Source organism: Armigeres subalbatus, chromosome 2, assembly GCF_024139115.2.
Source record: "Armigeres subalbatus isolate Guangzhou_Male chromosome 2, GZ_Asu_2, whole genome shotgun sequence".
Lineage (NCBI taxonomy): Eukaryota > Metazoa > Arthropoda > Insecta > Diptera > Culicidae > Armigeres > Armigeres subalbatus.
In genome coordinates this window covers 381,357,455-381,501,633 of record NC_085140.1, presented here as the reverse complement: position 1 = coordinate 381,501,633, position 144,179 = coordinate 381,357,455, and the positions used below count along the sequence as shown (strand labels likewise).

General features: G+C 40.1%; 4 protein-coding genes and 1 long non-coding RNA gene across 6 annotated transcripts; 4 read left to right on the top strand and 1 right to left on the bottom strand.

The window, feature by feature from the left end:
* Positions 1–18,537: 18,537 nt before the first annotated feature.
* Positions 18,538–45,237, top strand: LOC134213143 (probable chitinase 10). Its single transcript, XM_062691785.1, has 10 exons — positions 18,538–18,740; positions 30,454–30,501; positions 30,570–30,778; positions 30,837–31,372; positions 31,432–34,400; positions 34,459–34,644; positions 34,710–34,989; positions 35,053–36,062; positions 36,198–36,835; positions 43,561–45,237. The coding sequence occupies exons 2-10, from the start codon at positions 30,475–30,477 to the stop codon at positions 45,023–45,025; spliced, it is 7,320 nt and encodes a 2,439-aa protein (XP_062547769.1). The 5' UTR covers positions 18,538–18,740; positions 30,454–30,474; the 3' UTR covers positions 45,026–45,237.
* A 3,642-nt stretch (positions 45,238–48,879) lies between these two features.
* On the top strand, positions 48,880–49,707 carry LOC134217305 (uncharacterized). The gene is made up of 3 exons (XR_009980986.1): positions 48,880–49,124; positions 49,277–49,436; positions 49,497–49,707. It is a non-coding gene; the product is annotated as an uncharacterized LOC134217305 (long non-coding RNA).
* Positions 49,708–49,821: 114 nt separating this feature from the next.
* LOC134217304 (uncharacterized) lies at positions 49,822–54,870 on the top strand. Its single transcript, XM_062696060.1, has 2 exons — positions 49,822–51,355; positions 54,325–54,870. Exons 1-2 carry the CDS (start codon positions 50,722–50,724, stop codon positions 54,378–54,380), a joined length of 690 nt encoding a protein of 229 aa, XP_062552044.1. The 5' UTR covers positions 49,822–50,721; the 3' UTR covers positions 54,381–54,870.
* Positions 54,871–59,302: 4,432 nt separating this feature from the next.
* Positions 59,303–60,341, top strand: LOC134217303 (large ribosomal subunit protein uL24m). The gene is made up of 2 exons (XM_062696059.1): positions 59,303–59,534; positions 59,595–60,341. Exons 1-2 carry the CDS (start codon positions 59,442–59,444, stop codon positions 60,255–60,257), a joined length of 756 nt encoding a protein of 251 aa, XP_062552043.1. The 5' UTR covers positions 59,303–59,441; the 3' UTR covers positions 60,258–60,341.
* Positions 60,342–72,149: 11,808 nt separating this feature from the next.
* On the bottom strand, positions 72,150–139,707 carry LOC134213142 (CD109 antigen). Of its 2 annotated transcripts, none has more exons than XM_062691784.1 (9): positions 139,640–139,707; positions 139,066–139,284; positions 74,835–78,972; positions 74,571–74,757; positions 74,114–74,508; positions 73,853–74,046; positions 73,606–73,780; positions 73,442–73,547; positions 72,150–73,379 (listed from the first exon to the last, which is right to left on the bottom strand). In XM_062691784.1, exons 3-9 carry the CDS (start codon positions 78,939–78,941, stop codon positions 73,165–73,167), a joined length of 5,379 nt encoding a protein of 1,792 aa, XP_062547768.1. In that variant the 5' UTR covers positions 78,942–78,972; positions 139,066–139,284; positions 139,640–139,707; the 3' UTR covers positions 72,150–73,164. The 2 variants fall into 2 exon arrangements, with proteins under 2 accessions (XP_062547768.1, XP_062547767.1); XM_062691783.1 differs by having other exon boundaries at positions 139,615–139,704.
* Between the last annotated feature and the right edge of the window lie 4,472 nt (positions 139,708–144,179).

Sequence of the window (144,179 nt, the reverse complement as noted above, 5' to 3'; positions counted from 1 at the left end):
GAAATAATACTGTTTTAAGATCAAGGGCGACCAACACCCTTTCTCAAGAGCGTTCAACGTCAGATTGTAAGCTGGCCGCAACCTGAATGTGATTACAGGCAGGATCATTTGTTGTGTCTGGATATGTGGGACTCGTTTTTTGTTTAGTTCTATACCAAGGTGAGGTTGAATTGGAATCGGACAGGAATCAAGAAAAGCAGATTTCTCACTTAGTAATGAAGATAAATGACATTTCTTGAGAGTTACGGAGAGGAAGAGTGATGAAATGATGACGAATCGTCAATCCTTCAGGTTTCATACATATGAGGAAATTACTTAGCACGCACTCCACACACTTCGAGTCCAAGTACATTATTAGAAGCGCAACGTGAGGCGGTTACAACAAGTAGCATGTTGTATTGAAGTAAATCAGACACGTTCATCGAAAAATATTTATGGCATTCATATTCATCCTACGCGTTCTATCCGATGTAAATATATTTTATTGTAGTTATTTTAAACGATTTCACGTCAGCTTCACCCTGTGAATTACACCAAGAAATTCAATTTTCAATCATTATTAATTAAAATTTTAAATAAAAAAATATGATTTAGGGTGGTAATAATAACCATATACGTAAATAAAAGGGGAACAGGGGGAGCCTTCCCAAGTTTGAAAATTGAATTCCAAGAGTAAATTTTCATAAACCACAAAAATATTTCCTCAGGCCAAGTTCCAGTTGGAATGTAGAGCCATTGAAGAAGAAGAAAACAAAGAAAAACATTAACAAAAAATTCCGAAGACTTACCAAATATTAGTCATTTTTAACTAGTTTTTTTATTTGGTAGGCTCAGTCGTGTATGACGCTTTGCGGATCCGCAATTCTTTAATATGAAAACATTAGTATTATTAAACTCTCACAATGATTGAGATTGTATTTATTTTTTTATGAACCCCACAATATCAACATATCATCTACGTTTCTACCTTTATCAGGTGAGGGATTTCCCTGGGCTTTTCCAACTCACCGTCTCGTCATGTAAGATTTGTTTCATTCAAAACATATATGTTATTTATATTGATCGAGACGAGCCAGCCTCGGTAATAAATAATAAAAAAGATCCAAAAACTGCACATCCTTGTGCTTTATTCAATCATTGGATTTTCAAATGAAATACGCTAAAACCAGATTCGATTAAAGGACATCGCGATTAAGAATCCTCAGTCTGCACCACACATTTTCACTGAAATATAGCAATTTGCGATTCTTTCACCTATCGCCCGTAACATTTTCGTTCAATCCGTCATGATAAACAAACAACGATGCGTTCACTATTTATTTCTCATTCAATTGAGTCATTGTGCACATTGGCGTAACTACAGGGGGCTAGGGGGGGCTAGGGGGGGCTATAGCCCCACCTAGGATCTAAATAGCCCCCCTAGAATTTTGGTTACTTTGTATAAGTATTGCACATATCTGGCTGTCTGAGCTTAACTACAGATAATGAATATTATTCATCTTCCCTTTTTTCAAATCTGTTGAATCTGTTTATCAGGTTTTTGAATTTCGAATAATTCAGGACCAGTATACAGTAGTATACCGTGAGATATGTTTTTCGGAATCTGTTACGATAATGAACTGATTCGGGGGCTATACCTCATGATAAAGACCATATCAAAATTATATCAACATATGTTATTATGTTTTAAATTTCTTCAACAAAATTTATTAGAAATTAGATGCCGGATGTAAAATATCTAAATTTATATAAAAAATAACACTACTTTAAACGAAACGTTTTCATGATCATTTTTCAAGAACATGAAACTAGGCAATCTTTTCAAATTATATCAACGTATGATGATCTATTTCGCTTGGAGACTTCAGCATGCTTAGGTGACCGAAGAATTTCAAACAAATCCTTATTTTATCAATGAAATTTCTCGGCAAATGACCAATGTTTTGAAATTTTAGGTTTTCTTGAAGTTTTGTGGAAAACAGATTTCACGCTTTCTGAAATAGACATATAAGGAGCAGGATCAAAAATGCGATACAACGTTTCTTATGCATGTATCGAATTCACCATTTCCGATTTGTCTGGTAAAGTGTTTTAGGGATTTCGGAATGCTGCTATTTCTTGAAAATTTTAAATTTTCAATGAATAGGCTAGGCTTCTTCATTTTCAACAAAGTTTTGGCAAATCCATCGGGTTTTAAAGAGAGGTAATTAAAATTTAATGAGAAAGAACTTGGAATGCTGTTGGATGAATTATAAAAATCCACAGACTCATTTTGCTTCGCTTTGGCTCCTATGATTTTCCCACGACATTTCTATTTTTTATAGGCTGAGTGTCGTGGACCATAATCTATATTGTTCAAGTCGTCAATGGATGTGTAGTATGTTAATAGGTCAATGTTTGTTTGGTCGGCCAACTTGCAAACAAAATATATTAGTTGTTTTGAGCATTGAGCGAAAACGATAACTTAATTATTTTGATTGAAAAAGTAGATAAATTAAAAAAAAAGTTAGCCCCCCTAGAATGTTCCATTAGTTACGCCAATATTTGTGCATCACCATTTGGGCATCTGGCTCCAGGCCCATTTTGAAAACATGTTTTATGGGTTTCATTCGGTTGTACCCCCTACCACCTCTTGATCGTTCCAAGAGCTCTAGGACATAAATTTCATCATATAATTGTAGGGACACTATAAATTCCCGCAAAATAACAGTTTTGTGAAAGCCGCAATAAGCCGCTGTATTTGATGACATTTTTGGAAAATTAAATTAGTGGTCTGATTGCAGTTTTTGTTGTAGTTGTCAACTTATCAGTTTTATTTTATGTTTGACTTATCTTTTCGATATACCTTATTTTACAGAGGATCGTAGTGTGCCAAGTTTGCGGTTGGACGCGGAAAATTTTTGCTCCCGTCATTTTTTCTGTGTTTATTCAATTTACCTTTCAAATTTTCAATTTAACTCGAAAAGCTAAAAAAAAGTTTTAGAGATTTGGAAAATAGTGAAGATTGTATATATTGTTCATTTCGGACGTATACATCGTGCTTTCTTGTGTGTGTCAATTGTGTATTTTAAATGATTTTGACTGAAACTGAGCCCTGTTATGTGATTCTCAAGAGACCCAGTGAATTCGATATCCAACTGGAATGCCCGGTGAGTTTGTTCCACGATGGAATGCTTCTTTATTTTCTTTTGAAATGCACACCAACATATTCATTTGCTACTGATGCTTCAGAGCTAAAACTGATTTGCTTCTAAGGCAAACTCGTTCTACTCAAGCCCACTAAATTACGGAAAAATAAAAGATTTTCAATATGAATTGTCTTCTAAATAAAATATATACAAATAGAACGTTGCGCTCCTCGTGGCCAGATTGGAAAAAATGCCTTATAGTTGAAGTTAATGTGCCTAAGTGCTACTATTTCAAAAAGGATTTTTTTTATGAACTAAACATAACATTATTTACATTTTTTGGGGTGATAGATCTTGAGCAAAATGGCCTATGTGCTAGAGTAGCACAAACTAACACTACATCTTACACGCATAGATTTTTCTGTTACAAAATAGATTATAGGTTACTAGATTATAGGAGTTGGCATCGGTGGTGATGAAATCGAGGTGGTAGAAGAATTTGTGTACTTGGGCTCACTGGTGACTGCCGAAAATGATACCAGCAGAGAAATTCGGAGGCGTATAGTGGCTGGAAATCGTGCATACTTTGGACTCCGCAAGACGCTTCGATCGAATAGAGTTCGCCGCCGTACCAAACTGACCATCTACAAAACGCTCATTAGACCGGTAGTCCTCTACGGACACGAGACCTGGACGATGCTCGTGGAGGACCAACGCGCACTCGGAGTTTTCGAAAGGAAAGTGCTGCGTACCATCTATGGTGGGGTGCAGATGGCGGACGGTACATGGAGGAGGCGAATGAACCACGAGTTGCATCAGCTGTTGGGAGAACCATCCATCGTTCACACCGCGAAAATCGGACGACTGCGGTGGGCCGGGCACGTAGCCAGAATGTCGGACAATAACCCGGTGAAAATGGTTCTCGACAACGATCCGACGGGCACAAGAAGGCGAGGTGCGCAGCGGGCAAGGTGGATCGATCAGGTGGAAGATGACTTGCGGACCCTCCGTAGACTGCGTGGCTGGCGACGTGTTGCCATGGACCGAGCCGAATGGAGAAGACTCTTACATACCGCACAGGCCACTTCGGCCTTAGTCTGAATAAATAATAATATAATAGGTTACTATGCACTGTTAAAATAACGATTGCTCAAATGCATTTTTTATTATTTCTATATCATGTTCTGCATAAAGTTATTGATCCAAAAATTCTACAAATCCATAGATCAACTGATACACAAGAAAAAATCAGATCAGTTGTTCCCTATATTGCAACAATTTGAAGCAACTTCGATGCTAATTTTCTTTATTAGGATTAGTTAATCAATTTTCTCTATTAAGGTGATTATAGAATGAAGCCCGTGGTGAATTTAAAACTCACCACACGTTTATCTACATACATTTCCAAAAGCCCAAATCTGGCGTAATAGATTTCATACAATGCCGAAACTCAATTTATGATTGTTCAGCATAACTAAGCAAACGATCTACCATTATTTCAGCCCCATACGCGTTATGGTTCTTTCATCTCGTGCGCTTGAAAAAATATTGGAAAAGCACGTGGTTTACAAAATGGCCGATCTCTGGCTTTATTCTATAATCACCTTAAACCTTTATATCAAATTGTTTTGTGAGAAACAGAGTAGAACATGATATGTCAAATATACGGTAAGCTTATCATTCTGAACATAAAGTGTACTGCCGCCTTACTACTTTTCTGTGCTAAAATAATCGAGTATACGTTTTCATACCGAGATTTAGTTATATGTTGAAAATATTGCAGGTCTTTTCTTTTCACTTCTTGCGCGCAGAACGATCCCACGATTATCAAAATGTTTTGTTCTGCGTTGTGCAAATGAGTAAATTAATTAACAAATATAGAACAATCATACGTTCTTCGAAATATTTTGTTCTGTTTTGTGTGAGTGAATAAATTTATTATGAAATGAAATATTAGTGCGCGTCCGATCGTGTTTCCTCTAATAAGCAGAACGATCGCGTGATCGTAGAAATATTAGGCTTTGCGTTGTGCGGGTAATTAAATTAATTAACAAATACAAATTTAGTGCGTGTTCTATCGTGTTTCTATTAGTACGCAGAGCGATCGCGTGATCATAGAAATATTTTGTTTTGCTAAGTGCGGTCGATAAGTCGATTAATTAGTGCGCGTTCGATTGTGTTTTTGTTCAAACTTCATTAAACTACACGCTACACACGGCAAACCGTTTACCAAAACGAACCATGCTACACTTCCTACCCCATATATCCAACATCCCAGTGATTTCTCGTGGAAGTGCAGATGACTCGTCGGCTTCCATCAAAGCGAGTATCACGTCAACAATTTCCTACCTATTCCCTAATTGACCTGCATTCGGACACGGCCGGCGCTGGTATTGCTTGACTTTGGGTCACCAGTTTTTACACATTGAGGATGTTGTTAGTCCCAAACATCATCTGTTGGTTCTCTGTGTAATTACAGCTGACCTGGCAATAACGGAGTAGCAACCGTGGGCGGTCAATCATGCTCATGCTCATGCTCATGCTCTTTTCGATATACCTTATTTTACAAACGAGAGTTGAATTTCACAATGAAAGTTCATTCTAGCATTATTTTGAAATAAAAATCTAGGTCGGCAACCCTAGCAAATACTGCATGTAAACAGTTTGGAATATGGACAAGGATAATTTAGACGTTGTTCGAAAGAAACCTATATCAATCTTTAAGAAATCGCGTTGGTTTTTTAAATATAATTATATTTAGAGTGAAAATGTGATGTGCTTTATGTGTTTTGAAGTGAATTTCAAAAGGAAGCAATTGTTTTAGCTCGAAAATGTGTAATAAACAATGTCGTGAAAACAGATGTTTTTGCTAGTAATAATCGAGCAATACATCAAACCAACCGTTCAGAGATAGGAAAATGAAAATAAAAGAGCTTTATAATTTTATCTTTTAATCATTTGATTCTTGTGAATTTAACATTCAAGAATGTGTTCCATCCATTATTGTGTACATACGATGTGAGAAATTGAAATAAAATGGATTTTTTGTTTGGTTTATCGACGGTTGGGATTAATATACGGGCTGTTATTAATATGGGAACAGATACCCTATTCAAATTTTCATATTTTCAATCTCCTATATTATATGAATTTGTATTTTTCTTTCTTTATGTTATCATGTTTTCATATTTTTATATTTGCATATCCTTGCTTGATACTTGATGGACTAAAGCTCTTCGATGAACCTACGACGAATGGAGTATCCTTCTCCACTGGACTCGATCCTGGGCCAATCGCTTCCAGTCGCCCTGAACATTGAGCGCCCTCAAGTCCTCTTCAACTGCAAAAAGCCATCGTGTACGCGGCCTTCCACGAAGCCTGCGACCTCTTCCGGGTTCTCTACTAAATATTATCTTCGCTTGATGTTCTTCCGGCATACGAACAACGTGACCAGCCCACCGCTTAATAATATCCAGCCCTTTATACACCTGGTACAATTCGTGATTCATGCGACGCCGCCAGATACTGTTCTCCTGTTTACCGCCGAGTATTGTCCGCAGCACCTTACGCTCAAACACTCCGAAAGCTCTCCGATCAGCCTCCATGTACGTTAACATGTTTCATGGTCGTATAAAGCCACCGGAAGAATCAGAGGAGTGTACAGCGCGAGTTTTGTTTTCGTTTGCAGACTACTGGACATAAGCGGGTTACGAAGTCCGTAATAACCTCTATTTGCAGCTGCAATACGCCTTTTCACCTCGTGGACTAATGTTCCAAGATACACAAATTCTTCTACCACTTCAAACTCTCCACCATTCAGCGCCATTTCGCTACCACCACCACTAATGAACCCACGTTGATTGCCAGCGACCATGTACTTCGTTTTGCTGGTTTTGATCGTGAGTCCAATCCTCGCTGTCTCCCTCTTAAAAGGAACAAAAGCCTCTTGCACGGCACGGCGATCAATCCCGATAATATCGATATCGTCCACAAATGGTACCGCTTCTTTGCACACCACCGCTCCCTCAAGCGCTATATTGAACAGTAGATTCGAGAGTGCATCACCCTGCTTGAATCCATCTAACGTTATACGAATCAGCCGTATCAGTTTCGCCAGAAAACCATGTTCAAGCATAATTTTCCATAATTCATTCCGTTTCACTGAATCGTACGCCGCCTTGAAATCAATAAACAGATGATGTTTCTGCAAGTTGTACTCCCGGAATTTATCAAGGATTTGTCTCAGGGTAAACATTTGATCCGTCGTTGATCGGCCCTCACGAAAACCTGCTTGGTATTCGCCGACGAAGGACTTTTCAAGCGGTCTCAAAATGTTGAACAGAATACGGGACATAATTTTGTACGCTGAATCAAGGAGGGTTATTCCTCGGTAATTAGCGCAGTATGTGCCCTTTCTTGAAGAAAGGGCAAATGAGGCTGTCCAACCAGTTAGCAGGCATTTCCTCGTCTTCCAATATTTTCGACATAATATGGTGCACAACTTCGTAAAGCTGCTCACTGCCATGTTTGAGAAGTTCAGCCGGGAGCCGCAGCCTTATTGTCGCTAATATTTATTCTGCTTACAGATGCACCGTCACTTCCACTATTCAACAAAGTCTCGAAGTGTTGCTTCCACCTGGCAGCCGCTTCGGTTTTATCTGTCAGCAAATTCCCTTGTTGGTCGTTGCACATGACGGGAGATGGCGCAGTCTTTCTCCACACGCCATTGACAGACTCATAAAACCTCCGCATATCGTTCTGCTCCATTTTTCCTGCGCCTCGCTAATCACTTGTTCTTCATATTCTTTCTTCTTCCAGCGGTGGGTTCGTTTTTCGGCTGCTCTTGCTTCCTTGTACCGATCTCTATTCGATCGGGTACCCGACACCAACATCCGGCTTCTGGCAACGTTCTTCTCGTCTGTCACTCTCTGACACTCCACATCGAACCAACCCGTCCTGTTTCGCCTCTGTGCAGTGCCTACCACTTCTCGTGCTGTTGTGCTCATCGCTCCATGGATCGACTCCCAGAGATCGTTGTTGTTGTCGCTAACGTTGATTGCACTTATCCGTTCGTCGAGCTTCTGACGGTACTCAGCCGATACTCCTTCCGCTGACAATCGCTGGATATTGTAACGCATCGTTCGCTGTGATCTTTCGTTCGATACAGTTGACAACCGTGATCGAATTTTACTGACAACGAGGTAGTGATCAGAGTCAATGTTCGGACCTCTGAATGTCCGCACATCGATAACATCCGAGAAATAACGCCCATCCACCAGAACATGGTCTATCTGGTTGCAAGTTTCACCATTTGGGTTTCTCCAGGTGTGCTTTCGGATGTTCTTTCGTGCAAAGTAGGTGCTACTGATGGCCATGCCTCTTTTTTTTTTTTTTTTTTTTTTTTTCCTTGAGCAAGGGTAAACGGAAATCTGCAACCAGACACCTGAGGAGGTACTCAGGTAGTGTGGGGATGGGTATGTCATGTAACTCTTACCCGACCCACTAAAACCAAAACCCTTTCGCCAGTCCGTACCCCCGGCCCGCAATTAAGCAATACATCAGGGGGGAACTATTGAGAACGCTCACGCCTATGCTAACGCACTTGACGTCAATACACACAACATCGACTTCAAGGAGGGCTACCTCACCACCTGTCGATCGCAAGCTATGATCGTAACCTAACGGTCCGTATCATAATCTCACGTTGGAGACGAGCACCCCGACAACAACCACCGCGCGTGAACCGCAATGACCTCTATATCTACATACTGAGGTCCCCGCAGCCCACCCGCGACCTGTTGGTTGTCGGGGTGAGCAAATGTTCACTGCATCACAGGTGCCCTTACTGCACTCGTTGGTTTTGTTCAAGACGCCACCACCGCTGCAGTTTCGACATGATCTGTTGAGATGCTGTGTTCACCGCATTCCATATAGCTTCTTCCCGGCACATCCTCTCGACGAGGTTGTCCGGGGTTGTATCCATACCACTAATAAGCAGCATGGTATTGCGTTCGACCTCGAATCGCGGGCATGCGAACATCACATGCTCTGCCGATTCTACCTCACCTACACATTCAGGACACTCCGCAGAATCTGCGAAGCCAAACCTGTGTAGGAATTTCTTAAAGCATCCATGTTCAGACAACACCTGTGTTAGGTGGAAGTTGACTTGACCATGCTTCCTATCAACCCAGTTGGACACATCTGGAATCAGTCTGTGGGTCCAACGACCTTTGACTGCGGTGTCCCATGCTCTTTGCCATTTGAGCAACGAAGCTGCTCTCTTGACACGTCGCACTTGCACCGAGTCCCTTTCGTTGTAGCACTCCACATCCTCCTCTAGGAGTGTGTCTATCGGCATCATTCCAGCTAGAACGCACACCGCCTCATATGATATGGTGCGATATGCGCTCGCGACACGTAAGCACATCAGCCGGTGTACTCTGATCAATTTCTTTACATTGTACTCGGCTTTTAGTGCTACGGCCCATGCCGGCACGCCATAACGGATGATAGACAATGCTACGCCAGCTATCAGCCTACGCACTTGACTATGCACCGCCGATCTGTTGGACATCATTCGTGATAAAGATTTTATCGCCAATGAAGCCCGCTGACATGCATAATCGACGTGGCTCGTAAAATTGAGCTTATCATCGATCATCACGCCCAGATGCTTGAGAGACCTCACGGAGTTAACTGTGCAGGTCCCTACTCTTATCCTCGCCTGTTGCAGCCCATGACGGTTATGCACTACCACGACTTCTGTCTTGTGATGTGCAAGGGACAACCGCCTCGAGTTGAGCCATTCCTCCACTCTGCCAATCGCGTATGAAGCCTTCAGTTCGACTTCGTCGAGAGTGTCACCTGCTACTTCTAGCATTACGTCATCCGCGAAGCCTTCTATCTTCACTCCGGCCGGAAGACTTAGGCGTAATACTCCATCGTACATAATATTCCACAGAACCGGTCCAAGGATCGATCCCTGTGGAACACCCGCGGACACTACGATCGACTTTTGACCGACATCAGTGTCGTATAACAGCACCCTATTCTGAAAATAGCTTTTCAGTATCCTGCACAGGTAATCCGGAACTCTCAATCGGTGCAGGGAGTCAGCAATTGCTGCCCAGCTAGCATTGTTGAACGCGTTTTTTACATCGAGTGTAATCAACGCGCAGTACCTAATACCTCTTCTGTTTAGACCTCTCGCTATTTTGGCCGTATCCGTTACCGCTCGAATTGCTTCGATGGTAGAACGGCCCTTACGGAAGCCATACTGGTTGCTAGATAAGCCACCAGCACACTCTGTATAGGCCGACAATCTATTCAGAATGACCCTCTCTAGCAGCTTTCCAGCTGTGTCGAGTAGGCAAATTGGTCTGTATGCCGAAGGATCCCCGGCCGTTTGCCAAGCTACGGTAACCGCACCAATTTCTGCCGTTTCCATCGATCTGGGAAGTTTCCTTCGTCCATGCATCTCTGGAGGCAGCTCCTGAACATATCTGGATTGGCAAGAATGGCGTGTTTAAGGGCCAGGTTTGGAATACCATCCGGGCCTGGCGCCTTATTGAGCTTAAGTTTTCTTGCTGCTACGATAAGCTCTTCGTTAGTCACTAACGGTACCACGTCAGCTGACTCGTATGGAGTAGCGGGCCAGTTCGATGATTCATGCCTCGGAAACAACCCGTCTACTATTTTGGCCAACATCCCCGGAGATTTCTCAGGTGGCGTGCTATTAGTCCTAGCCATCACCATCCTGTATGCATCTCCCCATGGATTATCGTTTGCCATCCTGCACAGCCGCTCGAAGCAGGCTCTCTTACTACATTTAATCTCGTAGTTCAGAGCTCTGCTCGCTGTCTGGAACACCCTGCGTCTCTCGACCTTTTCAGCGTCTGTTCTGGCACGTCGCAGCCTTCTCTTTGCTCTAAGGCAGGTTCTACGAAGGTCCGCAATTGTGTCAGTCCACCAGTACGCAGGTTGCCGATTTCCGGGGTTTGGTCCTCCTAGGCATCGTCACATCGCATGCACGGGTTAGTACATCGATTAACTCGTCGCCACTTAATCCCGTTGTTCGCGTCTCCCATCGTAGTGATTCTTCCATGAGTTCTGGGTTGAACTGCGAGGTGCCATCCTAGATCGGCTTTGCCGATCCGCCTTGTGGTTGCTACGGGGTATACCGGATCATAAAACGGATTTCCTGATGATCGCTGGAGGTATGCCCCTCATGAACCTCCCATTCTGGCTCCACCGTCCATCCCGCGCTGCAGAAGGTCACATCGATGCATGAATCACCGCTGGGTCCCCTGAACGTTGGCACTTGGCCTTCGTTCAGCAGGACTACGTTTAGTACCGCTAGCGACTCTAGCAGGGTATGACCTCTAGCGTTTGTGAACCGGGATCCCCAGTCCACTGCCCACGCATTGAAGTCGCCTGCTACAACTAACGGTTTTAAGCCAGTTAGTCTTGCTGCAAGAATATCTACTACCCTAGTAAACTGCACTATACTCCACCTGGGAGGACAGTAGCAGCTACAAAAGTAAACACCGTTTACCTTTGCTATAACGAAACCCTCATCGTCAGGTGATGATATTATCTCCTGGATGGGATATCGCCTGCAAGTCCAGATGGCCACCATCTGGGACTTATCCGCAATCCAACTTCCGTTACCGGCAGGGATGCGGGAAGGATCGGACAGCAAGGCAGCATCAGCTTACACACCACAACCGACGGTTGTAGCAGCAATTGGGCCGCCTCGCAGTGGTTCAGGTTAAGCTGTGTTACCTGCGTGTCTGGATCCTTCTAGAGGCCGGACAAGCCTGGACACCGGTGAGGTGTCTGTTGTCTGTACCCGGGGACAGATCAGACACCTTGGTGCAGCCTGACAGGTGCGAGCTTGGTGGCCTTCAGCTCCACACCTACGGCATAGCTTACTGCGATCAGGTCCTTTACAGTCATAAGACTTATGACCGTTGCCAAGACACCTGAAACAGGTCTGAAGTGGTTGGCTTATACTTAGCGGACATACCGACCAACCCACTTTCAGTTTAGCCTTATCCATTACCTTTTGGCCTCAGCCTGAGGTACTTGGAATGAGGCAACCTGCATTCCGCGAAGCCTTTGCGTAACCGAACCGTAGATTCCTGGATCTCGACATTGCACTGATCTCTCAGTGCGTCGACCAGGTCTCGAGCCTCGGTTACTTCATCCAGGCCCTTGCACTGGATGTTCGAAACTGGACATAGGGCTCTTACTTGAACCCCATCGCCCAGGACTTCCTCTGTCAACTTTTGTACTCAGAACTCTTCTGAGCAGCATCCCGCTTCAAGACGAGAATCATCTCGCCTCTCCGCGTCCTTCGGATGCAGTTGACATCCTCTCCTAGGCCAGTGAGTTTGTCATTAACTCTCATGGCCTTCAAGACTTCGGCGTAGCTCTTGTCGTCAGTACTGACGATAATCGCCTCACCTCTATCTTTACGCCTACCACCGACATTGGAAGGTTCACCCGTCGTCTTCTGGGCTCTACCCTTCTTAACGGTGGCGCGTATCGCTCCGCCTGCCGCTTTCTCTGCGGTCTGCTGTCGTTGTCGTCTCGCCTTCTTGGGGTTCACGACTTCCTCCAGGGTAAGTCTTCCTCCCGGCGAGCTTCAGTGGTCCTCACTGGTGGAGGCACTGGGTTCAACGGCTTGAGATGGCCATCCTTTCGCTCGACCTTCTTCCTTCTCGCTGACTTCGGGCTGCGGAATTCTCGACAGCTGTTTTCAGGTTCGCCTCCTGCGTAACCTTACTCAGCTTCGGGGTCGCTCCGTTACAGCCATCCTCTTGCGGAGTTCCTCGACCTGGCTCTCCGCCAGTCGTTTACCCTCGGACAAGAGACGAATTTTCAATTCCGCCTCCTCTTTATCCTTATCCGCCTGCTTCCGCTCCTTGACGAGTTTGCGGAGCTCTTTCTCTGCACTCTTACTGGCCTCTAGTAGGGACCTCCACTCCGTTTTGGCCTCAACTACTAGGGCACAGAGTGCCTGTACAGCAAGTTTCAAGTCCTTGCTGTAGTTAACCCGGTTGTCTAGGAAGGACATAATCACGTCGGATACTTCCGTGACTACTTCCATCGTGTGACCACCGCGTTCTTCGTGGTTCGCCATCCATCTTTACTTCGACCGGCACCTCCTCAGACCCTCCACGGGCTTCACCATCGCCTTCCCCGGCGATCTTTGGGGCGACCTTTTCCAGGCCGCTGCGTCTGGTGAAAGGGTTCTCCTTACCACCATTCGCTTCACCTCCTTCCTTCGTCGTTTTTTGTTTAATGGGATTACTCATGTCTGATGGGTCCTCTTGCCGTTGCTGTCGAATCCTGCTGGTGTAGTCGCTTTCACGATCACATGATTATCTATACATACCTTGCGGCATGCAGGGAGGCCATGCGAGGGTTGACACTTTCGTGTTCAGAGCCAGATCAGCGCTAGTCAGGGAAAAGCATCTGAGTTTACTCCCACTCAGCTGCCAGCTGAGCGACAGAATTGTACCGCGTGCTGCAAGGCCCGCCACGGTTTTAGGGGACGGAAGACAGCCTGGCCATTAGCCCATTCGCCGTTTCAGGTCGGTGTCACCCGGCCTTACTAAGAGAATAGAATAACCAGACTACCAGCCCTCGCGTTCACAATATCTCAATATCCAAAAACAAGACCAATAACATACAACCAGTATACCATAATCAGGATCTTACTGGAATCAATCCTGATGTGCCAATGGCACTCCCTGGGCTTGTGCTTTTGAAGCGGCACACAGTCGCTTTGATAGAGTCTGCTTACGGGCACTTGTGGTTTTTTGGGAGGGATTTTAACAGAGCCCACTGCTAAATCCCACCACGTCCTAGGCAGTTCTCCCTGACTCACAGACAGCTGGGGAGGGGATGGCCATGCCTCTGGCAGCAGCGAAATATACTAGCTGTAGGCTGTTGTCATTGGTAGCGGAGTGAAGGCTCTCCCTACCAATTATGGGACGGAAAAAGTCCTCTCTACCGACCTGAGCGTTAGCGTCTCCGATAACAATTTTCACGTCATGCTTTGGGCACTCTCCATAGGCTTTATCAAGACATTCATAAAACGTGTCTTTCACGTCGTCGGATTTATCGTTTGTCGGTGCGTAAACGTTGATTAGGCTGTAATTGAAGAATTTGCCCCGTATCCTCAACACACAGATTCGTTCGCTAATAGGTTTCCACCGCATCACGTGCTTGCCCATCACTACGAAACCAACTCCATGCTCTGCTTTTCCGCCGCCGCTGTGATGGATGTTATACTTGAATGCACGGCTCGGAATTCACGATCTCCGAATCTGGGCAATCTGGCTTCTTGAATAGCGGCCACGTTCACTCCAACCTTCTGCAGTTCGCGAGCCAGAAGGCTCACTCGTCCAGTTTCATTTTTCGTGGTATTTGAGAGGCTTCACGGGGTCGTGTTACCCCTGATGTCAACCCACCATTTTGCGTTTTATATTTTCTTTTTTAATGTTGTCAATTATTTTTTTAAACTTTCATAATTTTATGTTTTATATTCATATTTCGGGGCCCTCCTTAGCCTAGCGGTAAGATGCGCGGCTACAAAGCAAGACCATGCTGAGGGTGGCTGGGGCGAACCTGCCAAATCTTGCTCGAGTTGTTCTTACCTCGTGCAATATAGTGCCGCATCAAGATATTTATTTGCAGACTAAAGAATCCAGAATTCGGCCGCTACTACAGATTAAACGCTTATTAGAAATTTCGCCTTTCTAATCGGAATGCAAAATTGAAACAAATCAAGACATCCGCCTCCCCCATCGGAGTCCTTTCATATGACACTCTGCCTTCCCTATCAGAGTCCATTAACAAACATAAAGAGCATCTGCGCAGTTCAAGGTTCATTTTTCAACACCCGCCTCTCCCATCGAAGTTTTAGAAATATCTAAGCTTTTATACCATACCACTAATTCTTATCAGAACTTCCGCCTTCTCTATCGGAGTCTTTTAATATACCGCCATCGGGGGTGACAATGGGTCTGGGGGTGAGAATGGGTCAGCTCTCTCACCGACAGGCTAGAGGTCGTAGGGAATTTGAACGCATACAAAACATCTGTCGCAGATTTATTTGAGACATCCATTCTTTTCACCGAAGTTTGAGCTTCCAAGCCCAACTGTTATCGCGGCGGAATTTGGGACACCGTTCTAGTGATAGGGTTCGTTCTTCCACTGCACTGATTTATTAGACACGGATTTAAGTTAGCTTACTACGAAACGAGGCAAAGTTTATTTGACGAGAGAAATACAGCGATGTTCACTGTCCGATAATTTATTGTTCACTAGTTTGTTTCTGGTTTGCATATAGCAATATATGGGAATTCAGTATAAAGGGTATGTACATAATAGAAATCGAGATCGTTTTCTTCTTGCTAGCAGACGGCTAGTGACAAGGGAGACAGATTGATTACTGCACTATGGCAAAACGAGACCAATAGAACTAATAGTAATTCGATACAAAGGGGAATATGGTACAAGAAGTTATTTCTGTGCTTAACTCTAGTGTGGCTCCAACACCAACGTTCTTCTTCTTCTTCTTATTGACATTACATCCCCACTCTGGGACAGAGCCGCCTCACAGCTTAGTGTTCATTAAGCACTTCCACAGTTATTAACTGCGAGGTTTCTAAGCCAAGTTACCATTTTTGTATTCGTATATCATGAGGCTAACACGATGATACTTTTATGCCCAGGGAAGTCGAGACAATTTCCAATCCGAAAACTGTTTAGACAGTTACCGGGAATCGAACCCAGCCACCCTCAGCATGGTCTTACTTTGTAGCCGCACGTCTTATCAAGCCCAACGTGCTCTCTCGATTTTCAAACTTTTCAAATTCAAATTGTCTGTGCCCTCTAGACACTCACTGATACTGCGCCAATGTTGTAATCGGAGGTTTACAAATAACATATTGTGCCTTGCAATAAAATGACAACTTTCGTAATAATTTTCCAAGGCATCATTACCGTATGGAAAGCATCCTGTAATAACTCATCAAAATACAAATTCCAAATTCCTGCTATGAAGTTCACACAAGATCTCCGCATCTGCTGAAGTAGGTAGCCAATCAACGCGCCTTTCCCATATCGTGCCATATCGTAAGGGCCAGGGCAGGTGTTGAATAAAAATATGTCAATTCCCAGGCTAACTTGGATTGAGTCCGGGCTACCTTTCAAAATTATTTTCTGAACAAAATACGGTAACAATCTCAACCCAAATCTCTAGTACATAAACAACCCACAATATTTTCCATTATATATTTATATTTTTGCTTTTCTCGTGCACCAAGCTGCATCGAAAGGTCATATAGTCGAGTTTCTGCTAAACTGCACCAAGCAGCTTTTTGACTGTCTTATGATACTTTGATCGTAAAAAGAAAACAGAAGAAAATTGATATTTAATTATGCGCTTGTATGATGAAGTAATGAAGTAATCGAGGATATTACTGAATAAAAAAATGATCAATGCGGTTTGTTAATAAAATATTTGATCAATTTATCTGCTTAATAACGTAACGCAAAAAAATTCAAACACCCCCCTCATGAGAATTTTGCATGGATCGTCACACTTTAAGAACCCTCCCTACCCCCTCTAATCATTACGTAATTAATGGATGTTCCTTATACTAATGTAGCACTTTAATTGATGGACTCTATATACTTTTCCATAAACTTATCTGTGTCCTTTATTTTGATCAGCATTTGTTCTGAGTTCTATAACATTCCTTGTTAGAGTACATCTAATTACACGTCAAATATTTTATCGAAAATACCTAATAGATTGAGAGTTAGACTGCTAATGTTTGAGTATTTTTGAGGTTTTGGAATTTCAGTCTGTAGGTTTTTTAGAAAAACCGTTTAAGATCTGTCCCAACGTTTCGGCAAATTCTTGTTGCCTTTATCATGATTTTTCCCCTGATGAAGGCAACAACAATTTTCCGGAACGTTGGGACAGATCTTAAACGGTTGTTCTAAAAAACCTACAGACTGAAAAGCCAAAACCTCTAAAGTACTCGAAATTATCTAAATTAAAATTGTTTTACTTTGTTACAGTTTTTATTCAAAATAGTTAATGAAAGAATAGACCCATATCATTTTGACGACCTCATCAAAGGTTTCTCTAAGTACAGTTTCGAGGTTCGTTCGACGTTCGTTGAAACCCTCACCGAGATTTCAAGTGTTGGTTTTCATACCTAATTAGCGGATGGCAGATACGATTACAGTTCCGTATTAAAATCTTGAATAACCTGAATATTTTTTTTCATATGCCAAGCTTTTGAACAAAAGAAGTAAGATTTGTGTTTTGGGTGCAGTCATTTTAATTTCAATGTCGAGGGAATTATTCTCTGCTTTTATCAGTACAGACTCCATTCGATTTTGGCAACATTCGATTTCAGTAACAAATATATATTTGTGTTTTCAAAGTCTACTCACAAGTGAGACGTAGATCAAAAATCAAAACAACGACAGTTTAAAAAAAAAACGTGAATCTCAAAACTAGCGTGAGTTTTTTTTTTAAACGCATGGTTTTGAAAATTTGCAAAAAAAAAACGCTACACGTAAAAAGCCGCTCTATATAGCATTACAACAAGTGAAGAAATGTAAATACAAAAATCATTCGATTCTGACAACATAATCGTATCGAACACGTTACCAATTTGTGGGCTTCGTGGCCGTGCGGTTAGCTGCGTCAATCGTCTAAGCGTATTTGCGTGCCGTGGAGTGTGGGTTCGGTTCCCGCCCTAAGTAATAAGGAGAAAACTTTTTGTTGAGCGAAAAATTCTCCACTGGTTCTCTGGGTGTTGTGTTCGTTGTCTAGAGCTAGGTGTTGAAGACTTCTGTTTGAAGACGATGATCTAGTCTTTCCTTTTAAAACCAGATAAGGTTCTATTCACTGTTTTTTTTATTTAAAAACATAATCTGCTGGTTTTCTCTCATCTATAAGATACATGTAAATATAACCATGAAAACAATTTATATGTCAACTGGCACATTCAAATTTATCCCACAAGTCGCATAACGTGCACTTAGGATGCAATATGAGGAATTTATTAAATGAAATATCGTTATAATATTGATTTCGTACTTACTTCTGTGTGAATCAATCGCAGAAGAATTTCCTTCGAAAAGAATATAGGGTAAAAAAATATCCGTTTACCAATGCTCTTCCGATCCCGGCGAACACACTCCCCAAGAACGGGAGGAACAAGTTTTGTCCCCTTTGCGGTGCGGTTTCTGGCCACCCCAAACCGTCTACGCATACCCGTGTCCGTGGTTTGGCCTCAGTCGGGAAGCGCTCGCCGTATATAAAAGCGACCTGTCGGGATGAATAAGAATTAGTCTTACTTTGTCCGTTACCATCGTCGTCTTAGTCGTCCATCGCCGCGAAAAATAAAAGTGCGTATCGCTTTGAGTGCCAATTGATTGGGTTCCTGCTGGTTGTAGAGCCCGCTTTGTTGAACACATCAATTGAATTAGCGGTTGGCAGCGAGGAAGCCGAAAGGAAATGCCCAACGTCTGGATTACTCACATTGGATTACAGTGAAATAAAAATATGTTAGTATCGTCGACACGCTTAGGAGCTCGAGAAGTGCTTGACCTAATAGAAGGTGGTGCTGCCTTATAATAGGTGGATATTCGTGGCCATGCATGCATTCGATTGTAATGCGCGCCTTTAACGACGATTTGTGTATGCTTTCGGAATATTGGATGCAGTTTCTGGTGCTTATTGGAAGATCCAAACTGATACATGTGTGATAATTATTATTCAGGAAACATAATTATTTAAATTGTTCGTGTTTGTAATTAAAATTAATGGTGCGGGCAAAAGAAACTGGTCCCTTCATAGTACTCAGTGCATGGGAGCGAAAATCATTGTCGATCGTGTACATCAATGTTACCAGCAAACGATCACGAGTGTTGCGTGAAAGATGCAGTGTGAAGATTAGTCACTGTTGTGCACTTGAAATGTGAGGTATTGAGGAAGTGTACGCTGTCGAACACAACATCATGTTCGCATCTCTATCTAAAACATGCACTTCAATCAATCAGCATCAGGTTTAACAATGCCTCATCTGACGATACGCAAAAAGTTCAAAAATTTTAATATTCCTCGCGATTGGGGCGCATTCGAAGAAAGTGTGTCAGATAGTATATGCCGCAGATTGTTGTGTGTATAGTGTTTGCAGGATGGTTTCGGTTTGCTCGGGGAATATCTGAATTTCAACAAATCAGACAACGCAGAATTTGTACCGTTATTAGCCGTTGGTGACATAGTTTGAGATGTTTTTTTTTTCATTGTATTGCCATTTAACTGAAACAACATCCAGGAGAAAGCAGCAGAAGAATTAATCCTTCAAGGCTCAGGAGAATACACGTCCATGAAAATGCCGATTGAGAAAGCAGTTCAGAAGCATTATTATAAATTCAAATCTGCGGTTTTATGGTTTTCTTGAACTCTTGGGAAGACGTGTTTTGCGAATCCACTTTTCTTCCCGGAGTAAATGGCATCGGCGTGCGGTGAGGATTAATGGTTGGGCGATTGGTCGAAGCAAAGAACTGGTTTCAGATTCGCAAAACGATGTGACAAAGTGTATTGATATTAGGAAGAAGTAATTTAACTGATGCGGGGAATGGCAGTGATTAATTTGTTTGTTCGGAATAAATATAATTGATATTTAAGAGATGTGTGACTTTCAAAGGTATGGGGTTAACGAAATTTAACAAAGAAAATTCAGTGATGTGAGATTATCCTCAAAATGGAATAAATGCGACAATCAAAATAGTGAATGTTCATATTTTTTAAACACTCTGTCGTTTTGGAATTGCATCCTCCACTGGTACATTTCCGCCATGCAGCTTGGTGTTCATAAAGCACTTCCAAAATTATTGACTGTTATTGGTTTCAAAGTCGTGTTACTATTTTTTGCATTTGTATAATGATGATATTTTATTGCCAGGAAAGTTGAGGAAAGTTCTTAGACTGTACCGGTCTTAAATACAATGTTGTAATACATTAAAATCCTTTTTCGAAGAGTCATGAGAAAATGGCTTCCCATATTAATACGCACCTCCTTAGCCGTGCGGTAAGATGCGCAGCTACACAGCAAGACCATGCTGAAGGTGGCTGGGTTCGATTCCCGGTACCGGTCTAGGCAATTTTCGCATTGGAAATTGTCTCGACTTCCCTAGGCATATGAGTATCAACGTGGTAGCCTCATGATATACGAATGCAGAAATGGTAACTTGGCTTAGAAACCTCGCAGTCAATAACTGTGGAAGTGCTTAATGAAGCTGCGAGGCAGCAATGTCTCAGTGGGGGATGTAATGCCAATGAAGAAGAAGAAGATTATTATGCACCACAACAAATGGGCAAGTTAGTGGGTTATATATCTACATTCGTCTTCGTTGGCATTACATCCCCCACTGGGACATTGCCGCCTCTCTGCTTAGTGTTCGTTCAGCAATTCCAATATTGTTACCGCGAGGTTTCTAAGCCAAGTTACCATTTTTGCATTCGTATATCATGAGCCTAGCACGATGATACTTTTATGCCCAGGGAAGTCGAAACAATTTCCAATCCGGGAATCGAACCCAGCCACCCTCAGCATGGTTTTGCTTTGTAGCCGCGTATCTTACCGCACGGCTAAGGAGGGCCCCTATATATCTACATACATATAACAAATAGATTATATTTGTTGAATTGTTGGGATTCCCCCACGAAGAAAACCTGAGTTCCCTTTGCAGCAGTTCCAGTCAGGTTACTAACCAACTTGATTTGAACCCCTACATATTTTGGACCCTCCTTGCGACATATTCTTGATTTCTGAGCTGAAATGAGTGCAAATTTACTCACTGACTCACTAGTCTCCTCTGTCCTCTGTCTCTGAATGAAATTTTAATGAAATCATTTTGCTCAATAAGGCAGGCATTACAATGCGTTACGTTTCAAAGCATATATCGCTAAAAAATCACAGAATATAGGTACAATGAGTTTGTGTCGAAATTGTAAATTTAAAACACAGAAGTCTTCTCATCGAAGCATGCCAATGGAAAGATAAGACTTTGCTCCGGCTCACGGCATACAAAAAACAAGGCAGGCTAATCACGCATGTAAATATTCAGTTTGAATGTAAACATGTGACGTCCCAAGTAACATTTCAAACTTTATTACACTCTATTAGCAGTTTTGGAGAGCAAATTTTCAAGAGTAGCAATAAAACTAAGAACGATATGACAACCTCTTGATGACCGCTAACAGTGTAACTTATGACCAAGTGGCCCACTCTTAAGAGCATCTTCAAAGCAAGTTCCAGGCTGATGATAAAACTCACATAAAACTGCTGTCAAAAAAGCGAGCTTTCCCTTTCCGGACCCAGATTTGTTATTGTTTTGGTGAAAAAAGGGAATCAAAAGAACGGATAAAACAACAAATGGAATGGACACGAATGTAAAATGCAAAATAATAGGAAAATTGGATGCCCCAGAATTCGTTCGCATGTACCAATTTTTGTGCGCGTTCGAATTTCTGGTGAAATCAGGTAAGAAAAATGGTTTAATAGAACGCGCCGCCTAAAGATGCTTTAATTACGGCAATCAAATTGGGAAGGAAATTAAACAGTAATGTTTTTTTTCCCAAGTTAGATCTCATTTCACATAATAAACATTTGGTGATCCAATATACAATTCACAATTCACAAACATTGTGAAATTCAGTGGTATTTACGTCTGAAAGCAGATTTAGTTAAAAGTTTTCAACAGATTATTTTATATTACCGCCATGGCTGCTTTTGCACAACGGGTTGTTTTCATATGATTTAACGGCCAAAATTATGTAACGATGTACTATAAACTTCCGTAGTATCGCGATGATATTAGATTGTATGTATGTATCTTCAATCTAACCCCCACTGTCCGGCAGTGGTATTATGGAAGAAAGCTGTCTTTAATAAAGTCAGCTTTAGCCCGGGAGTTAGAAGGTGCTAGCTCTACTGCAGCTCCAGTGACCCATTTCAGACTGCCTGGTAACTCACGTCCAGTCCGAGGTCACTTTCACTAGCAATAAGCCCCGCCTGTTTATGCTACCATTATCAATTGGATAATGGATCCATAAACAAACTTCCGGATTTTTTTAATCCAGCGCGCATTTAATTTTGGAATCATATAAAAACATATTGAAACAATCTCACCAAATTGATCCAATCACTTCCACGAACAATTTACTTCACTCTTTCAAAGCTATACGGAGTAATTCGATAAATAATGGATAAATAACCATCTATCTTTGGTATTATCACACAGCCACACATATTTCACCAAAAACATCCCCGTATACACAAACGACTTCGCGCACTCCATTAAGAAATACACTTTATTAAAAGTAAATTCCAGACTTCAAAATCACTTTTCGAGTACATGCAAAATATAAACATCCGTCGAATCTGTTTCTTGTGCGAACGAACAAAAACGTGACAGCAAATTCAAAACCAACCATCCGCGTGCATGGCTTGCTGCGATCTAATATCGCGATGATATTAGATTAATCTGAAATTGATCCGAGCAATTAGGGCTGCATAATGTTGATGTTTTTTTTAATTATATATGTATAAGTACAATCTAATGATATCAAGCAATCCATGTACAATTATATATGTACATGGATTGCTTGATATCATTAGATTTCTATTTTCTTAATAGCGAGGGGATAATCCTCAGTTTCTGGGTATAATGTCAGTAGTAATTCAAAATCTGCAGAAAATAGAATGAGCGGTATAACGATATTAAGATTTGAAACTCAATTATAAAAATGTTATAAAAGTAATCTGCAACGGCCTGCCGAGAAAAGTCACGTTTCAGATTCACATTCAAAATGAATTCCCCCGAACAAGTTGAATCTGTGCTGGTTGACTTCTATATCAGTTAAATAATGAAGCATCTTATATGTAAAATTTCACCATTTTTCACCAACCACACCACACATAGATGCTTGATAAAAATATTGTTTATATTACTTACTTCCTAATGCTCATTGGATTATTAGCTTTAGCATTAAGCAATTCGCACAAATTCGTGGGTGGTACAAGCCTAGACAGGTGCTTGAGTACTGTATTGTATTGTCATGTTAGTTTTGATAAATAATATTTGACCTGGAATTAAACTTTACAAATTTATCACCCATATTCTTGTTTACGTACGAACGTTTTTTCGAAAATCAAATGGAGAAACGGTTCGAACGAATCGCATTTGTTCGAAAGTATCGAATAAGGGTATATATCTAAGAACACATTAAAGACATTCCTCACGGAATCCAAAATTAAATGCACTTGCGTTTTCAAGGGCACCCCACTCAACACAGACGCAGCGCACAACTGTCATTGTTATTATTTCACGCATGCTGCGACGCAGAAAAGCCGAAATAAAAAGATGACAGTTGTGCGTTGCTTACGTGTTGAGTGAGGTGCCCGTGAAAACGCAAGAAGATTTAAATTTAAATTCCATGAGGATTGTCCTTAAAAAAATCTTTCATCATCTTTGGTTTCATTTTATTTGCTAAACATTCAGTGGAATAACTGGATGAAACAAATGTTTTTAGCCATCTGATATGTCATAGTTCATGGATTCCACTATAAACATAATATTCTTGGACAATGCCATTATAAGTCTGTTGAAAACTATGATGTTTTATTATAGTTATTTATAAGACAAAGTTATGACCAAAAGATATAGCTTTATAATTGTTTTTAAAGTTGGTTTTATCAGACGCCCCAAGATAATGATAAGGTCTCTTATAAGCCTATAAAGCAATTGACGTTTGTGGATTTATTAGACTATTTATTACGGTTTTGAAGATAGCAATAAGTGCATCATTAAAGTTTATCTTGCGGAATTGAACAAAACTCTGATAAACCCGTTATAAAACTTAAATAAACCTATGAAGTCTTGAAATTGTTACTTGGGCTATCTTCGCACAAGCTGAACCGAGACGATGCTCTACGGTATCGGCATGCTTACTTTTGTACTCCAACATGTGGCGATAAAATATGCGTCACTCTTGAAGCGTCATTTTTCTTACGAGCCTACCTTGTTGTCTGTATACCGTGATGACTCCGGCTAAATTTTACTTACTTACTTATGGGTCCTGTTCACCCCCGGTGGTGCAAAGAGTCGACTTGAAAGATCTCCACCCTGAACGTTACCCGGCTATCGCTTTAACCTGTTGCCAGGTTAGATTTCGGTCGACTTCTTTTATTTCTTTATTGAGGCTTCGCCGCAATGAGCCTCTGGGTCTGCCTCTGCTGCGATGTCCCGCTGGGTTCCAGTCTAATGCTTGTTTACAGATTTCGATTCTGCCCTGCGTAAGGTGTGGCCGACCCAGCTCCACTTTCGAACCCGAATTTCTGTTGCTATCGACCTCTGGTGACAACAACGATGGAGCTCGTTTGAGATTCAGTTGTGAGGTCACCAGGCCCAAATTATATACCGCAGGCATCTGTTGATCAACACCTGCAGCCGTTGAGTGTTCACTGATACACACCATATTTCGCTAGCGTACAACAGCACAGATTTCACGTTAGAGTTTTAAATTCGTATTTTGGAGCGTTCACTTATCTGCCTGTTTTTCCAGATATTTCTTAAACTCGCAAAGGCAGCCTTTGCTTTCTTGATCCGTGCGCCTATGTCGATCTTGGTACCGCCGTCTGACGCCATTTGGCTACAAAGATATTGGAAGCTTTCAACATTCTCCACTGGTTGCCCGGCTACTGTGAAACTGGAAGGAGTCACCGTGTTTACATTCAACGATTTGGTTTTGTTGACGTTGATGACTAAACCTGCCGAAGAGGAGCGCTCGGCAAGGTCGTTGAGCTTACTCTGCATATCAGAGCGCCGTTGCGCGAGGAGTGCAACATCCGGCTAAATTGGTCAGCGTTAATTGAAAATTCGACTTTGAATAGACTAAATTGGGGTGTCGTAAATGTGTACATTCGGGGATCCAAAATATGTTGGACTGACCAAAACGATTAATATTTTAATTTCAGGAAGTTGAAATTTTCAGTGATTTATCAACACCTGATACCTGTTTCGAGTTTCTATTTCATTTACAAGACTTTCATCTAAGAAATGGCGTAACTTCTGCTAGTATCAAACGTGTCATTTGATAGATATGAACAAATATTGATATGCACTTCCTCTAGGGGTCGAAACCTGGACATTACTTTATGCTAGCCAGCAGCTGCACTCCTCTTGATTTAAACCGAGTATATACAATCCACCTGATGGATCCACCATGCCCGTTGCGTCCCACACCTTCTTACCTGTCGGTTCGCTCTAAAAAACACTTTTCACCGGTCAGACATTCTCGATACGAGCCCAGCCTACCGAAGTCTGCAATATTCCTCGAAGTGAACGCTGTTTGTGCATTATAACTATGTGGTTATGAAGGTGATGAAGGTAATGAATAGATGTGTGTACTTTGTATTCGCATCATTTCTACAATATCAGGCGTACTGTAAACATTTCGTCCGTGGTAGAGCGTTCGCCCATAAATCCTGTCTGGTGCTGCCCCAATTGGCGCTAGTCGATGTCATAAACTTGGGAGAGCCGATTCGTCAATAGGCGATAGATAAAGTCAACTATTGTTGTGTTAAAATATTCGCCCAATGTTAAGCCATGACGGTTGACTTGTTGTAGCATTGAGCGCAGGCATACTGCAACGAGGTAGTGGTAGGATTCTATATTCGCACCGCGTTTGGTGGGTTCTTTCGTGATGTCGGAGAAGAATTCACCATCAATCAGAACGTGGTCGATTTGGTTTTCGTTTCTTGGTTAGTTAATTTACAAGTGACTTTCTGAATATTCTTTCGGGCAAATAAAGTGCTGCGGAGTACCATCCCGTCGGAGGCTGGAAAGTGTATGGATTGTTGGTCGTTGGCATTCGATATGCTTACTATATCATCAATTATGATTTTAATGTCCCGCAGTTGGCATCCATCGTATGTCTGCTGCAGCTGTGCATAGAACGGTTCTTTCTCGTCGTAGAATCGCCCTTCGTGTGGTCAGTGCACGTTGATGATGATGTAGCTGAAGAAAAGATCTTTGATCCTCAGCTTGCACATCCTTACTCCAATCGGCAGTGAACCAATCACGCGTTGGCGTACCTTGCCCAGCACTATTAATCCGGTTCCACTCGGCTTAAAGAAAAGATCATCATTAGCACTCGTTTCGCCCATGCACTAGCACGTTTTTCTCCAACCTTGGTAACGTGCATCAAAATGCGCACGAGGATTGCAAGCACGGTGACCTGGTTTCACTCGACATCACCAAAGCCATCAGTAGGACCTGGACCTGGGCTCCACTGATCCTCCGTAAGCTTCAGGAATGGGGCATTACTGGTCACATGATGGCCTTCATCAAAAAACATCTTATTGGACGGACCTAGGTGCTGATTAGTGGCATCGCATCCGACGAATTCGCTGAAGAAACTGAAGTACCCCAAGGATCGGTTCTGGTAGTGGCTCTCTTCCTCATTATCATGAACGGAGTTTTCGACGTTTGTCTGCGCCGACGATATTCCACTTGTCGTCGTCGGCAGAACACCTGGACGAACCAGGATAAAAACACTGGATGTGGTAAGTGTCACCCATCGGTGGGCTTCCATTGCTAGGCTTCACAACAAACGCCGGTAAATGTATCTGGGACGGGTCTGTAGTATCGGGGCCATAAATAAAATTCGACCCTGATACCATCCCCGACCGGATAATCGTTCGGATCCCTGGAGTCGACGTCGACCGAAAGCTCACTTTCATGCCGCATGACCGTTCAATCAAAGTTGATTGCCTATATTCCGGGATTAAGCCACCCGACTAGGACATTACTAAAGGGTCGTGGGTTCGAGTCCAATCGAAGGGAAAGTGGTTACCTCTAATACATTTTTCAAATCAATATCTTCCACATAATGTATCACCCCTGTTTTATCGAGAACTAAAGTATAGTTTTGTTCTAGCGTATTTTTTAGTATAGATCCTCTAAACGAATGACCTTTATGATGTGAGTTATTTTTTGGATTGACAACCTCATTTATTCTGCAGGGCGGTTTGTATGTTTTGACCTTCCTAAAGACTTTTTTTATTGGCCACGCAAAATTTAAACAACTTTTCAAAACAATGACCAAATGCTTTCGTTTTTTTTTACAGCACAAAGCCATAAATATGCTTAATGATCTGTTGATGAAAATGTCAGAATTCCATCAAAGTTTTAGGATATTTGGATGTGGAGTTATTGCTGCAATATGGGGACACTTTATCCACCATTATTCACCCATACAAAATTCTGGCGAAAAAAAAAATATAAATCTGTTCTCAGGCTTCGAATTTTTTGTAGATTTGACAGATTTAATGAAGGGTTGGCAGAAAAAAAAATATTTAAAAGAAAGGAGATCAAGTCCCCTCAAATTTTAAAATTGCATGTGCTGTCGAATTCAATAACAAAAATCGTTCATCTATACGCACAGCAATTGAAAAATTCCGCGTATTTTATAAAATATTTAAAAAATCTGAGGGCACCTTTCTAATTTTTTTAAAGCAAGTTGTTGGAGGAGAGGAATCAATTTCCCTCGAATATTTTAAAAGTCGACTCCAAAAAATCGATTGTGTATCAATAACAACAATAATTTAAGGATTGTCATACATCAGTAAAGTTAAATACTGTATTTCTTAGAGAGTCTGTGTGGAAATCAGGTATGTTTATTTATTTTTAGTTTTTGTGATACATCGGAAATCAGAAAAGGGGATCAAGTCTCCTCAGTCTCCCCTACATATTCACATATGAGCTTTCAGTAGATTAGACAGTTCGATAGTTAAATATGTGTTCGCGAGAGAATTGGCTCCAAATACATTTTGCTCCAAATAACTATTAATCTGTCAAAACCCAAATGTGTCGGCTTCGGTATGAAATTTTGATTACAATGGAAAAATAAACATCGAACTGTCAAATTTTAACTCAAAGTTAAACGAATCGGTGGAATGGTTCACAGCCTAAAACTTGAACGAATCTGTGGAATGGTTCATACCCTAAGAAATAAAGAAAAGATCGAAAAAGCTGTTCAGACCTCATCGTGCTCTCGTGCTGTGCTTCACAGGTGCAAACCCACTGATTCCGTTACGATCTTTGCAAGGATATCCGTGCCTTCGTTTCACGTTGGACCCGTTTGCGGAAGTAAAATTCCGACAAGCGGTGGTAATCCTGCAGGGATACCGTTCTGGGGAAGGGGGAGTCGCTGAATTCTCCACTTCCTTCTAAGAAACAAGGTTTCGAGACCGTCCTGCCAAAGCGCGGGAAAAATAGTAGGAAGCTGGAAACTTCAGATATTCCTTCTAACTCTAACATTCAAGATAATTCTTCTCCTATCGAACTGAACAATCAGTTCGATTTGATTCATGACGAAAGTGAGCAAATCGAATCTACCTCTAGCCCAGGTGATTCGATCCTGCTCCTACCTCTCAACGGGTAACGAGCAGTTCGTCAAATTCTAATTTTTCAAACACGCAAGCATCGCAGCAGGCAGGCAACATTTCACTTTTCGGATGAAGTGAGATCTATTACTAGAAAATTTAAAAATATGAAAGCACCGGGTGATGATGGTATTTTCTACATACTTATCAAAAAACTTCCTGAGAGCTCTTTATCCTTTTTGGTTAATTTATTTAACAAATGTTTTCAATTGGCATATTTCCCAGATAAAAGGAAAAACGCTGAAGTTGTTTGAAAAGATTATTTTAAATAGAATGATGGTTCATATTAATGGCAATTCTATTTTTGCTGATGAGCAATTGGGTTTCGCCATGGACATTCAACCACCCATCAGTTATTAAGAGTTACGAATATAATTCAGCTCAATAAATCTAAAGGATATTCGACTGAAGTTGCGCTTCTTTATATAGAGAAAGCATTTGACAGTGTTTGGCATGAAGGTTTGATTGTAAAATTGATGAATTTTAATTTTCATCTGTACATTATTAAACTGATCCAAAATTATTTATCAGATCGCTCTAGAGCTAGATTATAATATCCAGATCATACAAGGTTCTCCCACAACTTCGGTGGAGGTCCTTTTTTTTAATTATGTGAGCAAACAGTGTGGAACAGTTCATATGTTGCTGTTCCAAATATGACCTCCCCAGGGAGCTTTTTGGAATTCCGATCAGGTCCGTTTACAGATTTCGATTAAAACCTTTTCTCGAGAAATTTAGGTGCCTTCCGTTTTTAGGAAAATCGACTTTCACGGGTGTATGTAGTTTTTACCTCGGGTTGTCCTCTGGCTAGCTGTTTCACGTTTGAAGCTAGGAAAAGCTCCACTCAAATGGCTTAGGTAATGATCGTTTTCTCAACTAGGCAAACATCACTTCTAGACCAACATTTGAAAAGAGCGTAACAGCCAAAATTAATTCTTTTTAATTTTGTCTACATATAAAGCTATATATGTGGACAAAGTTTCAGAAGGAATAAATTTTGGCTGTTACGCCCTTTTCAAGTGTTGGTCTAGACTTGTCATAAGACGACTTAGCACTATCACGTAAAATTGTGCCATTTAATCATAAGGACCATTCATCATTGGTTATATACTAATGACTCATTAAGTTTGGTTCAAAACTTTCGGTGAAGGGTGTTTAAATGAAGTTAGTAACTAAAACTTCATAATCTATTCCAAATCTCCAGCATGTTCGAAATTAATTCCATAAAACCCAATAACCCACTAACGGTATGCAGGCAACCGACCACAGATCAAGAATAAAAAATACTCAATCAAGTCCACACAGCCAACAGCGCTACTGGCTGGAGGTGTGTCCGTCTGGTTTCATTCTTTCCTACGATTATGACATAGCGGTACCGGTTGTGAATCTTGAACTTGAGAGGTTTAGCGTATATAACTTTTTTATCTGTTTCCCCTCGTGCTTCTATACACAGCTGTTCGCTGATCATGAATGAAGCGCACACTTGTTTCGTCTCTCATGATGGCAAATAAAATTTGTTTTAGGATCGTGCTCTCTGCTCAACGGCGAGCATGTGCTCTAAACTTCAGTGCGTTCGTGTCGAAGGTTGAATGGAGTGAGATGAGATTGACCAAGATCAAGAGTCGATTAGTCTGGCAGAGCGCAGAGCCCACTCGAAGCATATTCAGCTTTTATTTTTAACGACTGTATAATCATTTCAACACAAAGTTCTGTAGACACTCTGGAGTAATTGAAATGCATGTAGTATTACCTTTTTATTTCAGTTTCAATGATCAACGGACAGAATGACTAAACGAAGGTTTTTTAGTCTGGTAGGTTCTTTTGTTATATGTTCTATTTAACAACCGCACTCACGTACAATCAATCGATCCTTTTGAAGCCACTTGTTGTCCTTGCTGTCTGCTACGCTGCGTTGAGCTGCGGTGCCTATAGGAATGTTCAGCCGGAAGCAAGCGCCTTTCTTCGCGATAGCGTTGAAGCAGTTCCTCCACGAGTTTACGAGAAAACCGCAGCTTATACGGCTGAAGATGTCTTCGGCACAAAATCCCTCCCTCTACGAAACGCTGTTGAAAGTGCGCCAGTCAATTTGTGAGTCATTAGGATATCCCATTGTATTTGCAGTTTAATAAATAACTCATTGTTTTAGGGTCGATGAACATCTACCTCTGCGAGATGCGGTAGAGTTTCGCATTATAGACATGGATAACGCAATTGAGGATGTGGTTAGTGAGGTTAAATCAGTCATCACATCTGAACAGCAACGTGTAGAATCGGCGGAAACCTTCGACTACCGGGCGCCTGACAGTCCCATTTTCCAGAATAAATATGCTGCTTATTCCTTCCCAATGCATTATGACACGAAAAACCCTCAACCATTCAGATTTGGTTCGCCCTATCAACAGCTTGTGGATGTCAACACATTAAAACAACTTCCAACGATTGAATACAATCAATACAATCATCCCGAAAAGTTACAAGTCGAAAACTTGAAGCAAGGAAAATCCGATTATAAAGTTATTTGTCACATTACTAACTGGGCTTTCTATCGGAAAGATGACGCACAGTTCGTTCCGGAGCAAATCGATAGTAAACTGTGTACACACATAATCTATTCGTTTGCCACGCTGGACCCCATGAGCCTGATGATGAAAGAGTTTGACTCGTGGGCTGACAAAGAAAACAGTAAGCTTTTATGCATGTTTCAATATTGCAATTATCTAAAATATCAATCTAACTTTCAGACCTTTATGGTAGAACTATTAAATCCAGTGGTTCCGTTCCGGTATTACTTGGGATCGGTGGATGGACCGATTCGGTAGGTGACAAATACTCCTCAATGGTTGGTTCGCGCACAAATCGTCAAAAGTTCATAATTAGTGCCATAGCCTTTCTAAAGGCACATGGATTTTCTGGTCTACATTTTGACTGGAATTATCCAGTTTGCTGGCAAAGTGATTGTTCGAAAGGACCTTCTAGTGATAGGCCGAATCTGACCAACCTAATGAAAGAAATGCAACGGGAATTTTCCAAGGAAAATCTTCTGATAACTATGAGTATTTCAGGGTACAAGGAAGTGATTACGGAAGCCTATGAAATAGCCCAACTGTCCAATATAGTTGATTTTATGACCGTCATGACCTACGATTATCACGGGTCATGGGAATCCCAAACAGATCACGTGAGTCCCTTGTACGGTAGAGCTGGTGACAAATACCCACAGTATAACGTGGACTACACTATGCAACTGCTATCGAAGATGGGAGCTGTAAAGGAAAAACTCATAATGGGAGTTCCGATGTATGGACAAACATTCATGTTAACTCGTTCCAGAGATAAAAATGAGCTTCCTGGTATTGGCACACAAGCATCTGGTCCAGGGAATGCTGGTGAAGATACTAGGCAGCCAGGCATGTTAGCCTATTACGAAATTTGTTACCGAGTTCGTAAGCAAAGGTGGGCGGTTGGACGCGATTCTTCAATGTCTGGACCATATGCTACATGGAAGGATCAATGGGTGGGCTATGATGATCCTGTGTCTGCCACGGCTAAGGCAAAATATGTAATCAAGTCCGGTTATGGCGGAATTGCTGCATGGACAATCGATTTGGATGACTTCCAGAACAAATGTTGCGAAGAACGATATCCTGTACTAAGTGCCATCAATCGGGCTCTCGGTAGATTAAGAACACCTCAACCAACAGTTGTTGACTGTACTCGTCCAGTGCAGCCAGTTACACCATCTCCTGCAGAAATGACCATAACTGTAGATACTGGCGGTGGTGGAATAGGTACAACATCTGCTACTACATGGCCTTCGTGGACAGAAGCTACAACCACAAGGCCAACAACTACAACAACAACGCGTAGAACTACTACATCAACGACCACAACAACTACCGAGGCCCCCACTACAACGACCAGAAGAACCACCCGCAGCACAACAACCACGAGAAGACCTACCACCACTTCGACGACCACCACGACGTACGTACCACCGACAACAACCGTAGGAACAACTATACCCGTTCCAGGACTTGTTCAACCCGAACTAACAGAGGGAGAACCATGCGAACCAAATCAATACAAAGCCCACCCTTACAGTTGCAATTCATACTATCGTTGCGTGTACGGAGAGTTCAAACAGCAGTATTGCGCCGGTGGTCTTCATTGGAATGAGGCAGCGAACTTGTGCGATTGGCCTGCTTCTGCCAAATGTACAAAGGATACAGCAGCACTACCTCCGGCTGCTGACATACCCACTACTACCCCAACTACCACTACTACCACCACAAGAGCCCCGACCACTACTACCACCACAAGAGCTCCGACCACTACGACACGGAGAAGAACTACAAGTTCAACTTCCTCAACTCAGCCTGCCTGGTGGTGGACAACGACCCAAAAACCTGAACCCACTCCGCCAAAGGCAACTCGACCATCTAAGAAACCTGTCACTACAACCAAGAAACCTCCACAGAGACCAGTCGACAAGTGTGTCAATGGAGAGTACTATCCGCACAAGAGCTGTGACAGTTTCTATATATGCGTCAACGAAAAGAAGATCGCTCAACAGTGTGGCCCAGGACTTTTCTGGAACACAGATGAAAAGAGTTGCGATTGGGAGGATAACGTGAACTGTGTTAGCCGTGCGCAGTATTACAAATTGTTGAACAAATATTCCAAATCAGCTGCATTGAAGGTCTTGTCGGAAGATGATCCATGTGATGGCCACACTCATGTTCCATACCCCGGTGATTGTGCCCAATATCTGGTTTGCAATTGGGGACGCCTTGAAGCGGCCAGCTGTGCCGATGGACTTCACTGGAATGCGGAGCGTATGATCTGCGATTGGCCCGCAAACGCCAAATGCACTCAGCTGGAGAGTACTGAGAATAGTTCTGAAGAAGGTGGTGAGTCGGTTGTAGATCAAGGCCTGGACATTGATGGTCCCCATCATAAACCAACTACAACAACTACAACGACTACGACTACTACCACTACTACAACCACTCCGGTACCCATTCTAGAGCCATTATCCGGGTATTACAAAATGGTTTGTTATTTCACAAACTGGGCCTGGTATCGAAAAGGCTACGGTAAATATACTCCGGATCACATCAGAACGGATTTATGTACGCACATTGTTTATGGGTTCGCTGTGTTGGACTATTCATCACTTACGATCAAAACACACGATTCGTGGGCTGATATTGACAACAAATTCTACACACGTGTTGTGGAAGCCAAAAATAAGGGTGTCAAGGTGACTCTAGCAATTGGTGGATGGAACGATTCGGCTGGTGATAAGTACAGTCGATTGGTTCGCAGCGCTTCGGCTAGAGCCAAGTTTATTGAACATGTAATTGGTTTTCTGGAGAAATATGGCTTCGAAGGATTGGATCTAGATTGGGAATACCCTGTATGCTGGCAGGTCGACTGTAAAAAGGGTTTTGCGGATGAGAAAGAAGGTTTTGCAAGTTTAGTGCGAGAGCTGTCGCAGGCTTTCAAGCCTAGGGGTTTGCTGCTTTCAGCAGCTGTTTCGCCTAGTAAAACAGTTATTGATGCTGGATATGATGTTCCAACTTTGGCAAAGTACTTCGATTGGATCGCTGTGATGACGTACGATTTCCACGGTCAATGGGATAAGAAAACAGGTCATGTTGCTCCTCTCTACTACCATCCAGAAGATGAGATAGACTTCTTTAATGCGGTATGTATTTTAAACATTTTGTCGATGGCGTCTATCAAATGACTTTCGCTCATTGCAGAACTACTCCATGAACTACTGGATCCAACTGGGAGCACCATCCAGAAAATTGGTTATGGGTATGCCTTTGTATGGTCAAGCATTTACTCTTGCCGATCAAAAGAATAATGGACTGAACGCAAAGGCACCTGGAGCTGGACAAGCTGGAGAATTCACTCGTGCTGCAGGATTTCTTGCTTACTATGAGGTCAGAAAGCCTTGATAGATTGATCTGATTTTTTATCAATATGAAATACTATCATTTTTCATTAGATTTGCGATCGAATTCAGAACAAGGGATGGACAGTAGTTCAGGATGATTTAAAACGAATGGGTCCGTATGCGTACAAGGGTAATCAATGGGTATCATTTGATGACAAGGAGACTCTACTGCGCAAAGTACAGTTCATCCGAGCAATGAATCTAGGCGGTGGCATGATTTGGGCACTTGATCTGGACGACTTCAAAAACCGTTGCGGTAATGGACATCATCCGCTGTTGACTGCCATTCGCGAAGGACTGCGAGATTCTCCCAATGGGGCGGAAGCCATTCGTAAGTATGAATGATATATATGAAAATATATTTGTGAACTCTAACCTTTACTAAATTTCGCAGCGTCAACGGTTCCAGAACCGTCCAAGGAGGAAGAGAAGCATGAATCGATCGACACCAATAGCGTTGAAACCCACCAAGGAAATTCCGAAGTAGCGATCGATGTTATCGACGAAGAAACCTCCAACCAAGATGAGAATTCAATAGAATCCGATGAGGACTACAAAGTCGTATGCTATTTTACTAACTGGGCGTGGTATCGCCAGGGCAATGGAAAGTACTTACCAGAAGACATAGACGCTGATTTGTGCACCCACATAGTGTATGGATTCGCGGTGTTAGACCGGGAAAGACTGACAATAAAACCACATGATTCTTGGGCCGACATCGATAACCGATTCTATGAGCGAGTTGTCGAATACAAAAAGAAGGGGAAGAAGGTAACGGTTGCCATCGGTGGATGGAATGATTCCGCTGGAGACAAATACAGTAGACTAGTACGAAATGCTGAAGCTCGACAGAAATTTATAGCTGACGTGATTGCCTTCATCGAAAAGTATGGATTCGATGGATTGGACCTGGACTGGGAATATCCCGTGTGCTGGCAGGTTGACTGCAAAAAGGGCTTCGAAGATGAGAAGGAAGGATTTGCCAGCCTTGTTGTAGAACTATCGAAGGCATTCAAACCTAAAGGATTGCTTTTGTCATCCGCGGTTTCACCGAGCAAGAAAGTTATCGATGAAGGATATGATGTTGTGACACTGTCCGATTATATGGATTGGATAGCCGTTATGGCCTACGATTACCATGGTCAGTGGGATAAGAAAACTGGCCACGTTGCTCCGATGTACGAACATCCGGACGATTTTGACAAAACCTTCAATGCGAACTTCACTATCCACTATTGGATAGAACAAGGAGCCAATCCGCGAAAGCTTGTAATGGGAATGCCGATGTATGGCCAATCATTCTCTCTAGCCGATAACAAAGAGCATGGATTGAATGCAAAGACCTATGGTGGCGGCGAAGCAGGAGAATCAACTCGTGCCAGAGGTTTCCTCTCTTATTACGAAGTAAGCTTTATCGCAGATCAACAGACATAAAACTGCCGATTTTCATCTCAATGTGTTTAAAGTTTTATGTCCGTTTTTCTGTGTTTCTATTCTTATTTCTTGAAATTGTATTATAATGAGTTCTGTTTGTTTTAGATTTGTGCTAACATCAGGAATAAAAAATGGACTGTTGTCCGAGACAGGAAAGGCCGTATGGGTCCTTATGCGTATAAGGGAGATCAATGGGTATCTTTCGACGACCAATATATGATTCGGCACAAGAGTGAATACGTAAAAGCAATGGGCCTAGGTGGTGCTATGATTTGGGCTTTGGACCTGGACGATTTCCGTAATTTATGTGACTGTGAAGAATATCCACTATTGAGAACAATTAACAGGGTGTTACGAAACTATCCTGGACGCGGGCCTAGATGTGTTCTGGAGAAAGAACCACAACGCGAAGAGCCGCGGCCAACTCGTCCCCCGCCGAACACTACTCCAGAAACTACAAGACGGCCTTCGACTACCACAACTACCAGGCGTACCACCACTACCACTGCTACAACTTCAAGACGTACTACAACGAGTACAACCACCACTACTAGGCGACCTACAACCACCACGAGAAGAACATCTGCCAGGCCAACATACACTACAACAAGCACTCCTTCATACCAAGAAATCGCTAACGAAGTTGAAGAGCAAAGCTGCATAGATGGAAAACTATTTATTCCACATCCTTCTGATTGTAGCAAATACTACATCTGCCAATACGGAAAACTGTACGAGCAAAAGTAAGTCCAAGCTTTTTTATTTATGAAGTTATTTAAAAAAATTCAATACAAGTACTAGGTTTTACCCGGCGCGCTTTGCTACGCCAAGATATTAAATTAATAATCGTACCATTTGTATTTCATGTACTTCAATGTACCAAAGAGGATCAATTTCAGCGGTTCTTATCCTCCTACCCGAAAACCTCTAACTCTACATCCCGTGGACCCGGCCGTGGTAGCAAACAACCTTTAGGAAGATCGGGTAACCATTAAGAACCAATGGTTATATGCTGACAAGAAAAGGTGGTTCGTTTATGCAATCTTTAGAGCAATGCTGCAGCTGCCTTGTCATGTGTCGAAAAATGTCTACATGAACCTTCGCTGTGGCGTCGGGAGCATTTGACATCTAGATTGACAGTCGATGGCTGTAGGACCCGACCTGAACTGTGCCAACTGTAGTGTCAACGACGAAAGCTGTAGCCAAATAGAGTGGATTTTATTGAAATCCGCGAAAAAGTGTTAAGCATGGACCATCCGGGACTACGAGCTAACGAGACGCACCTTAACTTATTAGAAAGTTAATGTCTTTATCCTCGATTCGCAACTTCTGTGGCTCTATCGGTCCTGCTCCGGAGAAGGAGCGTGATCATCGCTCTACATTGCGGCATCCACTATCAGCTGCAGCCGTGTTTCAAACTATGTAGATATTTATAGTGTAGTAGATATAATCGTTGGCTAAACAAATTTGGCAATGCATCATCATTGGTTGACTGTCATCAAACGATACGGTAGAAAATGATTATTGAAAGGTTCATCCCATTTTGAAAAAAAGATCGGCAAATCGGCCGACCGGTGCTGCATGCGAACTACACGACAGACTGACCTACCAATATGAAAGATCGTGCGCTTGAGAAAAACAAATTGATGAAGAAGTTCAGTTCGGAAGAAGGTTCAGCTATGTGTAACTTGGTCTAGTTCTGGTAAAGACAATCTGTTGGTAATTGTTGTTGGGATAGCACGCGTTCCAAATTATTGTCAGTTGGTAATTTTGATTACCAGCCGAATGGCGGATAAGCATCACGACAATTGGCGCAGGAGCTCCCGGGTGTCCAGTTCGTTGATCATTAAAAACTGCGAATTTGAATGTATGTATATGTGAAAATTGGCATTGATAGAGAAATACGCCACTTGGAAAAAGTGAGGAGTATGAGGACTCGGAAATAAAACGTTATGATTTTCAATGGACTAGGAACATGTGGATTTGACGAATGGAAAAAAAAATGGAAATAGGATCAATTGGATTCCTATTCAATGTTTTGAAGATTGAAGAGGAGCATGAGGACTTCTGGAAATAATTGGAAATAAGAACATGTGGATTCCTATTCGATGTTTTGAAGATTGAAGAGTAGCATGAGGACTTCTGGAAAGAAATTGAAATAGGAACACGTGGTAGGAATCCACATGTTTTGAAGATTAGAGAGGAGCATGAGGACTTCCGAGAAATAAATGGAAATAGGAGCGTTTGGATTCCTATTCGATGAATTGAAGTTTGAAGAGGAGCATGAGGACTCCTGGAAAGAATTGGAAATAGGAACATGTGGATTCAATGTTTTGAAGATTGAAGAGGAGCATGAGGTTTGGTTCAGCCGAGGGTTCAGTGATGTGTAACTTGGTCTAGCTCTAATACAGACAGTCTGTCTGTTGGTAATTGTTCTTGCGATAGCACGCATTCCAAATTGTTGTCAGATTGTAATTTTTAATAGCCAGCCAAATAGCGGATAAGCGTCACGACAGTAGGGTAAAACGTCCTATCGTTGAGGTACACACTCAGTTTTTTTTCTGCAGCTCGGCAAAAATCCGCACAGCCGTGCGCCAGCAAAATAAATAACTGATATTCCGGCAAAAATAGCGTTTGTTAGCTGATTTTCGGCAAATTAATTGCTGATTATCAGCAATTTTGACAGAAATCTCGGCAAAAAACATGTTTGCTGGGGCACGGCTGTGCGATTCTCGGTAAAAGTTCAACATTTTGCTGAGATCCCGGTAAAAAAAATTAAGTGTGTATGTCCTAATGTTGCGGTAGTGTTAAAATAGTCCATTCTGGATATAACAGCAACAAAAATAATTGTAGATCCGCTAAAACTTTTTGAATCAGCCACTAGAACATTTTGTTTTTTACAAAATTCCGTTCGAAATGATGAAAAAACAACTTTTTTTTATTAAGAATATCGCAACGATAAGCAACTGCGTCTTATTATTGCGGTAGGGAAAGTGCACCGGTTTTAGCCAACTTAGTGCCTAATTTGGCTAACCCTGAAAAATACATATTTTTCCAAAATAATCGATCAGTTGAAAGCAGCGTTGAAGCGTGAGGGATATGTCTCTTGTTGGAACTATTAAAACCCTTGCGAATTGCTTTATTTTTAGAGTTATTAGCAAAATTGGCCAAATTAGGAACATGGCCAAAACCGCACAATTGACGTAATGTTTACGAAACTAGAGTTAACTGCAATGTGAAAAAAGATAAACAGTTCAATTTTGTGCTTTTCTTGGAGCGGTGACCGCAGGAATGACTGTAAAAAATCCGCAAGAATGCCGCCTTGAATTTACAAAAGAGTTTCAAGAAGGTTATCATCCGGTTATAAGTAAGATATTTTAGTTACTAGATAAAGATTGTCGCTGTCGTCGCTGTCCGGAACATCTTTTGCTGGCGAGGATAGGGGAGCTAAATGTCAAAGAAGGAAAATCCATACGATTTGACAGCTTGGTACCCAACATGTACCGGACAGCAAAACAAAGGGAACCGAAGCGACAATTTTTATCTAGTAACTAAAATATCTTTTGGTTATAATGATGATCACAGGAATTTCTGTAAAAAGTCCTCAAAAATTGCACAAGGAGTTTTTCCGCAGGAAGTCACCAATCAATTTCTGCAAGAATTTCTAAACCGATTTCCGCAGGAATTCATGAAGGGATTTCCGCAAGTAGGCTCTGAAGATTTTTTGCAGGTTGCTTTTGAAGAATTTACTTGAACTTACGACAAAAATCCCAAATGAATTTCCGTATAAGTTTTTGGATTTTTTTTGTAAGAATATTCGGAGGAATTGCCACAGATATTCTCGGAAGAACTTCTGCTGACAGTAAAATCGAAGCTAACTGCCTACACAGATAGAAAAATCCACTGAATTTTACGCTAAAAATCATGCACATAAATGGAACATCATTACGTAATTCCACACGGGATATAGCCTAAATGTATACAATATTTAACGTGAATCGTCTATATTGCATGCAAGTTGTAAGCAATCTTGTTAAGAAGATGACCATTTCAGCGAAGAATAGCGTAAATTTCCGCATGGCTGTTTACTTTTCATATTTTTTCTGTGTATATTCCGGGTATTAGCCACCCGGAGTGGAAATTAATTACATAATTACTAAGTATGAAGCTCGTTTTGTGCAATTGCACAACATGTGAAAGATTTTGTTCGAAAAATGTATTGGAGGGTAACCACTTTCTTCGGTGGGGTTTGCTCCCACGAAACCAGTACACTAGACAGGGTTTTTCCCTACTAAGCTACGAAGGACCTCCGTCGTCCTACGCAGCTCAGAAGGCTACTGATGAAATCAAATTTCCAACACCAGGCACATAGCCGAGCACTCGCAATCTATTTTTAAAACCAACTCTCTCACACACATTGTTTTTGTGCAATGCCAAGTATTTAGTTATGTCTGGCATCCACACACAGCTTCATCAGCAATTGCGCTCAATGAAGTAGGATTGTGTGATCGTACCAGGTTGGTCGTCAGATTCCATCCCGACCATATACGCGAGGAAAGATCGCTTGATGTACAGAAAACTTTCGAAAATGTTTTGCAAACAATATTTCCAGCTGGTACAAAGCATTCACAACTCTCTGTCGGTTTTGACATTCCGGATCGCATTCAGCGAAGCGACTTCCGATGCGCACGACATCATTGCAGGCAGGGCAGTATTCTTGAAACCCTGTTGTCTAATCTGTTTACTTTCAACATGCCAATGCTCCAAAGGAGGCGGCACTTTGTCCCTGTTTGCAGACGACAGTGATCAGATCTCTTCAACGAGACCTGGATGTTTTGATCGATTACCTCGCCAGCAATAAGATCTGCTTTTAGATCGTAAATACTCAAGTCATTTTATCGTCACTCCACGGTACGGTCTTGGCGAGTTGCGCTGAAACATACCATCTAAAAGTTCAGAACAAATGCTTCCACACGATCATCGACAGTCCGCGGAAGTACTGGTGATGATAAGGACGCATATTACGCGTAACTCTAATGCGAGTAAGACAGCTGCCCAAACCAGGACTCAGAATCATGAAAAGAGATTGTAACAGTGTAAAACTCATGTTGATCAGGAGCGGCCTCTAGACCGAATATTGGAAAGTTCATCGCCCTCTGGATAATTGCGACTATTTGATTTCGCCTTCTCCAAAAATATGGTCATTTGCTGCACCTATGTTCAACACAGCCTTCCATTTCGGTTCACTAGGAGAACACCACTGCAGACAAAACCACAAATCGAGCAGCTAAAAGCAATATCGGATATGTAGAACGAAGTAGACCGAAAGATCGGTTCGACGAGGACTGTAGACAAACGACGCAGCGCGGGCTTTTGCAATGCCGCAAAGGGACACAGCACTACATGGAACGCTATATATACGAAAACACAGACTAGAGACCAGCCTCTTTTGGAAGAAAAACCACCACTTGGACGGCGCGGAGTGCGAGAGGAGGAGGAGCTGTGCCGTTCTCAAGTTCTAGCGAAGTCAAACCATCCGGCCTTATTTTGAGGGACATTGAGGATGTCATTCAACAGCTCAAGAATAATAAAGCAGCAGATGAGGGTGGTGCAAAAAACTGTTTTTTCAACTTAGTTTTAGTCCATTTCAGACACTTAATGTTTGTTGATGTTGTTTGTGATCAATAGGTGCATATTTCTGTACCAATAGCGCTTGGAAGACATCTGCACGTGGTGCGTTATTTGGTCACATCGTCAACTACAAGCCAATCTTAACCCAATGAATATCTTCCCCAATAATAACTTCGTGGTACTTATGAGGGTGTCGCTGAGTCAAAGCCCCGTCGATAAACAGGTACCTTTATTTCCTTCCCTAGTTACGGTAAAGATGGACGTAGCCAGGAGTAGTAATGCTCGAGCTTTTTTTTGGCTTAGGGCCAGGGAATCAATATTCGAGCAACGCCTAACAATATACCCTTTGTCGTCAACAGAGTTTGTTACTGACAAACGCACCTAGCGACAAACCTTTATCACAACCCGAACACAATATGACAAGAATCATTTGCCTTGCATGCTCTGATATTTCCGAGAATACGATGCTAATTTTGTAATCATTGTCAGATTCTCGAATATTTCCATAAAAGCAGAAACTATGATAGCATAAAACCGAAATTTACTCTAGAAATAGTGCAAAATAACGATATGAAAAGTTAGCAACAAGATTGTCTTCTTTTTTGTTGCTGACAAAAAATTTCGGATCTTTGTCATTATTATCTCCGACAAAAACAAAGCTTTGTCGTTGGTTCTCTTTTGACGCTTGTTTCGCAAGCACATTTCACAAAAATTGATTCCCTGCTTAGGGCCATTTGGACCAATGTCGTTTGGCCAAATAGTTAAAATACCTTCTCACTTTAAGTGTGTGAAGTGAGGAGTGAGATGTACGAAGTGAGTAGTGATGAGAAATAATTAATGTTAAGTTATTGGTAAAAAGTGAGGTGTGATGGATGAGAAGTGATAAATGAGATAACGAGTAGCAAGCAATACGGAGCAAGAGATGAGAATGAAGAATAAATCAAAGAAAATAGAAGGAGGAAGAAGACAAAAGAAAGAAGGACAAAGAAAGAAGGAAAAAGAGAGAAGGAAGAAAAGATAAAGAAAAGGAAGAAAGGAAAAGAAGATAGAAAGAGGAAGGAAGAAAAAAAAGGAGAAGGAAGAAGGGCTAAGGAAGAGGGAAAAAGAAAGAAGTAGAAAGGAAGAAGAAAGAAGGAAGATGGAAGATGAAAGAAGGAAGAAGAATTTCACTGTTCTTAGGTCGCAGTTCTCAAGACACTTTTTTTTACTTTTCACTTCTCACTTCTCATCTCTCAATTCTCACTTCCTACTTCTCATTACTCACTTCTTATTTTCCACTCTTCACAACTCGTAATCTGAGGTCCATTTTTTTTAACTATTCGGGCAAACGGCAAACACCGTTGATTTCTAATTAATCTGAATAAACATTTCAAAGGAAACATAACTATCATGTCCATTTGTAATAATGCTATGCTATGTTACATATTTTTGGCAAAAAATACTACATCCATGTGAAAGTTTAAAGTCAACAATATTTATTTGAGGTTATATTTAGAAGAACATTTTTTCTAGAAATTTTATCGAGCACACCATTAATTAAACAATTGATCCTATCTTATGTTGACAAGAAAGCAATATTGCATATTTCTTGTTAAACATAACATGTCGATCAAAATCTATGCAGTCTTGAAATACAAATATTTCAATGTGTTAGATATCTGTTCTCGGCAAAGTTTCAGATGATAGTTATGATTCCAGTACATAAAAACATGTTAGCTGGTCCTGCTATTTTAATTTGAGACCGCTATTGATTCCGTGATAATTCAATAAATCAGTCGTACACCCTAACTTTCTACAATAGCTCGATTATAACACAAACCTTTTTTTTCTCCTACAGATGTCCCGCTGGACTGTACTGGAGCGAGGACCACTGTGATTGGCCTCAAACCACCAGCTGTCGTAACAAGCAAACGGACACTGCAGTAACTACCAAAAAGCCTTCATACCAGACAACTCAACGCACGACCACTACACGGCCACCAAAGCGCACCAAAACAACCGCCCGAACCACTACGGCAGGCTGGAAGCCTGAGTCAACCACAACGGCTTGGTGGTCACCTGAATCATCTAGTATGGTTTGGTGGTCTCCGGATACCACCAGCAAGCGACCAACTCGACCACCGGTCGTGCATACAGACGTCCAGACAACCGGGAACGATGATTTCAAAGTGGTTTGCTATTTCACTAACTGGGCGTGGTATCGGCAAGGGGATGGAAAGTATACGCCGGATGACGTGGATCCGAATCTCTGTACGCACATAGTTTACGGGTTCGCTGTGCTGGATCGTGAATCACTAACTATCAAGACACATGACTCATGGGCCGATATTGACAATGGGTTCTACGAACGAGTGGTAGAGCACAAACGACGAGGTACTAAGGTTACTTTAGCCCTTGGTGGGTGGAATGATTCTCTGGGTGATAAGTACAGCAAACTTGTGCGCAGTGCATCAGCTAGGCGCAAATTTGTAAAGCATGCCGTCGAGTTTATTGAGAAATACAACTTTGATGGTTTAGATCTGGATTGGGAATATCCTGTTTGCTGGCAGGTGGATTGCAAAAAGGGTTTCCCTGATGAAAAAGAAGGATTTGCAGAGCTCGTTAAAGATTTAGCAGTGGAGTTCCGTCCGAGGAAATGGTTGTTGTCGGCAGCTGTTTCCCCTAGTAAGATGGTAATCGACGCTGGATATGACGTACCTGTATTGTCAGAATACTTTGACTGGATCGCGGTGATGGCCTATGATTTCCATGGGCATTGGGATAAACAAACTGGACACGTGGCTCCCCTTTACTATTATCCTGGAGATACATACGATTATTTCAACGCAAACTTCTCGATAAACTATTGGATCGAAAAAGGTGCTCCTTCAAGAAAGTTGGTCATGGGTATGCCTTTGTATGGGCAATCTTTCTCGCTAGCGGATGCTGGAAAAACTGGATTGAATGAAAGGTCGTATGGACCAGGTGAAGCTGGCCAATTCACCCGCGCTGGAGGATTCTTGGCGTTTTATGAAATTTGTGAGAAAGTCAACCAAAATGGATGGAGCGTTCATCGAGATCCGGAGGGGCGTATCGGACCGTATGCACTGCATGGAAACCAGTGGGTTTCATATGATGATGTAGACGAGATCCGCAGGAAATCGCAGTACGTGAAAAAAATGAACCTTGGTGGAGGCATGATTTGGGCATTGGATTTGGATGACTTCAGGGGACGTTGTGGTTGTGGCAGACATCCATTGCTGAAAACGTTGAACCAAGAATTGGGCAGGATTACCACTAAGCGACCAGATAATTGTACCTAATAAAGTGTTATTACGATATGGATAGTTTCCTAATACTATGTTCAGACTATACTACAAAGTTAATGATATGTTATTCAACTCGATTCAAATATTAATAGAGAAATGCCACCAAGAAAATCGAATAACAGATTACAAGTCATGGTCTGATCAGAGTATAAGTGTAGCCGAGTGTATGGAATATGAACGAATGAAATAAAATCAACAAATATAAATAGGGTAATGGATGGTATTCTCGGCACAGGCACAAGGTCCCAATACTGACTAAGACTCAAAAACCAAAGATACAAACATTATTTTGCAAAAACTTCTCAATCGTGCCGAATCGTAATAGCCTGCCGAGAATACTTGCCGTAGGGTATCGACACATTTATAAAATCCGAATTTACCTTGGAATACCTGGAATACCTGCTAGCTCTATTGAAGCTACATCTAATATTGAGCGTTTACTTGCTAGATAGACACGACCGCTTAGAGTTGTTGTTCCATCAATATACAGTATCCATCAATCATACAGTACGCTAGATTGGTGTTTTAACCAACTAAGCTACGAAGGACCTCCATCGGCCTTCGCAATCTATAGCGGCTACTGAATGAGCTCGAAATTCCCAAATTAGACGCATAGTCAAATCAATCGCAATCCATTTGTCAAGCCAACACTTTTACATGTGTATAGAGTACACGCTCACATTAGAGGAGCGTGAGTATTTAGAATGTCTGGCGGCTACACACATTCTTCATCAGTAACTGTACTGATCAAGTGAGGTTGTGTGAGCTATTTGCCAGTCGGTCGTCAAGCTCAGACCCGACCACATTGCATAGGCAAGAGCACGCAACTCAGGTTCAGTTCAATCAAAGTTAATTGCCTATTTCCGGGGATTAAACTACCCGACTTGGACATTAATTTACATTGTTTCCGTAGAATGCAAACGTTTTTCACAAAAACTAATTCCCTTACCTGCTAGAGGAAAGCCTATTCTGTTGGATACATAACGTGGTTTTCTCAGAAAATGCTTGCTTTAGCAGGAATATTCGCCTCTCAGTTTGTTTACAAAATAAGTTACGCCCAAATCGCAAATCAGTCCTGATATGTGAATATTGTCTATCCGGAATAAATTTATAACGTTTTTTATACCGAAGATGAATTTTTCTACAGATACAGGCAACTTTCCCAACTTCGGAAGTAGTGCGCTGGCATCGCCTAAAGATGCGCTAAACAACGCATCAATTAGTTTGACAAATAAAACTTCGGAAGAAAGTTCGGTTCGGAAGTCTTCCGACCTTCCGAATTCTAACTTGGAGCTACGCCGACAATATGTACACTCAAAATAATCCACACGTTAATGCTACCTGAAAAATCACGTAGATGAAAGAAAATGAACTCAATATTGAATTTATCTGTCAAAGGTAACAATTATTGCACCTTTGGTAAACATTATATGTTGTTCCTGTATTGTTCACTGTGACTACTTAGTGACTCTTACGTGAAAAACCCGTACTCGCTGTGTGATTCATTTTGACAGCTTCATCTCGCGTTCATTCCCCAAGTTATTCGACAAAATGGGGTCTGTTGAAAACAAACTACGAGTATTGCTGGCGGATTTGGAAATCACACAACATTTATTGCAGATATTCGATGGTAGACAACTTTTTGGTAATTGCTATTTTAGTATAATATAGTTTGTTTTTATTTATTTAGAGTGTGGAATCGATTTTCACGATTTGCTGAGTATTACGGCCGATAAATTCCGTGCATCGTTGGAACCAACAAAAATAAATTGGAAATATCCGGTACTGCAACAGTTGGTGTCTTCCTGGAGAACGCGAAACGTAAGTACATGTGCACTTCTCTGTGTATGCCATGTAGGTTGTTTACTAAGGTATTTCAACTTTTCACAGGAATCTCAAATTGCTGATTTTCTGAAATCCTTGGAGCAACCATACCGCCTTCGGCTTACCGGTGAGGTGAGCATCATTCCGTTTACGTCTACTGCTGTATCATCAGACACCACGACCATCACAACCCATCAGTTTGCTACGAACGGACCGGCATGTGAATTCGATTCAGACGTTCCAATTTCCTCAAATTCATTTGTCGGGACACCAGCATTTATTCCAACGCAAAATGTAAACAATACGAACGATAATTTTGCTACTACTTCAGTCACCGGAAGTTCAACTTCCATGCCACCAGAGTATGTACTAACGCCATCCACTGTTCATGTAAAAGCTGCAGCAGCTGCTGATTCCAAGGCTGTCAAAACTACGGACGCATACTCCCTGATCAAAACAACTTTACCGCTCCAGACAAGCAACCACTATGATGTTAAGAAAGCTGCAGCATCCGAAGAAAATGAGCTCCGAAAGCTAACTGAACTCGTAAGTGTATTCTTAATTAGTAGGTACGGGAATCAAACAATCAAGCCAGTGGAGATATATCAGCTTCCACACTGATATTCTTCCCTCCCCCTTCATACGGGAGCTTGGCAGAAGGAAGGTCGTGTGATATGTGCCATCACAAATATTGCCCTCCGCTCGCTTTCAAATCGACTTCTATAAAAACATTCTTCATGCCTGCCGTATCCTAACGGAACTATCAATTCTATACTTTCGCCTCTAATGCTATCATGAACATGTACGTCCAAGTTTGGAAGATGATATTAGCATTTCCATATCAAACAATCAATGTTTTGCTTACATCTTGCAGGAATCGATAGTCATTGGTTTACCAGAATCGTTGGAAATAACTTACACGAAGCCGGATGATCCGCCTGCGGTTGAGTTGAATACTGCTCCGCCGTTGTTTGCGCCTATCAACACTACAAGTCAATACTACTTTGTCGGTGAGCAGATATATAAAGTTGAAGCAAGAAACGAATCCGACCCGGACTATACAGCGGCATCCACTTCAGCTAGAAACGGAAGCGATTATACGGCGGTATCCATTTCAGCGAGCGATAGCTCTGAATGCACAGCACCGGTCTATGTCGTAAATTCTCCTGATAGTGCGAATGTAACAGATGGTACTTGTGATACAAACGATAGTATTACATCCATTTCTGGAAATGAGTCTAATGTGCCCAATGAATCTAGCCTTGGCATTTGCCAGCCGACAGAAGATGGGAAAAGCTTGAATGAAGCAGAGCAATGTCAACAAAAAAGTCCTCTTCAATCAATTGTACTATCTAATGCCATTGGTTCTTCAAAGACGATTTCTAACAATAATGATAATCTACCACACGAGTGCAATGTGTTTTCAACGAAAACCTTGGAACAGTTGCTGAAACGCTCCGAAGAAGGAAAGGAAATTTTGCAGTACGGAATCAAATCTGAGCTTTCGGAAGCGAAGCAGTTAGAACTCTCTAGTATTATCGCCAAACATCATTTGAGTACGAGAAGTAAGCTACTAACCGAAGACCTCCGAACATACGCCTTGGCAGTGACAACTCTATTCAAGTTTGAGCGATTGGTAAGTTGTAATCACGTGAACATATATTAACATTTTATATTCAATGTATCACTTGTCTTAAGACGAGTGTGTACAGTTCCATTTAATTCCACCACTTAATTGTACCTTGACAGATACGTATTTCGACCTCAACAGTAAGGTCGTCTTCAGTGTCTCGTACTTGACTTGACTTAAGTCGATACAATTAAGTGGTGGAATTAAATGACTGTACAAACTCGTCTTATGACAAGTGAAGACATTCCACTAAAAGCTCAAAATAATTTTCTTAACATTCAATGTATGTTTATCATTTTAGGAAAACTACTTCATCTCAAGAAGCGGTGATAGAAAGAACTATGGCGGAAAAATAGCCAACAAGATTGGCAATTTAAAGCAGAGAAAAGGAAGCGAGAAACTAAAGAAAACGAATACCAAGCAACAAAACAGTCTGCTAACGATTGCCAGCCACCTCGGAACGCAGAAGCAGAGGAAGCAGCTGAATGGTTGCTGTTGAACACTGATCCATGGTCTGTTGTTCTAGAAAGATGGAAAATCAGCTACGAAGCACGAAAGGATGATTTATTATCCCAAAAGCGTATCACCAGAATTCTTACGACATATCCGCAATACAGATGCCCACATGGTTTCCAACTGGTAAGTTTATTATCTCTAGTCATTCTGCATATGTAACTGAACTGAATGGTATTAAAATATATTCGAATTTGGTTCAAAATATCTGAGGCGAAGTATCAGTATAGTTTAATTATAGTACGTAACTAATAATTTATTTTCTAATTAAATTCTAGATCGACATTGATTTCCAAAAATGTTTTCCTAAAGCGGAAAACGGATTAAAGAAACTGCAATTTTTGGTGCCACTGATCACGGAATACATTTCAAAGAAAGCTGTCGACCCATCTGCGGTATCGTTGCTTGAGGGACTGACTACTGATAACGCAAGTATTGGTAAGATATTCTTATTCATTTGCCATACAACAAAGTCATTCTAACTATTACTTTTTTCAGATAAGAAAATTTGCATACTTTTGCTAGCGCTGAACACTGTGCTTCCACCTATTGCGGTTGCATCACGTTTTAAGCCTACCATACTCGTAGGACAACAGGATACGCTGATTTTTGTCGACTCGAAAGACCAAGCCCGATCGAAAATACAAGATGTTTATCGGAACTATGAAGATTTGAATTTACCAATTGTACCTAAATTGATTGTGGTTGGTAATAATGGCCCAATCCAATATTACGACTACTTTGGAACCCTATCGTAAGGGCAGCTCATTTAGTGAATGGGTTGAAAGATTAAGATTCTTTTTTAATATGAACAAAGTTTCTGATGCAGACAAGAGAGATCATTTTATTACCTTAAGTGGCCCGATAATTTTCCGGGAACTAAAATTGTTGTATCCTAACACTGATTTGGCACAAGTAGATTATAACGAAATGGTGTCCAAATTGAAAGCCAGACTCGATAAGACAGAGTCAGATCTGGTTCAGCGCCTTAAGTTCAATGTCAGGATACAGCAAATGGATGAAACTTTGGAAGATTTTGTTCTATCCGTCAAGCTTCAGGCTGAATTTTGCAACCCCGTGGCAAGACATGCTTTTCAGCGTAGCGAACATCTTCATGAATATGTCCAGCATACATTTTGAAAAGTACTTCTCCCGAATCGTGCGTTTACAAGCAACTACATTTTATCCAAACTATTGTTGGCTACATATTTTCAAATTATTCAAAAATAATACCAGCTATTATGGGCATGTAAATATAATCCTAAAACATCTTTCTGCACACCATTCATTTCATTTCAATTTCACTATTGAATGTTGTTCGAATTGCATCCCCGGACCATTTCAACTGTGACGCTCATCACAGTATAAACAATAATAATATCTTTTGTTTGATTCGGAGCGGGAGAACAAGTTACGAAATATGATTTCGTGTAGCGTTTGATTTCACCTATCGATTCACTCCAATTCGTTAGTTTATTATATTTTATCATCAAATAACATAATTCCCATGGTCAAAGATGTAAATCTTGCAAATTATTTCGAAAACAATTTTCAGATTTAACCAAAACAAATAGTAAACAAAACACATAATGTTTATTTTCGTACAATAACAACGGACGGTAATGAGCTACCGTCCGTGGACATGGTGGCTATTGTCAAACCCCTTGTGATAGTATAGGACGCCAGGGGGGTGGAATTTTGTAATTTCGAAAACTTTAAAGAGATGGCTATAAGGGATCGCATTGTTGCGGGGATCCGCGATAAAGCATTACAGCAAAGACTTCTCAATGAAGAAAAGCTGTCTTTGGAAAGTGCGGAAAAATTAATAGCGACATGGGAGATAGCGAGGAACAATGTAAGGAACATGGATTTTAGTACTGGGATGGAACAAATAGCTTCCTTAAAGGCTAATGGAGGAAACGGGTCTAGGTTACAAAAGTTGGCAGCGACCATGGAATTAGCTTCAAGATCGCTGAATAATAATGAACGGGTGGAACGGGGACCTGTGAAAAGCAGGTTAGGCTATTCACCGTACCAGAGGGACCAATGGCGGAACAGACAATGGCGCAGCAATCATGGACAAAGCAGGCAGCTGGATAATAGACAATGGCAGGATCGAAGGCAAACGGAAGAAGGAGGACAAAGGCGGTGGAAAAGTCCAGACTACTCTCAAATGATATGTGATTTCTGTAAAGTTAGAGGGCATATTAAGCGAAAATGCTTTAAACTAAAAAACATGCAACGGAATGCGGTCAACATGGTGAATACAAACGAACCGGCGGACAATACTGAAACATATTTGAGTAATTTAGTCAACAGAATGCGTACGGAATCGGACAGTGAGAATGAAGTAGAGGGTGAGAATTTTATTGAATGTATGCATGTGTCGTCTATAGGAAAAATTAGTGATCCTTGTCTTTTAAATGTAGAAATTAATGGTATTCCATTTAACATGGAGATAGATTGTGGGTCATCTGTAACGGTAATGGGTAAAAATCAATATTATCAACATTTCAGTAAAAGATTAACAATGAGTCAAAAGAAGTTAATTGTTGTGAATGGTTCGCAGCTTGTTACCGAAGGAGAAGCAGAAGTTACAGTTCGTTTGAATGGTGTATCCAAGATTTTAAATTTGATGGTTTTAAATTGTGATAATAGTTTTATACCTCTTTTTGGACGACCATGGCTGGATGCATTTTTTTCAACATGGCGGCAGTTTTTTGTTGGTTCTATTTTAAATGTAAATTTGACAAAACAAGAAATTGTGGATGATATTAAAAACAAATATAGGAATGTTTTTACAAAAAATTTATCCAGTCCAATCCAAGGTTTTGAAGCAGATTTGGTAATGAAGTCGCAAGAACCAATTTTTAAGAAAGCGTACGATGTCCCTTATCGATTAAAAGATAAAGTTTTGGAATATTTGCAAAAACTAGAGAATGAAAAAGTGTTAACTCCCATAAAGACGAGCGAGTGGGCTTCTCCCGTCATTGTGGTGATGAAGAAGAACAATGATATAAGATTAGTGATAGACTGCAAAGTTTCTATCAACAAGTGCATCATTCCAAATACCTACCCCTTACCCACAGCTCAGGATGTGTTTGCTGGTTTAGCAAATTGTACAGTTTTTTGCTCTCTGGATCTTGAAGGGGCGTACACTCAATTAATGTTGTCCGACAGATCCAAGCAATTCATGGTGGTAAATACCATAAAAGGACTTTATACGTATAATAGGCTGCCGCAGGGAGCGAGTTCAAGTGCAGCAATTTTTCAGCAGGTGATGGACCAGGTGCTGAATGGCATTGAAAATGTGTCAGTTTATTTAGACGATGTTCTAATAGCAGGTAAAGACCTTAATGACTGTAAACAAAAACTATTTTTAGTACTTGACAGGTTGGCAAAGGCCAACATCAAAGTGAATTTAAACAAGTGTAAATTTTTCGTTAAAGAGTTGAATCATTTAGGACACGTCATTAGTGAGAACGGATTGAAACCTTGTTTGGATAAGATTTCCACTATAAAACAAGCAAAAGCGCCTCAAAATGCAGCCGAACTCAAATCATTCTTAGGTTTGATTAATTTTTACCACAAATTTATACCACGATTATCTTCCAAACTTTATCATTTATATAATTTACTTAAAACTGGAACCAAATTCATTTGGGATGAAAACTGCAATAAGGCATTCGAGGATAGCAAAGGCTCATTGGTAAATGCAGATTTTCTAGAATTTTACGATCCAAAGAAACCTATAGTTGTTGTTTCAGATGCTTCAGGATATGGTCTAGGAGGGGTAATGGCTCATGTAATTGACGGTATTGAAAAACCCATATATTTTACATCATTCTCGTTAAACACGGCACAAAAAAACTACCCTATTATTCATTTGGAAGCGCTTGCCTTAGTGTGTACGGTAAAGAAGTTCCATAAATTTTTGTTTGGGAAAAAGTTCCACATTTATACAGATCATAAACCACTAGTGGGAATTTTTGGAAAAGAAGGCAAGAACTCTATTTATGCTACAAGATTACAAAGATTTGTTCTTGAATTATCCATATATGAATTTGAAATAAGCTATAGACCTTCCGAAAGAATGGGAAACGCAGACTTTTGTTCTCGTTTTCCCTTGAACGAAGCAGTTCCTGTGGAATATGACGAAGAATTGATCAATAGCTTAAATTTTGGCGGCGAATTCCCGACTGACTTTTCCTTGATAGCTAATAAAACGGCCGAAGACCCCTATTTACAGTCCATAATATCTTTTATGCAAAATGGTTGGCCTACTAAAGTGGATAAACAATACATCAATGTTTTTGCTAATCATCAAGATTTAGAATTGGTTGATAAATGTCTATTATATCAAAACAGGGTTGTAATACCGTTTTCATTGAAGCAATGTGTTTTAAAGCTTTTACATGCAAATCACGCTGGTATAGTAAAAATGAAGCGTTTGGCCAGAAAAAGTGTTTATTGGTTCGGCATAAATCTAGATATTGAAAAATTTGTAGCTCGCTGTGATACATGTAACAGTATGGTTACTGTTCCAAAAGTTAAAATTGAATCTAAATGGACTCCAACGACAAAACCATTCAGCAGAATTCACATTGATTTCTTTCATTTCGCACATCATACATTCTTGTTGACTGTTGACAGCTATTCCAAATGGATAGAAATTGATTGGATGAAAAATGGTACGGATTGTACAAAGGTGTTAAAAAAATTAGTGGCTATATTTGCTAGGTTTGGGCTTCCAGATGTTTTGGTTTCTGACGGAGGCCCACCTTTCAATGCTTTTGCATTTGTAAAATTTCTTAAACAGCAGGGAATAAATGTTCTTAAAAGTCCACCTTATAATCCGACTAGTAATGGTCAAGCAGAACGATTGGTGCGAACGGTAAAAGACGTATTAAAAAAGTTTTTATTGGATTCGGAGTACTCACATTTGGAAATAGAACATCAAATTAGCCTATTTCTAATGAATTACAGGAATAATTGCTTAACAATTGAGGGTAATTGCCCAACAAATATGGTATTTTCTTATAAGCCAAAAACCATCTTAGATTTGTTAAACCCAAAAAATCATTATAAAAACTTTTTATGTTCAAAAAAATTGCATGACACGAACAACAATAATAGTCAACAATCGTCCTCTCCAATTGATGAATCCCAACCAAAAGGGAATAATGAAATGCCGAAATATGCATTGGACCCTTTTGATAATCTGATGGAAGGGGATGAGCTATGGTATAGGAACAATAACTCACACCATACAGCTAAATGGCTAAAAGCAAATTTCATTAAAAGACGTTCCCGAAATATTTTCCAGATTCTAATTGGAAGCGCGCCGGCCATGGCGCATCGAACTCAACTTCGTTTCATTAAGGACCAAAGTCATTTCAACAAACCTATCGTTGGCTGGGGGAGGCAACAGCCACAACGGCCAAGAAGCATTAGTGGTGATGAATTTCACGGTTTTCAAGAGCATGAACTACGACGAGGAAGGAAACGAAGGAATCCAGCCCAAGACGTTGATACACCGGAATCGGAGGACACTATGCTGAGGCGATCTAAAAGACTGAGGAAAACGAATCGAGATGTTGACTTTGTATATTTGAGCTAACATGGCTTAATTCGAATGATTGGATGTGTATGTTACATTTGCATTGTATAGAATTATAAGAATCATTTTGAAATACCTCTGAATCGATCTGAATTATAATAGATAGTATTTTCCCAAAGGGGAAGAGCTGATGAATATCTATTTAGCGTGTGAGCAAAAGCTCTATCAGAAACCGTTTAACGGTGATCGAAGTACAGCGGATAGGTATGAAGAGAAGAAATAAATTAAAGATAGATCAGTTCTGATCGACACTTCAAAGCAGACAGTTTAACTTATTTCAGTGCTTCAGAAAACCTACAACCAGACAATACAGATACCTTATTGCAAATTTTGCGCCGTGTGCGACTCCCACGCAAAAAATATTGTCCCACCAAAATATGTTCCCACCAGTTTCTCCATATCCCGCTCGGAAAGATCTTCTAGAAGTCTCCCGTGATATCTCTGAGACAAAAAAATTAGTCTCCTAGATTTTTTTCTACGATGTCTAGAACCTGTCAGACCTCAAATCCGCCTCAAATGCAACAACCGTTTCAACGGATGTCTACCTCAAATTTTAGACGAGTAAACCGTTTGAACCGGAAAGGATTTGACATATCGGTTCTCTTAGATGACGCAGAGATATCTCCTAGACATGGGTACTACAGCTCTATTAGATTTTTACTAGATATGGTTGAGAAATGGGTACCTCGATTCTTCTTCTTAGTATTCTTTTACATGTTTACGTCATTTTTCGAATTTGAATACTTCTATTTTTTAATTTAATACTTTTGCTTGACTTTATTTTATAAATAATAATATAAAAATTTAATCCGGTAATTGTTTGTCCGCATCGGGGAATTGATGAATTCGACAAGTGGCAGCAGACCAGAGCGTTAATGAATAAAGCTTCCAATGAATGATTAAATTTGTTATGATTAAATCATTCAACTCTATGATTAAAGATTATGATTAATGAATTATTCATTTTTGTCAATGATTAGAGTAGAGTGGGGCAAAAGTGCGCGTGGGGTAAGAGTACGTTTTCGATTTTTTGAAGTAATAAAACAAGATAAACTAGCAGCACTGCATCAGCTTGACAGGTATTCTGGCCAACTATTATCATGTGTAATTGTAAACGATTTGAATAAACAAGAAGGGAGATATGGAGTTAGATAACTTTTTGGTCATTTTGCTAAAAATAATTGGATTTCCGCAACTAGTATTTCATTACCATATATACGATCAATCAGGTGAACATTATACCATTTCAATAACCTATTATATAGAGTACTTTATGGTACAGAACACCAATCCGGTTGGTTTTCCAAGAAGTCAAAACCATTACTTGAATATTTTTTGGGACTGTGGGGTAAAAGTACGCAGGAACCGGTGGGGCAAGAGTACGCATATGAATCTTCAAGTTATGATGTCAAACCCGTATCTCCGGCCGAAATAAGATTTCTTCCAAAGCGTAAAGATCCACAACTAAGAAAAAAGGGACAGAATTTGAAATTATCACAAGTTTTTAAGATAAGTTGAAGTAATTCGGTGTTAGAAAGGACTTAGCGAACAAAGCACTGAAGCGAAATAATGAAATTGTATTAGGACTTGTTGTACACCTAAACATAGTACGAAAACACAATTTCATCTAAATGATAATTTCATTTGATCTAAAGAAACGTTCATAAATTACGCAACGTTTAGCTGGAAGGGGTTGTGAGATGTGTGACGATCCATGTAATTTTTAAAGGATTCATACAAATAGTGTAAGATAGGGGGGGAGGGGTGAAGAAATAGCCAAATTTTACGTTACGTGATTGGTGGACTTTCTTTAAGGAAAATGCCTTTGTATACGCCACGCGAAACCTGATATATATTTTTACCTCTGTAGTTTTTTTTTGTATGTATAAAAAAAACAATGGTTTTTCGTATGAAAGTGCACATTTCTAGGACCCCTCCCTCTTTCAGAGTTACGTAATCTTTAAACATTCCCTAATATATGCTCATTAAACATCAGTTGAATGTTATTAACTCTTATTTGTGTTCATATATACTTAAAGCACATGATTGGATAAATGCGTACTCTTACCCCACCCGATGCGCACTTTTACCCCACCGGTGGGGTAAGAGTGCGTTTTTCACTTGTCTTGCAATAATGGTTCTACTAAAACGAATCTCAATAATTTCAATATTTTTTCCACTGGGTATCATAAAGAAAGAGTATATGGATCATTGACACTGATTTGAAATGCAGAAGCTTGCTTCATAAGGGCCACATGATCGATTTAAAACTAAGTGCGTACTCTTGCCCCACTCTACTCTAATGATTATGATTAACGATTAAATAATTTTTTTAAATTGATTAACGATTATGATTAATAAATAAAACTTTTGAAGTATGATTAACGATCATGATCGTGATTAAATGCTGACACAATATGTGTATGATTAATGATTAACGATCGATATGATTAATGATTAATGATTATGAATAATCAAATTGAATGATTTGCATAGTGATCAATAATCAAGTAACCTTTTTACCAAATTATGATATTAAAGGTATAAAAATTGTATGATTATGATTGAAGAATAATGAATAAAAGCGATGTATGCAATGATTAAAATTGATGATTAATGAATAAACTCAAAACAATCATGAATACGATTAGTGATTATTGATTAAATGCAAATGTCCATGATTAACGATTAGTGATTAATGATTGAATCGTATTTTTTGTATGATTATGATTAATGAATAATGATTGAATAACCCATTATTCATTAATCATGATTAAATCTATGATTAATCACTAATGCTCTGCAGCAGACCCCTGCATTATTCCATGACGATCGATAGCCCAGGAGGTCTCGTTCTTGGTCTTGCTGCGAAGGGGGGAAAGCGGTCTATTATAAATCCAATCCTGTTTGGAAGATAGGAAGAGAAATTCAGTATGGATTCTACCGGGAAGAAAAATGGGTTTGACTGGAATCTGGACTGTACTCCAAAAAGAGTCACGACTGGATGTCAGAAAGAACCAGAACCCTTCTTGGAATCCAGTTGTGATTCCTTCTGGAGACTTCCATTCGAGATTATTTCTGGGATCCAGTCTTGGTGCATCCAGAATTTTATCGGGATTGCTTTTAGCTTCCGAAAGACATTTCAACTGGATTTTGAAAGAAATTTCGACTGGTTTATAGTAGAATTTAGACCTGGAATCCAGTTCAGAATCCTTCTCGGGTCGAGTTGGAATTACTTCTGGAATCTGGCCGAAATTGTTTCTGGATTCCAGGCGGGAAGTACTGTATTCCAGGAAAAAAAAATCATTCTGAATTCCACAATGGAATCTCGACTAGATTTCAGAAATAACCCTTATCAGCATTCTAGCTAGTCCTTCAGGAATCTGGTTGACTAGCTTCTAGAAAGAATCACGACTGTATTCTGCTGCTTACCTGTATCGGATTTTCCCATAGTGAGACTCTTGTCACTTTAGATGGAGATGTATTCGTTTATTTCACTGCGTGCAATATGTTTTGAGCAACTTTACTGTCGTTTCAATTGTGAAATGAATTTTCAGCAGGATCTCATTCCTTCTCAAGGAAACTGTTGCTTCCTCGCTGATGGTTGGATACATCAGGTCGACGAACCGGATGGACACCCGGCGATTCATCCACCTAATGCAACCTAGGTCCCTCAATTTAGATGCGGAGCGTTCCTTTTCCAGGAAAATTGATGGATGGGTCCTGATAGACACCTGGTGATCCATCTACCTAGCCGTTGTCCAGTTGTCTGCTAGGTAAATTGTATTAAGCTGTGTCATTTCCATCAACTTAGCAGCAGAGTGTTAAATAATTATTTATCCCTTCGCTTGCAAAGCGTCGGCTAAAAACAAATTGCCTGCTTCGTACCGAGCGATGCCAGCACATGCAATAATTTCATCAAAATGGCCGTGAAAGTTCATCGTGTAAATTTTCTCCATACTGGCCTCCAAAGCAGCCTGGTGTTGCTGACCTTGATGTATCCGGATGTCCGCTGACCATGATGTATCACTCGATGTATCAGGGTGGACGCCTCCAGTCGGATTTTCTACAATATATAACTTTTATAGGCTTTTATGAACGATGGCTCGGAAAAAATTGATTTTAGCTCACCACGACCGACTGCCCAGAGAAACTTTCGGTGAAAAAAGATGGCGATGACGACAAGGTTTTGACGGTTGAACTCGTTGAACCGTTTCGTTTGCTAGGCAGTATAAAAATGTACACATACATATATATACATGAAATGGACTTGGCTCGTGTCCAAGATGAAAAGAAATCTTGACTAAGGTGGTTTGCGTCTGATTCAGGTAGATTCCTGTTCGCTTTTAGATATTTTTTAATGCGGGATATGGATGACGTCTCCACTGCAAGAAAGAGCTGTTTGGGGTGTGAGATAAGGGGCAAGAATGATGTTTTGGATTGTGCTTTTGCTAATTTCTATACAATTGGACGTGTTAGCATTTGTTTTAAAACAATTGGTACTTCGAAAAATTTGCACGGTAGTCTATTCTTCGGTGAGAAAAGCAATAAATAAATAAAAACAAATGAAAAATTTAAAATGTTTCACCGCGAGTCTATGTGGAATCAAAGTGTTTTTCTAGTGAGAACGTCAAAATCTGAAAACAATAAAGACGACATGACACATGAGCCAACCCTGGCTTTCTTTTATTTGTCAATCGCAAAACAACATTGTTCGGTTTCATAACATTCTGGTTTATCAATTTTTCGCATGCTAACTGGAAATTAACTTGAATTATTATTGTATTTTCATACTCCAAAACAAGTTATTAGTAAAAATAAAGATGCGAATTACGGGTGTTCTTCAGAAAATCGGTGACGTATCGAAAAAGTTTTCCAATTTTCCAGATTCGTATATTAAACGCAGCATGGAGCAGGTGAGTTGTATTAAGATTTTCTTGAATAACATTCGCGACTTACTGAAACCTTCATTTCAGGTGTATTGGAAAACTCCCCGCGGTAAGCCACAATACCTACCCCGCACAGTGGAGCGGAAACGATTCCGTTTTACGACCAACCGCCCATGGACGGGTCAGTTCCGGCAGCAGAACATGCAGGGAACTATTCGCAAGAAAGTGTTCGTTGAACCGGTGGAGAACTGGTCGTTCTTCAAAGGAGATCGAGTGGAGGTGCTGGTCGGGAAAGACAAGGGAAAGCAGGGGATAATTAGTCAGGTGTTCCAAGAACGAAACTGGGTTATGGTTACTGGTTTAAACTGTCATTTTCGAACAGTAGCGGAAGAGAAAGATTATCCGGGAATTACGATTAAATCGGAAGCCCCTTTGCTTGTTACCGATCAAGTACGCTTGGTGGATCCATCGGATCTTCAAGGAACGGGTATCGAATGGCGTTTTACGGATGATGGGGAAAAAGTACGCGTTTCAACGCGCACTGGCCGAATAATCCCGATTCCGAAGAGCAACGATGAGACGCACGATTATAAGGCGAAGAGTTTGTACGTGGAACGACCGAAGGATACGGTGGCGGATGTGGTGAAGGAGATTACGTTTAAGCCATCGCTTCAGACGTTCGAGATGGAAATCATGAAAGAGATGGGAATCGAAGAAGACAGGATACCTGTGAAGACTTACTGGTATTAGAATGGGTGAGTAGGTTTTTGTTTCTGCATTATTAGTTTGAAACGTTTATTAATATAATAGATACTGTAACAATGAGTACAAAAATATCGGTTTGTCTAAATGAACAAAAAGAAAATCAGCACATTCTTTCCCCATCATTAACTGTAATAAATTGATATCTTTGCTGGAAAATCTATTATGACAATAGCAAGTAAATTGAAATGCACGAATGCGGATTTCTTGACAAACTGATACGTCTACGAAGGATCGTGCGATTTGCGTAGGTACATAGCGTTTTGTTGAAACGGTTTCTAGAGTTTCTTTAACATTTGCCGAGCTGCAGAAATAAAAACTAAGTACCGTGAAATACCCTAATTTCGCGCACTTTAGATCTGACAAAGTTGAAACGTCCATAGAAAAACATGTAGTACTCATTTGGGAACATTTGCTACTGCATCACGGAGTAGAATAATTTAGGGTTCTCAAAAATGATACTTGCAAATGGTGCTGCTATATTGAAAAATAGGCGGTATAAATCTAAGACCATTGTATGTTCCTTATTTCGCGCATGATAATATAATGGTTCCTAATTTTTCGCAAAAGTGATTAGGACCGCCCATGTTTGGAATTGAATATCGTTATTGGTATGATCAGTTGAATTTAATTCTGAAAGCCTCTAATAAAGACATAAAAAAATGTTTTTTAATTCGCAAATCGGACCGAAGCCTTAGATTTCGTGAGAGACGTTTTTTGTAAGTTGTAACGACAATGAACTGATTCGGGAGATATACTCCATGATAAGTGCTTTATTAAACTGCTCCAATTGCGGGCGATAGTTGTTCTGATCTTCTTCTTCTTATTGGCATTACATCCCCACACGGGGACAGAGCCGCCTCGCAACTTAGTGTTCATTAAGCACTTCCACAGTTATTAACTGCGAGGTTTCTAAGCCAAGTTAGCATGTTTGCATACGTGAGGCTAACACAATGATACTTTTATACCCAGGGAAGTCGAGACAATTGCGTACTGTAGGGTCATGGGTTCGAGTCCCACCGAAGGGAAAGTGTTTACCTCCAATACATTTTCCAAATCAATATCTTCCACATAACGTACGTGGGAGATATTCACATATGAGTTTTTACAAACTTCTTCATGTTTCCATCAACATCTCGGCATGAGCCGCCAAGGGTGCGACGCATTAACCCGTCAAGTCCGAAGCCTAATCATTGCAGGAGATTGAAGCAGTCATCCGAAGCATGAAATTCAACAAAGCTCCCGGGGTCGATCGCATTTCAGCAGAGATGCTCAAAGCTGACCCCATGCCATTACTATCTGCGCAAATGTTGCATAAACTATTCTGCTATATCTGGGAAACCGCAACTTTTCCGGATGACTGGATGCAGGGCGTCAGTGAATGATGATGATGATCATCGGCGTAACTAAGGAAAAGTTCTAGGGGGGCTAACTTTTTATTAAATTTTTCTATTTTACAGTAAAATAACAGAAAAGCTACTATTTTCGTTTTGTTGGCTCATCAAGCAGCTCTTTCAACATATCTGTATACGAATTGGATATTACAAATGATGTTCATCGAGGGTCAGCCCTCATGACATACAAAATCTAGGATTCTCGAAAATAACAAACCAAAAAAATCTGTTATGTTTTGGAAATCCTCCCGAAAGAACTCTAAGTTTTCTCACATGTAATGGTTAGATAATCAAGCCCTGCGTGTTTACTAGCAATTAAAAATTTTCAGAAAATAATGGCAAAATTCCTGAAACAATTTCTTAGACAAATCTGCAGAAAGGACTTTAGACACAGAGATCAGACGTTGAAGCTGTTCTCGCTATGTTGTGATAACTGTTTACTGTTCATTTTGAACTAACTTGGAATGTTGCTGTTCTCTGTTATATAGAGTCATACAATTTCGAAGCAATGTTCTTCACACAACTAATGACAGTTTCTTTATTGGTTCTTACAGTAGAGCAACAGAGAGGAGGGGAGGGCGACCATGTTTCACTCAAACTACGATAGATAACAATGCGTTTTCCCATATGAGGGAAGAGCAGAATATGCCTCGACTTCGCGAATTTGGCTATCATATTTCTGAAAGTATTCCATTGATAGACTAATTACTAACGACACCCTGGGAAAACTTGAAAAGCTTATTTAAAGGATTCACTTGCTCATTTGCTGATAAAATCTGATAAGAAAATTATTTTGAGCTTTTTAGTGGAATGTTTTCACCTGTCATAAGACGAGTTTAAACAATCCCATTGAATTCCACCACTTAATTGTATCTTGACAGATACGTATTTCGACCTCAACAGTAAGGCCGTCTTCAGTGTCTCGTACTTGACTCGACGACTCGAAGTCGAGTCAAGTACGAGACACTGAAGACGGCCTTACTGTTGAGGTCGAAATACGTATCTGTCAAGATACAATTAAGTGGTGGAATTCAATGGGATTGTTTAAACTCGTCTTATGACAGGTGATAAAATCTATTAAAAACTTGGGATTTGTTAGAATTGTTCCAGTAACCAACACATTCTGTGTTTCTGTAAATCTCGAATAGTTTTTAGAATTTTAGATTGTTTCAATATTAAGACCATATAAGCCATTAAGTATTTTACTTTAATTTTCTTCTTCCTCTCAAAATCTCAGAAGATGTGTTTGTTCTGATAGATTATTACTATTATTTATTCAACCAGCGTTGAATCAGCTTACATTCATTATTCCTACTCCAACTTCCTGGAGCTGAGAATCAAAGGAACGTAAAATTCTTTGTGTTTTGCATTATTCTTGCAATATATAACAATTGTTCGAAAAAACTATATAAAATTCTATGTAGTATACTTATGCAAAATAGCAAAAAATTCTAGGGGGGCTAATTAAATCCTAGGTGGGGCTAAAGCCACCCCCTCCCCCTAGCCTCCTTGTAGTTATGCCAATGCTTATAGATAGGTGTGTCGAATTTAAAAAAAATAGATAAAATTAGAAAGGTGCCCTCAGATTTTTTAAATAATTTTCCTTCAAAATACGTGGAATTTTCGAATTGCTGTGCGTATTTTTGAACGATTTTTGCTATTAAATTCGACAGCGCATGCAATTTTAAAATTTTGGTAGACTTGATCTCCTTTCTATGATATCTACACAATAAATAATTTTTCCTGCCAACCTTTCATCAAAACTGTCAAATCTACAAAAAATTAGAAGCCTGAGAACAGAATTATATTTTTTTGAATTTTTTCGCCAAATTTTTGTATGGATGACTAATGGGGGATCAAGTGTCCCCATATTGAGGCAATAACTTCAAATCCAAATATCCTAAAACTTTGAAGGAGTGTTGACATTTTCATCAGTACAGATCATTAAGCATATTTGGTCGGGGTTCCGCCAAATCACACCAAGCGCCAATGAAAAATTTCCAATTTTTTAGTCAAAGTTTTCGTGTAACAGATTCAATTAATCACAAATCGCATCGGACATCGTTCAATGCCATAGCTGAGGATATCCTATAACAAATGTACGCATGATTTGACGTGAAATATTTTCCGTTTTCCTTTTGCGAAAAAAATATCACAAGTCAGTCGAAAAGCCGCTTGGTGCGGTTTGGCTGAATCCCGACCATTTATGGCTTTGTGCTGTGAAAAAACGAAAGCATTTGGTCATTGTTATGAAAAGTTGTTCAAATTTTGCGTGGCCAATAAAAAAATCTTTGGGAAGGTCAAAACATACAAACCGCCCTGCAGAATAAATATGGTTGTCAATCCCAAAAATAATTCACCCCATTAAAAGGTCATTTGTCTAGAGGATCTATACTTAAAAATACGTTAGAACAAAACTACTTTAGTTCTCAATAAAACAAAGGGTGATCAAGTCTCCCCGGGGATCAAGTCTACCCACCTTCCCCTACTGGTACCACCTTCGTTGTTCCTTAAGCCGCACTTGTCTAACCAGTCCGGTCTGCGAACGATGATTTACCCGATTATTGTACCTATTGTAAGGATTTGCGTTGCGCTCGTCATCACATGAAAAATGTCTACAGGCTTATCGGCTCTTCACTGGACCATCAGGTATCAGAACGTCGGCTCCAGGGGCACGTTCACCTCAATTTGGGAGATTTGTGCCATCGCCTTCACAGCCTTTTTCATCACACACCTGACGGAAAAGGAAGTGAACAAAAAGGAAAGGAATGTGGATGGAAGAACAAAGGGAATGTTTGGAAAAGGGCCCTTGAAGAGGGCATTCAACGCATAAGCGTACAAGAGCTTATAACTCCTTACCACAACGGGTTATGAACAACAAAATACTCTGAAGGTTCAGGTTTCTGAAGTCAATTTCACTAAGTAAGTGTTTACCAAATATTTGGAAGCGCAATTGTTACATATTAGATGATAAGAAGTTCCATAATCGGATTCACAACTATCACAAACAGATGATTCAACGCGTTGAATATTTGCCATGTGATAGTTCAGTCGGCAGTGACCTGTCAAGGCCTTGACTAAGACACTGCAATTCTGTTTAGACAGATTAGCTAAATAGCTTGCTACTACCGGAGATGGCTCCCGGATGTACAATTTTGTTTGATGACATGAATCCAGACTACTCCAATGCCATTTGTGCTGAGTGACAGCCCAAGAGTTGATCAAAAGCTTCACCCAACACTTGGATATTGGAATAGCTGGCTCAGGACCAATAAAGTCATGCGATGCTCCATTACGAGCTAACTCATCAGCCAATTCGTTTCCAGCTATGGAAGAATGGCCAGGTACCCATATAAGGTGTAAAGTATTAACTGAATTCAGTTCCTCAATTTGAGTTCGACATGCGATTACTAACTTCGACCTTGAGTTGGCCGAGGCGAGAGCTTTAATAGCTGCTTGGCTATCTGAACAGAAGTATATTACTTTGCCCATAATGCGTTGCTGCAGTGCGGATTGCACTCCACACAATATTTCCGCTTGAAAGACAGTGCAGTGTGTACCCAGTGAGTGTGACTGTTCCAATCTCAGCTCACGCGAATAGACGCCTGCACCTGCTCTACCTTCAAGGAGGGAGCCGTCAGTGTAACAAACAATGCTGTCCGACATACTTCCCTCCAAATAGCCAGATGTGCACTCATCCCGCGAGGGGAATTGTGTTGAAAATGTCCTATAAGGAAAACTACTAACGTGTGTGAGATCACTTGGAGCAAGGACAATTTTGTCCCAATTAACCATAAGCGGTAACAACGAAGTGTGTGTAGAACTGCGGTTTACAGGATTCTCTTCCATAAAACCGAGTACCCATAGTCGGTAAGTACAAGAAAATGCTTCTTGTTTGAGATGTATGTGTAGTGGGGCCACGTCGAAGAGAACTTCGAGAGCAGCCGTGGGAGTTGAAGAGAACGCACCAGTCATTGCCATTAGGCACATCCTTTGAAGATGGCCTAATTTAGACTGAATTGTCCTCACTTCCCCCTTTTGCCACCACATAAGACATCCAAAAGCCAAAATCGGTCGTACAACTGTTATGTAAATCCATTTGATATATTTGGGTTTAAGACCCCAAGTTTTACCAAAGGTTCGTCGGCATTAGCCGAAAGCCATACACGCCTTTTTGATTCTGAACTCAATGTTAGGAGTCCAGGAAAGCTTTGAATCCAAAATTAGACCCACATACTTGATCAGTTACATTGATTTCAGAATTACGATTACGTTTTTCCGTGAAAAGAACAATAGATGTTTTATTCGGATTGACCGAAAGGCCATATTGGCGACACCAACTTTCAACTACCTGAAGAGCATTTTGCATCAGGTCGAATAAGGTAGTAATGCACAAACCCACTATCAATGTTAGATAGTCGTCGGCAAATCCATAGGTAGGAAAACCGCCATTATTGAGTAACCTCAATAGCGTATCTGCAACGAGATTCCACAAAAGTGGAGATAATACTCCCCCTTGAGGGCATCCGCAGACACTTAATTTTCTAATCGCTGCTTGACGTAATGTCGAGTAGAGACGTCGGTTTTTAAACATCTGGTGAATCCATTTGGTAATAATATTAGGTAGCCCATGACAACGTGCGGCTTCCAATATTGCATCGAAAGACACGTTGTCAAAAGCACCTTCAATATCTAAGAAAGCACCCAAGCACGATTGCTTTTGAGCGAATGCTTTCTCGATATCGTACACAACCTTGTGTAGAAGAGTCACGGTGGACTTTCCAGATTGGTAAGCATGTTGATTAACATGAAGAGGCATGTTTGCCAAACAGTCATCACGAATGTGATGATCGATAATACGTTCTAAGCATTTCAGAAGAAATGAGGTCAGACTTATGGGTCTAAAACTCTTTGCTTCTTCATACGAAGCACGTCCTCCTTTTGGGATAAACTTTACAGTGACATCCCGCCAGGATATGGGAATATACCCAGTAGCAAAACTGCATACTAAAAGCTTTTTCAAAACATGTTTGATATACTCAAAACCTCTCTGAAGTAGAACGGGATAAATCCCATCCTCCCCTGGAGATTTGTAGGGAGCAAAACTGTTAAGTGCCCATTGAATCGATTCAGTAGTTATGATTCTACGTGCTTGAGCCCAAGACCCATAGCACTATAGGATTTCGGGCGGTCATTAATCGAAAATGTCATGTCTTCCGAATTATTTTAAAATATTTTCTCTCCATTGTCAATACTCTAATTAAGAGAAATTCTGAATTTGAAGTCTCTAGGTGCACTAGTTCCAAAGATATAAGGTGGCAAAGTCAGAAATGGGTAAAAAAGTTAGCAAATTTTCTGAAAAAATATTTTATTTTCAACTATTTATTGAAATATTTTTTAAATGTTTTTTCTTCAATGTTATTACACCTTTACAATGGTTCTTGTAAAAGCTTTTAAATGGTGTCAAAAATCGAATGGTTATACTGTGAAAAAAAATTGAAAAAAATGCGGAAGCAATATTTTTTCCAAAACGACGCTATTTTCAACTTTGATAGTGAAGAACTTTTTTTCCTCAGGAATCCCCAGGTTCTTTTATGATACACATCAAGGACAAAGCTTCGACTAAAATGTCCTGAAAGAATTTCTTGCCAGTATTTGCAATTAACAGAGTTAAGTCACTCTGATTTTTTTCATTTGTTTTTTACCGTGTTTTGCCTCTCTCGTACTCCAAGGTTAATGCTCATTCCAAAACGAATGTTTGATAGAAGGCCCGGAGACCCCTAGTGGTATATATCAACTAACTCAGCGCGAAGAATTGAGGTGATGTCTGTATGTGTGTGCATGCGCGTCTGTATGTATGTGCGCAAAAGAACGCAATCGCCATTTAGACACTTATTTGTGTCCGATTTTCTCGCAACAAGTTTCATTCGACGGGAAATCTAGTCCCATCGTTTCCTATTGAAAATGGGTCAGACTGAACTATGCGCTCAAAGGGTATGGTCAAAATACATTTATTGGTAATAACTTCGACTTTATTTATAACCATTTGAGCTCATTTAATTAACTTTTCAAAGGAGTAAATGAATAAAACCCCCAATGCAATGCAGCACAACGGTAACGGAAGGATTTAACAGTTCGCTCATATATTTCCTGTCAAATTTTACCGTTTCCGTCGCCATTCCGCTGAAATGCGTTTGGGGCTTGAGTGGTTTGAGTCATTCTCTAAACCTAATTTTCTGAGCTATTCATTAGCTACTGATGGAGAACTAAATATGAGATTTCATAATATGTAAATATTTATAAATCTCCTGGAATCAATAATTCCCGACATGTTTATTGCAAAAGTAAAGACGAACAATATCTTAGTTAGAACGGAGCGTATGAAATTCCTGCTAGTGTTCATGAATGTCTGGCTAATGGTAGGGAAATATTTATTCACTCATCTACACTTTGAGGTTCACTGGCTGAACAACCAGCGGAAAGTCAATATAAACAGTTGAAGAAATTTAGAACTCATAATGCAAGAAAATGATCAAGAGAGGCAAATGTTGACATTTTCCTTCGTGCCTTACATGAATCAGATCCATTTTAAGCTCGATTTGGATAACGAGGAGACGTTGGAAAAAATTTTCACTTAGTTATTCTTATGCCATGCGTAATTTTGTAATATTTGAAGATTTTCAAAAGTTCTTTATCTTCTAATACTTTAGATGAATTTATCTCATCTTCCATCGTTGATGGAATTGAAGAAAATATCATTGAAGACTTAAACCTTGACACAGAAAAAGAATGATGCTGTATATAACTTGTAGAAATCATGAAAACAAATCAAAAGTAATTCAAATAGTGTTGTTATTTAAATTAAAAGAATTTTGCTTTTCGGAAGAATGGAGCATTCTTACATTCCACAATGAATGTCCACATTTTGAGAATATATTAATCTCATTTTTGAATAACTTGTACACGTAAAAATGTCATGGGATTGCGATTTCTAATTTGCTAATACCCTTTTCAAAAGTTATTTTCAATTCTGATTATTTGATTAACATTTAATGCTTTATGATCCTTCAGATCCTAGTACTTTGTCAAACAAATTGTTCTAAATACAAATTGTGAGGCATGAGAGTGAGAACAAAAATATCACGGAATGTCATGAAATTAATGTCATTTAACATGATCGCCGCCATAATGTCCATAAATTGCTGAACTTAGTTTTTGTACAGCCCCTTCCTTCTCCTTAAGAAAACGCACGAAATTTCAACTTCCCAAATAGGTTTGCTTTGTCACGTTAATCGAACCTATGAAAAAAATAATTACGTAATTCATAGACGATCCCCAAAGGGGGGGAAATTGTATATTCATGCTATTTCGACCATACACAGCTAAAACTAAGTGGAAAATCACTTTAAAAGTCCAATTTTATTTTTGACCGCTCGCTTGTATGGGGATCCCCCATAGTGCATAGCTACATGAAAAGACATCAGGATCATCCGAAGATGTTATATCGACACATCCAGGGAAGTGCGTATCAAATAAGTGCGCTAACGATTCTTCATCAGAAGAAGTGTAGTCGCCATTTGGCTTGCGAATTTCGCCAACTTGGAAATCCTTGGATCTCGCAAGAATTTTATTCAATCGACTGGCTTCACTCAAATTGGAAACATTTGCACAAAGATTTTTCCAGCCGGATCGTTCAGCAGATCGTAGAGCCTTCTTGTAAGCTTTGCGAGCCAACTTGAAAGAATCCGTCCCTACTGAATGGCGTCTGTTCCAACTCCTTCTGCACTGCTTCCTTAGCTTAGCCAAATCGGAATTCCACCAAGGGGTTCCTCTTGAGGTTTTTATAGAACGTAAAGGGCAAGCTTCTTCGAAAGCTTCCACGATGTGCAACGTTGTAGTATCAACTGCATCATCCAAGTCGGTAGGAGTTTCTATACTAGGTAGATATCCATGAAATTTGGTAGAAAGCAACTCTGTGTAAAGATCCCAGTTTGTTGAACGGGGATTTCTAAAACGCAAGGTCTGCGAAGTGACATTCAAATGATCAAAGTAGATGTAGCGATGGTCAGATATCGATTCCTCATCTGACACATGCCAATTCGTCAACTCGTGACTGATTCTATTGGAGCAAAGGGTTATGTCTAACACCTCTGCTCTATTAGATACCATAAAGGTTGGGCGATTGCCTATGTTAAGTAAACTAAGTTCGATACTACTTAAGTATTCCATCAAGCTGGAGCCTCTCAGATTGATATCCGAGCTACCCCAGATGATGTGATGAGCATTAGCATCACTGCCGACAATTAGCGGAAGGCCTTTTGAAGTGCAATATATGACAACTCGTTTGAAAGCATCCGTAGGGGATGGTTCATCATGTGGTAAATAAACCGAACAATAGACGTATCTCCTGACGGGGGTTCCGCCAGTTGCATCAATTGTGACAGCACATACATCTCTGGTTGTTAGATCAGAGATAAGTGTAGCAACAATAGCATTGTTAACAAGCACGCATGCACGCGGCATTGATCGAGAGTTTGCCATTTCTTTACTGAAAGCAGCAAAAACCGGGTTCACTAGGTTACCTAGGTAGAAGCTACCCTTGCGAAAATAGGGTTCCTGCACCAAAGCCACTTGGGATTTGCCATTTTGCATAAGTCTACAAAGATTAATCGTTGCTGTTCTTTTATGCTGAAAATTGATTTGATCAATCTTAACTGAAGCCATTGCAAATTAAGATAATGCACTCCACAATTTCAGCATTAATATGAACAGCAACGATGAAACCAAATTGGTATCTTATCAAGAAAGTCGAAGACGAAACACAGAGTACAATGTGTATAACGCATAAAGCGAATCCATATAGGTGACAATTTGTTGAAAAACTAAATAAAAACATGCTCATAATCCCACCCTTATTTAACCTCAAGTTGAGATTGAATAAGAGTAGCCGATTATTTCGGAGAAGCAAAAAGTCAACTACGCCATAGCTCCGGTTAGCGCAGTAAGGGCTAGATACTGTGAAGGGTGCCCTGGTGCTTCACAGGCTCCGTTAGCGGTTAGGTTCTTTTTAGACCCCCCTAACCATTCATTCGTAGGCACGGTAAGCATAAAGCCGCATCACACCAAGAATTTGGGGTCACCTGTATGGTGGACTTCTACCACCGGAACAGGCAATCCGTAGCGTTATTCTTAGCCAGATAACTGGCTGCCGACACCACACAGCTATCTTGGCTGTTCGGGGAGAGAAGTTGACATTGACTTTACGTCAACTCTCAATGTGGCCGAACAGCCCAAAAATCGGCTAATCGGCTCTTCACTGGACCATACTCTTGATTTGAATCTGTCATACGTTGAAAAAAGTTACCACGACTTTCAACAATAGAAGCGATTTGTTTAAAATAATTGTCTTATGTTAATATTTTTGCATTAGAAGCAGCTGACTCCCATGTGGTTATAATTTTCTCAATTTGAGCTAGATTCAATCTATCCCCATCTTCCGCTAAAAACTTTTGTCTCTCGGCGTCATCCTACAAGCCAATGAGTATGCCATCAATTATGCGAGTCTGTTTATCACCTTCAAAGTTACAATACTCAGCTTAGAGTTTAAGGGAAAAATAGAAATCACTGGCTGTTTCACCAGGTTGCTGTACTCGGGACCCAAATTTGAAACGTTGGATCAAAGCCGTATCCGACTTGCAACAATTTTTGCTTAAGTTTTTCGGTTAGTTCTTCAAGTGGTGCTTCATCGAGCAACCGCTCACTAAAGAACAAATTCTGAGCCACTTCAAAAAGGTAATCACCTCAAAGAAGGAACATGTGGTCTTTCTTTTCGGCATCTGCTAAGTCGAGTCAAGTACAAGACACTGAAGACGACCTCACAGTTGAGGTCGAAATTCGTATCTGCGTAAGATAACGAATGGAATTAAATGGAGAGTTCCAAACTCGTCTTAGACGGTTGGTAAAATCTGTGTTGTTTTCACGCCAGTGAGACTTGGCGTGTATCAGCAGAGATTACGCAGAAACTGCAAGTACTTATCAACCGATGTCTACGTTTTATAATTCGGGCCTGGTGGCCGTACAATTGGATTTCGAATGCTGAGCTCCAACGACGATGCCATCGAAAATCGATATCGACAGAAATTCGAGAGCGTAAATGGAGGTGGGTCGGCAACACACTACGAAACAGTGGAGACGAAATCTGCAAGCAAGCGCTGGACTGGAATCCAGCAGGACATCGCAGCAAAGGCAAACCCACGGGATCGTGGCGGCGTAGCCTCAACAAGGAAATAAAGGAAGTCGACAGGAATCTGACCTGGGCCCAGGTCAAGGCTAAAACGAGCGGCTGCCCAGGAGATCTTCTACGTTGGCCCTATGTACCCCTAGGGGTGCTCAGGATACATGAGTGAGTGAGTGATTGTTCACCGGTGCTAACCAGTAAGTAAGGTGATAAATTCTTCAAAACAGGTTTTATGTAACAATCACGCGATAGTTTTCAATAAATTTATTTAAAAATGTAGTTTAGCGCAGCATCTTGTTGCTGTTGCTTTAACTTTTGTCATTACTCTTTTCATTTTGAAATATTATTTTTTCAGATCTTTATTTTGTCCTTCGTACTCTATCTCTTTCCCACGCAATGGTGTTTTCATTCCGCTGAGATAGTTGTTTCCATTTCGCTTGCATTTAAGGCACCTAATAAGTTTGTATCATCTGTTATCGTTTGCCTAGATCTGTGATTATGATCAACACTGAATGGTTGAACCACAATTATATAAGTTTAGTAGGTACTACTAATAGTACGACGTTCACTTTATTGGACGTTTTAACATAAAAAATCATTGAATTGCCATTTCATTCCAGTTTTAAGTTAATTGTGGTGTTTCCATTTATGAGTAAAATTAAAACTAAAGTTCTTAAAAATTATAAAAAAATGTTATGACCAGAAAATTTGGACGGCCTGAAGATTTCTGTTTGCATGAGATATTAAATGCTATAGAGCTAAATAACGAATAAAATTCGCGCTACATACAATCTAAAAATAATCAAAATAAAAAAACAATAACTGTTGCTTCATCAGATTCCTAGTACTAATTTGACGAATCGAACACTTGAGAAATTTACGTTTCTCTTCTAAACTAAACGGCATTGCTTTCTTACTGATTTTCTCCTATGTATATCGCATTAATACATTCTAAGGACGATAGAAGACCTGTTAATTATACACAAATACCTTGGATGGAATCGACGGAAAATGAACATGACACAAGCTGCACACGGTACGATTTGTGAATGATGTCTTGGCCATGCTAAACCGAACATACTTGAAAATGTTTCGTACAAAAACAGACATCAATAACTAATTCGTAGTTGCAAATTGTCCGTTATAAAAACAGAGATTCTAGCTTTTACATAAATTGGGATTATGTACACAGAAGCCTGCTTATCGGTCACTCTCACTGCTCTTCGTTTTTGATGAGGGGATGGTGCTTACTCGAAGTTCCATTCTAATCATTCCAAAAGATCCAACTATTCGGATTCACTATTCGATAGTGGCGGGCTACGACGAGTGCACTCGTGATGAACAGAAGCAGTACTGAGACCGGATTACGAATCGCAGTATTGTAAATTCTACAATACGGACATTGCGAGCTACCGCACACTTCGCAAATGTTCAGCAAATATGTTTGAAGCGAGTCGAATATGGTTTCGTTGAAGCGTTCTGCAAAAGAAAATTATAGAATGAGAGTTTCGTTTGATGTAATATAGCGACTGAGATAATACCTGGAGCATAGTAATCGTATACTCTGATAGGCAGATATCGGGACATGTTAGCTACCGGCATCCAGCGCTCGAGTGTAAAGTTCACGCATACAAAATCGCTGTCCAACTGAAATGGAAATGTGGAAATTACAAAACCATCAAGAAAAATGCATGATGACACTCACATAATCAAAGTAGAACAACACTTTTCTCTCTTGGTAACGTGCTCGTTGAAGATTTCGTACTCGTCTGCTGATGATGTACTTGTCAAGTTTTTGCTGCTGGATCATGTACCCAGTAGGAACGGCCACGTCCAAAACTGCCATACCGGAACGAATCGACTCCTTAGTGTTGGTCCATCTAAATCCATAAACAGAAAATTAGTTCCCGATCAATAAAGAAGCCTGGGAAAAGTATTTGCGTTATATTTACCGTTGGCAAATCACATAACTGATGTGAGACTGATTCCTTCCATGGAACACGGTACGCGTAGTTAAATCGAACGATTTCACCGGAGGCATTGTCTGGTACTTAAACGAATCAACCGAATACTCCACGTGCATTTGTAAGATGGCATATCCAATACCCTTGGCTTGCACTTTTACGGTACCCCATGCATTTGGAATCTGTTGTAGGATGCAAAAATTAATAGAATAAAACATCAAAGATTGTCAACTCGATTGAATTACTCACTTCAATATCCTGAATCTTGGCCAAATTATGCTTCCCGATGTGCAGAACCTTCGATTGCCCGGGAAGAGACGTGGCCTCCACAGTGACCGTTAGCGAAGTAACGTCGGCTATACGGTTTCGGGTGCTGTACTCCGTAAGAGCTTTCATGGCAATGCCGGTGTCCTGACTGGAAGCCCAACCTCCGTCCCTCAGACGTTGAGTGTTCAGCCAGCGGACGATCGGTTCGACGGTGAAAATTTCCTGACGCGAGACGTACGTGAGCAACGCATACGCGGTCGTTTCAATATTAAGCGAATCATATTTGTAGGGCAGACGTGGCAGGTTGAAGTACTTTTGGTTTTCCAATTTACTGGGCGGTTGCGGAACCTCGTCGTTACCCCAATAGTTAAGATCCGCTGAAAACAAAGAAGAAAGTGTTAAAGGCAAATGATCGTTTAGTAAAATAAAGCATTCGAACCTATTGATCTCATTTTGCTGGCGAGCATTTTGAAAGCATGCTCAGCTTGCGGTGTCTTTGCTTGGGCCAAAGCGTAACTCACTACCGCTATTTCATATGGCGATCCGTAGTCTTTGATCAATCCGATGTTGCGTTCAATGTATCGCGATGCACGTTGTTCCGCTAGGGCTACACTCGACCCCAATTTCTGTGAAAAAAAAAAATGTGTTAGTTGAAGATTAGTAGTGTGTCAAACGTAATCTTTCCTAAAGGTCGACTACCTACCCCTGAAAGGTCTTTGGCCGAAACGAGCATAATCAAAACGTGGGCGGTCAATGTGATGTTTTTAGTGCGAATGATTTCATTATGGGGATTCTCGGAAGACTGGTTAACCTTACGATCCGGCAGCCACGTGACTTCCCAGAAGGAACCGTCAACCTTTTGATGCTGTAGAACGTAGTGGATGTTCTTCTGGATTACCAGTGGATCGATGTAGATGAAGTTTTCGTATTCGTAGAAGGACGCTTCCGAGAAGATTCTTGCGCAATAAGCGGTCAACCATACGGATGAGGCAGATTGGTTCCAATCCGCACGGAACAGAGAGAATGATCCATCTACGTTGAGGTAGCTCAGCTGTTTTTGGTATCCGATATTCATGTAGTGGAAAGCGAGTTTCTCCGTCTTTTTGTTACGCTGTTTGATAGCGCGCATGTATTGGATGGTGTAGAAATTGGCAGCAAAGCTGAACATGTTCTGTTCGGCTGAATCCATAGGCAGGGCTAACATGGATGTTGCGTTGATTGGCATGGTGGGGAAAATGGCACCGACGACGTCACCAACGACCGAGATACGAGCCCTATTGGAGCCGAATACGTAGTAACGTTCAATTTCGTACGGGATGATGGGAGTTTCAGTAACGTTGACATGCATGTATTGGAAGAAGTAAGCCCTGTTACTGAGATCCAGCAGTGTAGATTGATGTCGGTGTTGGACGAGGCCATCCGGTTCCACATTGATCTTTCGACTGACTTGGAATGCACCGAGAAGCGTGGATGCGTGGATCGTAACTTCAATTTCGCCCAGGCGCGTCGGAACAATTGGAATGTATACATTGGACGAATCTTGTGCGTAGATGTAAATGTAGAACTGATGTTCACCAAATGATGTCCGTGGATTGTATGACCGAACAATTCCATTTTCTTCCACGTGCACAAATTGATAGTCAGGAGAACTATGCAGCACTACGGTTACTTCAATATCCACTGTTTGATAATTGAACACGGCAACGCGAATTCCAACCTGTTCTCCTTGCCTGCAAGTACTTGGGCTTTCCAAATTGATAAAGAAGGGTTGCACTCCAACGTATTCCAGAGGCTTTCGCAGCATACCGAATCCTTTACTTATGCTCACACCAAAAGCGGAAACAAACCACAGAGCTGGAATTTTGGGCACTTCCAGGTTGAAAATATACCTTCCGTGGGGGCCAATGTTGATATCCTTCCATAACCAAACATTCTGGTAGTGCCTTTGGATCCTGTTGAACCGATACTTTCGGAACTCGCTCAATGCAGTGGTATTTCTATTATCACACCCTGCTTCATCCGTTCCATCTTCGCAATCGAGATATCCATCGCATCGTTTATCGGTTCTGTAGCATCTACCACTCAAGCATTCGCTGTAATTCATGGCTGGATCGCAACTCATCGGTCTTCTAGGAATTACTCCATCCGTAAACACAACCAGCCCAACATATTCGAATGTACGGTTCGCATCCACTCCAAATGTGGAGCTTGGATAGTAAACAAGCTCATCCGGATTTCCTTCGTGCGAAATCCACGTTTGCTTGAAGGTTCCATTCGACTGTTCGCCAAAGTTTGCCATTTTTGTGATCACGTTCGCGTACGTAAGTTCATTACCCGCTTGCATAGTATAGAATGCGTTGTCAATACCGGATAAGCCCACATACGAACCAGCCTCTCCGTATATAGCGACTTCAACCTTCTCGCCTGTCCTAGCCTTTCGATTGTTGATGAACACTGTGAAATTGTTTCGGGAAATTCCATTCACCGGGAAAGTTAAACTGTCCGCAATGACTTTACCGTACCGTCCGATATGCCAAACAACGATCGTTGCCGACGGGGCCATTTCCGCGCTCAAAGTAATCGACATTGTTCGTACACCTCCGGACATGATTTCCTGACCGGTTACCAGCACAATACCCTTGGACATCACAATGTAGTGGAAGTCCTTTACGTAGAAATTGCTCTGCACGTGGAATATCATGTACTCCCCTACTTTTGCGTCCCTGGTGCTTGTTTGAACCTTGATGTTGTGGTTGTTAGGAGAGAAATGCGACAGCAACAGTAGATCAGCACTGGCACGTTCGCCAGAGGGGTGGATGTAGTTTGCCGAAAGTCTCATCGATTGAATCTGATTCAGGAACTCGTTTGTCTGCTTGCTGTTCTCAAGGTTCAGATCGTTCCTCAGGTCGATCTTCAACTCCCATACTCCAGGCTTGTCGGACATTTGCAATTCTTTGACTTCGTATGAGTTCCGTCCTCCACCGCTACGGCTATCGATTGTGCCTGAGATTTCCATTCGACCAGGGTATAAAGGATCGATGGGCAATGCTGATCCATCGAAATATTCCGCGATGAGGTAAATAGTGAACGGCATCGAAGGTTTGAATACTTGCGGAGAGTTACCCATGAATGCAACTCGGATGGAAGAATTATAAATACGAGCCATGGCGTAACCTTCGATGATCTCGTCGTAGAATCGCTCACCGACACGGGCTGTAATCAACACTTCCATTCCTGCGAGATTGTTCTGGAATAGTTGGGAGAGCTCGGCCATTGGAAATTTGAAGTGATATGTGCCGTTGAAATATCTTAGATATGGTAAGGATTCCCTGTAGGTATTAGTCCAAGAGTCCCACTGTTCGGCGGAGTCGATCGGTTTCTTGATCCAGAAGGGCCATTCTTCATCAAAATTAAAATGTCGTTCCACTACGTAGCTGTCCTGATAGTTCGATTGATACCGTTGTTGATCTTGATACTGAGGGTCTTGTGGGTTCAACTGGCTTGTAAATGTTGACTGGGCGTTATACAGATCAGGATTTGTATTTTGCAGGTAGTATGGGATGTTGGGATCGAGTTCTCGGCGATTTCCGGTATTCCACACTCTGTTCACGTGATTGATAGCCTTGGGGTTCATCCACCCAATAGGACGAATCGTGGCCTTGAGGGTTAAGTTGCCTCTTGTTGGAGTACCATTGGTGAAATTCGCCATGACTTTCCCGTAAATGAATGGATCCGTTTGGAAGAAGAAAGCTGGCATTGTTACGTTCACTTCAAACCTCGTCTGATAATATTCTTCCACAGTGAACTTAGCTTCTTCGACTTGACCTTGAGCGATGACACGAATTTTCCATTCTCCGTACATTGGTTGATCGGAAAGTTTGTACTCCAAGCTGACGGATCCCAGATTGGATTGCCTGGATAACCAACGGCGCATGATGTGCCCAGTAGGATCCAGCATGTACACATCCACAGCATTATCAAAACCTCTCAACTCGGTAGTAATCGGAATCGTTCTGAAGCGCACCATTTCGCCTTGCATGTAAACCGGCTTGTCCGTCTGTACGAAGATCGTCATTGATCGTTGCGAGAAAGTTAATCGTGTTTCGTTTACAAAAATGTATCCACCAAACGTATTCTCATAGGAACCTTCCACCCGAAGTTTGTAATCGCCAAGCACGCTAGTTGGAGGGATTCGCATCAGAAGTGTCTCCGGGACTCCGACACGCACCGCCTTAAGTTCACTACTCAATTCAACGCCATCGCGGGAGATACTGGCTCGCACGGCCATATGATGCTGCGCTTGTAGCAAATTCACTGACACTTTGTAGATTTGACCGGGTCGAACCATCCGGGATGCTACCACAAAGTACGTTATCTCTTTACCCAAAGGACTGTTCGATGAATCGAGGAAAGAGTTTCGATTGCTTTGTGGATTGAAAATCCTTTGTCGAGGTGTCGTCCCATATCGATTTGCCGAGAAATCTCGTGGAGTAGTTGATTGGAACAATACATCCCGATCGCGGTCGCCTCGGCTGGGATCGAACCGATTGTCGATGCTGTTGGTGTCGGTGCCGTAAAAATCACGGCCCCCGTAGTTTGGATTTCGTGCATCGTTGTTCGTTGCTGGATTGAACTGAGGTTGCTGGTTACTTGAGGTAGGACTGTAACGTTGTCGATTGAACGGATCGAGGGGGTTGCTTCGTGACACATCGTTGGGATTTTGCTGCTGTTGGGCCCACGTCAGAAGCGATGGAAAGGAGAATAACAGCAGGAGCACACCCGACCAGTTCGGATGCCACCGGCGCATCATGCTGCCGCCGTGGTAGCTATTTTGGATCGATCTGGAAACAAACAAGAAAGTGATATTTTTTAGAAATAATGAATTGAATACATTTCAATCTGAAGTTATCAAAATCAATGTTGGATTAGTCAAAATAGAGTAAAGCTTCGCGGACAAAAAATCTTCCCAAGCATGGCAATTTATAGTAACATTATGTCTAAGTCCAGATGTACAAGTACTTTCACAGTTCATTTTTCAAAACCTATGATATCAAAATATACTTCCAACTTATAGTGAAATCTGTATATAAATGGTCTCCCATTTTTCACGCTGCACGAAGGAGTTATAAATTAAATCGGCATATTGACCGGATACCTATAGGACTGTCCAACGTCGAACGAAAGCAGTGCATCAATCGGCAAACGATGCAACCAGAGAACCCCAATACCTACCTTATATCTGTTACTCGTCAGGGTTTGGTGATGAAATACAATACCCAACTTACGAATCCAGAGGAAGAAGAATTCAACTGGTAATTATTAATGACACGCATTTTAGACCGTTCAGTGCGACGGGCGTTAGCTACAGTGAAATTCCATTCGACCGTGTTCGTGATCCATCGTCACATTAGACATCAATTGCCAAACTTTTTTCTAACTCCTTGGCGGGGCTCATCAGCCGACATAAATTATAGGTTCTCGGTAATTTTTCGCTTGATGGACCCACCCACCATACCGGTGACGATGATCTACTTTGCGTGCTTCCTCCCGTCATCGGTCAATTCAATGCTTCTCCAGTTGACATGAGCGAAATTAGTCGAAAATTGTCCATGTCCATCTATAGATATAACTGTCACACGTGGTCACACTCTCAATTGCCAACAATCAAAACCGTTGTCACAACATTGCAATTCAATGGCATTCAAAATGCGCTCGCTCGATAGGGTATTGTTTGAATATTTAAAGCTCAAAGTTCCGTACTTGACATAGGTTTTTTATGCAAAATGTTGGACCTCCCCTTATGTTGATTGACACTGACCGATACTGCATTGTGGGTGAATGTATTGGTATTCAGCCGAAAGTGTTACGATACGAATGGTACAAGCAAAACGAGCAATTGCCAGTTAATGATGAATGGATGAATCACCCGCGCAGGGAAACGTCGAGTGCGCTAGTGTTTGACCAATGGAAGAGGGCGTAGGTCACTTTAGCGTGAGCGTAGACTTAATACAGAGATCTGAGTCTCATGAGACGGGACGCTAACTGATTGATTTTTTAATTTCTTTTGAAAACCACCGAGAGGTGGGAAAAGGCCTGTGTTGATTGTGTTGTTTTGTGTGGTTTGCGAAAGCAGTAAAAATGTTCAAAAAATATTGTCACATGATTTTTTTAATTTCAAATTTAGAAATGCCTGAAGAGATATTTTTTTAACGTTTCAAATACAAGAGGAGGCTATCATATTTATCTTAAATAAATATTTGTTACAAGGCCTGGAAATTCCATCGCCCATTTATGCTTACGATAATACTGGCCTCGGAAATACAACGTTGTCTTCAATGACTGTTCAGTTTCAGGTCATACATGTTACTAGATGGTTTCTATATTTGATTCATCAAATTGGATACTCCTTCAATAACCTTGCGTTTTAGGCCATCCAATAATTCACTGGAGTATAGGCATTGAAATCCACACACATATCCAAAGTTTTGTTATCTCCAAATAGTTCATGCTCTATTTGACCTATTAAACCAAATTAAATATGCTTTCAATAGCTTTTCCCCTCCATGTGCTCCCAGAATCACTGGAATCTATGACAAAAGGTCGAAAAGACAAAAGGTCGAAAGACAAAAGGTCGAAAGGACAAAAGGTCGAGAAGACAAAACGTCGAAAGGGACAGAAGGTCGAAAGGCACAGTAGGTCGAAAGGGACAAAAGGTCGAAAGGGATAAAAGGTCGAAATGGACAAAAGGTCGAAAGGGATAAAAGGTCGATCAAGAACAAGTTGATAACAAGTTTTTTGTATTCCGAAGAGATTTGTGAAATTCATTTAGCTTCAAGCAGCAATAACACACTCATCTCATTAATCAAAGTTGAAGAATGAGCAAATTACAAAGAAGAAGTAATTATGTACTATGAAACAATATTAAGAATATCTAGATAGTATTGTTAGAGATAAAATAGATTGTTGAATTAGGAAATGAATAAAGCTTGTATAGATCGAGACAGAGTTGTTATATACAGTTGGCAATACATTGCCCTTTTATTTTCACTATATTTAACAAATAAATATAATTTAATCAATGAGGACAAATAATATATGGATGTCTAGGTTTTCTAAATGTCATTTAGATCTGTTAAAACAGTGCACTCCTGAGCCACGCAGAAGCGCGCATTTAAAATACACCTGCGTGTAATACCCGCCGGTGTATTTGATGTTCGGCGTGCGCCATTTTGACAAATCGAAGTGACATTTAGAAATCTAAAACATCCATCTATTAGTTGTACTCACTGAATGAATTTTTTTAATTGTTAAGAATTGTGAAAAATAAAAGAGCAGAGTTTTTGCCAACTGTGTAGAGCAACTCTGGTGCGAGATTGATTCTCTCCGTTTCAGTTTCTTGTCTATTTCGACCTTTTACCCCTTTCGCCTTCTTGATTTTTTGTTTCTTTCGACCTTTTGTCGCATACGACGTTTTGTCCTTTCGACCTTTTGTCCTTTTCGACCTTTTGTTCCTTGGACCTTTTGTCTTTCGACGTTTTGTCTTTCGACCTTTTTGTCCTTTCGACCTTTTGTCCTTCGACCTTTTGTCCCTATCCCGAATCACTGGAATATAGGCCTCGGATCTACACGCGTAACTAAAGGTCTACTTTTAATGGCTTATTTTCAAACCGTACGCCTGGAGCCGCCTTCAAATGAGGTCATCCAAGAAATCCCTATGGATCTTAAGGTCGGTGTAGGCGTAGCAAAAAAAAACAGTTTTCTGATTTTAACAGTACATAGTATGTGCACTTTTTAATTTAAAGAGTCATCCAAGAGTTCCCTTGAGCAAATGACTTCAGTTCTACACCGGTGGTTCTCAACCTTTCTCATGAGTGACCTTCAGAGGAAAATCGAAGTAAAGGCTCATAAAGCTTCTTTGAAACTGTACCATCCAATTCGAAAAAAAAATTTAAAAAAAAATCGGGCTACCGACGAAACAATGAGGATTTTCATACTACTTCAAATAAACACTTGAAATTTGGATCTAGGATTCCGATGAAAATTAAATGTTGATGTTTTCAAAAAATTTAATATTTCCTGAAGTAGCGCCATTTGTCAGTACTATGATAACACGATTTGTAATCTTCCGTAATAATGTACCACCATAAAACAGTGCAGACGAAACCATAGCCGTGAAACGATACAAATAATAACCCTTTGAGGAAAATACAATCCCCGTGGGCAACGAATAAACCCGGTTCTATAAATAAAAACTGGGTAGCCGTACAGTCGATCTTGCATCAATAGTTGCTGAGGCGGAAGGGGTTCGATTCCTGATCTGTGTTAGGAAAAAAAATAGATTGGCGTTGAAGCATCGCAGTTAATAACCATAGAAGTGCCTTATAATCATGGCGCTGCTATGCCTCAATGTGAATATAATGCCATTGAAAAATAAAAAAAATCCAATTTTATGATTTTTTATTAAGTTAGACAATGTTTTGCGATTATGGGATTTCGAGTGATACTTTTAATTGAGATATTTAGATAATAAATCCATACCATAGATATATGGCTGGGGTTCTGAAATATCGCACCAAGCGCCAACAAAAAAAATCCCATTTTCTGCTCAAGATTTCGTTTTAGTTCATGCGTGGAGGCCTGAAAGCCTAAACTCTAGGGAACTCTTGGAAGCCATGAATAATAACATATCTAATTTGTGTCTTTGGATTCCTATGATCATGTATCGTATTTAAAATTGTCCAAAAATCAATGAATTAAGTGAAAAACTAACAAGTCGAGTCAAGTACGAGACACTGAAGACGACCTTACTGTTGAGGTCGAAATACGTATCTGTCAAAGTACAATTAGGTGGTGGAATTAAATGGGATTGTACAAACTCGTCTTATGACAAGTGAAGACATTCCACTAAAAAGCTCACAATAATTTTCTCAACAAACAAAATAACAATTTAAGATTCTTTTTACGTCGCCCCAATAAGTGCCGAAAAAAGAGGGTTGAGTGTAGTAGCCTTGAGTGGTTGAGGGGTGTTCATGGTCATCCGCAGGAGTTTGTTGTAGACCCGTTTGAGTTTGAGATAGTGGTTTTTGGCGCAGCGGAAGGCGGAAGGTGTACAAGTCCTACTATTGACAGTCAAATATTGCGCCGCTGTCCGTTCACGCACAATTCCATCGCCAGGCGGCAGACTAGAGCACTGTGCAATATATTTGGCATCGTAGCTCTTCAATAAGGTAGAGGCCCACAACCACTGACCAGAAGAAAGGCGCAAGATACCGATTGACCGCTGCATAAGTAGATTTCTGTGGAGATCTCCTTTCTCGTTACTCTCGCTAAAAAAAAGTTGCATTGAGTGGTAGCATTCTGCGGCCGCTACATCCAACAATTGAAGGGGCGCCCAATACGCGGAACATTTGTTCTGCCGCTTAGCGCAGAAGAAAACGTTTGCCGAGGAGTTGTCGGATTTCGGGAAACCGTTATTGGATGAGGATGAGGATTAGGCGGCAGAAATCTCTTCAAACCCGTATTTCACCAATGCTACACTTGTTTCCGATCTAAGTCCACTCTTGTCCAACAGAGCACAGCCGATCCGCCGGTATCGTGCCGCGTTCATTTTCCGTTTACAGTGTCGACTATTGTGGACCTTTTTACATAAAATCAGCCGTACCCAACGAGTCATATTCGTCTGCTTCTCGACCAAGGCGGTTCACATCGAGCAAGCTGCACTCCGTCGTCTAGTTGGCCGCAGAGAAAGGATCGTTGAGCTCTATCCATACAAAATGCCCCTACCTTTAAAGTGGTTTTGAAAGCGCTCAATGGAGTCTATCGTATGTTGAAGATTGACACCGACGATGGAAACCAAATCTCCGACTATTGCTCCGGCAAAGAAACTGTCTGGATATTAATTTCACCCCGAGCAACACATTACGGACGCCTCTGGAAGGCCGCAGTCAAATTGACAAAGATTCCTATCAGAAATATCAATCTTGTCTACGAAGATCTGCAGCAGATATGATTTCCCTGATACACCGTGTAACTACAACAGCTGCAGTCCCGTGAAAATAAAGGTTGCAATCTGGTCGCAATCATTCAGGATGATACCATCGTAATTATCAAGGAGGACAACACTCCACCTGCAAACTGGCTGCTGGGTAAAATCATCAAGTCCCATCATTTATGATGAAGAACTATGATAGGTCCTCATTCAGTTCTTGCAGAATGAAATACAGAATGTAATGCTAGTGTATAATTAGAATTTTTCAGGAGCGCCACATGACATATATGCGGCCGACATGGTTCTCGTATTTCCTGTGACGATCCACGATAGTGACAATCCACTATACGACGCGTTTTTGCCTTTCTCGTACAACAAAGTTGTACCGAAAGGCTATCATTTCCCTCCGGAAACGGACCTTTTATAAGAGTTCTGGAGACCCATAGTGTTATATACCAATCGATTCAGCTCGACGAGCTGAGCAAATGTCTGTTGGTCCGTGTGTGCGTATGCGTGTGTGTATGTGTTGGCAGTGACGTAGCCATAAAATTGGTCTGGGGGAGGGGGGTTTGTGGTTTTCTGAACATTTTCTTTTTCGAAATAAAAAATCCTTCTGAAAATGTTGTTTCTGGTTTTATGTCCAAAACCACCCCCGTGGCTACGCCACTGTGTGTGTGCGCTAATTGCCATAAAAACATTAGCCAATTTTACATCTAGTACCTCTTAACCGATTTTCTTACAACAAGTTGCATCCGACAGAGACTAAAACGCTGTTGATCACTATTGAATTTAATAATAATTGCTAATTGCAAAAAAAAAATAGATAATATTAAAATAGTGATGAGATATAGTCTCATAGAACAATAAGGTGTTATAAAAAATGCCTTGCATCTATGAATATTTTTAAAGTTTATCCGTGGCTTGCTCCCAACAAGTGTTTGATCGGAGATGCTCGAGTTGCACGCATGAACTATGAAATTGTCCGAAAGTCAAACTTCGAACCAGAGCATTAATGAATAAAGCTTCCAATGAATGATTAAATTTGTTATGATTAAATCATTCAACTCTATGATTAAAGATTATGATTAATGAATTACTCATTTTTGAAAATGAATAATGATTATGATTAATGATTAAATTAATTTTTGACAATGATTAACGATTATGATTAATGAATAAAAGCGATGTATGCAATGATTAAAATGAATGATTAATGAATAAACTCAAAACAATCATGAATATGATTAGTGATTAATGATTAAATGCAAAAATCTATGATTAACGATTAGTGATTAATGATTGAATAGTATTTTTTGTATGATTATGATTAATGAATAATTATTAAATAACCAATTATTCATTATTCATGATTAAATCTATGATTAATCACTAATGCTCTGCTTCGAACATAAGAAATTCGAGAAACTTTTGGCAGCGCCATCTTTTGTCTACTAGTGTAAATTTTCTATCATAACATTAGACGGTGTAACTGTTTTGCCTTTCTTGTACATCATCGAGGTGTACTCGTAAAGGCTACATTTATTTGCTACTTTTTGCGCGAGAAAGGCACCATCACCGCTAGGTGGATTAATCTGTTTTTTTTTGCATTTTTGCTAGCTTATTGCTTATGCCTAAAAGATTAAAACCGACTCACAATTCAGGGTTCTTAATACGCTTTCACAGTTAAACACTTTTGATGTCAGCCGATGTATGAACTTGTGTATTTCAAGAAATAGAAATTTCATACTCGCGAGATACCCTCGGACCGTGCCGGAAATCAAACCCTCCACATTCGACTTGTTGATACTGTGCCTGCACAGACAAACAGACATAACACTCGTCGAATTTTCATCGTTCACTGATTAACTTGGCGAGCGTGGGGCGTATCCGAGGATGGAGAGATGCGGCCTCGAACCGTGCATTGTGGCGTCAAATTGTTGATTCAGTGTTATCTGTTTAGATGTTAACTAAATAAATGAAAATGAATGATTAACTGGGGAATTCAAATAATCATTAGTTGGCCAATCGATCACTCGTGGCGCGCGCTTCGTTTTTGCTCGAGTTTGACGTTTGTTCACTACCGCCATCTGGTTCGTGATTTGCCCAACTAACTTAAATTAACAGATGTCGTTAGTGTTTGAACGACGATGAATTTGATGAGTAAATGTTCAATGTGTTATGTCTGTTTGTCTGTGGTGCCTGTATCGATTGAGATTAAGCTATCTGTGGTTCCACGCCGCATTTTTATAACCTAATCTCAGTATAGTGTTTTGAGCTCGTCAATAGATCTTGGTTTAATTAACACACTTTTCCGGCCACAAAAAACTTCAAAATTCTTTTTGGGATTTCCATGCGGAAAACATTTGATTTCTCTGGTTTACAACACAAACAAAGCCATTATGCCTTTCTGCTATCACTTTTTATCGCATAGAGGAAACGTGACTTTTCAACAATGTGGAAAACATTGCTCTTGAAACTCATTCGTGAAATTCTCATTTAAAACCCCCGCGTGACGACGCAACCGTGGCGAAAGGGGGAAAACGTTGAACATATCTATAAATTTAATTTCAAAACAAAATCTCGATTAAACAAACATAAAAAACGAATGGAGAGTGAGAAACGACACCGGCCGGCAGCCGAGGATAACTTTTTGCCATCATCGTGATGACAGAGTGCCTGCTGATGATAAGCGGATGGGATGCCAGCCGGCACAGTGCCACGGAAAATCGATACTAATTTTCCACTTTGTCGCCTTTGTGTGGAAATTGTTAATGAATCTATAAATTTCTAAGAAGGACATTGATACGTTTTTCTTAACTTGAGAAACCGGTACCGACATTTTCAAGGAGGGGTTCTAGATAGAGGATCAGCATGTTGATAGCAGCAGCGCAAACATGCTTTGATATGTATCTTGAAATTTCTTCCATAATTTTGACATTTTAAATGTTTCTCTTCCAATTACAATTCTAATCAATGGTGCGACGTGAGTAATTTTTGAAGAGATAATTTATCTTCATCGAGTTGAATTTAATTTAAATTTGATATTCTTCATTTTCGCACTGATTTATTTTCCTGAACGATAGAAAGCTTATGGTAATTCCACACGATGCTGAGCGTGCTGTTGAAGGATTTGATTCGGTATTATAAACAGACACACTTCCAAGATCCAGTGAGTAAGACTGCTAGCCGACGGCTGCTATCTTAAGAGACGGCCCAAAATTTAATTTGAAAATATTTTCATTTGACTCGGTCGTTCAATCAACGACGTGGGCCAGGGGGAAATTTCTTCACTCCTGAAATTAAACAGCACCCGCTATAACCGTTAATGTTGAGGGGTTTCTATCACGTTCCCTGTTACCGCTTTGCAAACATAGTAAAACAGTTGCCATAACTGCACATCGGTAGTCAAACTGTGGTTGGCCGGAAGGATCTATCTGCTTTACGGTAATTGCGAGGGGAAACCGTTCATCATAGATGCTTTGCGTAAGATTTAAGTAAATAGAATTTACAGTAAACAAGGTTCAAGGCGTTAGACAATTTCCTAAAATTTATCTAAATTCTTTTGGAAATTATCAATTCTCTCGACATACAAATAGTCAAAAATCATCTTAATAGGAAGCAGTAATTAATTTCAAACTAACCTTTCTTGACAGTTGTCCCATGATTAGAATTTCAAATTTTCTATCGAACCCATCTACCTATTCCATTGCTATTCTTAGGGGAGGCTGTAGTAAATTCGTAAAACCCCGATGATTGAATACTGCGAAACTCATACATATTCTGTTCAAACCTACCCTAAATGTAGTTAGACATGCTTATCTCTCGGCACCCACGCTGCACCATAATCACCGTACAAATCTAAGGAATTGGATTATAAACCAAAAAGGGGAAGACACCCTTCGGTGCTCGAGGGCACCGAAACATGTGGCAGAATTCGCAATCCATCGAAGTCCCTGAATTTTCCTAACAACGGAAAAAGCAATGATGCCTGACACAGTTTTATCCCTAGGATGCTTCGAAAATTTATGTGGGCCATCATCGGCCATGACGATCGCAAGTGTCTGGACTGTTGAATTTAACGTCACCATCTGTGGCATACTTAAATAGGCCGTGTTGAATAGGCGTTATCAAGTTGCATTTAAACAATAGCCGAAAAGAAATCCTCTCCCTTACTTCTATGAACGTCATTATTGGAGAAATGTACGACTGGGGATTGCAGAACTGTTAGTACCGCATGATCCGCAATGGATGGTAACATTGCTACTGGACTGTCGTGCAGTGTTTATGACTTTTTATATTTGGGAGTGATGGCAAGTGAGTGTGACTTGAATGTCAATCAAGGCAAAAAAGTTGAGAGCACTCGAGGGAGTGGGAAGTAATTTTCCTGTGGTGTACAGCAGGGGATCAATCTCCATCTTTTTCTCATTTCTGGACACTAGAATTTTACTCAGAAATTATCGCAGTACTGTGATTATAAAAACTGGGGTATAATACTGTACGTTTACTCCAAAAATGATTTTTTAGCAGGACGCCTGAAGGATCAACTGTAGATATTTATCGATTTCGCTAGACAAATTACTTAGCTTATATTCATTGACTGTACACATTGTTGATTCTAGTCGTGAATGACTGAGAGAAGAACAAAGTTCACCGCAAGAATAACTGTACATATTTTGGAGTTTCTTTACTTCAAGAATAATAACGATACCGGAAACGTCCTCTTAGTCAATTTAGAATTTGAAGGAAAAAAATAGTTCGATATTCACTACTTTAATAGATCGAGAAATCCTTTGCATCTCCGAGATCGCCACTACAAGGAATAGTAGGGAATGCAATATATTGGAAGACGCCTCGGTAAGCGACTAAATATTTCTTTAAATACGACGCTAGGGTAAAACGACCTATTATGGAGGGGTTAAGCCCCGTGTCAAAACAAAATCGATTTCCAAAATCTTTAAAAATGACCTGTAGGTCTTTTTCCACATTGCAATAGTCGAATAGGTTGCTCTTTAACAATAGATTCGTAAATATTACGTCAATTGTGCTAAATTTATGTTGTTTTGTTATTATCACAATAAAAACAAACTACCGCAATAATAGGACGCTGTTGCCTATCGTTGCGACATTTTTTCAAGGTCAGTCCTATTGTTGCGGTATTACATGCAATTCTTATGGAAATCGATACAACAACAATAGGACCTTAGCACTACCGCAATAATAGGCTCAAAGGATTCAAATTTTTAATGAAAAATGTTGATTTTTCATTATTTTGAACGGAACTTTGTCAAACAAAAGCTGTTCTAGTCGTTAATTCGATGAGTTTTAGCGTATCGACAGTTGTTTTTAATGCCCTTATATCCAGAATGGACTATTTTAACACTACCGCAACATTAGGACATACCACAACGATAGGACGTTTTACCCTATGTTGTTTCGAAAATAAACACGACTTACTTCACGTTTTGTTTCCGAACGTTCAGGTGGACCACGGCCGTCCAACATAGCTGTGGTCCTCACAAGTTCCAGTGCTCACGCTTCTAAGAGTCTGCCAATAACATGTACATGTAAAATGGGAGCCTGGCATAGCGGAAAGGGACCTTAGGCCCACAACCTACTATTCCGAAATATAACAAACTGTTCGAGAAATCAACAGAGAAAGATCGAGAATTGATATAACGGCAACGACTTTTAGCATGAAACATAGGACATGGTTAGGAACATCCCAACACACATTAGAGACGTTGTTTTAACGTTAGTCCAGCAAGGAAAGTTGGTACAACTCGTCAGCGGTACATGAAGGTCGAAATCTTGGGACTGGAAGAAGTCTGTTGGGCGTTGGCCAAACGATTGGAGAACACAAACTACCGTCGAGGCAATTGCGTTTGCTCATTAAGTGGGAACCAATTAATGAGATAATAATCATAGTCATAGATCAGAACAAGAGTTAGGATCCTCACGATAATCCAATGTTATGCGCAGACTGATGCTGCCGATTTAGAGGAGAAGGAGAATTGTTAAGAGACGTCCCAGTCACGGACTAAAAGTCTTTTCAACAAAGATTTAAAAAATACAGTGAACTGAATACCGTCGAGGATAAAGATCCAAAGCGTGACATCACAATCTACATGGGCGACTTCAATGGGAAGATTGGTTCCGTTAACACGGAGTATGAACGTTTAATGGTACGTCATGGTATCAGATAAATGCGCATTATCGGTGAGTTGTTTGCTGAATTCTGTGGCAACTCAGAGATAAGTCAGGCTAGGGCTGCGAGTCTCTCTAATAAAGAAATCTGTGGCAATAACAACATGGTGATTGGAGAATCACCTTTTCTCCATTGACCAGAGCACAAAGTATATTTTGACAGTCCAAATGGAAAATAAAACTATAAGAGTCGTTTAAACTAATCAAAATCTAGTTATTCTATGCATTTCCGCACACCAATTCCTTAAATTTGAATCCAGTGCACATGTAGATTGAGGTTAGGGAAACGCCACTGGATGAACACCTTCAGCCGTTGAGTTCTCCACTGATACACACCATTTTAGCGTATAGCAGCATCTATTTCACTTTAAAGCATGAGCATGATTGACCACCCAAGCAACACATATTTCACGTTAGAATAAAAAAATCGGATTTTTGTAGGTTCACTTATCTGCCTGTTTATTCAGATATCAGTATCTCACTCTCACGAAGTTCTAATTCTCGATATCTCTCTCTATGTCGATGATTTTCACGGTCCCATCAATCTACATACATACATTTTTGATTTCTACAGCTCGATAACCTCCATATTTCAATATCTCTTTGTGTTGATGTGTGCTGGTCTAATTTTGCTCAGGATTCTCTCTCCCTACACACTTGGATTATTTTGCCGATCTCAGCAAAATTTTCGCCGAGATTCCAACAGCCGAGATCTTGGTATTTTTTTTATTGAAACTAAATTATTCTTTTACCGAAATTTTGCTTTAACATTACCGAAATTCGGCAAAGTTGACATTTTACCGAGATCTCGGTAATGATTACCAATGTAAAGTTAATCGAAATCACGGGAAATTTTTTACCGAGAATTGTCAAAATCATTGCCGAGATCCCGGCTGTTGGATTCTCGGCAATCGTAAAATTTCGAATTTTAATTGTGTATGTCGATATCATCAAATTTCTTGGCTACTAGACCATTTTGCGACAATAACAAACACATCAATAACAAGAAATGACATTTGTTTTGTTGTCCTTTTTCGTAGCAATGAGCCATTTTCGATTTAGTACCCATTTCAGTTTTTCTGCCATTCGTCGATCAAACCTTATCTCGACGATCCCTTCAATATCGAGATGTTGACTGTATCTTTTTGCCTTTCACGTAAGGTACACTGGGGGAAGTGGAAAAGGAAAAATCGATAGTGCATGTTTGAATTAGTGTAAAACCAGTTTAATTGATCTAAATGCTTTCAATCAAAATGGGCTATCAAAAACAGTCAATTTTGCACCAACTGTGCGGTAATTCATACCATTTTGGTCGCCGGAAATTTATGGAAATACATTTTAAAATTAGGAGTTGTTTTTCCACTTACCCTAGTGGGATGGGGTAAGTGGAAAACCCATGTTACCTTGACCTTCAATAGTGATGAATAGTTACATATAACTAAAATCAATACGATAATTGCTCTGACTATCTTTTGTGGAATAATTTCATTACTTTAACGGAATAGATCCTCAAGGAATTCTCGTAATAGCTAGGGGAGGGCTGGTTTTGCCTTCTCGAACACTAAGTGTACGTAAAATCTATATGTTCGCCCCAAAGATGAACTTTTTAAAGGAAAAATGGAACTTATAGGGTTATAAACCAATCAACTTAGTTTAACGAATTGAGATGATGTCTGTATGTGCGTGTTTGTATGTATGTGTGTGCGCAAAGCACCTACAAAATTATCAACTATTCTTACGCACTTGTCCTTAACCAATTTGTTCGCAAAATAATTGCATTCAACGGTGAAACTTGTTATGAATAAAAAATATTGTGAATTATAGAATATATTTACCTATCAGTGCCATTTTTACCTTTCTTATACATTTTTTTCATATTTAAAACATGTGAAAGGCATCAATACCGATATGTTGATTAATCAGGCATTTTCTCATTTATATTAGTCCAATCACCACTGGTATCACAAAGATAACAAAGAAGGAACATATCAAGATTCACAGCTATCGAAATAAACCATGGAGGTAAGAAAAAAAATGCCTAATTAGAAAATTATCCACTTCCCCCGTAGTGTTTGATACCTGGGGTAAGTGTAAAATCTTTGAATAATTTGCTTTCTTGGTACAAACCACTACCAATTGAATGGGATTAGTTCAATTGTATTATAATGGTCACCTGTGATATAAATTCACTTGAAAAAAGGACAATTGGTGCAAATAAGAATTGAATTTATGAATGCAAATATCAACTTTTCACAAAACCTAAAATTACAGTTCAAGCGTTAACTGTGTTAGTGTATGTATGTATTATACAAATTCCAACATAGTATTAGTTTGAACATCAGTCTATTCTTGCATAATGTTATGATGTGGTAAAAATTGTAAAGTATGTACAATTCCAATTCTTCGAGTCGATTTTTACACTTACCCCCTTTTTCCACTTCCCCCAGTGTACCTTATACTAAGTATACGTAAAGGCTATAAGATCTCTCCAAAACCAAACTTTTGATAGAAGGCTCGGAGATCAATAGTGTTATATACCAATCGACTCAGCTCTCCTAATTAAGGTGATGTCTGTTTGTGTGTATGTATGTATGTGTGTGTGTATGTGTACAAATTTTGTAGACACACTTTTTGGAACTTAGCATTACCCGATTTACTCGCAACAAGTTGCATTCGACGGGGAATGCGGTCCCATTGTTTGCTATTGAAAATTGGCCCGATCGGACATTTCGGAATTATTGAAAAATCATTGTTTTTTCCCAAGAGTTCCCTTGAAAAAAAAATTTCAAAATCGAAAAAAAAAAATTTCAAGAATGATGGGAATGCATAGTAATTAATGCAAAAACTTGCTAAATGATAGAAAATATGCGATCTATTTCCCTAAAGTGCTTTTTTGACCTTTCCTATGTGATTTTTAAGTACATTTTACGATGCACGAGAAAGGCATCATCGCCGCTAGGTGGATTAATCTGGGTTTTTTTTTTACTATTTCACGCATGTTGCGGCGACGCAGCAAATGTGGAATTACTATGTCTGAAACATGATTAATCGGATCGTTGTCGAGAACCATTTTCACCGGATTACTGTTCGACATTCTAGCTACGTGCCCAGCCCACCGCAGTCTTCCGATTTTCGTGGTGTGAATGATGGATGGTTCTCCCAACAGTTGATGCAACTCGTGGTTCATTCCCCTCCTCCACGTACCGTTCGCCATCTGCACTCCACCATAGATGGTACGTAGCACTTTCCTTTCGCAAACTCCCAGTTCGCGTTGGTCCTCCACGAGCATAGTCCAGGTCTTGTGTCCGTAGAGAACTACGATTTCCTGTCATGAATGCGTCTCCGAATTTCTCTGCTGATATCGTTATCGGATGTCACCAGTGAGCCCAAGTACACGAATCCTTCAACCACCTCGATTTCGTCACCACCAATACAAACTCGTGGTGGGTGACTTGCGTTGTCCTCTCTTAAGCCTGTACTTCGTCTTTGACGTGTTGATGACTAGTCCAATCTGTTTAGCTTTGCTTTTCAGTCTGATGCAGGATTCTTGCATCCTCTCAAAGTTACGTGCCATAATATCAATGTCGTCGGCGAAACCAAATAACTGGACGGACTTCGTGAATATCGTACCACTCGTGTCAATCCCTGCCCTTCGTATTACTCCCTCCAAAGCGATGTTGAATGGCACGCCACGTTGCCGAAACCCTCTGCGCATTTCGAAGGGATTCGAGAATGCCTCTGAAACTCGAACTACGCACATCACCCGATCCAACGTCACCTTGATCAATGGTATCAGTTTATCCGGAAATCCATTTTCGTACATTAGCTGCCATAGCTGGTCTCGATTGATTGTATCATATGCGGCATTGGAGTTGTGAAATGAAGATGATGTGTGGGCTGGGCACGTTGTATTCGCGGCATTTTTACAATACCTGACGTACGGCGAGCACCTGATCTGTGGTAGACCGTTCACCCATAAATCCCGCCTGGTACAGCCCCACGAACTATCTTGAAATTGGTGTTAGTCAGCGGCATGAAATTTGGGAGAGTACCTTGTAGGCGGCGTTCAGCAATGTGATTGCGCGGTAGTTGCTACAATCCAGCTTATCGCCTTTCTTGTAGATGAGACACACGACACCTTCCATCCACTCTTGCGGCAGAACCTCATCCTCCCAAATCTTGGCAATTACCCAGTGCAGCGCTCTAGTCAATACCTCACCACCGTGTTTTTACAGCTCTCCTGATGGTCAACTCCTGGAGCTTTGTTGTTTTTTAGCCGGCCGATCTCCTCCTGGATTTCCTTGAGATTCGGAGCCGGAAGTCGCTTGTCCTGCGCGCGTGCTCCTATGTTCATTACCATACCGCTATCATTGTCTGCCACATCGCCATTAAGGTGATCTTCGTAGTGCTGCCGCCACCTTTGGATCACCTCACGCTCGTTTGTAAGAAGGTTCCCGTTTATATCCTTACACGTACGTGAACAGCTTAACTTCTCATGGAACTTTCGTGCGTTATTAGCGCGGTACAGTTGCTCCGTCTCTTAACGGTCTCAATCTTCCTACTATTGAGTCCCATATTGAGTGGGGCAATTGAAAACGCGAGTGAAATTTGTTTTGGATTTCGAGAGGCTTGTCTTTAACCTGCCGAAGAGAAAACGGTCGAAAGCTTTTTCATAGTTAATGCAAACCAAATAAAAGCACGCTCCATAATGATACGGAGCATGACAATAGATATGGTCACAAACAACCCTTCCAACTTTAAGGCAAGTTGATTAGTTAAAGCATCAAATCTCGGGTACTTATTCAAAAGGACGTATGTGATTTTGTAAACAAAGATTCAAACGTCGATTTGTCCAATCTGATGGCACTCCCACGCAAACCAACACCACCAAGAGGTAGCCGAAGGCTTCCCCTACCTGTCTGTGGTGATGTGCTATCAAATTGGACAAATCGACGTTTGAATCTTTATTTACAAAATCACATACGTCCTTTTGAATAAGTACCCGAGAAATTTCGAATATTTGACTCTAACATGAACTCTGAATTGTTTTACGCCAGGTGTGTATCAGCAGGGATCACACAGAAGCTAAATCATCAATCGATATTAACGTTTTATAATTCGGACAACTGAATCTCAAATGCTGAGCTACATCGAAAATGCGATCAAAACCTCAATAGAAACCCGAGTGCGTGGGTTGGATACACATTACGAATGAGTTGAGCTGAAATCTGAAAGCAATAGAACCATCGTAGCAGAGGCAGATCCAGGGGCTCGCGGCGACGAAGTCTCAACAAAGAAATAAAGGAAGTCAATGGTATTCTGACCTGGGCCCAGGCCAAGGGTGGAGCGAGCAGCTGCCCAGTTTGCGTACTTTGCGACCACTCTACTCATGCAGTTCAGTTTGCTGTTCAAGAGAGTGATGTATACATATTTGTAGTAAATTTATGCGGTAGTCGAACCGTTTCTTTTTTTCCAAGGTTATCAATATTTCTATTGCAAAGCTTGCTACTAAGGTTATTTTGGATAATAATTTGAATCAGGAAAACAAACTTTTCAAAGCTACTGTTTCCCATTTACCCTCTTTGCAGGAGTCGATTCTTTAGTTGGTCCTGAAATTAAATCAACAGGAGAAGTGATGGGAATTGACTCATCTTTCAATTTTTTAATTTGTCTAATACATAATGCCTGAAAAACTATTCTTTCTGCAATACTCACCACATTTTCAACATTAATCAACGCTCTTGGATGGCCCACAGTTACCTTTTTTATTGATCACTGTCAAATAATATATCAGGAAGCAATAATATTCATTGTTGTTTTGACGTAGGACTACGTCTGGTTTTTATACCAGGGTACATTGCGAAAATCGAAGAGTGTCACAAAAATATGATAGTGATAGACATTGAACGTTAATACCTCAGGCGTTTATTGATGGATTGTCTTCTAAAAATTTTGATTTTCAATCATTTATCAACGATAATTGTTAAAAAGTTTAGAAAAAGGTAAACTCATCAATCCCGTGCGTACATCGCAACCACAGACATCAATATTGACCAACTTTCGGGTTTGGCTACAATCCTCAGTTCTAACAAGATTTCGCGGAGAGCGGACACAACAGCTTTGCCATGAAGGCGTTGGTAGCGGTCGCGACGGAAAATCATCAGTATCGGCTGTACCCTTCCGGTGGTGGTTGCTGCTGCAAATTCAACCTCAACAATTACAATATAATACCAAAAAAAAAAGAGAATTTGGAAGCAGACTCTAATTTCTTACAATTTGAAAAAAATGATGAAAAGCTACAGTATAAATCACAAATTGATCATAGAAAAGGCCCTGTTGCACAAATCAATCATGCGTGTTATTACTTCGATTCATCTCTCTACACATGTATCCACCCATAGTGAACGGAGGCGAAGATGCTTCCCCCTTCATGGTTTTCTCAAACGTAATTCTCAAAAAAAATCCCATTAATAATCTACAACACGCCTCACCGTCCCCGCATGGTCCGCCGTCATCACCAGGCGTACTTATTCAATATTGAGACATCATACACAGCGAGACAAAGTGTCGATTTTAGAACGGGATCGACACAATTTATTGAACTGCCAATGGTTTCGATGAGTACCTACCACACCCCACTTAGCGGAGGAAAAATTGCCTTACGGTGACATTTGCCTCTACTGCCTCTATTCAGCATATGGGAAGAAAGATCGGGTCACACATGGCACACAGAACAATGACGGCGGTGGTAGTGCGGCATGGATAAGCCTTTGGCAATCCGTCAGCTTTGGGGGCTTCTTATGGCTATTTATTTTCTCTCCAGAGGTGAGTCAAGTATCTAATCGTATTTGAACAGGGGTAAAACAAACATGACACCGACACAGCAGCGAACGGTATTGACGACTAAACACACGGTGCGGCTAATGGCAGATTCATTGACTAGGTCTCGTGGTGGGCATGGGCAAGTGGTTTCGAAATGGAGAGGGGAACAGTTCTTCTCTAAAGTGTCGGGCGATAAACGAGGCAACTGGGTAAATGCAACGTGCACGCACAGCAGCGTACCGTTGGGAATATTTTGAATGAACAGAGAACCTGGATATGACAGGTATTCTTCGGATGGGTTCAATGTCCCTTCGTGTAATTTCAAAACAATAAAGGATTTATTCACATCCCCGTTCTGCATGTCAGTCATCCTATTTAAAACAAAGTCGAATAGAGCTCAAATGGATTTGTTTTTTTTTTTTTAATTTTTTCAAGAATGATTGTTGTCAAAAAAGTATGCCAATGCTTAACTTACGTCATAAAATGCTTTTGCTTATCTAACACGTGATGGGTTGTATGCATTTCTTCATTACTGTGCAAATAAATAGACAGGAAATATAGATAGTCATGGAATGATGTTACTACTGATATTCCTTTAGCAGTACGAAGCTGACAAGTAGAACAAATTTCGCCCGCTATTTAAAATAAATTGAGCTGTCACTTTTCTTTGCGAAAACATACATATTTCTTCCCATTATTCTGCAAGGGAAAGTGACATTTCTCCCATACTTGAGCAGCTATCAAATTCACTTCAGTAATTGAAGCACATTTTTTTACCGCTCTCCGTAAGATCATAATACTAGGAATGATTATGCAATTAGTTCGATGAGAAGAACGTGCAAAAATAAAAATGTATGGTTAAAAATAAAACCTGAATGTGTTAAAATCAATTGTAATGCTTCAAAGAGCAGATTGTCGTTTTACACAAATTCCAACGTCGTGCCGCGTGTCAATCTGTCAAGTATCAACAAATCGTACAATGCACTCGTCAAACTTATGCTCTTGAAAACATAAAACAGCCAACTCTAACATCCGCCGTGTACCGCGTGTTGCTTCACATGAGCTTCCCATGCCGAATATTCCCACCCATTTCGGGGCAATTACCAACCATCACTTTAAAACCTAGCAGCAAAAACATAAGCACGATCCCACAAAACGATCAACACCACGTCTACTTCTACGAAACGGTAGCCAGCCGGGTGTTTGGATGGATGGGATGCGGCACCGGCCAGAAAAGGGTCGATTCCGCTGGCACGCGCCATCTCTTCGGGCCATGTGTGCCCGACCGAACACGAAATTTGATTCGAAATCAGAAATCGGTTCGTTTTCCCCCATCATGGCTCATTTGTACTGCAGATAAGTTCGCCGTTAGCACAACGCGCAGCATTTCAATCTGCTGAAGCAATCGGTGCCGTCGAGGGCGCCACCGCACTTTTGATAGGGAACGTGGAAAAATAAATCACCCCTTTTGTTTTGCGGAGTGGGACTCTTGGATCGTTCCATCTCATTGGCTGGGTGCAGTTGCGAGATCTTCTTCTTTCAGCGGCATCGCATGACTTAACTGGGGCATTGCCGCCTCCCAACTGGATGGTCAGAATGGTTTTCAAAGTTATCGACTGATTAGTTTATAAACCAAGAATCCTATTTTTTAAAAACAATTATTCTATGCCAACGGAACACAAGACAATTTCATACCCGGAATTCCCTAAACCGAACCGGGATTCAAATCAAACCATCTCCAGCACTTGATCTGATTTGTAGCCGTAGCCGCGCATTCTACCGCTGAACTATGGTAAGAGTTCTTAATAGAACGTGCTTTTTCCTAGGCTTTTCCTCGTCGTTTAATACAAAGTGATAGGGAGATCGGTATGAAATGAAACATTGCCCGATGTGTTTTGTACCACATTTACCCTAATGCGTGAGACGTCTGCCGGCCTCTATAGTAACGGGGGAGGGACTGCAAATGAGCCAAATTCAAAAGAAAAAGCAAAACAATAATAGCATAACATGCTATACCACAGGGTAACGTGCCGTTGACGATGTGGAATGTCGAGAACAGCGACGACTTTGTACGTTTTTCCATGCAACGCATAATTTAGGACAGCTATACCCCAGGATAAAGTAAACCATCATGTAGAAGTGCTGTTTTAATGGCAGGCGAGCAGCACACTTCGACTCAGCTGGCGGTAGGTTCACTTGCACACACCACACACAGCTTGACGCGCATTTCTGGCTAGAATCGAGAGAAGAGCAAATTTGCAGCTGTGCCGTTTCTCCGGAAGATCTTTTGCATAATATCGCTCCTAATGGATTCATCATCTCTGTGTTTAAACGCAATCTATCGCTTATATCATACATTAGACCGATCATATGTTTTACCATTAAGTTGTTGTTTTCAATTTGTAAATGAATTGTTTTGCAATGAATGAAGATGGGAATGCAAATGGAATGCTCCGACAGCTGTTAAATAGCAACACGATGCAAGTGATAAAAAAAACATAGTTTGCGGAGACGCGTTCAATTCTTGTTTCCTAGATTTATGTTTTCTTTTTTTTAGAATCTATAAATATTGCGTGTGTCACGATTTTATACATAATTGAACGACATGACATGATGCGGTTTTGCATGGAAAATTCAAGTGCAATGCTTCTCTTTTTATATGCAAGCAAATTTGCACGCAAGGGATGGATCGATGATTGAGAATTGCGAATAATTTTACCAACACTGATTTTTGGAGAAATGTAGAAGTAACAACTTTTGGATAGAGGACGAATTTTTGTTCCGCGATCTTACTTTTAAATTATCAAGTAATAAAAACTCGCCAGCGATTCGTTTGAAGAATCGTATCTTGATTTGAAGCATTTACCGTTACATTTTGAACTCTTTTTCCTTACTACCATGCAGTGTTGTAAAATGTCATTTGCATTCGTTTGTATAATTTTTCCAAAATTTGTTCAGAAGTTGGCTATCGGCTCCTGAGGTATGTCGAACTTATAGCCCTTAAATCTAGACCAACATTTGAAAAGGGCGTAACAGCCAAAATTTATTCCTTCTGATTCTTTGTCCACATATATGGCTATATATGTAGACGAAGAATTAGAAGGAATAAATTTTGGCTGTTACGCCCTTTTCAATTGTTGGTCTAGAAATGTGCCTACAACATCGTCTAATAAGACATTGCTGTAAATATGTAATCTGGGGCGTGGGAGGCAAAATGTCATTCAAATGACATTATGTCAAATGACACGTGACATTTTGGAAAGTTTTTACTCTCCAGCCTCAGATGTTATATTCAGAGCAATGTACCTTTGGACAAAAATATAGCCCTACTCAAGCGTTATGAGTACATCCAAAAATATGAAGTAAATTTGGCTTCTGAAAAAAGTTATGAACAAATTAGTCAAATGACATGCAGATGACATTTTACAAGCCTGCTACCATGAAACCATAACGCCAAATAGAAGATTTAATAAGACTGTTGACAATTAGCTGGTATTAGTAAAGATTAATGTTTGAATGAAAATTCTGTGTTTATTATCGTTTGAGTACAAAATTTGTGAAGTTGTGGCCGGCGACAACTCGCCGACTGTTTTCACGTGAAAAGTTTTCCAGGAGATGCAATGGATATAGTTGCAAACGTATCAAAACCAAGGAATGTAATTGTCGCTGAAAAATGCAAAAAACAAACGACAAAAGAGAATAGCGATAACTCTTTGTCCCCATCCGCAGAGGATAAAGACATTGTTGCGTTCCATTTTATTTGCAACAAACATGGAGAGGTAATTGTTGTGAACTTTTCAAACTACGATAACTTGTTTATTTTAGAAGTAAAACGCAAATCATGTCAACAGATGGTTAAGTTTATGTTTAATCTATGATAACTGATACTAATTTAACTAAAAACATCATCGGAAACCGACTACTTCTCAAAATGCGAGGCAGGCGATAATTGTTCTATTCTGTTGCAGTTTGGGACAAACGCTTATTGCGAGTTGAGTTTGTCCCAACATTTACAAGAGAGGATAATGTCGTTGTCATTGGCAATGTTGTTATTTTACATTCCTTGATCAAAACTCAAAAGTTTGAGTAGTAAAAAAACCACTGCCACAAATGTTGATTGCAGCTCAAGGATAGTTTGGATGACCCAGAACATCTAAACTATCTGGCGATGTATAATTGGAATTGTAGCTCTCAAGTCTAGAACTAAAGCACATATGACAGAACAAAGTTCTGATGATGCATTACAACTTGTTTTACACATCTGTGCGAAACAATATGCTCCCTAACGGAAAATGAGCGGGAACTAAGCGTTACATACCCTCTTGGTGGGAGCTGCCTATCTGAATCTGTATTCATCGAACTCGTATTATACAAGTGTAATAAACTTTTTTTCATGGCTTGTTATGATTCGCCTCTCTTTCATCGTTGTTCGTTATCTGTTGAGATTGATTTCTGCAAATCCTGTCAAGGATAGTTTGGATAGACTAGGACGTCCAAGCAAGACTAAAAATAGTTTAATGTATATCACGGTAACTCTATAAATACGTTTGAATAAAAATCTTATTTTGAGACAGTACAATCCGCTGCCAATATACATTATATTTTCTTTTTTTCTAACCTCGCCGTGTCCATGACGTTCTGGGTTGTTGTAAGGCCTTGGTCGCCCATGTTTGATATTTTTCCCTTATAGGGGAGTTGATTTTGTTGAAGACAGTGTTCACTTTTATCTATCGTACGATTTTATGCATCCAACTTTCTGTAGGGGTCTTATATGACCTCGTGGGCCTGAAAGGGTTAACGAAAGCTTTGAAAAAAAAACATTTTCCGAATGTCCCCGAAACCTAAAATTCGTGAGCTAAACGCCTTTTTGGGCTACGAAATGGTGAGTTGACATCCGGGAAGGAGCGCCTAACATAGCTCTGGTCCTCACAAGTTCCAATACTCACGCCTTCACGGGTCTTCCGATTACAATTGACCGCCAGGTAAGGGTTGCGTACTTAGCTGGTAGTGTAACCTGGGCACCTGAACTGGGTGACCTAAACTACTATAAAAAAGCTGCATGTGTCCCCAAGCTGGGCTGCAAAATGGTGGGTTGACATCAAGGAAGGAGCGCCCAACAGAGCTCTGGTCCCCACAAGTCCCTATCTCACGCTTCCACGGGTCGTCCGATGACAAAAGACCGCCAGCTAAGGGTTGTGTACTTAGCTGGTAGTGCAGCCTGGGCACTGTTGTCCTTCTGACATCAGCTAGAGTGAGAAGGTACGCCTCGAGCGTCTGTTCACCAGGAGGTGCAGCTCAAACAGCGTCTGCCTGGTACCCAGCGGCTGATTAACGAAATGCTGTATCGCGTCAGCTATACCTAAGGTGGCAGCTCCATCATCGCGATGTAGGTAACGCGACCCCGGTAAGGTAGCTTACTGAAGCCTCTCAAATACCACGAAAAATGGAGATAGAAGAAAAAGAGAACGTTATTTTTGGCAACCGACCCGGCAACGAAAAAAGGACTATGATTGAAAACTCGGTACCTGGAATGTCAGGACCCTAAATGAACCTGGACGAGTGAGCCTTCTGGATCGTGAACTGCAGAAGATTGGAGTGAACGTGGCTGCTATTCAAGAAGTCCGATGGCCTAGATCCGGAGAACGTGAATTCCGAGCCGTGGACCCCATGACCAATACTGCATTCAAGTATAACATCTATCACAGCGGCGGTGAAAAAGCAGAGCATGGAGTTAGCGAACGAATCTGTGTGTTGAGGATACGGGGCAAATTCTTCAATTACAGCCTAATCAACGTTTACGCACCGCCAAACGATAAATCCGACGACGTGAAGGACACGTTTTATGAATGTCTTGATAAAGCCTATGGAGAGTGCCCAAAGCATGACGTGAAAATTGTTATCGGAGACGTTAACGCTCAGGTCGGTAGAGAGGACTTTTTCCGTCCCATAATCGGTAGGGAGAACCTTCACTCCGCTACCAATGACAACGGCCTACGGCTAGTAAACCTACTTTGCACGAAAGAACATCCGAAAGCACACCTGGAGACACCCAAATGGTGAAACTTGCAACCAGATAGACCATGTTCTGGTGGATGGACGCCATTTCTCGGATGTTATCGATGTGCGGACATTCAGAGGTCCGAACATTGACTCTGATCACTACCTCGTTGTCAGTAAAATTCGATCACGGTTGTCAACTGTATCGAACGAAAGATCACAGCGAACGATGCGTTACAATATCCAGCGATTGTCGACGGAAGGAGTATCGGCTGAGTACCGCCAGAAGCTCGACGAACGGATAAGTGCAATCAACGTTAGCGACAACATCAACGAGCTATGGGAGTCGATCCAACAGCACGAGAAGTGGTAGGCACTGCACAGAGGCGACCCAGGACGGGTTGGTTCGATGTGGAGTGTCAGAGAGTGACAGACGATAAGAACGTTGCCAGAAGCCGGATGTTGGTGTCAGGTACCCGATCGAATAGAGATCGGTACAAGGAAGCAAGAGCAGCCGAAAAACGAACCCACCGCAGGAAGAAAAACCCAGATTAATCCACCTAGCGGTGATGGTGCCTTTCTCGCGCAAAAAGGTAATAAATGTAGCCTTTACGCTTACACCTAGATGATGTACAAGAAAGGCAAAACAGTTACACCGTCTAATGTTATGATAGAAAATTTACACTAGTAGACGACAGATGGCGCTGCCAAAAGTTTGTTGAATTTCCTATGTTCGAATTTTGACTTTCGGACAATTTCGTAGTACTATGAAACTGAACGAAGAGCATGCTTACGCCTAAATGCGCGCAACACGAGCATCTTTATGGTACGATGAAACTCGTAATGGGAGCAAGCCACGGATAAACACGGAGCAAGGAAACGGATAAAAAATATTCATAGATGCAAGGCATTTTTCATAACACATTATTGTTCTATGTGATTATGTCTCATCACTATTTTAATATTAACTATTTTTTACAATACGCAATTATTATGAAATTCAATAGTGATCAACAGCGTTTTAGTCTCTGCCGGATGCAACTTGTTGCAAGAAAATCGGTTAAGAGCTTCTATGTGAAAATTTGGCTAATGTTTTTTATGTCATTTTGCACACACACACACACACACACACACACACACACACACACACACACACACACACACACACACACACACACACACACACACACACACACACACACACACACACACACACACACACACACACACACACACACACACACACACACACACACACACACACACACACACACACACACACACACACACGGACAGACAGACATTTGTTCAGCTCATGGAGCTGAGTCGAATGGTATATAACACTATGGGTCTCCGGGACTTTCATCAAAAGTACGAATTTGGAGTGAAATGATAGCCTTTCGGTACAACTTAGTTGTACGAGAAAGGCAAAAAGAGTACGAAGAACAAGTTATTAGTGAGGCGCAGGAAAAAATGGAGCAGAACGATATGCGGAGGTTTTATGAGTCTGTCAATGGCGTGCGGAGAAAGACAGCGCCATCTCCTGTCATGTGCAACGACCAACAAGAGAATTTGCTGACAGATAAAACCGAAGTGGCTGCCAGGTGGAAGCAACACTTCGAGACTTTGTTGAATGGAGGAAGTGACGGTGCATCGGTGAACAGAATAAATATTAGCGACGATGGACAAGCTGTGGAGTCACCTACACTAGATGAGGTTAAAAAAGCTGTCAAAGAGCTGAAAAACAATAAGGCTCCCGGCTGAACTTCTGGCAGTGAGCAGCTTTATGAAGTTCTGCACCATATTATGTCGAAAATATGGGAAGACGAGGAAATGCCTGCTAGTTGGTTGGACGGCTTCATTTGCCCTCTCTTTAAGAAAGGGCACAGACTGGAGTGCGCCAATTACCGAGGAATAACCTTCCTTAATTCGGCGTACAAAATTATATCCCGTGTTCTGTTCAACAGATTGAGACCGCTTGAAGAGTCCTTCGTCGGCGAATACCAAGCAGGTTTTCGCGAGGGCCGATCAACGACGGATCAAATGTTTACGCTGAGACAAATCCTTGATAAATTCCGGGAGTACAACTTGCAGACACATCATCTGTTTATTGATTTCAAGGCGGCGTACGACTCAGTGAAACGGAATGAATTATGGCAAATTATGCTTGAACATGGTTTTCCGGCGAAACTGATACGGCTGATTCGTATAACGTTGGACGGATCGAAATCAAGTGTAAGGGTTGCGGATGAAATATCGACGTCATTTGTTACCTTAGATGGATTAAAGCAGGGTGATGCACTCTCGAAGCTACTGATCAATATAGCGCTCGAGGGAGCAATTAGGAGAGCTGGTGTGCAAAGAAGCGGTACCATTATCACAAAATCGCATATGCTCCTGGGATTTGCGGACGATATCGATATTATCGGGATTGATCGCCGTGCCGTGGAAGAGGCTTTTGCGCCTTTTAAGAGGGAGACAGCGAGGATTGGACTCACGATCAATACCAGCAAAACGAAGTACATGGTCGCTGGCAATCAACGTGGGTTCATTAGTGGTGGTGGTAGCGAAATAGTGCTGGATGGTGAAAAATTTGAAGTGGTAGAAGAATTTGTGTATCTTGGAACATTAGTGACGTGCGATAATGATGTTACCCGCGAGAGGAAAAGGCGTATTGCAGCTGCAAATAGGGCTTATTACGGACTTTGTAACCAGCTTAAGTCCCGTAGTCTGCAAACGAAAACAAAACTCGCGCTGTATACTACTCTGATTCTTCCGATGGCTTTATACGGCCATGAGACATGGACGTTAAAGGATGCTGATCGGAGAGCTCTCGGAGTGTTTGAGCGTAAGGTGCTGCGGACAATACTCGGCGGTAAACAGGAGAACGGTATCTGGCGGCGTCGCATGAATCACGAATTGTACCAGGTGTATAAAGGGCTGGATATTATTAAGCTTATACAACACGGCAGACTACGGTGGGCTGGTCACGTTGTTCGTATCAAGCGAAGATAATATTTAGTAGAGAACCCGGAAGAGGCCGCAGGCTTCGTGGAAGGCCGCGTACACGATGTCTTTTTGCAGTTGAAGAGGACCTGAGGGCGCTCAATGTTCAGGGCGACTGGAAGCGATTGGCCCAGGATCGAGTCCAGTGGAGAAGGATACTCCATTCGGCGTAGGTTCATCGAAGGCTTCTTAGGGGTCTTCAGTAGCGATGCGAGTAAAGGCGTAGGATTGCCAATCCGGAGATGACGAGTTCGATTCTCGGTCCGGTCTAGGATGTTTTCGAGTTGGAAACTTTCTGGACACCCTGGGCATAGTGTATCCACTGTGCTTGCCACACAAGATACATACTCATGCAATCCGCGGGCATAGGCATAAACACAAAATATAGCAGATATTGCACACTTTCATGTCCTGTCACGGAACAAATATTTTTTGAGATTTTTGTATCATACCATTCATCCTTCGCGTTTCTATAGATATTGAAAGGGGCAGATATGTAAACATCGCGTGACATCTCTCATTGAAAATGAGAAATTTCTGTACTCGTACTCGATTTTTTTTCCAATGTTGGGTATGTCTTTTTTTAATGGCCCACTGCTAACCCTCATACCAAAAAGCTCAGTTTTTTTAAGCTCACTGGCAGTGGATTCTTCAGAACATACACAAATAATACTCACAAATAGACATATTAACTTTTTGGCGTGTGTAAGGATGTGGTGAACATGAACAAACAATAATTAACCATTAGGGTTACCCAGTGAAACTATTATTTGGTTTCGCCGACGACATTGATATCACGGCAAGTAACTTTGAGAGGATGGAGGAAGCCTACATCAGACTGAAAAGCGAAGCTAAACGGATTGGACTAGTCATTAACACGTCGAAGAAGAACCATCCATCGTTCACACCGCGAAAATCGGAAAACTGCGGTTGGCCGGTGAAAATGGTTCTCAACGATCCGACGGGAACAAGAAGGTGAGGTGTACAGTGGGCAAGGTGGATCGATCAGGTGGGGGACGATTTGCGGACCCTTCGCAGGCTGCGTGGTTGGCGAAGTGCAGCCATGGACCGAGCTGAATGGAGAAGACTTTTATGTATTGCACAGGCCACTCCGGCCTTAGTCTGGTAATAAATAAATAAGTGGAACTATTTATGTTCCTTCGAAGGGATCCCAGGTCGAAGTGACCTAAATAGTTGATAATAAGATAACATTTTTTTAAACATCATTACTTTCAAAAATAATAATCGACATTAATCATAAGCAATTATTAAGATAATACCACAATGAAAGGAAGAAAGAAAGACACTGGCTTTTTCGCAGCAGTCAGTATTTGATCTAGAACAGACAGATGCTTACATTCCATAAACGCTATTCAAAATGCATCTAAAAAATTGACGAGTTTTCGACCTGGTATTCGCCAGAAACGTGCTCCGTTGACTGTGAGTGATTTATGTTTACGAACACAGTTATTTGTTTGTGTTTTGGTTCTCACCCTAAGTGGCCTAGCTTCTAACCTTTGTGGATCCACATACAGTAGCGGAAAATATAAATGCACCAAAGTCGGTTATCCACGAAAAACGCGAAGAACTCTGTTTACGTGATTTACTTTGTGTAATTCATAAAATGGACACTAGTGATACTCAGGTTTTTATTTTCAAACCCCCTATCTAGAATCTTATCAGATAACTAGAAGTGAAGGGTTCCTTGATTGAAGCCTAAGACAACAATTACGAAAGCATCAGTAGCCCTACTCCTGATCACGCTCATCTATACAATTTAATCGTATTTATTAAATAATTTTGAAAATACAGAACTGAATTGATACATATTTTTGTCCACCGCTGTATATGTTTGCCGCTTTTATCCATGGTTCCATTTGTTGGGAAACTACTCCCGCGAGAATGTTTTATAGTTTCGAGAATTCTGTGCTCCATGTGAGGTTCAGTTCAAGTAGTTCCAAATCGGATTCTGATTGTTGTAATTAATCATCATGAGCTACAAATGCGACGGTTTGGCATGCAGCACTCAAAGTGTGACAGACCTAGGTCAGGTGTTTTGAAAAAAAAAAACCAGCTAATGCGCCCTTCAATTCGGAAAAGCTGCACCAAATTTAACTATACCCATGTTTGTAGTAAATGCACATTTTATTATAATTTTATCATTATCGGTGGTCGTAAAATTTTGGGCAAGCTACCGAGGGCTAGTTGTTCGCATGCGGGTGTGCGTTCAGTAGAGTGCATGAGCCTCGTGTTTCTCCGTCCATGCATGCACCACGTATAATTAACGACAGTTGTACAACAAGTAGCAGGGTGTTTTGAATTTGAGCCCTTAAAAACCCGACAAGATAATGATTTAGGGAAGTGTTCTTAATGCAAGTAGTTTTATTTAGGTTAAATAAGAAGAAATGCTTCAAAATTTGTTTGAAGGATTATTAAGGTTGCTGTTTTTATTGCTTCCCGTGGGCTCTATCGTTAATTCATCCGATCTCTCAAATACGCGGAAACGTTCGATTTTCAAGAGAGAAATATGTACCATCAACGACAAATGTTTGTTTATGCTTGCCGTAATTGGTGCATGTTATTAAATTAGGGCTATTTAGAAGATGCAGGTTTTATGATAGAATCGCATACCATGCATGTGCGCACTATTGGTGTGTGGCTATCGTAACATCAAAATTGTGTTGTTTCCTAATAGTTTTACGATTACCATCAAGTGTTAAACACAGCTCGTTCAATCCTTCTTGGCATCCAGATGTGCGCTTTCCAAAACGAAACCAATTGTGGGCAAAGTCGGTAAAAACATCTGAGTGCCAGGTGAAAGAAATTTGTTTGTTCAATATCCTGGCCCCGCACTATTTCTGATGGTAATTTGATGCTCTAAAAAGGCATACAATTTTATTACCGACTAATTGAGCCACTTACCGCTGACGACGTAGGAAATCGAACAGGAAATGACAAATCTTCACCGGAGTTGCTCCCGACTGACTGCTACCACCGGTTTCGATCATGCGAGATGGAGAAACTAAATCATTCTATTTTCATTCGTTCTGTATCGCGACGTCTGGAGTTGCGATGGGAAGGAAACACTTTAGAAAACATTCACTGACGTGTTTCGTGTGTTTTGATATACCCTTGCTGTTAGATGATTATGGTGGTGGGAAATGTATCCTCCATACATAGCAGCTAGCAAGATGCATTTTCCGGGCGATGAAAATTAAAAAGCGAGACAAATGAGAAACAAATTTAGAGGGATTTTCGAGTCTCGGTGGGCATTGCCTGGTGTTGACATATTGTGCGGTGGCGACGAACGTTTTAAATTAAGCGAAACACACAGCTCTTCTGATGCACGTGGTGCAGATCATATTTCCTCACCATGTGGTAGGCTTTGTTTAGGTTTTGTAGTACTTAAATGCATCGATGTTCGACTGACCCTATTTCAACGCTTATGCGAAAGACACGTAGCGTCGAGTCATGTGAAAAACAGTTAATCTAAGATTAATTTATTTAGTTTAAGAATATTTCTAAAAATTAAGTTAGAAGTTACAGATTGATCAGTTCACAGAATAAGGCATCTATGTTAAAATCCTACTAGCATAGATAGAATCTACTAGAAGAAACTTCAATGACGCTGACCTGGTCTTCATACACCTATACACCATACACCAATTCGATTTTCAAATTCTGTTAATTTTTTTTTAAATTGAAGAAAAAAAGGGTAAGAATTTTTTAAACTTGAACTAGATGTTTTATTTTCTTCAGGTCAGTTTTAAATCGAAGCAACTGATAATTTGTAATGAATCTTTGAAATAGTTGCATTAAATAACAAACAACTTGTTATGCAAAATGCTCTGATCAACAGGCACACAGCAATCGTGCGCTTTGTGACCATGTAGTTTGTGTCAACCGGCATTTAATCAACATGATAATACCACAAGAACACCTAATTACTATGGTTTGATTCTTTTCTTAGCTGCTAATTTTGCTTTTCTAAGCTGCAAAACGCTCGTAAGTTTCATCGATTTGCATTCGACGGGAAATCCTATCCCATTGTTTCCTAATGAAAAATGATCAAATCTAACTTTGGGATCAGAAGTTAGGGCCAAAATACTAATTTCAAAACATGTATAGGAAAAATCACATTTTGGAACTTATGCTGATTTGATTTGCTTGCAATGAGTTGCGCTCGGAAGAAAATTTCACAATTCATATAAACAAATGTGAAAAGTAAAACCTTTCCATCTATTAGTGTTGTATTATACTTTTCTTAAATGTTTCTCAACCTTTTAGAATAAAAGAGAAAGGCATCATCACCGCTAGGTGGATTAATATGGGTTTTTTGTGACAATCTTTAAAAAAATAGTATTTAAATTGAATAAATACTGCCAAGTATTGATGTTTAACCTCTAATAACACTTACTTGTGCCAATTGCACTTTACCGCAGTGATCGTTTGCTAATTGGAAGGTTTTGACATGTGCCAATGTCGTATACTTTTTGCATTGAACAAAAGAAAATTTAACGCGCCAAAAAGTATCGATCCCGCTTAATGCGGAAACAAATGTCCAATAGATATTGCATGCCAGAAAGCAGTAAACACGTTTATTTTTTTATAGAATAGCCAACCTGTTTTAATGTTTAGCTCTTGGTTTTATTCAGACTATTTCAAATAATACCTTCCTGTGTAACTGTTGAAGCTTTTCAAATTAAAGCAAAATTATTTGAGTAAAGACTTAATTCCCTCTAATAGAATAATTCAAATTGAGAGTGGAATTAGTAGTGATTCAGTTTCATTCTAAATTTTCGACCACTATTCTAGTTTAAATCTGGATCTAAATAGAACAAACTCACTGGTTTCCCCAGGAGTGTTTTATTCATGTTTTCAAAAAAAAAAAAAAAGATTGATATGTTGCTGCCAAAAAAAGGCGCCGCAATTGCAAAGTTGATTGATCCGTAGAAAAAATGACGCATTCATACACCAAAGAATTTCAAAAAATATTTGAATCTCGTGATTTATTCGTGGTTTAAATCTGCAGAAAATAGAACTGTGCGTTATACCAGTTTTATTTTTTTTTGACAGTTGACTGGTATAAGAAATGAATCTAGAACAGCTGCTGGGAATATTAATGTTTCAGATTTATATTCAAACTGACATCCCCGAACGATTTGAATCACTGGTGATTTTACTCTAAATAGAAGTTTTTGAATTAAAGAACTGAGCAATGAAGCAAGTAAAGAATAGTTATATAATCTACAAAATTATAAAATAACTAATATCAACACAGATTCAACACGAAGACCCAAATCTTTGTTTCCGATCATTTTCGATTATTTTGTTTTCTATGAAAGATTTAAGCACATTTTGGGCAATCAAAACATTCGATTCATAATTTAATCAATTTTACATTTAAAATGTCTGTTCTGCTTTCTTTTTACAGTTTTCTATATAATGAAATAAAATCTTGAATTTATTATTAAAAAGTTTGAACGTTCCAATTCACTATTAGCATATTAGCATTATCAAAGTTTAGGAATTTATTGCTTATTTTCCGTGTAACAAGTTAAAGAAATATTTTAGAGTATATCTTTCACCATCATATCCTTCAATTACGTTAGGTTAGTTGTGAAAAAATACTAAGCTAAAGATATTTTACTCTTCAAAATATTACAGACAAAATCACGAAATATCATAAAATTACCATTTTTCACTCAAAATTGATATCAAAATGATCTTGTGACAACACAAACTGGATTCAAACAAAAGACTTACTTAATTTTTGTACTCACACACTCCATTAGCATAGCGTTAGCATTAGCATTAGCATTGTTAGTGTAATTCGTAGATTGGACACTAGTGATACTCATGTTTTACTTTTGAGATCCTTATCTAGCATCCTATCAGAAATCAAGAAGGGAGGGTCCTTGATTCCAGTCTTGAACAAAAAGCATGAGGACTACTACTCCTGGCCACGCCCATCTTCACCGTAACTAGGAAGAGGATTATTTAAGGATTATGAAGGAATCGCGGAAGAATTGTCGAAATAATTGCTAAAAGAAGCACGAAAGGATTGCAAAAGGAATTGCGAAAGTATTCTCAAATACATCGTGAAAGTATTGCCAAAAAGAATAGCAAACAGAATTGTCGAGGTTTTTTTTTCCAATCGCGAAAGGATTACCAAGGGAATAACGAAACCTTTACAACTGAATCCCGGAAGAATCTATAATTGCGGAAGAATTGCCAAGAAAACACGAAAGGATTGCCGAATAAATCGCGGAAAATAGTCAATGGAATCGCGAAAAGATAGCCAAAGGAATCGCGGAACGATTAACGAAAGAATTGCGACAGGAATCACAAGGAAATCCAAAAGGAATCACGGAAGGATTGCTGGAGCAATTGTTAAAGGATTGCCAAAGGTATCGTGAAAAGATTACCAAAATAATCACGGAAGGATTCCCCTAAGAATTATAAAAGGATTCCCGAAGAAATTGCAGAAGGATTTTCAAAGTAATCGCGAAAAAAAAAGCCAAAGGAATCGTGAAAGAATTGCCGAAATAATTGCGAAAGGATTGTCATATGAATCGCGAATGCAATAATGCCGCGAAAAAAAGATAGCTAAAGTAATCGCGAAATGATTGACGAAGAAATCACGTAAGGATTACCAAAGGAATCACAAAAGGATATTCGAAGGAATCTCGAAAGAATAGCAAAAGGAATCTCAAAGGGTTCCATATGGAACTGCGGAAAAATTGCCGAAAGAACCTCAAAGGTTTTTCCGAAGGAATCGAGAAAGAATTCCATAAGCAGTCGCCGAAGAATTGCCGGAGGAATCGCGAAAGGATCGCCGAAGGAAACGCGTAAGGATTGCCAAAGAAAACGCGAAAGGACTGCCAAAGGAATCGCTAAAGGATTGCCGAAGAAATCACGAATGTATTGTCAAAGAAATCGCAAAATGATTTCTAAAGTAATCTCGTAAGGATTCTCGAGAAATTATTGAAGGATTATGAAGGGATCTCGCCGGATTGTCGCAGGAATCGTGAAAGAATTGCCAAAAGATTCGCGAAAGGATTGTCGTGGGAATCGCGAACACAATAATAACGCAGGATTCATATAAGGTTTGTCAAAGGAATTGCAAAAGGATTTCGGAAGGAATCTCGAAAGAATTCCCGAGAGGATTATTGAAGGATTATGGATTAAGGATTAATCACGATAGGACTGCCAAAGGGAAACGTAAAAAAATGGCCGAAATAATAGCGGAAGAATTAACGAATAAATCCAAGAAGAAATCGCGAAAGGACTGCCGAAAAATCGCGAAAGGATTGCCGAAGTTATCACGCCAGGATTGCCGAATTGCGAAAGGAATAGTGAAAGAATGGCCGGAAGAATCGCGAGAGGATTTCTGAAGGAATGGCGAAAGGATTGCCGAAAGCATCGCGAAAGAATTGCAAAAGAAATTGCGATAGGATTACCAAAGGAATATCTACAGGATTCCCAAAAAATCGCGAAAGGATTGCTAAAGGAATCGCGAAAGGATTGCCAAAAAGAATCGCGAACAGATTGTCGAGGGAATCATCGAATCAAGGGAAAGGAATCGCGAAAGCATTGCCACAGGATTTCTCGAAGGATTCACGAAAGTTTTTTTTTTCGTTCCAAAGGAATCGCGGAATGATTCCATAAGAAATCGTGTAAGGATTGCCAAAGGAATCACGAAAGCTTTTTCGAAGAAATCCCATTTAATCCATATGGAATCGCAAAAGGATTGCAGAAGGAATTGTGAAAGGATTCCAGAAGGAATTACGAAAGGACTGCAAAGGGACTCGCGAAATGATTGCCGAAGGAATCGCGGCAAATTAAGCCAATTAAATCGCCGAAGGCCAAAGGAATCGAGAAAGGATTCCCAAAAGAATTACGAAAGGATTGCTGAAGGAATCGAAAAAGGATTGCCGAAGGAATCACTAAAGTTTATTCGAAGGAATTCCGAAAGGATCCTTAAGGAAACGCAAGGATTGCTAAAAAAATCGTGGAAAAATTGCCGAAGAAATAATTGCCGAACGAATCGCAAAAGGATTATTGGAGGAATCGCGAAAGGATTGCCAAGGGAATCGTGGAAGGATCCCCGAAGAAATTACGAAACGGTTGCCAAAGGAATCGCGAAACGATTGTTGAAGAAGTCGCGGAAGGATTATACATATAGTGAATGAATGTAGATATAGATTGAGAATACTTAGCTATCGATTTGGGCGATCACCATCACCATCTTTCAATTAAAGCGATGAAAGTAAATTCTACCGACTAGGGTTTAATATCCGCTTGATGTGCTATTCCTCCTTGATCTTGATAGAATCCTTGCTAGTTGGACTGTTGGACATAAGAGTTCTTCTGCATCGATTACGCCCAAAATCGATTCGTCCTCTAGACGTCCTTACTTGACGAAATGTTTTTCCCGGTCCTGAATTCCAAGTTTTTCCGCTTTTTTCCCGGTGACTTCAATTTCCGTCTTTTTCCTGCTTTTCATGTTTTTCCCGGTTCGGTGACCATCCTGACTCTTCATATATCATAGTTCCAAGTGAAGAGTGTGTGTTTAAAAATTGTCCTATCATTATTTATGGCCCAGGGATACAGTTTCGATGGATACAGGAATTGGTTGAAGTGAAGGTTGAAGGTGAAGCTGAAGCCTTTTTATGCATCTCAAATCGACAGCAGTTTTGTAGGCCAAATTTGCATTTTCGTTTGGAACCCAAATGTGCAATGCCACTTCAGGATTGTTTTGGCCGCGCTTGAGTTTTCAGTCCGATTAGTTTTGATGACGCTTGATTTGAATCATTGTACAAATTTCAGTATGTTGAATTTGTCAAATTGTACAAATCTCATGTTTGTACGAAGTATCATCATTATATGACGACTGGGTATACACAGCATTTCGACATAAATCATATAAAACCGGCTATAATTAAAAGCTCAGATCATAGAGAATGATGTGTGCATCCTGCATTTTATCACACCCTCTAAGTTCAAATAAGAAGACAACTTCGAGAGCACCGTGAAGCATGACCAATGTCATAGATTATAGAGGATCAAACAGAGAATAGAATTAAGGGAGCTGGATTCCTGCTTCCAGTAGGAAATGTTTGCGGCTTATCTACAATCTGTCCTGTTTGCCTGAGCACACAAACCATTATTCATAGGGCACGTGCCTTGTACTCTGACATGTAGCTGAAGTAGGGTTGATCCCGTGATTTTGACTCAAAACTCAACGAGTACATGATGAACGGACCCTTTTTCGCAGATGAGCTTGCTTGTAGCATTTTTGATCAAATTCTAACAAATACCATTTTTCAAAGGTAATCTAAATAATATGTCCACAGTTAAACAAATTCTTCAAGCAGTAAGTACATAGGTTTTCCGCTGAGTTCATAACCTAACGGGTGCTTGCGAATCCCTCTTTTCCTAACGTAATTTTCATCTACGTGAACCCAATATTAGTAATAAATACGTGGTGTGCATGGAAGGAAATATGATTAACAAACAAATTACATTCGACATTCATATGTGGAAACCATTCCGCAAGGTAATAAATTCTGTTTGAATTTTTTGTGTTTTTAGTTTTCATATGCTCGAAATATGAATATAATTAGAATAGCGACAATTTAAAATATTATTTTAAATCATAAAACACGCTGTGTTATCATTGCTTAGGACTAACCCACCCGGCAGGCTAACCACTTATCATATTTATATTTGCCTAACGGGCACTAGCAACCCTATTCATTGAATTAAACGTGAAAGCAAATATTGGTCCCGACTAACCGAAAAAAGAACCAGATTTAGTGAGCACTTTTTATAGAGCATTTTATCATCCCATATGCATTCGGTCTTGGTTGCATTCGATAACAGTGATTGCGGAGGAAAGGTAAAACCCTTCAGGCGCGTGGCCCGTGCTGCTCCGATGATGGCAGAAAATTACGAGAGAGAGGGGAAACAAGCGAAAAAGGCGACAAGCCGAAAAGGAGGAAGATGAACGAATTTGATTTCCAGTTTGATGCGAATAGACAGGATAACGCACCCGTCGCGACACTGCCGTAGGGGGTCGTCCACTAGTTACGTAAGTACACATAGAAAGGAGGGAAAGGATGTAGGAGTTGGGCATTCTCTTGAACTCCGGAAAAAAAATTGTATGAATGGGAGGACAGTCGTAATCAGTGTATGACCCCTAATCATTGTTTGGAAACGGGGCCTGTACGGCATGGGACAGCACCCAACCGATGCGGTCGGAGTACGAGGAAGGAAATAGGATTAACAGGAACAAATGGCACTGAAATTTGGCCCCTTAAAGCATAAATCACTTGAAAACAATTGGATAAAAACATCGGTACATGAATGTGTGGATTCTTGGAAAGTAGGTTACTGTCAGTGCGTTAGGCACACACATATTCGAAACATTTGGTAAGGGGGAGGAATATGTTTTCATCAATCAGTTAGCATTCGTTCATTTCACATTGCGTTTGGAAAGGTTGTAGTTTGCGAATTAATAAGAAGTGCGTGCTCATACTGGTTTTATAACACGTGATTTTATGCTGATCGTCGAGGATACGGAAGGTATAATTAGTTTGAAGGCTTTGAATAATAACCTTGTAGAAAATTGGTCTCTGTTACTACAGATACGACACGTTTTGATTATCAACGATTCGATCGTCCATAAAGTCTCCGTTGCTACAGATTAGCTTTTGCATCCCGGCCTAAAAGAACCTAAAAATTCAATACATGATTTTTATTTGTATGCATGTTTCATGAAAAGGCACGTTTCAGTTAGAAATATTTATAAAGCCACTTCATTTGTATGGAGCAACATATCAAAATGGTGGGTTTATAATTACAATAATATCCCGATTTTATCACCCCCTGGTGAATCGAAAAAAATTTGTTTAAAAAATATGAACCAAAATACGTAATTTCTTGTCGAAAAGGCTTGCAAAATTCTTGACAGAAGCTCAGAATTGATTCATAATAAACCACAGGCGTTGAAAGTTATTTCATGAAAATCATTGTTGTTTGCGGTATTGTTTACAAAAATAAAAACCCAACTTAACTCACCGAGTAGTAATACTGAAAAGATATTTTAGTTACCAGATAAAGATTGTCGCTGTCGTCGCTGTCCGGAACATCTTTTGCTGGCGAGGATAGGGGAGCTAAATGTCAAAGAAAGAAAATCCATACGATTTGACAGCTTGGTACCCAACATGTTCCAGACAGCAGAACAAAGGGAACCGAAGCGACAATCTTTATCTAGTAACTAAAATGTCTTTTTGATACTGCCTTTCTCGCATTTAGCCAAGACACCTACTTTATATGGTGCTAATATAATTCGATGTACAATTTTCTTCATAACTTTTGAACGCAACGGCCGATCGTTATCAAATTCAATAGTGATCAACTTGTTGCGAGAAAATCGGTTGATGATTACTATATAAAAAGTTGTCTAATGTTTTTATTGGCTTTTGTGCACACACATAAACACACATACACACATACATACGCACGAACAGACAGACATTTGCTCAGCTCGTCAAGCTGAGTCTATTGGTATATAACACTATGGGTCTTCGGGGCTTCTATAAAAAGTTCGTTTTCGTAGTAAAATGATAGCCTTTCGGTGCAACTTTGTTGTACGAGAAAGGCAAAAAAAAACAACTGAAATTTTCAAATTTGTTTGGGGTGACAAAATTAGGTCGAAAACGTGATTGAAGCGGAACGTGATATAATAAGGTCGAAAACGTGATAAAATCGGGGGTAGACAAATTCGGGAGTAGATAAAATCGGGAGTATGTTATACATCTTTTAAAAAAAATTAACGTATATTTTTTATTTTTTCAAATAAATAGTCTCTTAACTATTTAACTATGGTTTTAAATTTTTTTTTCATTTTTGTGGACCATACTGTAGATAAGGATTTCAAAAGCTAAACATGAGCATCATTATTGTTCATTGTCCAATCTCCGAATAAAACCAAAAATGCCAATGCTAGAGCTCAAAATTAGTTCCTCACGTATAATAAAATGGAAGCTTGAATAATCATCTTATACTAATGGGTTCGTAAACACCAGTGTGAATTAGCGCAGTTGACGCATCGACAGAACCAAAACTAGTCAGTTTGTACCCTAAGACTCTGCTTACTCGAGAATTCTAAAACCACAGAAATGCATTAGGGTATCCAGAAATAGATTAGAATGCCAGCACACGAAATCTATTCAAATTTAACCAACAATGAATTCCTCGACGGTTTGATTTTGTCGTCGTCTAGACTGCAGACCACAGACCAGAATACACTGGCTGTGCTCTCGAGATGCTTTCCGATCAACATTTTTCACCTTCCATCGAAAACACCCAAAAATCTGTTCAGTGATTTATTGGAGAAATACCTCCGGATGGAAATATTCACGCTGACTGGCCGAATAGATGTTCGATAGCAGTACACAAGTGCTGGCCATGAAAAGGAACCATTCATCATTCACTTGGAAATCAAACAGACAGAACATCATTTGGCAGTTTAGACATTTTTGACTGTCGATCTGCTGAACCAACAACTACGATCGTTCTAGATTGACTCGTGAGTCTGCTTCCTGATGCATAAATATAAGAAAGTGAAAATCAATCGAAAAACATGAGGAAGAATACACTTAAGTGTGAGTCAAAAGCCAAACAATAACAAGCTGAACGGATTTGGATCTGTGTTTTCTCTTGCCGTTTAGGAAGAAAAACATAAACGCATGAAGCCGGGCACGAACGGTGCCGTCGATAACCACAAAAACGTGGCACGCATGTTTCCAATGGTTTTATAGGGTTTTATCTTTGGGACTGAGGAAAACTGTTGTTTTATTTTTGCTATAGTGTCGTCATCGAAGTTTTCTTTGATTTGAGAGCGGTTTTCGAATTTAGTGCTGGGAAAATAAATACATACTGGAAGCGTGCCGGCGAAACACGGCGTTGTTGACTTCTAGATGTGCGGAACATGGTAAAAAAAAGTAGACAGTTGAAGTATTTCAGCACGTCGGGGTTAACTTCAATGAGCGGTAGGATGAAAAACATTCTTTTCGGCAAGTGCCAAAAGAAATCTTTCCTGTGTTGAAAGACAATTGGAATCTAAAATCCATTAGCAGCTTAGGTATTCCATTCATTGATTAGGGTTGATCAATGAGTGAAATCATAGAAAAACATAAGTCGTGTACGGAGCACTAAAAAAAGGATAATTAACACTCACAAAAAATGCAGGATCTGGCACGTAATTGATAATTGCAATAGACGGATTCCTCGATAATTGATTGGTCGCAAAACTTGATGATCGTTAATTGAAGTAAAACTTTGCACGTGCCTTCGGCGTAGGACACTCAAGCAAAAAAAATCGACCCTAGAGTTAGTTTTCAAGTAACTGTTAGTGTTTTTGCACAAAATATAAAAAAACTGTCTGGGAATGAATTGTAGGGAACAAATACCGACCGTACGCGCATCTTCTTCGATTGTACACAGCTAGCGAATGCGGGGTCTAACCCAGAGCCGACGTCTTCTTCCAGTTTTTCTGCTAAACATTAGTTTTGCTTGTATATCCTTCGGCATACGCCTTACATGTCCAGCTCACTGTAATCATGATGGCATTTTTGTACACTTGATAAAACTCGTGATTCATGCGTCTACGCCATTCACAATTTTCGACTACGCCGCTCAAACACTTCGAGAATTCGATAGCCTGCATTTTTTAACGGTTCATGGTCATATAGGACGCCTGGACAAATCGACGATGTCGGCTGCGTGACTTTGGTAGACAGCGCAAATCATATAAAGTGTAATAAGAGTTCCAAAACATATAAATTCGTCGACAAACTCAAATAGTACCCTATCTATCTCCATCTCGAAACTATCACCGTTTGGACTGCCTCGTTCTCTGCCCGCCACCAGATACTTAGTTTCGACAGAGTTCATGATCAGCCTTATACTTTCAGTCTCACATTTAAAAGGCTAAAGGGCCCTTCAACTGCTATGCGATCTAAACCAATGTTGTTGGCTCCGTTTCTTTGCACACCAGATCTTCGAAATGCACATTTCTAAGCAGATAAGTGAAAGCACCAAAATACAAATTTCCAACTCTAACGTGAAATCTGTGCAGATAGCAGTGGTGCGAATTCTCAGTCTCAGTGACTGAGATTTGTAGGATATTGATACCATTGCCTGTTCACACTCACTTCCTAGCAGTGAAAACTGAAAATGCGTAGCAGCAACAATCATAGATAAAGTAAACAAAAGACCTCTTTTCTCATCGCACACGCAGCCCGCAGTGACAGTCCATTCAGTTCACTCGCTGGTGCATGTAATGTGACGGCCCTATATAAATGCATGGTGAATACTATTACATGAAAGAAAAATACATGAAATTTGTGCCGAATGGTCATCAGCTTCAGCCCGCTGTTGGCAAACCCAGTTGGCTGAGCTAGTCCTGCTTTGTCTTTCTGACTCAAAGGCATCATCATAGGCAAAGAGGAGCAGAGAAAAATACAAAATAAAAGAATCGAACTCAGCAGACATTGTTGAAATATTGCACCACTGGTGCAAGTGAGCTATTGAAACATAGTGTGTAACAGTGGAGAACACTCAACGGCTGCAGCTGTTCACCAACAGATGCCTGCGGTATATAATTCGGGCCTGGTGGCCTCACAACTGGATCTCAAACAATGAGCTCCAACGTCGTTGTCACCAGAGGCCGATAGCAACAGAAATTCGGGACGGGAAGTGGGGCTGAGTCGAATATTTAGAATGTTTTGGGTGGCGTAATATAGTGCTTCTACCCAATAGCTATGAATAACAGAGTAGAGAGAGCATTGCCTTGCTTTAATCCGCCTAAGGTCACGAACGAATCAGATGTCTCACCAGATATTTTGACGCTCGATTTGGACTCATCCAGTGTCGCACGGATCAGCCTAATAAGCTTTGCCGGAAAGCCATGTTTTAGCATTATTTCCCACACTTCGTTCCATTTCACTGAGTCGTATGCTGCTTAAAAGTCCATAAACAGATGATGAGTCCGCAAATTGTATTTCCGGAATTTATTAAGGATTTATCGCAAATTTATCTGGTCCGTTGTTGATGGTCCTTCTCGAAAATGATTTTGGTATTCGCCGACAAAGGTCACCACAAACGGGCGCAGTCTGCTAAGCAGAATTCGAGAGAGTACCTTGTAGGCAATATTGAGGAGTGTTAAACCTCGACAGTAAGTGATTCTGTGCGCTTTCTTGTTTCAATCACTTGGTGATTTTCTTTATCTAGCTTGTTACTCCCCTGTTTTAGAAGCTCGGTCAGGTCCTCGGAAAGCCTTTCTCATTTCGTCTAGCGTGGCCCGGGGATGAACACTTCGACCTGTGCATTTGTTTCACAGATGTGAATTTCACATCGTGTTTTGTGCATTCTCCGTCCAGACAAGACCTGACGCTCACACAACTCGTTCTTCACGTCATTGGGTTTGTGGTTGGTTGGCGCGTATGCATTGATCAAGCTGTAGTCGAAGAACTTGCCTTAAATTCTCAATATGCAGATGTGATCATATAAAGGCCTACATCTAATGATTCGACACTGCTTACTAAACAGTGTGAAACCAACTCGATGCTCTGCCTTATCGCTACTGTAGTAGACGTAATTCTCGATTGAGGTGCCCGAAATTGCTCGGAATACCAGTTTTCCTGTTCCTCGTAATCATACCTTTTGAAGCGCTGCAACCAACACCTACACTTTTCGCAACTCTCAAGCGAGGCGAGCAACTCCCACAGTAACAAATGAAGGATTACGTAAATATGTATTTGATTTATAGTTGGATGGGAATCTTACTGAAGCAAAATGCTGCAGTATTCGACAAAAACATCTCGCAATTTCAGGACAAAATTACAAAATGTGTATGAGAGATGATAAATTGAAGATTTTATCACTGTTTACAAAATCATGAATTATTCAGAGTGTATTCAGGGTTCGACTGTAGAGAAAGGAATCCTTCCAACCCCGAATAATTATGGTTTGCCGTAAAGGTAAAGAACGATATTAAACAGTTTTGACAATGGCATATCTACCAGGGCAAAATGATTTTGTTTCTGCCAAGAAAAATGGTAAGCAACAAGCTCAAAAACGATTACTTCTTTGTTCATTACGAGAAGCCTTCACAAGTTTCAAAGAAAATAATGAACAAAAAATGTTGACTGGCAAAATTTTACATCCCTGGCTGATAAGTAAGATAATTGAATTCCCTAATCCCTGTTCTCATATTTGAGAACGGAACGCACGTTACTGCAAAATAAGTTGCTCTACACAATAACATAATTGAACTCGGCATTATTCTTTTATCCTAATCCGCGCAATCGAGCGATCAATTTTTAAATTTATGCTTATATCTCATATCTGTTTACTGATGTACTCAAATGTGTCACCGTAACTGAACACCAAATCAGCAAAAAGCAGAAGTCTAGCTCACTTTTTTGGCACTTAGACTTCATCGATTTGCTTGCAATGGATTGAATTCGACGGAAAATCTTGTCCCATTGTTTCCTATTGTAAATTGGCCGGACTGTGCGATCAGAAATAATGGCCAAAATACTAATTTCAAAACCACAAAACAAAATCACTTTTTTGGCACTTATGCTCATCCGATTTGCTTGCCGCAAGTTCGGCGTAAAATTTTATAATGCATGCAAACAAATATGAAAAATAAGACCTATCCACTTATTAGTGCTATTTGAGTATTTTTATATTTCTTAACCCTTTTGAATGAACGAGAAAGGCACCATCACCGCTAGGTGGATTAATCAGGGTTTATTAGTATTGCTTTAGCATGCTTATTATTAAGGGCCGCATTGCAATTTTGAACTGTCGAAGCGGGCCGCAGTATTTCAGTTGAATTTCGCCGAGCCCTTACATATCTTTATCAATAAGAGCATCCTTATTACGGAGCAGTGTGAAGCAGCATTATCCTCAAATGAAGTTCAACATAAAGCTTGTTTAAAAATGCTATTTTTATAGGCCGAGACAATAACATCGTTATTTGCTGTTAGCCAACATAATATTTATGAAGTGATGAATTTCATTAATCATGAGTATAACATGATTCTTACTTTATATATGGCGCTTCAAGCACATAATGCTGCATACTTGATAAAATCCTTAAATTCAACAACAAAATGGGCACAATAAAAAGCTTTTCTAGTCATGTATAATATTTAACAATGGGCCACATGTAGTGTATTCTCTGAAATTCTTCGCGGGCCGCAAGAAAAGGCTTGGAGGGCCGCATGTGGCTCGCGGGCCGCACTTTAGGGATCACTGGATTACTGCAATTTGAATTTCAACTAACGTTTTATATAGAAATGTGTTCTTGTTCTTAACCTCATGGTATCAAGGCATGCGACGATAATATAATTACCTGATTGGTATACATTGTGTCTACATTGAATCTAATTTTACACTCCCCCATCGAGGAGTGAAATGCTGTATACTTCGACAACCTTAGCAATCATACAAAAAAAATCGGTCAAAGACGAGAATTGAACCCGGACCCTCCACACTAAACACATCTAAATTGACGCGCTAACCATCTGGTCTATTTACCAGATGAGGAACGACGCAACCAAAGACAATCATAATCCACGTTTCATGCTATGCGGATGTGACAAATGGAAGGGTAACAGGGAGAGCAATGAGTGATACGAGTGGAATAAGCACCATGCATATTTGTTTCCTTTTCCGTCATCAAGCTAAATGGAATCGGGAAGATTGTGTGGGTTAAAGTTATATTGCTGTACACGATTCATATACTTGTTCTAGGAGGAGCCAACGAGATTCGTTTGGATGTATTGATCGAAAACGAATAAACCGACTTAATGCAATGAGCTGTATTAACAAGTATGGCATTCTCTGATCGGTTTGAATGCGAGATTTGATTCAAAATGCTTAATACAAAGAATGTCACACAGAATTGTTTTGGGTGTATAGACCATTCTTAAACCCATAATCTTTTCATTATTCTATTCCTTTATTGGTATCCCACAACTGGGATCTCACAGTGTAGCATTGACTGTGAGGGTTTTTAAGAGCAACTACTCCTGCTAAGAGTGCGTGCGACTAGAACGCGGTCTCAGAGCTCACCAACTTCATGTTGGCCCTAGGAATATAGTCGAAAAAGCGAACACAGGGTTCCGACTTTTTTTTTTGTTGAGACCAAAGCAAGCGTTTTTCGGGCCCAGGGAGAATCTATTTTCGTTGTTTATAGTGAGGAACATCATTCATCCACCACCCACGTAATCAAAGTGAGCGAAAAATGGTTATCACTCTCCAAACTGTTTTTCATTCCCGAAAAGTGATTTCTCCCCGAAAGTTTTCGTGAGGGAGCATCCTGTGCTCCAGAGATTGAGTGAGCATTACGAACCCTGCGAACAATACACAGTGCTGATGGTTTTTTGGGACGTTAATGCATTCATACACCAAGTGACCTCCATAAACACTCTATGCCCAGGAATATATAGAAAATTTAACACTTGCAACTCTCCTAAACCAAACCGGGATTTGAATAAAATTGAGCCATTGCACTATGGTCCAGGATACAGATTTACGCGGAAAGATGAATTTTACGCCAAAACTATATTTTTTAGAAAAAACTGTTGTTCTACAAAATTGTTCGAAATAGTAAGGCCATCATTATGGTTCTACCAAAAAATAGGGTGGCCCATCATATAAAAAAATAGAAAATATTTTTTTTATTTCTCAGAATATTGACATGTTATGTTCTACAAAGTTGTAGCGCAGCTTATTCCAATCAATTTTGCTGAAAAAACTTTTTCTGTAGCTCTTAAGTTGGCTGATTTAGAGCAATTTTACCTAATTGGATTAGGGTGTACCTAAAAAAAAACAGTATTTTTGATCTACTTTTTTTGTTTTACATTTCTCGAAAAAGTCGTCCTCAGGTGACTTTTAGAGCTCAAAAAAATGCAACTTTTGATGGGTAAATTTGCTCAATATCTTTTTCCGATCAAAAGTTATAATCGTTTTTCTGTCAAAATTACATTTTTTTCATAAGTTGTTATCTCCGGTTAGGGCAGACCAAAAAAATATATTCACACGGCATCTGAAAGAAAAATTAATATTCTTTATTATGTCAAAAAATTGGGGATGTGTTATCTTTTTATCTCAAGTTTCATCAATTTTACTAAAATCATGTTTTTTCAAATAAATTGATATAACTCGACAACGGAAGAAGATACAGACGATATTCTTATAGCAAAACACGCGTTTTAAAAAGCCCCAAAAGTTTTCAGAAGATGACATTCGTGAAAAATAAAAAATGAAATGAGCAGATTATAAATATTGTTTATTGGAGGACACCCTGATTCTGGTTAGTAAAATTACTCTAAACAAGTGAGCTTAAGAGCTACATAAAAAGTTTATATAGCAAAGTTGATGGGAAAAAGCTGCGCTACAACTTTGTGGAACATTTTATGTCAATTTTCCGCAAAAAAAAAAAAATCACATTTTTATAAAATCTATTTCCACTCTATTTTTCAGTAACTCTATATCAAGGGCCCAAGTATCCAGAACAACTTTGTAGAACAAATTTTGTTTCTTAAAAGTATGCTTCAGACCGAAAATGCATCTTTTCTCGTAAATCTTGCAATACGATGATAATGATAAAATTTATAAAAAGTGTCTAAGCTGTAGAATTTTTATCTTTCATTTCTCACGAATGTTATCTTCTGAAGACTTTTGCTGCTTTTCAATATGCGTGTTTTGCTTTAAGAATATCGTCTGTATCTTCTTCCGTTGTCGAGTTATATCAATTCATTTGAAAAAACATGATTTTAGTAAAATTGATAAAACTTGAGATAAAAAAAATAACAGATACCCAATTTTTTGACATAATAAAGAATATAAATTTCTCTTTCAAATGCCGTGTAAATATATTTTTTTGGTCTGCCCTAACCGGAGATATCAACTTATGAAAAAAATGTAATTTTGACAGAAAAACGATTATAACTTTTGATCGGAAAAAGATATTGAGCAAATTTACCCATCAAAAGTTGCATTTTTTTGAGCTCTAAAAGTCACCTGAAGACGACTTTTTCGAGAAATGTAAAACAAAAAAAGTAGATCAAAAATACTGTTTTTTGAGGTACACCCTAATCCAATTATGTAAAATTGCTCTAAATCAGCCAACTTAAGAGCTACAGAAAAAGTTTTTTTGGCAAAATTGATTGGAATAAGCTGCGCTACAACTTTGTAGAACATAACATGTCAATATTCCGAGAAATAAAAAAAATATTTTCTATTTTTTTTTTATATGATGGACCACCCTATTTTTTGGTAGAACCATAATGATGGCCTTACTATTTCGAACAATTTTGTAGAACAACAGTTTTTTCTAAAAAATATAGTTTTGGCGTAAAATGCATCTTTCCGCGTAAATCTGTATCCTGGACCATAGTGCATTGGTATATTACATAATCTTCACTCACTCCGTCGTTAGCATGCTTTTGTGAAAACTTTTTTTTGTTATGACCTTTAATATTTATAAAGAACCTAACCCTTCAATAGATCTCTTTGCACCCAAATGTTGTGTAATTTGTAAACGGGTCCTTATAATCGATTCATATTCGATACAGTAATTATAGGAAAAGTTACTCGTAGCCAAAATGCACCCCCCCCCCTTCCCTATTTTTGTCTGAAAGGCTCAAGTAAATCATTTCGCGAGGTAGGTAGGTGGTTCACACGCAAAGGACGTCTCTTATAAAAAATTCTACAAATGGAAGTGTCAAACGCATCGCCAACCTGACACGCACAGAGCCATCGGCTCACCCAATGCTCTCTATGGCTGTCGCGTTCGCTGGTATGGCGAATACAAAAACGGTCGATTTCGGTCAATCAATTTTAATTTTTCAAAATACAAAACTCCCTGAGGAAATGTTCTAGTTGATTCATTAAATTGCACAATTCCACAAAATACGTGAAAACATGAATGGCTAAGATTTATTACTGTGTTGTGATGTTAATCGTTTCTGCTATTTTATACTCAATTTTGTTTTGAAAGCATTTTAACATTCTTTTTGTCTATATATGGTTGTCTGTTTTATCGTGTTTCTGCTGAGTAAGCATCAGTTCACGCGGCCCGATTTCGTTTTTTTTGTGCAGCCCAAATAACAATCAATCAGTGTCTGTTTTATCGTGTTTCTGTCCAGTAAGCAAATCCGGGAAACCGAAAATTCTTAAAATACAGAACAATATTTAATTAACAACTTTAAATAATGTTTCAGCATATACTATTATTGAAGAACGTTGTAAATTGTCGATTTTTTACCTTACCTACTAACTCAAACTTTCCTTCCCGAGGACATCTATGGATTCCCTGCAACTTCACTAGTAGATTTTTATCTAACATCCCTTCCCATCCTTCCGTGATTCTAAGGACGTGGCCAGGTGGTCAACTTCTACTGTATAGGAAAAGATACTAATCCTAAGCACCAATTTGCGATAATATACAGTAGATTGTTCAATTGAACATTCGTTTTACCTATGTGGTGTCATTCTCAGATTCCTAAAACAACAATTAAATTGAAACCAAGAAGTTCGTTCTCGTTCGTTCGTGCCTCACTATAGTAAAACAGCTATAATTCTATCGTGCAAAGTTTTCTGTTTACCTGTTCTTTCAATTTTCATTTGATGAACATGCGTGTCACTCACAGCCTGACAAGGCATGACAACAATGGGGAAATTTAAATTTCTTAAAACACACTATTCGGGTAGCACCGAAGAAGCCAACTTAACGAACTGAAGCGAAATTTGATCCTTGTAGCGAAGTAAAGGGCCTTCAGTTCCAAGGACGCCAGGAGACAGCTCGCCACCGTTTAATGATAATGATAATTAGAAGCAAAGCCTAACAGAACAGCACCGAAAGGAATGGGTGTAATTTGAAGCGCACCGTTTTTCAGTTCGGATATGGGCCAGTGGAGGCGTAATTAGCTTCCCATAGACATACGAATCGGGCGGTGTAGGTATTGTTGTTGATGATGGTGACATGAGTATGGGTTCCGACATAATAGTCATATGGTCAATAGCGGGCCTGCCGGCCTGGGTTATTTGAAACTGAAAAATTCTGTTCGATTTTTGGCTCGTGATAAATGGGATTTTGTTATAGATGGCTGGATTATGTGAATGGGTGTACCTCAAAAATTTGCATATCAAATTGGGTGTTGCAAATTAAATTATTTCTGATGCAGTCTGCCTCTACTTTGGAGTTATAACCATTATAACACTATGGAGTTATGCTGAGGTATAATAAACAAATTTTGTTCGATGATTTAACAACAGGATACGTTGACAAACTTTTTTTTCCCATTAATACCAGACAGACTGCATATTCGCAAAGTCAATAGAATTATAACAATCGTTAGAATTGAGTCCCTTCCCTCATGAAACGTTCTTGTACGTAAAGTAATAAAAAAAATAGATACTTATCATCTCACCACAAAACATAGGAACAAAACGTTTCATTCGGAAATCGCTTATTCATGACGAGTCCCTTGAATTTTCCCCATAAATTACGTTCTATAATCAGCGCCTTGCAGCCCCTTCTTTTGTTCCTTTTGGAGTGCTCACTGGACTCTTACAAACTAACTACTCTGTGTCCTGAATGAATATGTTTCTTTCAATGCACAAAATTTCCGATGTGGTCCGGTCGGGACGGTTAATGAATTATCTAGACGTGCGATCTGTTCACCAAAACGGAGAACCGTTTTTCCGAACGGAACAAGGAAAATAATTACGAATTTGAATCGTATATCGTTCCGAAGGCAGACCACAAACCGCAGGGGTGTTTCTCCTTAATGGTGTGCAGCGAAATATCAAAGTAGAAAAGTTTACTATTGGGATGCATTGACGATTGATGATTTGAATTTATCATTTTCAGTGGATTTGAAAAAAAGAGCAATGTTTTATAACTTTAGAAAAACAAACATGTGTAATTGTTTTCTCCATGGTGTACGAAAACGCCATATATCTAAAAATAATTGAATTTCTTTTATTCTTTTTTGCTACTTAGGGAGATTACGAATGATCAGACCTTCTATTAGAAAATGGACCCATTATGATAATTTATCTTAAATTTCCACGGAAAGTCTTCTCAATTTTCATGAGAGATTCTTCTGATTTTCTTCGGAAAATTATTTTTAATTTTCCCGCAAATTTCATCTAAATTGCAGGGCTTTTACAACAGTGGCGGATTTCGCGATTTTCGCGTTTTTCGTGAATTTCGCGCATTTACCCTTACAGTCGCGAACATCGTGGTTCCGTCAAACATTGTCGCGAAAATCGCGATTCCGTCAAACATTGTCGCGAAAATCGCGGATTTGTAATTTCACTCTCGCGAAAATCGCGGTTTCCTTCAATTTAATTTGAGGATAAATTCAACAAGGCGATTATGTAAGAGTTTGCTAAATAAGTAATTCGTCAAGATCCAAAAACCAATGGTATTCGAATAACCTTTCAATAATCGTATGGATGTTAGTTTAAGTAGACACAGATTCAATTAATTATTCCAATAATTTTTGATTAGGCTATTAGGATTAGGTTTTTCCAGTTCCATACGTTTCCATTACCTGAGTTTCAAAAATCTTATAATCATTGAAAGTTCGTTCGTGATTGATTAGTTGCAACGGACTGTCTGACTGAACTTGAGCCTTGAAACTCCAAGACAATCCTACGATGAATAACACATCCGCCGTTGTAATACTCACTATAGATAGATGACTAATCGCCAGATCCTGGCAAGTCGCTACTCCATTTGGGAGATTACTCACATCACATGTAAACTAGTGTGTACAGGTGGTGGCAAAATCTAACTATTTCCGTTTACCCAGCTTTGCTCCGATATAGATTCACTAACTCTTACGTATTTAATCAATCCTGGACTAATTGCTTAAAGGCGCACTGAAGTTTAGTACCCTCAGGTCCTCTACAACTGCAAAACGTCATCATGACGCGACCTAGTATGAAGCCTACGACCTTTTCTGGGTTCTCTAGTGCATGTTATCTTCGCTTGACGTTCTTCCGGCAAACGAACAACGTGTCGAATCTGCCGTGTTGTATAAGCATTGTAATATCCATCCATTATCTTATACGTAGTGATAATGACGTCATTATTCACATAATCCAAGATTTTAAAAATTCGGTTCGGCCTTATAACCATTCCTGTCCGCCTCTGGTATCCTTTCGCCTGACTGTTTTTTAATCAGATTCTTGCAATGCAATACAGTGACCAATCAGTAAATAGTCTGACGAATTATTGATGCTTCCAAACGATTGTAGAGATTAGAAGAATACTTTATAGCGTCGAGTTATGGATAGTATTACCGGCAGGGTCTAATTAATTCCCGGCACGGTGTCGGAATCCAAGGTTAGAAACATAATTTTGGCAATACTTGTGTGTGCTCATTCGATGCACGAAGTAGCTTGTTGAAATTGAACTTTAAAATGCAATTGCGGCTCTGGAGGTGTGTACCACAGCGCAATATCTTGCCAAAATATTATGAGGACTCAGAATATGTTATAATATGGATGTTTCTTAAATGTTTTATACATATTTTCTTCAAAAAACGTTCAAAACTACGTCAAAACGTTGTAACGTCACGCCAATGTGTGTCATTAACACCCCATTTTAATCTATTCGAATTGACTTCCATGTGCAGGTAATGGCCGCCACAATTCAACTCATGTTCTGGTAGGCTGCAATCGATTTGACGTTTGACTTGTGTCGGTTGGCATCGCAGCGATCATCATCATAATCATGATGATGGAAACTAAGTCTTATCGTTTTTGTGTCAAACGACACAAGCCAAACTTCAAACTGCTTCCACCCCACCAGAAATTGAGTTACTTTGTGTCCGCCATGAGCGCTCGTAAAATGCTGTTAACATCGATACAAACGGGGTTTTCTCGAAAACATTAAAAACTGAATTTCTTTCGGTCATAGTGTACATATATTTTCTGTAATATATTTTCTATTGACGAATGTGCTAATAAACTAGAAGCAAAAATATAGAAATTTTGCATTTATGAAACGTGTTTTGAATGAGAAAATTATATTATTGTTTGTCGCGGATTTATTTTTACAGTCGCGGATTTCATTTTGCTAGACGCGGATTTCGCGGATTGGAATTCTAATAGTTTGTAACAGCCCTGAAATTGTCATAAGAAATTCTATTAAATTTCAAAGAAAACTATCATTGTATGAAAATAACATTTTACTTTCAAATAACATTTGCTCAGAAATAATATTTTCTCAAAAATAAGATTTTCTCGAAAATACTATTTCTACGAAATTGATATTTCATCGGAAATGATATTACCTTGTCTTGTCTTAGCACATGCACAACGAGTATTGAAAAGCATCCTGGAAATGTCGGTTGTCACAGGTCGGTTGTATTCCCGAGCATTTTCTTGTCAGCGTTGATATTTGCAGCATATCATAAATCTTCTTCTATATAATAAAAATGAAATGGTCTGTGTTCGTATCCGCTTAACTCGAAAACAGCTGGATGGATTTTTTTCATTCCTTCAGCAGAAACGTTCATTACAATTTCCGACGGGTTTATATGATATTTCTTGAAGAGAAATCACGAGTAAATATGAGTAAATCGTGAAAACTGGATTTAGGATTTGCATGGAAATTTCGCATGGGCAGATCACAACGCGCATTTTCGCCTACTATGCAGGGCAACGTCTGCCGGGTCAACTAGTATAACATAAATATTAAAACGCCAGGCCCACCATGCACATATAAGAGTCAATATAAGAGATAATGCGACTCGATATAATCGGCAAAGACCTAGGCGACGAATAAAGGATCACGATTGGAAGCTTGGAACATGGAACTGCAAGTCGCTAGGTTTCGCAGGTTGCGACAGGATGATCTAAGATAAATTACATCCGCGCAACTTCGACGTCGTGGCGCTGCAGGAGATTTGCTGGACATGACAGAAAGTGTGGAAAAGCGGGCATCGAGCGGCTACCTTCTACCAAAGCTGTGGCACCACCAACGAGCTGGGAACGAGTGCTGGCTAAGATGCGCCAACGCGTGATTGGGTGGCAGCCAATCAACGCAAGGATGTGCAATAGGGTGGCTCAAATTAGTATGGGAAAAACTTTTTTTCAATTTTTTTGATGGGCCGCCCTCTTATTCGGTTCTATTTGATGCCCTGATGCTCTGGACAAAATTTCAGCCAAATCGGTCAACGTTTGGGTGGTGCTAAACTCGTTGGAAGTTTATATGCAAAAATGTATGCAGAAACATCCAAAATCAGTGAATTGCAGTTGGACGGCACAACTTACGATGAAGAACTATAATACTTATTCAGATCTTGAAGAATTTAATACAGAATGTTATGCAGAAAACCGCGAGAAGATTAGAGTTAGCCCGGTTAAGTTATTAGCGTTTCTCTAAAGTGGAGTTTGAGCAAATTTCGTTTCTTTTACCTTTGAAAAGAAATAAATTCACCCCTGCAACACTCCAGTGAAATGCTAATATCTTTGCCCAATAAACTCTAATCTTCTCGCCGTTTTCAGCATATCATTCTGTATTTAATTCTACAAGAACTGAATGAGTATCATGGTTCTTGATCGTAAATTGTGCCGTCCAACTGCAAATCACGGTTTTAGGATGTTTCTGCATACATTTTTCCATATAAACTTCCAACGAGTTTAGCACCGCCCAAACGTTGACCGATTTGGCTGAAATTTTGTCCAGAGCATCAGGGCACCAAATAGAACCGAATAAGAGGGCGGCCCATCAAAAAAATTTAAAAAGTGTTTTTTGAGCCACCCTAATGTGCAAGCTAAGGATAAAAGGCCGTTTCTTCAACTATAGCATCATCAACGTGCACTGCCCACACGAAGGGAGACCCGACGACGAGAAAGAAGCGTTCTACGCACAGCTGGAACAGACATAAGATGGATGCCCACTGCGGGACGTCAAAATCGTCATCGGTGACATGAACGCACAGGTAGGAAAGGAGGAAATGTATAGACCGGTCATCGGACCGGACAGTCTGCACACCGTATCGAATGACAACGGCCAACGATGCTTAAACTTCGCAGCCTCCCGCGGAATGGTAGTCCGAAGCACTTTCTTTCCCCGCAAAAATATCCACAAGGCCACATGGAGATCACCTAACCAAGAAACGGAAAACCAAATCGACCACGTTCTAATCGACGGTAAATTCTTCTCCAACATCACGAACGTCCGCACTTACCGCAGTGCGAATATTGAATCCGACCACTACCTCTCTGCAGTATGCCTGCGCTCAAAACTCTCGACGGTGTACAACACGCGTCGAAGTCGGACACCGCGGCTACAAGACGGTAGACTATCCCAAGAATACGCGCAGCAGCTAGAAATGGCACTTTCAACGGAAGAGCAGCTAGGCGCAGCGTCTCTTGAAGATGGCTGGAGAGATATTAGATCCGCCATTTGTAGCACCGCTACCGCTGCACTTGGCACGGTGCCCCCGGATCAGAGAAACGACTGGTATGACGGCGAATGTGAGCAGTTAGTATAATAGACGAATGCAGCATGGGCGAGATTGCTGCAACACCGCACGAGGGCGAACGAGGCACAATATAAACAGGCGCGGAACAGACAAAACTCGATTTTCCGGAGGAACAAGCGTCAGCAGGAAGATCGAGACCGTGAAGAGACGGAGCAGCTGTACCGCGCTAATAACACACGAAAGTTCTATGAGAAGTTGAACTGTTCACGTAAGGGCCACGTGCCACAGCCTGATATGTGTAAGGACATAAACGGGAACCTTCTTACGAATGAAGTGATCCAAAGGTGGCGGATCACCTTGAAATAAAAATGAAATAAAAAGGAGAAACTCTGGGTGTTGTAAATATTGTCTTCGTCACCAAGTGTACACCCAAAAAACAGATCTTACAATTATTGTATAAAAACGTGGCATATACAAATCTGTAAGGTTTTTATACAAAAATTGTATTAAAATAATACAAATCTGTATAATTTCAATACTGAGGGTGGCTGGGTTCGATTCCCGGTGCCGGTCTAGGCAATTTTCGGATTGGAAATTGTCTCGACTTCCCTGGGCATAAAGTATCATCGTGTTAGCCTCATGATATACGAATGCAAAAATGGTAACTTGGCTTAGAAACCTCGCAGTTAATAACTGTGGAAGTGCTTAATGAACTCTAAGCTGCGAGGCGGCTCTGTTCCAGTGTGGGGATGTAATGCCAATAAGAAGAAGAATAATTTCAATACAACGATTGTATTAAAATCTTCCAAAAATTGTATATGCCCATTTATTATACAGTTTCTGTAAGGTTCTTATGCAGAACTGTATTAAAATCTGCCATCCGCTGGTTGGGTGTACAAAATTGAAGATTTTTAAATTTTCTTCGTTCGAACCTTTGTCCCTTCTACCTTAGAAACTTTTTGAAATTTCTATGGATCGTAGCTAATACACTACCAGCAAATCGTATGATCTTTTTGGAAGTTCTGAACCCCCTTTCATGCGGGCTTGATTTCTTAGATTTCAATAAATCCTTTCAGATTATTACAAAAAATCCCGGGGATTTTTAAAAATCTATTTACCTAAACCAATAATACGTTGAAGTGCCTAATATTTGATGATATAAGACCTAGAAGTCGTTTCCCCATAGTTGAAAGTCAGACCTACCAGACAGTTTTGCAGTTTTCTTTCTATAATCATGGGTAGGACAATAATGCCTTGACTGTCCCACCCAGTAAAATTCGTTCGTAGGACATGTCCTTATACTTATCCTACCCACTCCCGGCACTTGTGTATGCCTAATGTAACAAGGTATAGCCGCCTATACCATGATTCCAAGTTCTGTTCCAATTTACTTTTTTGTTTAGTGTGTTTTTCAAATATTAATATCAAATACGTATTTCACCAAAATAAAAACCAACAATAAGACAAAACAAAAACCAACTACGTATACGTTTTCCCATTAATGCATTCGGCGGACCGGGACTATCCCACCCCAGTGCGAAAATCGAAGAAGGGGAATGCACGAGCTTAATTAGTCATTCGAGTCCCTTTCCGTTTTTGTGGATTATTTCTGTGTAGTTTCGTTTTCTGCATACGTCACGCCAAGGCAAGAATGTGGCGAACGTTGACCAAGGGCCTTCCAGTCAGTCTGCCATGTGGTCAAAAGTGCAAAACCTCCAAAGGTCCCACTCTCTGGCTGCTACTGCAGCCGGTCGTCTGCCTGCTCCTAACAATAGCGTGAGTGGAACAGCCGGCGGCGCCTTAATTGAAAGTGAGAATACGAAAATATGCGTCCCGGGGAGTGAGTAATAATGCTGCAGATATTGATAATCGAGGAATGATAAAAATTGCGGTAGAGCACAAACCGTTACATTGCAACAATTGAAAACAATCAAACGATCTACAAACATCTATATACATAAAAATGAATTTCTGTCTGTCTGACCCTTATAGACTCGGAAACTACTGAACCGATCGGCGTGAAAATTTACATGCAGAGGTTTTTAGGGTCGGGGAAGGTTCTTAAGATGGTTTGAGACCCCTCCCCCTTTTAGAAAGGGGGGCTCCCATACAAATGGAACACACATTTCTGCTTAACTCGAGAACTAATCAGAGAGTAAATCAATTTTAGGCGAAACAAAGTTCGTCGGGTCTGCTAGTTTTGAATAAAAAACCAGAATAATTCACTTAGCTGTGTTGGTGCCTTTCTCGTGCATTATAAAAGGAATAGGAATTCATACATGAAGGACAGAAAAGTGTTTCATGGAGGAAGGTCGTATTATTACCATTCCTTAATATACATTATCGCCTTTTGAAACAATAAAAAAAACCTAGCAAAATATGACCAATAATGATCGATCGGGTCAATTTTCAATAATAAAAAAGACACCATTTCTTTTTGAATGCAGGTTGTTGCGGATAATGCTAAGAGATGCTAAGTATGTACTGAAAAGTGTGGTTTACATCAAACACACACACACACACACACACACACACACACACACACACACACACACACACACACACACACACACACACACACACACACATACAGATATCACCTCAATTTGTCGAGCTGAGCCAATCCGGACACTCTGAGTGTTATATTAAAATTTCGATTTCGAAATGATCTTTTTACGTAGACTCAGTGCTTTGAAGTGAAGTGATAGCCTTTCGGCATTGCTACGCAAAAAAAAGTCCGAATAGTGTCTGAAAGCCATCAAATGTTTTCGTTCAGGAATCAGGACTACAACGGTGCTACGAATTACCCGACGAAAAAGCATTAATCAGCTTTACACCATTATTGATTGGTCTATTATCGTGCTACCAACAGGGACGAGTCATTTCCGTCGGCGACGATGTATCCTTTCAATTTAATACTACGTAGTTTGAAATAGAACGAAAATAAGTCAAGGAAGTGAGAATAAACTCCTTTATTCGATGCGGGGGAAAGAGCATTAGAAACCGAAAGGAAGGAAGGACATAAGTCAGTGATTTGTTAGGAGAGAACAGAAATACGAGATGGTAAGAACTACGAACCACGTGGGAGGTTTGGGAACAATTGTAAACAAATCATTTCTATACTGTAAGATAATGAACAGCGCAGAATCGTTAACCGGTGTTTCCAAGGTGACTTGTAATTTCCAAACATACCTTTACTTCCTGGTCAGTTTAGATGGCATTTCAGTGATTATATCAATTTGCATACTTCTGTCCTACAAAGGTATTGATTACAGTTTGACAGAAACATAGTCCAAACGTTGTACGCACGTTAAGGAATGTTTATGCTGCATATATTGATTGTAGATCAATATGACCCATTATATGTTAATCATCATGACATGGGCAAAAGGGTTTCCAAATTGAAAAAAAAAACTTCATTTTGTAAAATTTGTACACTTTTGTCACTTGCTTCTGTTTCGAATGGTGTTCGAATACTCTCTCAATAATAATATTTTAACAGGGTTTTCGCCTGCTTCGATTGCGCTTACACTGTTGAACGTTTACTGCAGTTTTAACCTCTAGCCGATCATGTACCGAGCCATCAAATTCCGAAACATGCGATAGATTTAGTTCTGAAAAGGCTTTCTCAACAAAAAGTTATTAATTAAAAGGCTTTCTATGCCCGCCAATGCATGAGTTTGTATCTTGTGTGGCAACTACAATGGATACACTACGCCCAGGGAATCGAGAATGTTTTCTACTCGAAAACATCCAAGACTGGACCGAAAATCGAACGCGCCATCTCCGGATTGGCAATCCTACGCTTTTGCACGCAAGGCTAACCGGAGACTCTAGCGAGGCTTACTGGGTTGAATAAATACTGCGAGTGATAAAAAAAAAGTATTTTTCGCACATTATTTTTTTGCAATGACAGAAAAAAAGCTTAAGTGCGATAAATCTTGACCAAAATAGTTCAGTCATATTAACTTCATATGATCATTCTTACCAAAAAGGAGCGCGATGCCAAGCTTCCGTATGAAGAAGAAGGAAAAAGTATCAGCGTGGAAAGTGTTATCTCTCCACTGGCAAAAGAAAGATGGGTTGATTTTGAAAATCGAATCGGATTTTATGCAATTGGTTTGAGTGGCATAACGGTCATTAAAGCACCCAGTTCATTCTTATGGAAAAGTATACCGTTTTATCACTCAAACACAAACGATAGAACCAGGTTTTATGATCTCGAATTGTACATAAATGATTTTGATGCACGCTTTATGAAACGAAAAGCACCATTGTCCATTCCATTAATTTATATATTTCAATTACACTTTTAAAGTTTAGTGTAAAAATGTGTTTGTTTGGAGCAGGGAAAAGCCCCTGGAAGTTAAGTTCTTTTGAATTCTTTCTCACAAAGGCATGCAACCTCCTCTTCTTTTCAACATAGTACATTAAATTTGGCACTTCTAGTATCTCTTTGAAACAAATATTCTTCATTATAACTAAACTTCAACTTATTTAACGATTCGTTAACCATTTTTGCTACTTATTGCACCCTATACAATAAAAGTAGATAGGTATTTTTGTTTTCACCGGAATTTCAGGGTGCCTAAATTTTGCGATAAATTTGATACATGCGCTGATAATCGACAAAATTTCTCAAGTGCTATGATAAACAGGATTACGTCAGGGGCAACATGTTTCGTATACAATTAATGTTGCTGCATGTATTTATGTTGTTGATGATCTGACGTACTGACGTTACCCACCCATCCCATATTGTATGAAACGAGACAGATCTACCCCAGTCGTGTATTGGTGGATCGTAGTCACTGCAGAAGTGGATATCCAACAAACAACCCAACCGATTGCGAGAGAAACTTGTGACGATCGGTCAAGGTGGTTGTGCAAATGTGTAGATCGCACCCAAGTGTTAGTAATGGAGGTATGAGTAATAATGTTACCTTTGAAGTTTACAACCTGTTGAAGGAATCCTAGCTCGATTTAACTAATTTGATTAAAGCAATTATTGAAACTATTTCATTATGGAAAGACTACTTTTGTGGACTTCATAGTAAAACGACAATCCAAAACAATATAATTCAAGAAAACACGATCACCTTTCACTTGATTGTGAGGGTAATCCACGCCCCTGTGGTCGCATTCTTTCAAGAAAAACTTCTTCAAACGTGTATGAATCAACAGGTGGCATACCTGGAGGAAAACACAAATCAAATCGATTGATGTGCATATTCGTCAACGAATCACATTATTTGAGATTTACCAAAGTCAAATTTGACTAAGTTGGTCAACGCCCAAATTTGAAACATACCCGGAGATCTCTGATCAATTTAAAAAATATTGTAAAGTTGTTGTCTTATAATTAACTATCTCACCTGTTTGTGTTGGTGTGCTGCGGGATCTGCCCAAAGTGGGGCCAAGTTATCCACGCTTCAGCTAGCTCGTGAGGGATCCTCCCTAATTTCAGAAATCACTAAAATCGAACCCAATTTCTTCGTACTTCAACAGCTTCTCACTCTCCAAAGGTTAAAGGTTTCACGCAGCACTTGAGATCTCTAAAACACTACCGCATCATGGGTTATTTGCCGGAACCGCTGGTAAATTGTAAACAATTAATAGCAGCTAACTACACGATTTAAGCCACACCACAAGCTGCTTATTCGACTTAACCACTGACTAAACCACCAACACACTGCCTGTTGTTGGGAATTTTAAATTTTTGAGCCACACACTACGCACTGTTGAACTGCCCAAAAAGCTTCGGCTTCAGAAGATCAGCCCAGCCTACAACCGTGAAGTAACGCACACCTTTTCGTTCCCGCTCCGATCCGGTCAGCGGTGTGCGTTCCCCCAAATCGAAAACAACAAAACCCAGCAGCCAGCAGCAGCAGCAGCGGTCTTTACATACAATAAGAATAACCGACCGAATGCAACAGTATGGGCACTAACCACGTCAAAACACTGCACTGCTTGTAAGCTCCAAGGAGCAACCGAATGGAATGAACCGTTACGAACGGAATCTCGTCGACGACTGAAGCGGCGGCTCGCACCGCATGAGCAAGTGTGCGACAGTGCGAGAGGAGACGATAGATGACTGGTGAGCAGTGAGAAAATTCTATGTTTTTATGTTGCGCATTAGGGTAGCACATATTTTTCGTATGTACGAACATGGGCTTTATCTAACTATCTTTCTTTTGGCAATAAGCTCGTTTTAAAAACACATTTCAAAATAATTTATTTTTTAGTAAACTAAAACAGAAAATGCAGCTTTCTAACGTATTGGTAATCATTGAAACATTTAATCAATACGATAGCCCAGATACAAGTAGATATACCGTTTTGACTCTACGACTCTACCCGCTTATAACAGGAGATGTCCATGTTTTTTTTTCGCACTACTTGAGAACAAGCAAACTAAAACATGAAATTTGACATTCAAGGTACCGATCGAATGCTGTATGGCAGTGGCGTAGCCAGAAAGGGGGGGGGGTTGTTTCTGAACATATTTAGTTTAAGAGGTTTTAGTTTGATATTTAGTTTGAGTTCTTCTACAAATTTTTCTCTGGGGGGTCTCTGGTGTGTTTTACTGAAATCAATCGTTAAGAAATTCCGAAGCAAACATCCAAACGATTCCGAAACAAATTTTCGAACGATTCCGGATGAATTCCGAAGCAAATCTTACATGGATTGTGAAGGGTAATCCCCACAGATTCCCAAGGGTATTCCTCAAAGATACCGAAAGGAATCAATTCTTCTGTGTAGGGTACAGCATAATTGTACAGAGATAAATATTAACTATTGGTTTTAATACATCCAGAAAAAAATATAATGAATAACTTGTCGTAGCATGCGATTCAATTAGTATATTATATATAAAAATTGTTTGACAATTCGTTAGCGTGTCTAACTCCGAGAGGCATCATGTGAGAAAGAAAAATTATTGGATGAGAGAGCGGAGACTGGTGGAGAGACAGTAGAAGGTATTCAGTTTTGTGACAGAAGTGCTAGTGATCGGTTGAGAAAGTGTAAAAAGAAAAAAAATAAGAAAAACAATTTGAAAAAAAATATAAGTATTTGAATGAAACATTGTTTGTATTTTAGTGACTTTGTAAGAAAACCCGACAATGGCAAAGTCGGTAAAATGAATCTACGCTCCCCAGTGTTTTCAATTTATTAAATTAGTGATTGTGCTTGGCGACCATTTTTTGGATTTATTTTTCGGCTGACGCGACGCTCCGGCAAATGAGGTTTTGCAGTTGCCGCATTTTTCAAGTAAGTTTCTTTGTTTTCTTTTGTATTTAACCGGTATATGCTTGAGATAAGTTTGTTTGGTTGCATTGAGCTGGTGACAAAGCTTTGATATGTATACAGGGTTGTTGAAAATTCCGATAGAATATGACAACGGCACAGGGCTGTTGCAGAATGTTATTGTCATGACTTCAAATTTATGAGATTTTGAAAGTTGACATCTATAATAAAGTTGTTCAGAAGGTCGATAACGTTGTGTTGGAGATTAGTATAGTTTGGAAATCAGCCACTTGGCGGCGCTAGTTTATATGGAAATACCATTTGGGTAAGATATCTCGCAATTTATGAGATTTTGAAGGTTATAACATATAACAAAGTTGTTCGGAAGATCGATAACGTTGTGTTGGAGATTAGTATGGTTTGAAAATCTGCCACTTGCCGGCGCTGGTTTATATGAAAACACTATTTGGGTTAGATGTCTTGTAATTTATGAGATTTTAAAAGTTGACTTCAATGACAAAGTTTTTCGGAAGATCGATAAGTGCCCGAACACAATGTGAACGGCAATCCGGCAGAACGGAACTGCGGCAGAACGGAATTGTTCTAAAACTGCCGTTGCCGTTCTGCCGTTGCCGCTTTGCCGCAAACCAACCCACAATGTGAACGGTTGGAAGTCAAGACTGGTAGTTCAAAATAGCCGCAAACAGTTTATTTTTGTAATTTTTTTTCAGTATTTTCACTCTTATTAGCATAATAAAAGGAGGGCATCATGTCTTGCTGTTTCTTCGGAAATATAAAAATTCGTGAGCAGATTTTTATGCAAAATATATTTGTTTACAATTTATCTCTAAAAGTACCTTAGGCATTCTTATTTGTTGATCTTGATTGGGACGTTTGACGTCTACCGCTTTGCTGTTCCGCAAGTTTCCAAATTTCTGAGATTTAGTACAATGTCACTTTTGCCGCAGCGCCGTCATTGTGGGTTGCACCATATAGTTCCATGTGTTGGAAATATGCCGTTACCGTTCTGCCGCATTGCCGTTCACATTGTGTTCGGGCACTAACGTTGTGTTGGAAATTAGTATGGTTTAAAAATTAGTCACTTGGTGGCGCTAGTTTATATGATAACACCATTTGGGTTGGATATCTCGCAATTAATGAGATTTTGGAAGTTGTAACATATAACAAAGTTGTTCGGAAGGTCGATAACGTTGTATTGGCGATTAGTATGGTTTGGAAATCAGCCACTTGGTGGCGCTAGTTTATATGAGAAAAACCATTTGGTTTAGATATCTCACAATTTATGAGATTTTGGAAGTTGTAACATATAACAAAGTTGTTCGGAAGGTCGATTACGTTATGTTGGCGAGTAGTATGGTTTGAAAATCTGCCACTTGGCGGCGCTGGTTTATATGAAAACACTATTTGGGTAAGATATCTCGCAATTATGAGATTTTGGAAGTTGTAACATATAACAAAGTTGTTCGGAAGGTCGATAACGTTGTGTTGGCGATTAGTATGGTTTGGAAATCTGCCACTTGGTGGCGCTAGTTTATATGAGAAAAACCATTTGGTTTAGATATCTCACAATTTATGAGATTTTGGAAGTTGTAACACATAACAAAGTTGTTCGGATGGTCGATAACGTTGTGTTGGAGATTAGTATGGTTTGGAAAACTGCCACTTGGCGGCGCTAGTTTATATGGAAATACCATTTGGGAAAGATTTCTCGCAATTTATGAGATTTTGGAAGTTGTAACATATAACAAAGTTGTTCGGAAGGTCGATTACGTTATGTTGGCGAGTAGTATGGTTTGAAAATCTTCCACATGGCGGCGCTGGTTTATATGAAAACACTATTTGGGTTAGATGTCTAGCAATTAATGAGATTTTGGAAGTTGACATCAATGACAAAGTTGTTCGAAAGATCGATAACGTTGTATTGGAGATTAGTATGGTTTGAAAATCAGTCACTTGGTGGCGCTAGTTTTTATGATAACACCATTTGGGTTAGATATCTCGCAATTTATGAGATTTTGGAAGTTGTAACATATAACAAAGTTGTTCGTAAGGTCGATAACTTTGGATTGGCGATTAGTATGGTTTGGAAATCTGCCACTTGGTGGCGCTAGTTTATATGAGAAAAACCATTTGGTTAAGATATCTCACAATTTATGAGATTTTGGAAGTTGTAACATATAACAAAGTTGTTCGGATGGTCGATAACGTTGTGTTGGAGATTAGTATGGTTTGGAAAACTGCCACTTTGTGGCGTTAGTTTCTGTGGCAATATCATTTGGGTAAGATATCTTGCAATTTATAAGATTTTGGAAGTTGTCACATATAACAAAGTTGTTCGGAAGGTCGATAACGTTGTGTTGGCGATTAGTATGGTTTGAAAATCTGCCACTTGGCGGCGCTGGTTTATATGATAACACCATTTGGGTTAGATGTCTAGTAATTTATGAGATTTCGGAAGTTGACTTCAATGACAAAGTTGTTCGGAAGATCGATAACGTTGTGATGGAGATTAGTATGGTTTAACAATCAGCCACTTGGTGGCGCTAGTTTATATGATAATACCATTTGGGTTAGATATCTCGCAGTTATGAGACTTTGGAAGTTGTAACATATAACAAAGTTGTTCGGAAGGTCGATTACGTTATGTTGGCGATTAGTATGGTTTGGAAATCTGCCGCTTTGCGGCGTTAGTTTATATGGACATACCATTTGGGTAAGATATCTTGCAGTTTATGAGATTTTGGAAGTTGTCACATATAACAAAATTGTTCGGAAGATCGATAAAGTTGTATTGGAGATGAGTATGGTTTGAAAATCAGCCACTTGGCGGCGCTAGTTTATGTGATAACACCATTTGGATAAGATATCTCGCAATTTATGAGATTTTGGAAGTTGTAACATATAACAAAGTTGTTCGGAAGGTCGATAGCGTTGTGTTGGAGGTTAGTATTGTTTGAAAATCTGCCACTTGGCGGCGCTAGTTTATATGAAAACACTATTTAGGTTAGATATTTAGTAATTTATGAGATTTTGGAAGTTGACTTCAATGACAAAGTTGTTCGGAAGGTCGAAAGCGTTGTGTTGGAGATTAGTATGGTTTGGAAATCAGCCACTTAGCGGCGTTAGTTTTTCATGGAAATACCATTTGGGTAAGATATCTCGCAATTTATGAGAATTTGGAAATTGACTTCAATGACAAAATTTGTTGGAAGGGTTGTAG

Bases quoted from the DNA above. Each gene is read 5' to 3' on its own strand.
- LOC134213142 (XM_062691784.1), bottom strand. From the start codon at position 78,941: ATGATGCGCCGGTGGCATCCGAACTGGTCGGGTGTGCTCCTGCTGTTA. The intron at 74,758-74,834 runs GTAGGTAGTCGA...TTTTTTTCACAG, and splicing joins CGGCCAAAGACCTTTCAGGG to AAATTGGGGTCGAGTGTAGC. The intron at 73,548-73,605 runs GTGAGTGTCATC...TTTCCATTTCAG, and splicing joins TGTTGTTCTACTTTGATTAT to TTGGACAGCGATTTTGTATG.
- LOC134213143 (XM_062691785.1), top strand. From the start codon at position 30,475: ATGACTAAACGAAGGTTTTTTAGTCTG. The intron at 31,373-31,431 runs GTAAGCTTTTAT...TCTAACTTTCAG, and splicing joins GTGGGCTGACAAAGAAAACA to ACCTTTATGGTAGAACTATT. The intron at 34,645-34,709 runs GTCAGAAAGCCT...ATTTTTCATTAG, and splicing joins GATTTCTTGCTTACTATGAG to ATTTGCGATCGAATTCAGAA.
- LOC134217304 (XM_062696060.1), top strand. From the start codon at position 50,722: ATGGCTATAAGGGATCGCATTGTTGCGGGGATCCGCGATAAAGCATTA. The intron at 51,356-54,324 runs GTGAGAATTTTA...AATATTTTCCAG, and splicing joins CAGTGAGAATGAAGTAGAGG to ATTCTAATTGGAAGCGCGCC.
- LOC134217303 (XM_062696059.1), top strand. From the start codon at position 59,442: ATGCGAATTACGGGTGTTCTTCAGAAAATCGGTGACGTATCGAAAAAG. The intron at 59,535-59,594 runs GTGAGTTGTATT...CCTTCATTTCAG, and splicing joins TTAAACGCAGCATGGAGCAG to GTGTATTGGAAAACTCCCCG.